Below are 108,361 nucleotides of genomic sequence, written 5' to 3' on the forward strand. Positions count from 1 at the left end.
CTTGCGAGATGAATTTCAGGATCCCACCCACCCCCCATCTCTTTCACACTCCTCTCTCTCTCTCTCTCTCTCTCTCACACCCCCCCCCCCCCCCCAGACACCCATTCGAATTCTGCGCTCGTTTTGGCTCCCGCCCCCCCCGGTTCTCTCTCCCTCCGTCCCAGCCGCCCCCCGCCTCCCCGAGGCCGCCCCCCAGCCCCCGGCCCGCGCGCCCCCCGGCTCCTCCGCAGCACACGCAGTCCAAGCTCCGGTGAGAGCCCCGCGGGAGGTTTGACCAGTTTTTACTTTGGTGATCTGGGCGGGGCCGGCTGGTCCTTGCCGTTGCGGCGCGGAGCTCCCTGAGGTAAAGGCCGGTGGCCGAACTGGCGCCTCTGTTCCCTGATTTTGAAGGGGGGCCCCCGGGGGGGCGCGGCCCCCCGGAAGCCGACGTACTCCTTGGCGGCCCTCCCTTCCGCCTTCTCGGCCGCCTTGTCGGCCGCCCCGTCCTCCTCGCTTTTGGCGGGGGAGGCCGTGGCGCTGGGCCGGGGCTCGCGGGGCGGCGGCGCCGGGGGCTCTTTCGGGGGTTTCTGGCACACTTCGGCGTAGCTCAGCTTGCGGGGTTCCTGCGGGGAGAGGGGGTGCCGGTGCCCGGGACGGGGGGCGGGGGGAAGCTCCATCACGGCAGTGCCCGGGGCAGGGACGGAGGACGGGGCAGCTGGGAAGGGGGCGGTGAGGGGGTGCCCACCCCCGGCTCCCGTTACCTGGAGAGTCACGGCCGGGGCCACGTGGGAGTTGTTGGCGGGGGGAGTGGCGCTCGTCCGGGGCGGCTTGGGGGCACCGGGGGATCCCGCCCGCGGCGGGGGCGTCTGGCTGGGAGCTTCTTTCTGAGCGGACGCCTCCGCCGGGGGATTTTCCTGCTGCGTTGTGCTAACCCACGGACCGGAGAGGCCGGCGTGAGTGGATACCGAGACCTCACGGCCCCCCATTCCCCTCGGCCCCCCACTGCCAGGCGGCGGGGGGGGGAGGTCACCCGGGGCCCCCCACGTCCGACGGGCTCGGCCTCCCCGCGTCCTCCCCCAAAACAGAGGGGCCGGGGACACCCCGCCGCCTCCCCGGGCCGTACCTTGCCACGGGCGCCTCGGTGGCCGGCGGAGGACTCGTGCTGGCGGCCGGCGGCTGGCCGCCGCCGCTGGCCGGCTCTTCCTGCACGGGGGCCGAGCAGCTGGCCGGCGCGTCTCTGTTCTCCTGTGAAGACGACGACAGGCACCGTTGCGCGCGTGCGTGCGCGGCCGGAGGGCCGGCCCCCAAATTCTTAGCCACTCTGCCCCCGGGAACTGGCCGGCGGGCGGGGTTGGCCGGAGGAGGAAGAGGAAGGGCAGACGGCTCCCGGAATAGAGCCGCCCAATCGAGAAGAGATGCCACTGGCATCACCAGCCTGATGCGGAGGTGGTTTGCGCGACACACATTTCACCCAGAAATCAGATCGACATTTCAACCAGAAATCAGATCGATCGGCCGACTGATGGACCAAGGTAGGGGGTTTGTGCAGAAGGCTGTAACACGTGAACCCTCTAGCAAGTTCCCTCTAGACCGTAAGCTCGCTGTGGGCAGGGAATGTGACTTTATTGATATACTGTCCTCTCCAAAGAGCTTAGTACAGTGCTCTGCACACAGTAAGCACTCGATAAATACAACTGGCTCCCTCGACGGCAGGTCTGCTTGGGGTTCCTCGGGGGCGGGGATCCTCCCCAGACTCTGGGCCCTCGGGTACGTAAAACACCTAGCCGGGCTCCAGCTCCAGACAAGCAGCCAATCGTGTTTTCAAAATGCCAGCTGGAGGGGCTCTTCAATCGTGTTTATTGAGCGCTTACTGTGTGCAGAGCACTGTAGTAAGCGCTTGGGAAGTACAAGTTGGCAACACATAGGGACGGTCCCTACCCAACAGTGGGCTCACAGTCTAGAAGGAGGAGACAGAGAACAAAACAAAACCGTGTTAACAAAATAAAATAAATAAACAAATAAAATAAATAGAGTAATAAATACGTACAAACATATATACATGTGCCTCTTGGCACATGAGGATGATGGCATTTATTGAGAAGCTAAGTGACTTAGTCACTTAGCGGAGCCGGGATTTGAACCCGTGACCTCCGACTCCAAAGCCCGGGCTCTTCCCACTGAGCCACTCTGCTTCTGCGCCACGCGTGCGACAGAGACACCGAGGCCTCACCAGCTGGAGGGGCTCTTCGATCGTATTTATTGAGCGCTTCCTGTGTGCAGAGCACTGTACTAAGCGCTTGGGAAGTACAAGTTGGCAACACATAGGGACGGTCCCTACCCAACAGTGGGCTCACAGTCTAGAAGGAGGAGATGGAGAACAAAACAAACCGTGTTAACAAAGTAAAATAAATATGCAAATAAAAGAGTAATAGATACGTAGAAATATATATACATGTGCCTCTTGGCACATGAGGATGATGGCATTTATTGAGAAGCTAAGTGACTTAGCTTAGTCACTTAGCGGAGCCGGGATTTGAACCCGTGACCTCCTACTCCAAAGCCCGGGCTCTTAATAATAATAATAATAATTGGCATTTGTTAAGCGCTTACTATGTGCAAAGCACTGTTCTAAGCGCTGGGGAGGATACAGGGTGATCAGGTTGTCCCACATGGGGCTCACAGTCGTAATCCCCATTTTACAGATGAGGTAACTGAGGCCCAGAGAAGTTAAGTGACTTGCCCAAGATCACACAGCAGACGTGGCGGAGTCGGGATTCCAACCCATGACCTCTGACCCCAAAGCCCGTACTCTTTCCACTGAGCCACGCTGCTTCTGTGCCACGCGTGCGACAGAGACACCGAGGCCTCACCAGCCGGAGGGGCTCTTCGATCGTATTTATTGAGCGCTTCCTGTGTGCAGAGCACTGTACTAAGCGCTTGGGAAGTACAAGTTGGCAACACATAGGGACGGTCCCTACCCAACAGTGGGCTCACAGTCTAGAAGGGGGAGACGGAGAACAAAACAAACCGTGTTAACAAAGTAAAATAAATATGCAAATAAAAGAGTAATAGATACGTAGAAATATATATACATGTGCCTCTTGGCACATGAGGATGATGGCATTTATTGAGAACCTAAGTGACTTAGCTTAGTCACTTAGCGGAGCCGGGATTTGAACCCGTGACCTCCTACTCCAAAGCCCGGGCTCTTAATAATAATAATAATAACTGGCATTTGTTAAGCGCTTACTATGTGCAAAGCACTGTTCTAAGCGCTGGGGAGGATACAGGGTGATCAGGTTGTCCCACATGGGGCTCACAGTCGTAATCCCCATTTTACAGATGAGGGAACTGAGGCCCAGAGAAGTTAAGTAACTCGCCCAAGATCACACAGCAGACGTGGCGGAGTCGGGATTCGAACCCATGACCTCTGACCCCAAAGCCCGTACTCTTTCCACTGAGCCACGCTGCTTCTGCGCCACGCGTGCGACAGAGACACCGAGGCCTCACCAGCCGGAGGGGCTCTTCGATCGTATTTATTGAGCGCTTCCTGTGTGCAGAGCACTGTACTAAGCGCTTGGGAAGTACAAGTTGGCAACACATAGGGACGGTCCCTACCCAACAGTGGGCTCACAGTCTAGAAGGGGGAGACGGAGAACAAAACAAACCGTGTTAACAAAGTAAAATAAATATGCAAATAAAATAGAGTAATAGCCCCCGTTACCTTCTCTTTGCAGACGCCCCGGACGACGTCAGACATCCGGCTCTCCAGGACGGGCTCCCCTTGGGTTCTCGCTGAACTGCCGGGCAACGGGGGGAAGTTGGACGCCAGCAGGTCGAACTTTGGTGTGGGGGTCTTGGTTTCGGCGGAGGGGAGGGGTCGCTAAGAGAGACAGACAACGGGATCAACGACACGCCGGCCGCGGGGGGCCCCGGGCACGGCCGACTTCTCCTCTGGAGGGACCGGCCTTCTCGGGGCCTTCGACGAGTGAATCAATCAATCAATCAATCGTATTTATTCAATCGTATTCAAGGCCCTGCTGAGAGCTCACCTCCTCCAGGAGGCCTTCCCAGACTGAGCCCCTTCTTTCCTCTCCCCCTCGTCCCCCTCTCCATCCCCCCGTCTTACCTCCTTCCCTTCCCCACAGCACCTGTATATATGTATATATGGTTGTACACATTTATTACTCTATTTATTTATTTATTTATTTATTTATTTTGCTTGTACATTTCTATCCTACTTATTTTATTTTGTTGGTATGTTTGGTTCTGTTCTCTGTCTCCCCCTTTTAGACTGTGAGCCCACTGTTGGGTAGGGACTGTCTCTATGTGATGCCAATTTGTACTTCCCAAGCGCTTAGTACAGTGCTCTGCACATAGTAAGCGCTCAATAAATACGATTGATTGATTGATTGATTGATTGAGCGCTTACTGTGTGCAGAGCACTGGACTAGGCGCTTGGGAAGTACAAACTGGCAACATATAGAGACGGTCCCTACCCACCGGTGGGCTCACAGTCTAGAAGGGGGAGACAGAAAACAAAACCAGATTAGCAAAATAAAATAAATAGAATAGATATGTACAAGCAAAATAAATAGAGTAATAAATATGTACAAACGTCATTCATTCAGGCTGTCCTCCTGGAGAAGCAGCGTGGCTCAGTGGAAAGAGCCCGGGCTTCGGGGTCGGAGGTCATGGGTTCGAAACTCGGCTCCGCCAGCTGTCAGCTGTGTGACTTTGGGCAAGTCCCTTCTCTGGGCCTCAGTTTCCTCACTGTGTGCAGAGCACTGGACTAAGCAGAGTGGCTCAGTGGAAGTAGCCCGGGCTTTGGAATCGGAGGTCATGGGTTCAAATCCCGGCTCCGCCAGTTGTCAGCTGTGTGACTTTGGGCAAGTCACTTCACTTCTCTGGGCCTCAGTTCCCTCCCTTGAAAACGGCTTTATCTCTTACTCGCCGTGGGCAGGGAACGTTTCTGCTAATTCTGTTGCAGTGTAATAATAATAATTACGGTATTTCTTAATAATAATAATAATGATGATGGCATTTGTTAAGCGCTTACTATGTGCAGAGCACTGTTCTAAGCGCTGGGGGGGGATACAAGGTGATCAAGTTGACCCACGTGGGGCTCACAGTCTTAATCCCCATTTGACAGATGAGATAACTGAGGCTCAGAGAAGTTAAGTGACTTGCTCAAGGTCACACAGCAGACATGTGGCGGAGCCGGGATTCGAAGCCATGACCTCTGACTCCAAAGCCCGGGCTCTTTCCATTGAGCCACGCTGCTTCTCTAAGCGCCTACTGTGTCGGGCACTGTACTAAGCGCCGGGATGGATGCAAGCTCATCGGGTTGGACACAGTCCCCGTTCCACCTGGGAATCTCAGTCTTCACCCCCATTTTACAGAAGAGGTAACTGGGGCCCAAAGAAGTGAAACAACTTGCCCGACGTTGGCAAGACAGTGAGCCCCACGTGGGACAACCTGATCCCGTTGTATCCCCCCCAGCGCTTAGAACAGTGCTTTGCACATAGTAAGCGCTCAATACGAATGAATGAATGAAAAGGGGCAGAGCCAGGATTAGCGCCCACGACTTTCTCACTCCCAGGCCCGTGCTCTATCCATTCATTCATTCAATCGCATTTATTGAGCGCTTACTGTGTGCAGAGCACTGTACTAAGCCCTTGGGAAGTAGAAGTTGGCAACATATAGAGACAGCCCCTACCCAACATTCATTCATTCAATCGTATTTATTGAGCGCTTACTGTGTGCAAAGCACTGTACTAAGTGCTTGGGAAGTACAAATTGGCAACATATAGAGACAGTCCCTACCCAACATTCATTCATTCATGCATTCAATTGTATTTACTGAGCGCTTACTGTGTGGAAAGCACTGTACTAAGCCCTTGGGAAGTACAAGTCGGCAACATATAGAGACGGTCCCTACCCAACATTCATTCATTCATGCATTCAATCATATTTACTGAGCACTTACCGTGTGCAGAGCACTGGACTAAGCGCTTGGGAAGTACAAGTCGGCAACATATAGAGACAGTCCCTACCCAACAGCGGGCTCACAGTCTTCATGCTGCTTCCCAAGCGCTTAGTACAGTGCTCTGCACGAAATAAGTGCTCAGTAAATGTCACCGATCGATCACTGTGGATATCGCATGTGGAAGGCAGTCCGGGAACGTTCCCGGCACCTCTCCGCTCTGATTTCCACCCTGCTCATTCATTCATTCACTCACTCCACTGTATTTACTTAGCGCTGACTGTGGGCAGAGCACTGTACTAAGCGCTTGGGAAGTCCCGCCCGGCCAAGCCATTGAAGAGGTCTCTGGTTATATGTTGCCAACTTGTACTTCCCAGGCGCTTAGTCCAGTGCTCCGCACACAGTAAGCGCTCAATAAATACTCTTCTAGACTGTGAGCCCACTCTTCTAGACTGTGAGCCCACTGCTGGGTAGGGACCGGCTCTAGATGTTGCCAACTTGGACTTCCCAAGCGCTTAGTCCAGTGCTCTGCACACAGTAAGCGCTCAATAAATACTCTTCTAGACTGTGAGCCCACTGTTGGGTAGGGACCGGCTCTATATGTTGCCAACTTGCACTTCCCAAGCGCTTAGTACAGTGCTCTGCACACAGTAAGCGCTCCATAAATACTCTTCTAGACTGTGAGCCCACTCTTCTAGACTCTGAGCCCACTGTTGGGTAGGGACCGGCTCTAGATGTTGCCAACTTGGACTTCCCAAGCGCTTAGTCCAGTGCTCCGCACACAGTAAGCGCTCAATAAATACTCTTCTAGACTGTGAGCCCACTCTTCTAGACTGTGAGCCCACTGTTGGGTAGGGACCGGCTCTAGATGTTGCCAACTTGGACTTCCCAAGCGCTTAGTCCAGTGCTCCGCACACAGTAAGCGCTCAATAAATACTCTTCTAGACTGTGAGCCCACTCTTCTAGACTGTGAGCCCACTGTTGGGTAGGGACCGGCTCTATATGTTGCCAACTTGGACTTCCCAGGCGCTTAGTACAGTGCTCTGCACACAGTAAGTGCTCAATAAATAGTCTTCTAGACTGTGAGTCCACTCTTCTAGACTGTGAGCCCACTGTTGGGTAGGGACCGGCTCTAGATGTTGCCAACTTGGACTTCCCAAGCGCTTAGTCCAGTGCTCCACACACAGTAAGCGCTCAATAAATACTCTTCTAGACTGTGAGCCCACTCTTCTAGACTGTGAGCCCACTGTTGGGTAGGGACCGGCTCTATATGTTGCCAACTTGGGCTTCCCAAGCGCTTAGTCCAGTGCTCTGCACACAGTAAGCGCTCAATAAATACGATTGAATGAATGAATGAATGAACAAGCTGTGCGTGGCGCCCCCTGGGGGGCAGCCCTGTATTTGCACCATCTCGCAGGGCCCAAAGATGGACCGCGAGGGACGAAAAACATTTCCCGGCACTTTGGCCCTTCTTCGTCCCTCTGGGTGCCAAGGAAAGGAAACTTACTGCCATCCTGTCATCTTCTCTTCGTCTCCGGCCTCTGAAGACATTTCTCCTGGTGGATGAAAATGGGGGAGAGGGGTGGAAGAGAAGGAAGACCCAGCGATCATTAATTGTGCTTAACTATGTGCCGACCGCGGTACTAAACGCTGGGGAGGAGACAGGTAATCGGGTCCCACATGGGGCTCCCAGTTTAATGGGGAGGGAGAACGGGTGCTGAATCCCCATTTTACAGATGAGGGAACCGAGGCCCAGAGAAGTGAAGTGACTTGCCCCGGGTCACACAACCTGACGGTTTAATGGGAGAGGGGCTTCCGGGCATAAGCTAGGGATCGAAGGGAGGAGGGGTGCTTGGTATTATTTTCTAGACTGTGAGCCTGTAGTTGGGTAGGGACCGTCTCTATACGTTGCCGACTTGTACTTCCCAGGCGCTTAGGACAGTGCTCTGCACATAGTAAGCGCTTAATAAATATGATTGAATGAATATTTGTTAAGCGCTCACTAGATACCCAGCAGTGTACCACACACTAGGGCAGATTCAAGAAAATCAGGTGGGACACTCACTCTTCCCCAGTCTAATTTAGGAGGGAGAAGAGATACTGACTCCCCATTTCACAGGTGAAGGAACTGAGGCACAGGGAAGCAAAGGTCACACAGCGGAGGGGCAGCGGGGGCCAGGATCACAACCCGGATTCTTTGACTTCCGGGCCAGGCGTCATTCCACGAGGCCACGCTGCTGCCCTAACTCCTGGTTTTCTGGCTGGGAAGGTGGGAAGGGCCAGAGAGGATTTGGGGCCGTTTCCTCGCCGCCGGGTTCTCGCGGTGGGGGGCCTAGGCAGTGGGGAAATGGGGAGAAACAGGTACCTTCCCTGGCAGGGGGAAGGACCAGTCCACCCCAGCGCTTAGAACAGTGTCTGGCACGACGTAATAATAATAATAATAATAATAACAATAATAATAGTGGCATTTATTAAGCGCTTACTCTGCTCTAAGGGCTGGGGAGGTTCCAAGGTGATCAGGTTGTCCCACGGGGGGCTCACAGTCTTCATCCCCATTTTCCAGATGAGGGAACTGAGGCCCAGAGAAGTGAAGTGACTTGCCCAAAGTCACACAGCTGACAAGTGGCGGAGCCGGGATTTGAACCCACGACCTCCGACTCCAAAGCCCGGGCTCTTTCCACTGAGCCACGCTGCTGCTCAAGTAAGCGCCTAACCAATGCCATAAAACCTCCCCGCAAAAAACCTAGGTCTCTGGGGGCCAAGGGGTGAGTCCAAAACTGAGGATGATCCATCACTTATCAAAAGGTGCTCCAGGGCCAGATCTGCAGGTCCATACCAGGACATGCCAACTTGCACTTCCCAAGCGCTTAGTACAGTGCTCTGCACATGGTAAGTGCTCAATAAATACGACTGAATGAATGAATGGTGATCGAATGAATGAATGGCGTGCCTGGCAAATAGGAAGCGCTAACAAACACCATTGATATCACTAGGACAGCCCCTTCGCAAAGGGAAGCGGGGGGGAAAGCGAGGCAGAGGCCAACAAAAACAGCTTTTAACCACAGGCCGAGCGGCCTGCCGGGGAAGAGGGGCCCTAACTGGGTAGGGGCCCCCTCAGGAGGCGTTGGCCGGACGCTCGACCGCCAAGGATCGTGTCTTCGAGCAGGGATGCCCGGTGTCTAGGACGCCCACCCATCTGCCGCCGGTGGATGCGGTGTGATAGCATCCTGACTCTCCCCAGACTGTGAGCCCACTGTTGGGTAGGGACCGTCTCTATATGTTGCCAATTTGTACTTCCCAAGCGCTTAGGACAGTGCTCTGCACACAGTAAGCGCTCAATAAATACGATTGATGATGATGATGACAGCAGAGAGGACGGCCGGGAGGGGGAAGAGAACCCACGTGGCCCAGAGGATAGAGCCCGGGCCGGGCCTCTGATCCCGGCTCTGTCACTTGTCTGCTGTGTGACCCTGGGCGAGTCACTGCACCTCTCTGGGCCTCAGTTTCGTCCCCTGGAAAATGGAGGCGAAGACTGTGAGCCCCCACGTGGGACAGGGGCTGTGCCCGGGCTTCGGAGTCAGAGGTCGTGGGTTCAAATCCCAGCTCCGCCAACTGTCAGCTGTGTGACTTTGGGCAAGTCACTTCACTGCTCTGGGCCTCAGTTACCTCATCTGGAAAATGGGGATGAAGACTGTGAGCCCCCCGTGGGCCAACCTGGTCACCTTGTACCCTCCCCAGCAGCTTAGAACAGTGCTTTGCACATAGTAAGCGCTTAATAAATGCCATTATTACTATTATTATTATAACTTGCTTGTATCCACTCCAGCACTTACTACAGGGCTGGATACGTAGTAAGCACTTAGAATACCACAGTTATTATATAATAATTATTATTATTCTCAATCATTCCCCCTGAGTCCTAGCCACAAGAGCACAATGGGGCAGGGGAAAGAAGCAGAATGGAGTAGTGGATAGAGTCTGAGCCTGGGAATCGTGGGTTTTAATCTCAGCTCCGCCACTTGTCTTTGGCATGGCCTTGCGCAGGTCGCTTCTCTGTGCCTCAGTTTCCTCATCCGTAATGGGGACTAAGACTGTGAGCCCTAGGCGGGGCAGGGACTGTGTCCGACCCGACCTGCTTTTACCCACCCCGGAATTTAGTACGGTGCCTGACGCGTAGTAAGCGCTTCACAGATACCATCATCTTCGTGATTATTATCCAATCGCCAGACCTTGAACAGAGGGTAGGCCTGGAATGGCCACCCCACACCGAGCCCAGCGCTTAGCAGAGTAACCAGTGAATCGTGGCTCGGCGGAAAGAGCCCGGGCTCTGGAGTCAGAGGTCATGGGTTCAGATCCCGGCTCCGCCAACTGTCAGCTGGGTGACTTTGGGCAAGTCACTTCACTTGTCTGGGGCTCAGTTCCCTCATCTGGAAAATGGGGATGAAGACTGTGAGCCCCCCGTGGGACAACCTGATCACCTTGGAACCTCCCCAGCCCTTAGAACAGTGCTTTGCATGTAGAAAGCGCTTAATAAATGCCATCATTATTATAATTATTATTATTATTATTGATACGGGGGGATGAATGAATGAACAGGCTTCCCCACAACCTTCAATAATAATAATAATAATAATAATAATAATAATAATAATAATAATGGCATTTATTAAGCGCTAACTATGTGCAAAGCACAAATCCTCACTATCCAAAGTAACGGGAAGGAGAGGAGTAAGACAAGAGTCCAGGGATGCTGAGAGAGGGGCCTTACAGTCTGGGGGAGGGTGGCTTACAGTGTAGACGGGGTACCCCATGGGCACTTGACCCCCAGAGGTAAAGACCCCAAAATGATACTGGGGGGGCCCAGCCCGTCGGCGAGCCCCGGAAACTTCCCCCCCACCGCCCCCCGCCGTGCATCCTCACCTTCCCCGGCCAATCCCGTAGTCCCCGTTCTGCTCCGGCGGGGAGGCGGGGGTCTCCTTCAGGGGGTAGGTCGACTCCTGGGGCCCAGGGAGCGGATGGGCGTGCCGCTCCGGCGGGAAGTTCCTCGACCCGGTTCTGTTCAACTGTGCGTCCCCCAGCGACACGGAGCCGACCGCGCCGGGGCCGTCCGCCGGCTGTTCCGAGCTACTGGCTGGCCGGAAGTGAGGCTTCACGCTACGACACGGACGGTCACGGGCTCCGTGAGCTCGGAGCGGGGTGGTTGGCGGGGGACCGGGACCCTCCTCCAGCCCCCGCTGCCATCCCGCCCGGTGCTGTGTCAAAGGCCCCCCCTTTCCCGTGTCCCAACTTGGAACCATGTTAACCCCAGGCCCCAGGGCTGGCGATGTGCCACAGACGGTGATGGGAGAGGGGCCGTCTCTTCACCCCAGCCGTGAAGATCCGTATCTCCGGACACGCTTTCCCAGTGAGCCCGCTCCGAGCTCCCGGCTCCCGTCACGGGACCTGCGGGGCTCCCTCCTTCCCTGCCCGCTTCTTATTCAGGATTCCCAAAGCCCCGGTGGGTCCCTAAAAGGCTGGAAGCAGACTTCCCTGCTCCGACGGTTCGTACTGGTGGGGGAAATGGGTGCCACCTACAATCTAAGCTGTCCTAATCCCCAGGGATTGCTTGGGGGGCTTCCAGAATTATGAGAATTCTCAATCAATCAATCGTATTTATTGAGCGCTTACTGTGTGCAGAGCACTGTACTAAGCGCTTGGGAAGTACAAGCTGGCAACGTATAGAGACAGTCCCCTCCGCTTCGTTCAGCAGAAAAGCATGAGGGGTAGTGGGAGTCCGGACACTCATCACCGGTGCTTCCCAAAGTCAGGATCCCACCGGGATCTGGGGATCCACTGCCAATAGCGTCCTGGAAAGGGCCTGCGAAAGGCAGTCCTGCACAGAGCCAAAGGCCCGGGCATGTCCGAAAGCCTCCGTGGGCTTGCTGGGATGTGGGCAAGCAGCCCCGTATCTGGGCTTTGGGCCCAAGCCGGGACCGGGTCCCTTCACCATCACGTGGCTCAGTGGCAAGAGCACAGGCTTTTGGAGTCAGAGGTCATGGGTTCAAATCCTGGCTCTGCCAATTGTCAGTTGTGTGACTTTGGGCAAGTCACTTCGCTTCTCTGGACCTCATCTGTCAAATGGGGATTGAAACTGTGAGCCCACCGTGGGACAGCCTGATCACCTTGTAACCTCCCCAGTGCTTAGAACAGTGCTTTGCACATAGTAAGCGCTTAATAAATGCCGTTATTATTATTATCTGCCCCAGTGGGGGGACTAGGATGCCCCAGGGGTGAGTTTTAGCCAACAGCCCTCAGATCTCATAATCTTTCCGTCACTGAGAAGGACGCACACATTCTCAGTCCAGGCAGGAGCAGAGGAATAGGAAAAAACAAAAAAACAAAACATGCACACACTGTTTCTCGCTCTCAAACACACACACACGGAAAGAGAGTGCTAGAAAGACTGAAAGAAAGAGAAAGGAGGACAAAGGGAGGCGGAGAGTGACAGAAGAGGAAAGACGCCCGGACTTTCGAATGCTGGCCCTGTTCTCTCAAAGCGCGATATTCAATCATCATCGGGCCAAAGCGGCAGCGCCATTCCTGAGGGGAAAGCCTTATCCCGGTGACAGGCCATTTCCGGGAGGCTGCTTCTTGGAAAATGCTACGCCGAGCAACTCAACACCCCAACTTCAAAACGTGGAAAGACAGCTCCCGCTGCCCGAGAAGCAGCGTGGCCTAGTGGATAGAGCCCAGGCAAGGGAGCCAGAAGGGCCTGGGTTCTAATCCCGGCTCCCACCACGCCTGCTGGGTGACCTTGGGCCAGTCCCTTCACTTCTCCGTGCCTCAGTCCACTCATCTGCAAAATGGGGATTAACAGTGTGAGCCCCATGTGAGAGGGACTGCGCCCAACCTGATTAACTTGTGTCTGCCCCAGTGCTTAGATCAGTGCTTGACACGTAGGAAGGGCTTAACAACCACAATTATTACGGTTACAGTTACTGGAAAGGGCACGGCAGGGGAAGAAGACCCTCGGACTCTGCAGGGCGGCAAATGCCTCAAGCTACGTTCCTGAACGGCCACTCCCCAGGCCTGCGGGTCAAGCGACCACGGTGACCAGGAATTCCGTCTTGGGATTCTAGGCTTATGACAGCCCATGGAAAAGCTGACCCTCTGGCCAAGGCCGGCGGCCCCCCATGCGGTGCTCGGGGAGCCCGGTCGCGGCCGTTGCCCGCTGTGGCTTCTCCTCCGGACCGAGGGGCCTCGGGGCCTGGCAGAGATGGAGTGGGGCGAGCACTTTTAGACTGCGAGCCCACTGTTGGGTAGGGACTGTCTCTATGGGTTGCCAATCTGTACTTCCCAAGCGCTTAGTACAGTGCTCTGCACATAGTAAGCGCTCAATAAATACGATTGATGATGATGACTGGGAGCTCTTGTGACTTTCATGGGAGTCCCCGGCCCAGCTGGGTTTCCCGGTCCCGCCCGGAGGTGCCCAGTTGGGCCAAACCTGCCGAGGGGCGAGCGTCACCGATCCAAACCCACATGGGCAACTCTCCAAAACCACACAGCACCAACACCCAGGGGCTGGTTGGACTGTCGGCCCCCGATTCACTCTTTCCCCGCCCGCCAGTTCTGGTCTCCTCACGCAACTCCTCCTCTTCCGAAACCAACGGGCCGGAGTGCCCGCAGCACTGAGATGCCGGCTCCCGGTTCTCCCGCCACCTGCTTCTTCGTTCCCACCTGAACTCCCTTCCCTCCGCACCGGCCAGGAGTGCACTTCGACGCCCCGGGCCCGGGACTTACCGGTTTCTATGGAATGGTCGACCTATACTCAAAGCAGCAGCATTGGTTTTGTAAGATCCTGGTGAATTAAAGCCATTCATAAATCCACCATTGGGGAAGGGGGCCTAGGAGAAAAGGCGGATCGGGGAAAGTTGTGAAAACCGACAGGTCGGGCTGTATTTGTTATGGTACCCGCAGGGGACTCACCAGATAGGGGAGCCAGGGGCAGAGCAGCTACAGTTGTCTTATTGCTGGTGGCAGAGGTGCCAAGGGGGTGCTGCTTCTCCGCTGGCTCCCGATCCCACCCGGTCCCCTCCTGCCCCGGCCGGATCTGGGTGATCCCGCTTTTTACTCAGTGAAGGTAGTGGATCGAAAATGGAAGACTCGAAACCCACTCGCCCTTCTAATCCTGGCTGTGCCGCGGCCTCTTTCTCCCACCGACCCACCCAAGGTCGCCAAGAGAGGACGAAAGACCCTTCCATGAGCCCCCGCCAACCTCAAGGTCCGACCTCGGTCCTGTGAGGCTCTGGGATGGCCAGATGACCCACTGGGACCGTGACAAGAGCCAACACCCCCGCCACCCGCGGCTGGGCCGGACCGCGCCCCTTACCAGTGGTGTTTCGAAGTACGGTGCGGGGTTCGGGGACCAGGCCTGAGGCACGAGGCTGTAGATGGAGAACTGCTGATGGGGGCTGTAGACGGGCTGCATAAAGAGCGGGGAGGCAAACGGGGCTGGCGTCTGGACCGGCTGAGGATACACGCTGGAGTCCATGACTCGGTACCCATTCTTCGCGAAGAACGTGTTGATGGCTTTTATCCTGGCCTGGTGTGGCGGGGGGAGAGAAAGAGAGAAAAAAGAGAAAGAGAGCGAGAGAGAGAAAGAGAATGTTCGCACTCCCGCTGGGAGGGAGGTGGAGATGGCAATGTGAAGCGGCATTCAACAGGGGGTAACCAGACAAAATTGCGGGTAGTGAGGGAAGCTGGCTGGACCCCATGGGGCCCAGGCGGTGGTGACACAGAGATAGGACAGCCTTAGCAGCCTCTTCCACAGTGTCACACATCATCCTTCATCGGCTTCAAGGCTGTCCATCCCCTCGCCCCCTCCTCCCTCTCCTCCCTTCTGTCCTTCTCCAGCCCAGCCGGCAACCTCCACTCCTCTGCCGCTAATCTCCTCCCCGTGCCTCGCTCTCGCCTGTCCCACCGTCGACCCCCGGCCCACGTCATCCCCCTGGCCTGGAATGGTCTCCCTCCGCACATCCGCCAAGTTAGTTCTCTTCCTCCCTTCAAGGCCCTACTGAGAGCTCACCTCCTCCAGGAGGCCTTCCCAGACTGAGCCCCCTCCTCCCTCTCCCCCATCCCCCCGCCTTACCTCCTTCCCTTCCCTACAGCACCTGTATATATGTATATATGTTTGTACGCATTTATTATTCTATTTATTTTACTTGTACATATCTATTCTATTTTATTTTGTTAATATGTTTTGTTTTGTTCTCTGTCTCCCCCTTATAGACTGTGAGTCCACTGTTGGGTAGGGACCGTCTCTATATGGTGCCAACTTGTACTTCCCAAGCGCTTAGTGCAGTGCTCTGCACACAGTAAGTGCTCAATAAATATGATTGATTGATTGATTGATTGATCCTCCGAACCCAACACTGACCGAGACAGGTGCCCCGATGCCACCTCTTCACCGGAAGGCGCTCCCCGTCCCACTCCTTCCTTCCTCCCGGGAGCCCGCTTCCGGCCTCTGGGGCTTCTCTGACTCTGCACCGATAGGCCCCCCGCCACCCACCCACCCTGGTCCGACTAGCCGAGGAGCAGTGGGGAGACCTGGGTTCTAATCTTGGCTTTCTTGTGGGAACAAGTCCCTTCATTGCTCTGGGCTACCTCATCTGTAAAATAGGGATTCAATACCTGCTTCTCTCTTCCCTGCCCACCACAGATTCTAAGCCCCATGAGGGACAGGCACTGAATCTGACAGCGCTCAACAATTAGCAAGCAGTGTGGCCTAGGGGATAGAGCACAGGCCTGGGACCTGGGTTTTCCGCCTTGTATCTACTGTGCAACCTTGGACAGATCACTTCTCTGGGCCTCAGTTACCTCCCCCGGAAAATGGGGATTAAGATTGTGAATCCCAGGTGGGACGGGGAAGCGTCCAACCTGACGACCTTGTATCTACCCCGGCGCTTAGAATGACGCTTGACACAGAGTAAACACCTAAATACCACTGCTAGAGTAAGCGCTTAACGAATAACATGATGATCGTTATTACGGCTGAGATCGTCTAGATAAAATCGGAATGGAAGACCGCTCCCAAGTTTCCCGCCTGGGACCCGTCAGGGAGGGACAGGTGGGTGACATGGCAGGATAACCACGAACGTGGGGAGGGTGCGGGGGTCTTGAGCAGCAGGTCCGACACTAATAATAACAATAATGATGGCATTTATTAAGCGCTTACTATGTGCAAAGCACTGTTCTAAGCGCTGGGGGGATACAAGGTGATCAGGTTGTCCCGCGTGGGGCTCCCCATTTTACAGATGAGGTAACAGGCTTCGAGAAGTGAAGTGACTTGCCCAAGGTCACACAGCAGACATGTGGCGGAGCCGGGATTCGAACCCATGACCTCCGACTCCAAAGCCCGTGCTCTTTCCACTGAGCAACGCTGCTTCACTAGCCCCTCACTGGCATGGGGCCAGCGGAGGCCGTGTCCAAAATGGCTGCGTCGCTTCACACCGGCCCCGTCCTCTACTTACCATGATCGGCCTGCCCTGAAAAGTCTTCACTTCTTCCCTCAAGTATCTGAAAGCCTGGAAAGGGAGGGCGGGGAGAAGGAATGATGCTTCCATTAGCACGATGGAGGTTGGAAGAGGATAGGAACGGGGTGGGATGACTCCGGGGCTAGCCTGGGGGGAGGCGGGGCTGAAATGCAGCTTGTGTAGATGGAGAAGCTTGGATAGACAGAGAAGTGCGCTCTCAGCCCTTTTAGACTGTAAGCCCACTGTTGGGTAGGGACTGTCTCTATATGTTGCCAACTTGTACTTCCCAAGCGCTTAGTACAGTGCTCTGCACACAGTAAGCGCTCAATAAATACGATTGATGATGATGATGATGATGAGTATGGGAGCCGGGTGAGGAGCGCCCAAGTCACTGGGGGCCCAGCGGAGAGGAGACCTCCCATACATCCGCCCGCCAGCCGCCCCCGGCTCCCGTGGGATGCGGCTGGCCACCGCTACAGCCCCGATGCTGCCCTACACGGTGACACCCCAGAGCGATCGTCGGGGAGACGGGATGGGACGGGAAAATGGGGCCGGGGATCCCGGACACCAGGCCGGAGGGCCTCCTCACCTGCTGGGCGTCTGTGTCCGACTGGAATGTGATGTACCAGCTGTTATTGTGGGCGAACTCGCAGCTTATCACCTTGGGACAGTTTTCACTTTGGAACAGCGCCTTGACCTCCTGGGACACGCAAGAAGGGTGGTTGGTGGCGGTGGGGGACCGTCTCCAGGCCCCGGCGGATGTCTGGCCTTCTGGACCCAAGCTTCATACTGAGTGATGCCGCCTCCCATTTCCAGGGTAGGCAGACACGGTCTAGATTCCCTCCCGCCCCTTCCAACTGGGCTTCCCTAAAACCAGACTGGGGAACAGCCGGTGAAGGACACACTGAGGAAGAACTCCCCAAGGAGACTGGGATGGGTGCCACTATGCTGACTGACCAGATCTCCCGGGGAGACAGCTAAACTTTGCATCGATCTACCTCCCTACTTAGTACAGTGTCCAGCACCTAGTAAGCACTTAACAAATACCCTATTTATTAGGTCGGGGGCCGGGACCAATTTTCCATTGGTCCCTTCCCACACCCAAGAGATGCCTTCCCGTCCTCGCCCGGGCTCTCCCTCCCGACCTGTGCCGGGGAACCCAAGATGGGGGACCTCCCCGATGCCTCGGGGCCCTGAGCTTCGCCCGACCCAGAGGCGCAGCAGCGGGGCCAAAGTCCGCGGGCCGCACAGGGTGAGAGGGCGCAGCGAGTGACGAGGTAGCCTTTGAACCGGCCTGTGGAGACCAAGCCAGAGGCCCTGGCGCCCGGCCCGCCCGCGGAGGCTCACTCCCCAGAAACCGGTGGCCGTACGGCCCGGGATCCCACCTGCCGTGGAGCCCGGGCCCGGATGGTGTCGCCGGGCGAGGGCTCCTCTGCAAGGATGCTGATGGTGCCCTGGCCGGGAGGCAGAGTACTCAACGCCAGTTCCCTCTTCTCCTAGGACAGGGGCCGCTGTGCCACTGGGTGTTGCATGGTGCTTGTTGCCTGGCCCTGCGGTCACCCCTCAATTCATTTCTAGCTGGCAAATCAGGGCACTACCTTAAACTGTGGAGCCGACTGGGGTGGGTGGGAGGGGGGCCTAGTGCGTGTGAGGTAACAAAGGGAAACAACACTGCACCCGAGTCGCTTGGAAATTCAGCCCAGCTCACGCTACCGGAGTGTCCAGGCGGGTCAAACCCTTCCGGGCCGGTGACCCACACGGAATCTCCTCAGCTCCCAACCTCCCCTCCCTCCGCCCAACCCCGACCGAGGTCGCCCGGGAACCCCGCGCTTCCCTGTCGGTCCTTGAGCGGATGACGTCACCGACCTCACCCCCCCGGCCTGGGTCGGCGGCTCACCTCAATGGGTGTGATCTCGGGGATCTCCCGGAGGATGATGATACAGCGCTTGTGGTTCGGCCTCACTTTCTCACCCTTCTCGTCCACCTGGACCATGGGGGAGGCTGAAACGTGGAGACGGAATGGGGATTTAGAAGGCAGCGAGGGGAGGGACGGAACCAACGGTGCGTTATTCATAACGACTGAGGTATTTGCTAAGCGCTTACCATGTCACCAGCCCAGTACTAGGTCCTGGGGGTGAATACATCATCATCATCATAATAATAATAATAATAATGGCATTTATTAAGTGCTTACTATGTGCAAAGCACTGTTCTAAGCGCTGGGGAGGTTACAAGGTGATCGGGTTGTCCCTCGGGGGGCTCACAATCTTAATCCCCATTTTACAGATGAGGTCACTGAGGCACAGAGAAGTTAAGTGACTTGCCTAAAGTCACACAGCTGACAATTGGCAGAGCCGGCATTCGAACCCATGAACTCAGACTCCGGGCTCTTTCCACTGAGCTACGCTGCTTCCCCACAACATCATCAGGTCCCACACGGTGCTCAGTGTCCAAAGCAGGAGGGAGAGCGGGGACTGAATTCCCCTTTTGTAAATGAGACAGCTGAGGCTTATAGAAGTGAAGCGACTTACCCAAGGTCACATTAGGGGGGTGTAAATAATAACAATAATGGTATTTTTCTTAGCGCTTACTATGTGTCAAGCACTGTTCTAAGCGCCGGGATGGAGGTAAGCTAATCAGGCTGGACACAGTCCCTACCCCATATGGGGCTCAGAGTCTTCATCCCCATTAAGGGGACTAAGATAACAGGCAGAGAAATGAAGTGACTTGGCCAAGGTCACACAGAAGACACGCAGGGGGGCTGCGATTCGAACCCAGGTCCTCTGACTCCCAGGCTTGAGCTCTTTCTGCTAGGCCAGGCTGCTTCTCAAGAGTCGAAGGGGCCCGAGACCTAAGCAATGGCTCCCTGGGGGAAACCTCGTCTCCGTCCGGAAAGACAGCTCAAGGGCAAATCCTCCACGCTCCTGTACATATGTCCTCATATACTGATCTTTTCATTCCATCATTTGTCCAGCTGATTCCTGTTTGTACCGCTTCCTGCTTTACACGGGTGCTCTTCTTTTTTATGGTATTTGTTCGGCACTCACTATGTGCCAGGCACAGTACTAAGTGCCGGGGGAGATAGATATAAACTAATCTGGGGCTTCACTGCTTTAACCCCCATTTTACAGACGAAGAAACTGAGGCCCAGAGAAGTGAAGTGACACGCCTAACGTCACAGGGCAGACAAGTGAAATGGTTTTTTCCTGCCTCTGGTTTCCTTGCTGGCTTGCGGCTCTGGGCTCCAGCCGTCACGGAGGAGCTCTGAATTCCAGAGGAATGAGCAGCTTTCCCCTCCTCTACACGGGCTGCAGAAAACCAAGTGGATTTCCAGGCAGAGCTGGGGGGTGGGAGGATGGGGGTGTGTGTGTGCAAGGCCCTACTGAGAGCTCACCTCCTCCAGGAGGCCTTCCCAGACTGAGCCCCTTCCTTCCTCTCCCCCTCGTCCCCCTCTCCATCCCCCCATCTTACCTCCTTCCCTTCCTCACAGCACCTGTATATATGTTTGTACATACTTATTACTCTATTTATTTATTTATTTTACTTGCACATATCTATTCTACTTATTTTATTTTGTTAGTATATTTGGTTTTGTTCTCTCTCTCCCCCTTTTAGACTGTGAGCCCACTGCTGGGTAGGGACTGTCTCTATGTGTTGCCAACTTGTACTTCCCAAGCGCTTAGTACAGTGCTCTGCACACAGTAAGCGCTCAATATATACGATTGATGATGATGATGATGTGCACACGTGTATGTTTGTGTTGCGTGCATGTGCAGGATCTTTCAAGGCCTAAACAGAGAACCTGGTCATTAGTACTACGACTGAGAGCCCACCTCCTCCAGGAGGCCTTCCCAGACTGAGCCCCCTTTTTCCTCTCCTCCTCCCCATCCCCCCCCGCCCTACCTCCTTCCCCTCCCCACAGCACCTGTATAGACGTTTGCACAGATTTATTACTCTATTTTACTAGTACATATTTACTATTCTATTTATTTTGTTAATGATGTGCATCTAGCTTTATTTCTATTTATTCTGATGACTTGACACCTGCCCGCATGTTTTGTTTTATTGTTTGTCTCCCCCTTCTAGACTGTGAACCCGTTGTTGGGTAGGGACCATCTCTGTATGTTGTCAACTTGTACTTCCCAAGGGCTTAGCACAGTGCTCTGCACACAGTAAGCGCTCAATAAATACGACTGAATGAATGAATGAATGAATGAAGTCGCACAGCCGGGATTAGCCCTTCTGATTCCCGGACCCAGGTTCTATCCACTAGGCCACAAGTTTTCTTCCGGATTTCGCTATCAACATGCCTATCTACCGGCCAGGCCTCTAATTTATTTTAATGTCTGTCTCCCGCTGTAAACTTTTTGTAGGCAGGGATCATGTAAACCACGTCTACTGTATGTACATTCCCCAAGCGCTTAGTGCAGTGGGTAAGCGCTCAATATGTACCACTGGTTGCTGGCAAACTCTCTGAGGAGGGGGAATTTGCAGCACCCTACTGCTAGACGCTCCCAGGCTCTTAGTACAGAGCCACGTCCTCAGGAGGCACGGAATGGATTTTTTTCCCAGCGATTAGTACAGTGCCCTGTGCAAAGTAAGCTCTTAATCTCTATTACGCCTTGAAACTTCACCAGGCCGGCCAGGGCTCCACGGGGCTCGCCTCCATTTCAGGGTTGATGGCACTGGGCGCCCATGTTTCTGAGGGTGCCATAAAGTCCAACGCAACAGCCCTTCCATCCTCCTCAATCAGTCGCATTTATTGAGCACTTTGCTGTGTGCAAGGCACAATTAATTGTATTTATTATGTTTTATGGTTCAATCGTTCAGTCGTATTTATTGAGCGCTTACAGCGTGCACGGCACTGTTCAGCACTTAAAACGGTGCTTGGCACATAGTAAGCTCTTAACAAACACCAATTACTATAATAATAATGGCATTTATTAAGCGCCTACTATGTGCAAAACACTGTTCTAAGCGCTGGGGAGGTTACAAGCTGATCAGGTTGTCCCACGGGGGGCTCACAGTCTTAATCCCTATTTTACAGACGAGGTAACTGAGGCACAGAGAAGTGAAGTGAGTTGCCCAAAGTCACACAGCTGGCAGTTGGCGGAGCCGGGATTTGAACCCCTGACCTCTGACTAGAAAGCCCGTGCTCTTTCCACTGAGCCACGCTGCCTCCCTAATTACTAAGCGCTTGGGGGAGTATAATACAACATCTAACAGACACATTCCCTATCCACAGCGAGCTTACAGTCCCATGTCAACCCCAGAGGCGGTGGCACACAATAAGGGCTTCACCGATACCTCAATTGTTATCATTATCCTTCTTATTTCCAGTCTCTCCTCTCCACCTCACCACCACCCCGGTTCTCACGATCATCAGGCTTCTAGAACTTCCTAGACCGAATGGCCGGAGCATCGGCCTGGGAGACGGAAGGACCCAGGTTCACTTGCCTGCTGTGTGACCTCGGCCAAGTCACTTCACTTCTCTGGGTCTCGGGTACCACATCCGTAAAACGGGGATTAAAGACTGTGAGCCCCATGTGGGCAGGGAATGTCACTTGCTTGTAACCACCCCAGGACTTAGAACATACCTGACCCATACTAAGTGCTTAACAAATAATAATAATAATAAATTGTATTATTGGACGATCGTCAAATCCAGAGCAGACCTTTGGCCTAAATCCTCTCATCCATTCATTCAATCGTATTTATTGAGCGCTTATATATGTTTGTACATATTTATTACTCTATTTATTTATTTATTTTACTTGTACATATCTATTCTATTTATTTTATTTTGTGAGTACGTTTGGTTTTGTTCTCTGTCTTCCCCTTTTAGACTGTGAGCCCACTGTTGGGTAGGGACTGGCTCTATATGTTGCCAACTTGGACTTCCCAAGCGCTTAGTCCAGTGCTCTGCACACAGTAAGCACTCAATAAATACGATTGACGATGATGATGACGATGGGTTGTTTCTGAAATGTCCAGTCTGAGCGTGGAAAAGCAGAGCCCCTTGGGGCGATGAAAACATATTTATGGATGCGAGAGAGGGAGTGGCTGAAGTAAACTGCTTCTTAAATGGGGTTGGGGGGCTGTCAAAGCTCCCCAAGGCAGGTACCGTCGTGGGAAATTGCTCCTCTCCCGCCCCGACGGATGGGCTGGATTAAAGCAGAAGGGCAAAGGTCTCTGTCAGGGGGCACAATCCCGGCCCACCCCTCCGCTCCCCCGCAGAAAGAGCCCCCCGAGCATCCGACTGAACCCGAACCCGGTCCCTCCCGTTTCATGATGGCAAAAAATCAAGGCCCCCGGCACCTTGTGGCATCAGGCACGCTCAGATTCCTGGAACCCTGCTATCGGTGCCATGGAAGGGCTGGCTCCTGAATACATATCTATTCTATTTATTTTATTACACATCTATTCTATTTATTTTATTTTGTTATTTATTTATTTATTTTACTTGTACATGTCTATTCTATTTATTTTATTTTGTTAGTATGTTTGGTTTTGTTCTCTGTCTCCCCCTTTTAGACTGTGAGCCCACTGTTGGGTAGGGACTGTCTCTATAGATTGCCAATTTGTACTTCCCAAGCGCTTAGTACAGTGCTCTGCACATAGTAAGCGCTCAATAAATACGATTGATGATGATGATGATGAGGTTAGTATGTTTGGTTTTGTTCTCTGTCTCCCCCCTTTAAGACTGTGAGCCCACTGTTGGGTTGGGACTGTCTCTATAGGTTGCCAATTTGTACTTCCCAAGTGCTTAGTACAGTGCTCTGCACATAGTAAGCGCTCAATAAATACAATTGATGATGATGATGATGAGGTTAGTATGTTTGGTTTTGTTCTCTGTCTCCCCCCTTTTAGACTGTGAGCCCACTGTTGGGCAGGGACTGTCTCTATAGGTTGCCAATTTGTACTTCCCAAGTGCTTAGTACAGTGCTCTGCACATAGTAAGCGCTCGATAAATACGACTGATGATGATGATGATGATGTTAGTATGTTTGGTTTTGTTCTCTGTCTCCCCCCTTTTAGACTGTGAGCCCGCTGTTGGGTAGGGACCGTCTCTATATGTTGCCAATGTGTACTTCCCAAGTGCTTAGTACAGTGCTCTGCACATAGTAAGCGCTCGATAAATACGATTGATGATGATCATGATGATGTTAGTATGTTTGGTTTTGTTCTCTGTCTCCCCCCTTTTAGACTGTGAGCCCGCTGTTGGGTAGGGACCGTCTCTATATGTTGCCAACTTGTACTTCCCACGCGCTTAGTCCAGTGCTCTGCACACAGTAAGCACTCAATAAATACGACTGATTGATTGATTGATTGATTGAAACCCGAAACGCCACTCACGTACATTTCAGCACTTCGAGAATGAGGTCCAGGTCGGTGGTCAGCTTCTTGATCTCCTCCATGTTGGCCACGGTCCAGATGGGGACAAACTGATCGCTGTCCATCTGAGAGATCAGGTACAGGTCTTTCGAGAGATTTTCTCTGAACGGGATGGAGAGAAGGCAGGATGAGCGAGGCGCCAGCCTCCAATGGGGGAGCCCCATTCCCCACTCCAGAATCACAACCTGGGCCGCGCTCCCTGTGGGGAATTTTCAGCTCTTGGAAAGCGCTGGGAAAGAACTGGACCCCTGGGAATTTCCCAACCACAGCTGCTGAGGCGGCCAGGGAGCAGTAAAAATTTGGGGGGGTGGCCCACGGACCGGTAAAGCCCCCCAAACACAGTGCTTCAAATCCTCACCTCACCCACTACAAAAAGGACCCGCTCCAACCATCACAAATACAAATGCAGAGAAGCAGCATGGCCTGGTGGCTAGAGCCGGGGCATCAAAAGACCTGGGTTCTAATCCCGACTCCTCCACTTAATAACAATGGCATTTAAGCGCTTACTATGTGCAAAGCACTGTTCTAGGCGCTGTCTGCTGTGTGACTCTGGGCAAGCCGTTTCACTTCTCCAGGCCTCAGTTCCCTCATTTCTAAAATAAGACCATGAGCCTTCTGTGGGGAAGGGACTGTGTAAAATCTGATCATCATCATCATCAATCGTATTTATTGAGCGCTTACTGTGTGCAGAGCACTGTACTAAGCGCTTGGGAAGTACAAACTGGCAACATATCGAGACAGTCTCTACCCAACAGTGGGCTCACAGTCTAAGTAGATACTAAGTATCTACCCCACTGCTTAGTATGGTGCCTGGCACATAGTAAGCGCTTAAATACCACACACCAAAAAGTAAAAAACCACATAACAAAGGGCAGAAGATGTCGTGGCTCAGTGGAAAGAGCACGAGCTTTGGAGTCAGAGGTCAAGGGTTCAAATCCCGGCTCCGCCACTTGTCAGCTGTGTGACTTTGGGCAAGTCACTTCACTTCTTCTCAGTTACCCCATCTGTAAAATGGGGATTAAGACTGTGAGCCCCTTGGGACAACCTGATCACCTTGTAACCTCCTCAGCGCTTAGAACAGTGCTTTGCACATAGTAAGCGCTTAATAAATGCCATTATTATTTTATTTTTTTTATAATAAAAAATACCCACCCAATCGCCATAACCCAGCTGGGCCGCCAGCGTGAGCCAAGTTCGAATCCGCAGGACGGCATGACTCTCATACTTTGGGCCACCCTGACCACCATTCTTGAGGTGTTCCTCCCGTTTCAGAAGACCCCCTAGGAGAGGACCCCTCAGGGGTCCCCTCCGGCCCCCACCCCGTCTACACAGTCCAGAATGGACTGAGTGCGCGAGTCAGACTTGGGGGTCCTCCCTCCTTGGCCACTGAATGAAATCCAGGTGCTGTTTCTGGTTTAAGTGTGTCGGGGGGCCGGGGGGATTCATTCACTCGTTCAACCGTACTTATTGAGCGCTTACTGTGTGCAGAGCACTGTACTAAGCGCTTGGGAAGTACAAGTTGGCAACGCATAGAGACGGTCCCTACCCAACAGCGGGTTCACAGTCTAGAAGGGGGAGATAGACGACAAAAAACATATTAACAAAATAAAATAAATGGAGTAAATATGTACAAGTAAAATAGAGTAGCAAATATGTACAAACATATATACATAGGTGCTGTGGGGAGAGGAAGGAGGTAAGGCGGGGCAGATGGGGGGGAGGGGGAGGGGAAGGAGGAGGCTCAAACTGGGAATGTATATATATTTGTACATATTTATTACTCTAGTTATTTATTTTATTTGTACATATTTATTCTATTCATTTTGTTAATATGTTTTGTTTTGTTCTCTGTCTCCCCCTTCCAGACTGTGAGCTCACAGTTGGGTAGGGACCGTCTCTATATGTTGCCAACTTGTACTTCGCAAGTGCTTAGTACAGTGCTCTGCACACAGTAAGCGCTCAATAAATATGATTGAATGAACGAATGAATGAATGGGAAGCCCTCCTGGAGAAGGTGAGCTCTCAGTAGGGCTTTGAAGGGAGCTTGGCGGATGTGCGGAGGGAGGGCGTTCTGGGCCAGGGAGAGGACGTGGGCCGACGGCGGGACGGGCGAGAACGAGGCACAGTGAGGAGGTTAGCGGCCGAGGAGCGGAGGGTGCGGGCTGGGCTGTAAAAGGGACTGGGTCAGTACCGTGAAAAACAGAATTCGAGCTGCTTCTTCAGGCATTCTTTCAGGTCTTCTGTAGAAACCACAGGATTGCCTTCACCTGGAGAGCCAAGGTCAAGAAAGAGTCGGTGAAGTGACCAGTTGTCGACACCATTTGTGGAAACCTAATGCTAGCAAGTGCAGAAAGCCCCTGGCTTCCTGCCAAGCGGTCCCGTGACTTTCCACCCGCCGAGAGAGAGGCGCTTCTTCCACTGGAAAATGCCGGCCATTCGCCCCTTCCCCGCAGCTGCGGCCCGTCCCGATGCTTTGCGGGGCTTTCAGTTCTTTCGAGGCTCCCAGCGGTCATGCCAGTTGGTTGCCCACCACACCCTCTAAAAGGACACTCGGGTGAAGAGTTAAAACACCCCTCAAGGAAAGAGTTGGCCGTCTGGGCAAAAGGGTGCTGGTCCACCCAACGCCAACCCGGACTAAGGCGGGGCTGGGGTGTCACCCACTCTGAAGCGACAGCGTGTGGCCGTGGTTGCCCCTGCTCCGTCTGAGGCCGCGGGGGACCCCGGCCCCAACCCGGGGGTCCCCCTGCGATCCCCTCACAGGGACCCACATTGCACCTTGCCAGCATCTGGACCGTTTGTGGGGCTGGGGCAGGTGAGGCTGTTTGGGACGCGGAGTGGGGAGCCTGTAGGCTCCCTTCAAGGCCCTACTGAGGACTCACCTCCTCCAGGAGGCCTTCCCAGACTGAGCCCTTTCCTTCCTCTCCTCCTCTCCATCCCCCCCATCTTACCTCCTTCCCTTCCCCACAGCACCTGTATATATGTATGTACATATTTATTACTCTATTTACTTGTACATATCTATTCTATTTATTTTATTTTGTTAGTATGCTTGGTTTTGTTCTCCGTCTCCCCCTTTTAGACTGTGAGCCCACTGTTGGGTAGGGACTGGCTCTATATGTTGCCAACTTGTACTTCCCAAGCGCTTACTACAGTGCTCTGCACACAGTAGGCGCTCAATAAATACGATTGATTGATTGATTGATTGCAGGCCACTCCGAGAGCCAGAGTGGATCGACGCTCTGTTGCTCTTTCTGTCTCTTGCTTTTGTGTGCTTGAATGGCTCACTCTCCGTTCCGTGTTCCTTGTGTGCCCCACTTCCCCATGAAAGGCCAGGAAGCCCGCCAGAAGGAGCGCCCCAATACTGCGCCCAGCAGGCACCCCATAAATCCCCCCGAGAGCACGACCAAACAATCTGGCGTCCGTGTTTCAGAAACGGCCCCGGCTCCTCCATTCCAAATTGGCCAATGGGGGCCCCTTTCACCTCAGCCTCTATCTAGAGAAGCAGCGTGGCTCAGTGGAAAGAGCCCGGGCTTTGGAGTCAGAGGTCAGGGGTTCAAATCCCAGCTCCACCAACTGTCAGCTGTGTGACTTTGGGTAAGTCACTTCACTTCTCTGGGCCTAAGTTACCGCATCTGGAAAATGGGGATTAAAACTGAGCCCCCCCGTGGGACAAGCTGATCACCTTGTAACCTCCCCAGCGCTTACAACAGTGCTTTGCACATAGTAAGCGCTTAATAAATGCCATCATTATTATTATTATTCTGTCAGATAGGCCCTGGGGCCCGTCAACTCTGGTGATGGACGTTCCGAGGACTGGCCATCTTATTGCTTTGGGATTTGAGGCTGAAGAAGCTCATCCCGGTCTCCTCCCTAGAGCTGCCGGTCTCATCCCTAGAGCCAAATGAAGAGCTTTGTGGGAAGGTGCCGAGCACCAAGGCCTAGTGGATAGACCCTGGGCCTGGGAGCCAGAAGGACCTGGGTTCTGATCCTGGCTCCGCCACTTGTCTACTGTGTGACCTTGTTCAAGTCACTTCACGTCCTGAGCCTCGGTCCCCTCATCTGTAAAATGGGGTTGAGACCGCCAGCCCCGTGTGGGACAGGGACTGTGTCCAACCCAACTTCCTTATATCCACTCCAGCACTTAGTACAATGCTCGGCACAAAGTAAGCACTTAAATACCACTACTAATAATAACGATGATGATAAGGGATATATTGCCATTAATTATTATTATGAAATAAGGAGCGATGGGACAGCTCGCTGGTCAGCTAAGCTAGCACACGAGGGAAGCAGCCCTGGAGTGACCTCTGGCAAGATTAGCTGACGAAAGAGTTGGGGCGAGGTGGAGATGGGAGGGCGGTATAGCCGGGGACCTGACCAATTTCTAAAGGGAGGTGGGGGATCGTGCAATCCGCTAGATTGTCCGCTCCTTGAGGGCCAGGATCCCGCCTTCCTCCTCTACTGTACTCTCCCCAGTGCACAGCTCAGTGCTAAGCACACACTGAGCTCTCACTAAACGACTGGAGGGTTGAGGACAGAGCTGGTTGGTGAGCAGCCTTGTTCGTTATTGCTTGAACCCCACCCTCCATCCCTCTGGCAGGGTCCCTTCCCTCACTCCCGGGGCTTCCTGTCCACCACCCAATGCTCCTCACTTCTCGCATCCCTGCAACAGACCCCGGGGCCCACTGCTCTCAGCCCCGCTCTCCCCTGCCCTTCGTTACTAATGGTATTCTGGTATTTCGGCGCTTGCTGTGGGTCGTGCGCCGTTCTAAATGCTGGGGCAGATACGGATCAGTCGGGCGGGACAGGGTTCCCATCCTACGCGGGGTTCAATCTGAGTCGGGGCTGTCCCTGGGGCCCCGTCCAGGTGGGGAGGCGGAACCTCGTCGAGGGGTCCCAGAAGCTTTGTGAGACGCTTTGGGCTTTCGAAGGGATCTCCCCGAAGGCCTCTACCCTCCAGCTGTGCGCCCCGTATGACGCCTGGAGCCCCGCCAATGCCCCGCCCAGAAAACCCTGCCAAACCAGGCGGCCTCCGGACAGAAACCAGCATGGACCTTGGCACCTCCGAAGACGTGGGAGGCCAAGAGCAGGAGAGTCCGTCGGCAGAAGCCCCGCTCGCCAGGGCTTCGTCGGGACGGGCTCCCGTTCAAACTCGGCTTTGCTTCGCTTCTCGGCCGTCAGGTTGCCTATGCTAGTCCTGTCCCAATTAGCCGGGATTCCAGGCGTGTGATGGCTAATGCCTTCCAAAGGGCCGGTGATCTCATCGGCACCGGCACTGTCCGGGGCGAGGCCAGGTGGTAGCCACCCTTCGGTCCGGGGAAAGAAACGGGAGACGGCAGCTAAGTGCCCTTGCCCCACGGTCCCCTGACGCTGGCCTGCCTCCTCCTGACTCTCCAAACCAAAGGGCTCTCCCGGAATCGACGGGAGTTAGGGGAAGCAGGGAGATTTGGATCTCATGGAACACAAATGGAAAACGTGTCACCGCCCAATGGACTGGGGAGACCTGCACCTCATCCAGCAGGAGGGGTGACTTGCGGATGCAAGACCTCAGTTTCCCCACCATCATTCATGGGTATAGTTGCTAACAGTATAGGGAGAAGTAGGGGCACCCCGGGGCGGCCTGTGACTGGAGAGTGACAGCTCTTGGGGGGGGGGGGAGGGGGGTCCGGGGAGTGGGGCCCTCTCAAATCGCGCCGCCGCCATTTACCGGAAACATCATAAATTTGGTAACCGATCTCCTCGGCGGCTAGGACCATCCCGTTGGCGGCCGCGTCTTCCGCTCCGGGGCCGTTCCTTGGGGCGTCACAGGACGGGGAATACATCACTTCATACTCCTTGCAGCTGTCCTCTGCGATCTCCGGGCTCCCTGTTTAGAAGATAGGGCCATCAGGGGGACCCCAGGACGACGGCCCAAGGAACGCCCCCTTGCTCCCCAGCTCCTCCCGCTGCTACCGACCCTCGCTCGGGAGAGGCCTCGCGGCTGGCTGTGGGCAACGGGGGGCTGCTCTGACCACTACCCTCATGGGGAAGGCCGGCTCTCACTGATCATTCACAGCTGTAACCATCAGGAAGTGTTAGGGGAGAAAAATGGCTGGAATGGTGGAGAAACACCACAAGGGTGGACTCCAGAGGTGGGCTGAGCCGACTCCGGCTCCAGCGGCCCTTAGTCTCCCTCGTCCACCATCGTCCCCCTGGCCGGACCCAGCAAGAACGGCGGGTTGGGTTGAGCCGGAGGCGGGTCGGGCACCCCATCACTCATCTGGGGACTCTCTGCATCTAAAATGGTCCCGTGTCTCTTGTGGTGAGCAAGCGCGAATGGGGACACTTGAATTCTTGGACACAAACCCTCTATCTCAGGGCTTCCCTGTACCCCAGGAGGAGCTCTGGCCAAAGATGGGCAGCCTTGGGGGGTTATGGAAATCCCCCGCAGGAGCTGCCCCAGGAGGGCAGATCACCCTTCCCTCGCCACGCAGCCGGGAACCTTCTGCCTCACTCCCTAGTTATGGGTCTTGGCATCGAAAAGAAAACCTTGGAGAGTTGGGTGCGCCCACCAGACAACTAGCCCCTCACAGCTCCCGTGAGCCCCCAGGCAGGGCACCTCTCCCAGAAATCGCCAGATCTAGATGAGATGGGCCGTGTGGAGCTCCGTTACTTGGTGTTTTGGGGAAAGGGTAACTGGGCCAGGCATGGAGGGTCGGCCCTCCTGCCGGCACCGTGTCAAACTTCGTGGACAACTAACCGTAGGAGAGAGCGGAGGCTGAGGCCAGGCTGGCATCAACCGCTACTCAGCGCTTGGCCTCCAAATGGAAGTGGAGACGTGGAGCGGTCTGACGGACTGTCCGGCAGCGTGTGGGCCACGCCGGCCCCCCTCAGATCCCGTGCACCCCGAGACCCTCGCGGCCGACACGTCTGGGAAGGCATTCGCGACCTCAAGGGCGCAGAACCCCATGGTCACGCCACGGGACCCCCAACTTGTACCCGGCCCCCTCCTTTGGCTCCGAGGACACGTATGTTTGGGCCTTCTTTTTTACGCTCTGACAGCAGTTTGGTACCGTGACAGAGTAAATATTTACCGTGTGGGTGTTGGGAGCCTTCTGCCTTGTCAGGGTTTGTCAACCTAAAGCCTCATCCCTTCAGAGAAAAGCCAGAAAACTCACCCATCGGGTCCGGTCTGGACGGTGGCGGCTTTAACCTAAGTGACTACTGTTTCGGACACAGGCCTGGACAGGCAGAGCCAAGCCATCCTCTCTTAAGTGGGTAGAGGAAGTGGAAGGATGTGGTCTCCACTCTAGGCCTTGTGGGAACAAGGTATTGGGCTCCCTTAAGAGTTTAGCGGGAATCTGGATGGGCAAAAGCTGTTATTTGCCCAAAAGGACCCATCTGGATACAGAAGGTCAACTTTTCATCTGCTTCCTTCAGGAGCCCGCTCAAAGTGACTTAAGCCCTTTTCATTTCTCCACCAAACACGTCAGCGTGCCGGCTCTGCCCTCTCTTTCTGTCCGGCAAAGGAGGAGAGAGGCTCTGCAGCAGGATAGAGAGAGGAGAGCCCCAAAGGCCCAGGATAACAAAAATAATACTAATACGAATAATAATGGTATTTGTTCAACGCTTACCTCACGCACTGTTCTACGCGCTGGGGTAGATACAAGTTAATCAGGTTGGACACAGTTCCTACCCCACACGGAATCAGCTGAAGTAGGAGGAAGGACACTGAACCTCCATTTTCCAGAGGAACTGAGGCACAGAATAATAATAATGGTATTTGTTAAGCGCTTACTATGTGCAAAGCGCTGTTCTAAGCGCTGGACACTGTTCTAGGTGCTGGGCACTGTTCTAGGCGCTGGACACTGTTCTAGGCGCTGGACACCGTTCTAGGCGCTGGGCACTGTTCTAAGCGCTGGGCACTGTTCTAAGCGCTGGAAGTTAAATGGCTTGCCCAAGGTCACGCTGCAGGTGGAGCTGGAATTAGAACCCAGGTCCTCTGATTCCCAGGCCTGGGCTCTTTCCACTAGGCCTCGCTGGAGAACAAGGAAGTGCGGGAGCAGGCTTCCTTGGGGGCGGTTGCCCCAAGGTAGCCCCAGAACTGGGAATCTGGTGGGAATACTTGCAACCCCAGCGGGAGAACCGAAGAGCTGTGTGGGGGCAGGGTGCGTCGAAAACCCGACCTCTCTCCTCTTTCCAGCAGCACCCCTGCAATCCAGAGCCCTCACCCCAACACGGGCCGGCGTCGGGCGCCTCCGCCCTGCTCCCTCCCACTGGACCACCTACACACAATGCTGTCGGCGGCCAAGATTTGTGGATGCGTGACCAGGAGGTTTGACACCTACTGGAGTAGTGAACACTGATGTGTATGGGTGTTTTGGAATTACTAGTAGTATTACTATATTTGTTAAGCGCTTACTATGTTCTAAGCCCTGGGGTAGATACGAGTTAATCAGGTTGGACACAGTTCCTGTCCCACACAGAGCTCACACTCTTAATCCCCTTTTTACAGATGAGGGAACGGAGGCCCAGAGAAGTGACTTGCCCAAGATGACCCAGCGGACATGTGGGGAGGCCGGGATAGAACCCAGGTCTTTTCGACTCCCAGGCCTGTGCTTTATATCCACTAAGCCACACTGCTTCTCTCTGTGCCCACAAAGGCTAAACTCAAGATGGCAGGGCCCGGAGCGCACACGTCCCCACACGAGACACGAGACTGGCCGGGGACGTGAACCCGTGAGCTCGGGGACACGATCGGGCCGCACCTCCAGGAGGCTCCTCACATCGGCCCTGTCCACTTTTCCAAGATGCTCCCTCTTTCCTTCCGAGGAATTAGCTCACTTGTCCTCAGAGCACTGCCTGAGGTAGCGAGGGATGATGTCACACCGCGGGGAGGGGGCAGAGCTGGCTCCCGCGTTGCCACTTTTCAGCCCAGAGGGGAGTTGTCGGCTGGGAAATGGGTCGGTGGGGGCGTCCGGGGGTGTGGGGTCTCTACCCGTGGGCTCAGAGAGACGGGGACGGCCGAAGGGAAGCCTCCCCGCCTTCCCGCTCGCCTGGCACCCGGACTGAGGACGGCCAAGGAGCACACGGCGCCCCAGGGGAGGGCCCTCAGATCTCATAATCTTGCCATTCACTGGGACAAGTTTCCACTCAAGTGCAGCCATGGGGAGGAGGGAAAGCAGCAGAGATCACAGGAGGAAAGGAGGAACAGCGGTCAAGAGGGAGAGTGGAAGAAGTCAGCCCCATTTCTGCACCGCGAATGGGCTTGCTTCCCTCTTAGCGCGATACTTTGGTCATCATCGGGCCCTCCGTCCTCTCCCCTGGGGGACCGCCACGGCCCGGCACCCGGGAGCTGGCGTCCAACGGACCACCGAGCGGGCGAGAGGGGCCGGTGCCTTTCCACCCCTCGAACCGCGGCTCTGAGGCCGAGTGCGATCTCCCCGACGTGCCTCCTGACGGATTGGCGGCGGCGTCCCCCCGACACCCCGCTCCCCGACGGCCGCCCGGACCCCCGCTGCGGGGCCGCCTTACCCTCGGGACGGGGCCCGGCCGTGGCTGCTGGCTCCTGCCAAGAGCTTTCTGCTCCATGAGTCGCTGGGGCCGCGTCAGAACTCCCCTGAGGAACCTCCTGCCATACTTTGGCGTTGGGGTTTAGGCCGGCTCCTTTGGATGGGACCTGCTGAGAGGATCGAGACAAAGGCAGCCGGGTCAGAAAGGCACGGGAGACAGAGCCCGGCTCGGGGCGGGGACTGGGGCGAGGAGGGGGACGCGCCCCGGCTGGCCGACCTCCAGGACGGAGGATGTGCCACCTCTGCCCAGGCGCTCCCACTTAAACAAAGGGGTGGGGGGGCGGGTGCCGAGGGGAGAGATGCATTTTCCGCCCGCTCCGTTCTTTCAAACCACTCCGTTCGTGTGGCTGGAAGGGGCCGGTCCCCAAAGGTGAGCCATCGGGGAAGAGCGGCACCGAGAAGACCCGGGCCTGTCCAAGACGCCCTTCGGCTCCTGGCCGGCAACCTGGGCGGCCCCAACGCCGCACCGCTCACAGGAACGGGAACGGCCTGGGGGACTCCCAACTCCCGAACCTGTGACTTTGCTGCTCCCGCCTCAATCGATGCTATTTACCGAGCACCTAATGAGGGAGGAGCACTGTGCTAAGCAAGGCTTCACCCCACTGACGACATCATCTAACTGAACGGTCATTCCACATACGCCCCTCTCCCCTGACCCCCCCAGGGTCACACCTCTCTGCATCACGCGGGGACTCCTGGCCGTTGGATTTAAAGCCCTCCATCAGCTCTTATGTAGCCACGCTCTCCTCTCTCCACACGTGAGCTCGCCCGCCCCATCCCTCCCACCTCGCCTTCTCCATGGTTCCGGAAATACACGACTTCTTTATTCTGTCTTTCCCAACAACCCGCTACGGTACACTACGAGCCCCGTGTGGGACACGGACTGTGACTGTGTCCAACCTAATTAACTTGTATCTACCCCAACGCTTAGAACAGTGCTTGACACAGAGTAAGAGCTTAACAAATATAATTTAAAAAAAAAAGCGGGAAGCAGCCTGGACTAGTGGAAAGCGCTCATGCCTGGGAGTCAGGGGACCTGAGTTCTCCTCCCGGCTCTGCCCCTTGGCTGCTGCGTGACCTTAGGCAAGTCCCTTCACTTCTCTGGGCCTCAGTCCTTCACCTGGAAAATTATTATTATTATGGTATTTGCTAAGTGCCTACTATGTGCTGAGCACTGTTTTAAGTGCTGGGGTAGTTACAAGATAATCAGGTTGTCCCACGTGGGGCTCACAGTTTTAATCGCCATTTTACAGATGAGGTAACAAGCACAGAGAAGTTAAGCGGCTTGCCCGAGGTCACACAGCAGACAAGTGGAAGGGCCAGGATTAGAAGCCATTTCCTCTGGCTCCCAAGCCCGGGCTCTTGCGAACTAAGCCACTCTGCTTCCCCAAAAATGGAAAGTCAATATCTTTATAGAGAAGCAGCGTGGCTCAGTGGAAAGAGCGCAGGCTTGGGAGTCAAAGGTCATGGGTTCAAATCCCAGCTATGCCACTTGTCAGCTGTGTGCCTTTGGGCAAGTCACTTCACTTCTCCGGGCCTCAGTTCCCTCATCTGTAAAATGGGGATGAAGACTGTGAGCCCCATGTGGGACAACCTGATCACCTTGTAACTACCCCAGCAAGTCACTTCACTTCTCTGGGCCTCTGTTCCCTCATCTGTAAAATGGGGATTAAGACTGTGAGCCCCACGTGGGACAACCTGATCACCTTGTATCCCTTCCCAGCACTTAGAACAGTGCTTTGCACATAGTAAGCGCTTAATACCATTATCATTATTATTATTAATATCTCTTCTCCCTCCTAACTAGACTGTGGAAGAGAGACTGTACCCCACCAGGTAATCTTGTATCTACCCCTGTGTTTAGTACACTAATACCATTATCATTATTATTATTAATGTCTCTTCTCCCTCCTAACTAGACTGTGGAAGAGAGACTGTACCCCACCAGGTAATCTTGTATCTACCCCTGTGTTTAGTACACTAATACCATTATCATTATTATTATTAATGTCTCTTCTCCCTCCTAACTGGACTGTGGGAGAGAGACTGTGTCCCACCAGGTAATCCTGTATCTACCCCTGTGTTTAGTACACTAATTGGTACATAGTAAGCGCGTAACAAAAGACCATCATTATTGGGGGGGGCCCTCAATCAATGCTTCCACTCCTCCCTCTTCCCCTCCCCGATCAACCCTTCAAGACCACAGCCTGCCCCACCTGTAGATCCTTTGGGAAATCCCACCTCCTCCAGGAAGCCTTAGCCGGATTCACCGTCCTCTTCCCCGCCTCCCATCCTCTCGGCTGCCACCTCGGCACTTGGGCACTCACAACCACGGTCCGACCCAAGAACGGATCGAGTTACACGCCCTATTACTTAATCGCTTATCCAGATCGGCATCTCTCCATCCCTCTGCCTCCTATCTGGAGATTATTCTGTGTCTTTCTCGCCCTCTCCCCCGCATTCGGCTGCCGGCTCCTTGAGTTTTTTGAGGACTGGGGTGGCACGCCCCGACGCTTTTGTAGAAAAACGATCCAAGCAGCAGAATAATAATAATGATGATGGCATTTATTAAGTGCTTACTATGTGCAAAGCACTGTTCTAAGCGCTGGGGAGGTTACAAGGTGATCAGGTTGTCCCATGGGGGGCTCAAAGTCTTTATCCCCATTTTACAGATGGGGTAACAGGCACAGAGAAGTGAAGCGACTTGCCCAAAGTCACACAGCACACAATTGGCGGAGCTGGTATTTGAACCCATGACCTCTGACTCCAAAGCCCGGGCTCTTTCCACTGAGCCACGCTGCTTCTCTGGACTGGACTGGTCTGGACTCTAGTCTGGACTGGAGTGGGAAGAGATGGGAGGCTCCCACCATACCCTACCCACTCCCTCCCACCACACTCACCTCTGGGGTGGGTCAGCAATATGGGGGGCGTTAAGAGAGCTTGGCACCCCAGATCCACCCTTAGTATTGGGGTGGGGGGAGGCCCTTGGGAAGCGTTTTCTCACTGGGGACACCGCTGGTTTCTGAGTTAACTTCACCTCGCCACCCTCCTCCTTCCTTTATCGGGGCTTATGGAGCACTTACCAGGCACTGTACTCAAAACGAGACAATCAGGTCTGACGCAGTCCCTGTCCCACATGGGGCCCTCGGTCTAAATGAGAACAGGTACTGAATCCCCAATTTGCAGATGAGGGAACTGAGGCTCACAGAAATGAAGTGACTTGCCCCAGGTCACACAGCAGACATGGGGAAGACGCGGGATTAGAATCCAGGTCCTCTGACTCCCACGCTGGGGCCCTTTCCACTGGGTCACGCTTACATTTCGCGCATCTGGTCTTTCGCGACTTCCCCGGATTCTTTTATCTGATTACTTTCCCACTCAACACCACCTCCCGCCCCGCCCCAAACCACAAAGGTCCGGACGCGCTTTCCACCATTTCAAGCAGTGAGAACAGAGCGGAACGCTTCAAGGAAGCGTCCGGGCAGACCCACGGATGAATCAGCCAAGGACGGAAAGAGCTGCCCGGTGGCCAAAGAAATGAATTCTGCTCCCTCGGGCTGAGTGGAGCCTCTCTCCCGGATCGATCGCTTCGCCTCGGGTGCGTTGCGATCCGCTCCCTACGACACGGGGACCACCTCTCCGAGGCGCCCCGTTTTCAGGTACGCCCGCACGTCTTCACCGTGCGGAACCTCTTTTTCCAATATCACTCCTGTGTTTTATCCAGACCGCGGCGTGATGCCGGGAGGATGGCCCCGATTGCCTGATCGCGTCGTTTTACCCAGAGCGCCCAGCGGAAACACACATTCTGGAATGACCTGGAGGAGTTGAGTATCCGAAACGTGAAACGTTTTAAAGTCTCACTATTCACAACCCTTTTTTTTTTCTTTTAAATGGTATTTGTTAAGCATGTACTTTAAGCAGGCCTTTACGGCACAGGCGCTGGGGCAGATACAAGTTAATCAGGTTGGACACAGCCCGTGTCCCACATAGGGCTCACAATCTAAATCCCCGTTTTCACAGATGAAGGAACTGAGGCAAAAGGGCACAGTTGGTACAGGGTTCCGGGAAATCAATCAATCAATCAATCAATCGTATTTATTGAGCGCTTACTAACTTCCAAGAGGGGGAGTCTCAACCATTTTCCCCCATGGACACACCGGGGCAGCGCTGAGGATCTCATTCCTGGGAACATCAAACCAGATAGCATCAAGTAAGTGGCACGCTCTGTACATTCTGGCGAGATCTTTCTCTGTCTTCTCCCCCAGAGTCCGAGGGGATTTCACCACTACTTAGCCCGATGAGCCGGAAAAAGAAATAAAACATCGGGCTTTCAAATGAGGAACCGTAGTAGATTGGGGTGGGGGGGTTCCTCTCTCCATCCGCCTCTAGCTCTTTGGGCAGGGAACGCGTCGAACAACTTTGTCGTACTCTCCTAAGCATTTAGTAAGGTGCTCTACTCACAGTAAGCAGTCAATCCACACCAAACCAAATGAGGTGCCGCTTCCTTTGGAGAAACCCGGCCCCCACAAATGTTAAGTCAAGTAATGGCAGGGTCAGGTTGGGTCACTGAGCTCCACGGTTTTGCCAGGAGCGTTTTAAAATTGCAGGAGACAAGGAACTCTCCGCCCCCTCGCTCAGTCAGACAGAAGTCAGAGGCAGTGATTTGGCATGATGAAAGTTTGCGCTCTTGCTGGGATGGGTGCCAAGAGAGCGGAGTCCTTGGGAATCAAGCTTCACCTTGACTCTGGCTAGGCCAGCAACTTGCCTCGGGACCCCCCCCACCAAAAGCTCAGGAGCCAGTGACCGCCCACTCCTGGACCTGGCCTTCCTGGCCGTCAATGAATCTCAAACTCACTTTTCCACGACGGCCCCGGGGAAGGGAAGGGGAAGGAGGTTCCTCTGGGGATCCCAGGGGCGGGCGGCTCTCCTGGCCCCGGGAGCTAATCTAAACCTAAGAATCTGCTGAAGTGGCCAAGAACGCAAGTACGGGTCAAAGAGCCTCATAGGCTGTCCTCTCCGGGTCCCTCTGAAGAACCACCGCTTTACAGAGCGATGGCTCGGCGGGTGATGGGACTAAATGCAGAGCACCCCTTCCCCGCCCCTTGGAAGGGGTACCCGGCCTTTTAAGAACGAAGAAACCCCACCACCGCCAAAGGCCCAACTGCTGGGCGGGTTAATTAGCGCTCCAAGAGTGTCCTGCCCAAATGGCTCCGGGCCTGGAACGACCAAAGCCAGGGCCCGGGCAGGACACAAACACTGCTCTGATGAACTCCTGGTTTATTCTCAGTGAACTCCATGGTGATTTCACTGTCTCTGAGCTCCCAGAAGGCCCCCGTGGTGCCAGGCCTCAGAGCCAAGGACACCCCAAGAGCTACTGGGACTCTCCCTTCTCCCCTCCCAGCTGGGATCACCCGTCCCCCAAAGAAATGAGCCCCCCGGATTTTCTAAGAAGCAGACGGAGAGCCGGGAGGGGAGCGGGCTCTTGCTCCTCGCCGGAAAGAGCCCATGTCCCAGGCCGGGACAGACCTTCAGGGTGGCAAATTGTGGACGCGAACCACGGTGATGAGGCAGAACTTGCCCTGCTTCCTTCCTCTGGCATCGTAGAGCGAGCAAGGGACTTGGGAGGGGAGATCCTTGCCAACGCCTGCTGCCGAGGAGCAAACACTCTCTTGCCCGGAAACCGGGGAGCACCGGGGTTCAGCAAAGGTACGGCACCCCCTCCCGAACTTCTACCCTCTCTTGCCTGGGCCCCACCCTGCCTCACTTCCACGTGAACCAATGGCTCTGACTGGGTGTCAGAAAAGGCAGTAAAACACCCCCATGAGGAGCCAAACTATTTTACCCTGAGATCGGGATGCCCAAAAACCTCCTCTGAACTCCCCCTCCGAACTTTCCGGAAGAGCGCTAGAGCGCAGTACGGCCAGGTAAATGGTTCCACGGAATACTTCCACCTCTTCCACGCACCTGGGACCTCCCCAGCCCCTTTGGACTTATCGCCATCCCTTTCTAATCCATTGCCTCCTCCTGCCTATAATCTACTTTACTGTCCATCTCCTCGGCCGGATTGTGAGCTCCTCGAAAGGAGGGGGCGCATCTATCAATTCTCCCATGCTCTCCCAAGAACAGTCCAGTGCTCCGCATACCGTAGATGGCCCAGTAAATACCAGCGACCGATCTCCGGCCCACCCTCTGGGGGAGATGCCCGCAGGCGCAAGTGGCCCGGTTCGGGGGCCGGCCGGAAAAGCGAGGCCGTGGTCATCCCCCAGCTGCCGAATCGGACCATCCAGGTCTAACGGGTCCCAGAGGCCCGGGAGACAGAACCAAGAGACGAACGTTCACCTTGCCCTAAGGAGCTACACCAAGGGATCACCGGGCAGAGGAGGCGGCACCTCTTGGGTCACCAGTGATTTCTTCTCCACAATACAATCAGACATGGCTGGCACCTGGGCACTTAGTGGGGCTTGGCCACGTACTCCAGGTGGTGGTGGTGGTAGTGGTGATAATAATAATTATGGTGTTTGTTAAGCACTTATTGACTGAGCCCCCTCCTTCCGCCTTACCTCCTTCCCCTCCCCACAGCACCTGTATACATGTATATATGTTTGTACGAATTTATTACTCTATTTATTATTTATTTTACTTGTACATATTTATTCTGTTTATTTTATTTTGTTAATATGTTTTGTTTTGTTGCCTGTCTCCCCCTTCTAGACTGTGAGCCCGCTGTTGGGTAGGGACCGTCTCTAGATGTTGCCAACTTGTACTTCCCAAGCGCTTAGTACAGTGCTCTGCATACAGTAAGCGCTCAATAAATACGACTGAATGAATGAACTTACTATGTGCCAGGCACTGTAATAAGCTCTGGGGTAGATGCAAGCAGTCTATGTCCCACATGGGGCTAAAAGTCTTAATCTCCATTTGACAGATGAGGTAACTGAGGCAGAAGAGTGACTTGCCCAAGGTCACCGAACAGAAAAGTGTTGCCAGGATTAGAACCCCGGTCCTTGTGATGCCCAGGCCCATATTCTTCTCCACTAGACCACACTGCAATGCCTACCAGTCAGTCTAACAGCTCTGAATAATAATAATAATAATGCTGGCATTTATTAAGCGCTTACTATGTGCAAAGCACTGTTCTAAGTGCTGGGGAGGTTCCAAGGTGATCAGGTTGTCCCACGGGGGGCTCACAGTCTTCGTCCCCATTTTCCAGATGAGGTAACTGAGGCACAGAGAAGTGAAGTGACTTGCCCAAAGTCACACAGCTGACAAGTGGTGGAGCCGGGATTTGAATCCATGACCTCTGACTCCAAAGCCCGGGCTCTTTCCACTGAGCCACGCTGCTTCTCTTCGCTGTTTTGAAGAACTGCAGTCTCCAAACACCAGGAGCCGCGGGGCCGGCTCCTCCTGTCTCATTGACCACTTCCATTCTGTGGGGAGGGCCGGTCCCCGGCACCCACAATGCACACCCGGAGATCCAGGACCCATCCTATAATAATAATAATGGTATTTGTTAAGTGCTTACTATGTACAGAGCACTGTTCTAAGCATGAGGGGGGGGGGCGGGGGTTACAATGTGATCAAGTGTCCCACGTGGGGCTCACAGTCTTAATCCCCATTTTACAGATGAGGTAACTGAGGCTCAGAGAAGTTAAGCGACTTGCCCAAGGTCACACAGCAGACATGTAGGGGAGTCAGGATTCGAACCCATGACCTCTGACTCCAAAGCCCGGGCTCTTTCCACTGAGACACGCTGCTCCTCTAGAATTAGAGGGAAGGGAACGGAAACGTGCCCACAATAAAGGCCCCTCGGCGTGCCACTTGGCACACGGCTTTGCTCGGCCAACGAAAGCAGGTCTCTGTGTGATGGGCACAGCGGGTGTGGGCCACGGGCATACATTTTGGGCAAGTTCCGCCGCCAGGCTGGCAATGGGGCACGCTTACAGTCGTGTGACCCGGGAAGACTGCACAACCCGGGTCAGGAGCTGCTGAAAAGTGCATTTGACAGCCTTGAGTTAGCTTTAAAAAAAAAAAAAAGGCCTTCAGTTTCACCAGCCCATTTACCCACCAGGGACAGGCAGATAATAGACGAATGACATCGTCATTCTTATGGGTTGGTTGCGGGCGGGGGTGGTTAAACCGACTATCCCAGGGAAAAAGTGCTTCTGAGAAGCAGCGTGGCCTAATGGGTAGAGCCCGGGCTTGGAAATCAGAGGATGTGGGTTCTAATCCCGGCTCCACCACTTGTCTGCGGTGTGACCTTGGGTAAGTCACTTCACTTCCTCTGTGCCTCAGTTCCTTCACCTGTAAAATGGGGATTAAGACTGTGAGCCCCAAGTGGGACAACTTGACTACCTTGTATCAACCCCAGTGCTTAGAACAGTGCTTGGCACATAGTAAGCACTTAACAAATACCATTACTATCATTATTCAAAGCCTTACTGAAGGCACATCTCCTCCAAGAAGCCTTCCCTGACTAAGCCCTCCGTTCCTCTTTGCCCACTCCCTCCCTGCGTCGCCCTGACTTGCTCCTTCTATTCATCCCCACTCCCAGCCCGACAGCACTTATGTCCATATCCGTGATTTATTTAATAATATAATAATGATAGCATTTATTAAGCGCTTACTATGTGCAAAGCACTGTTCTAAGCGCTGGGGAGGTTACACGGTGATCAGGTTGTCCCATGGGGGGCTCACAGTCTTAATCCCCATTTTACAGATGAGGTAACAACAGGCACAGAAGAGCTAAGTGACTTGCCCAAAGTCACCCAGCTGACAAGTGGCGGAGCCGGGATTTGAACCCATGACCTCTGACTCCAAAGCCCGGGCTCTTTCCACTGAGCCACGCTGCTTCTAATCAATGCCTGTCTCCCCCCATCTAGACTCGTTGAGGGCAGGGAATGTGCCTGTTTATTATTATAATGTACTCACCTGAGCACTTGGTATAGTACTCTACACTCAGTAAGCACTCAATAAACACAAGTGATTGAATGAACAATCCCAGCTCTGCCACATGTCATCATCATCATCATCAATCGTATTTATTGAGCGCTTACTATGTGCAGAGCACTGTACTAAGCGCTTGGGAAGTACATGTCGGTTGAGACACCTTGGGCAAGTCACTTCTCTGTGCCTCAGTGACCTCATATCAAATGGGGATTAAGACTGTGAGTCCCATGTGGGACACAGACTGTGTTCAACCTGATTAACTTGTATCTACCCCAGGGTTCAGTACAGTGCCTGGCATATAGTAAGCACTTAAATACCACTTTAAAAAAAGGGGGGTGATTCTGTACGGTAAAATGAGGTTCTAGGGGCTCTCTGTGTCTTTCGATACCGGCTCAGCTACTTGTCTGCTGTGTGACCTTGGGCATGTCACTTCACTTCTCTGGGCCTCAGTGTACCTCACCTGGAAAATGGGGATTGGGACTGTGAGCTCTATGTGGGACAGGGACCGTGTCCAACCTGATTTGGTTGTATCCACCCCAGTGCTTAGTGCAGTGTTTGGCATGTAGTAAACGCTTAACAAATATCATAATTATTATTTTAATTATCCCCCTTGACCCCAGCTGTCTACTCTCCCCAAAATGTAAGCCAACAGGAACAAAGTGGGCAGGAAATGCATTTGGTGCCAAAAACTCCCAGGATCCAACAGGTGGCTCTCCTGGTAGGAATCAATCAATCAATCGCATTTATTGAGCGCTTACTGTGTGCAGAGCACTGTACTAAGCGCTTGGGAAGTACAAGTTGGCAGCATATAGAGACGGTCCCTACCCAAAAGTGGGCTCACAGTCTAAAAAGGGGAGACAGAGAACAAAACTAGAAAGCCAAGATGAGGCTTCAAATCTAATCACTTTTCCCACAGCGCTCCGGGCACCCTCGGCCCTTGCGGTAAGCACTGGGGCCGTTTTGAGGCCACAGACCCAAATATTAGGACACAGTCCATTCCTCTTGTCTCGGTGGTCAAAGCCTCTGCTGATTTAAATGTCCTCTACGCCGTGGTGGTCCGAGGCCAAAGGACTCAGCCAGGAGAGGCCTTACCCGATCGCCACGGAGGGGAGGATTCACCTGCCCCGGGCTGCCCAGAAAAAGGGGCACTGCTAACCGAGAGGTGTGTGCACGTCCCCCTCAACACCAACTCATTCCAGGAGTTGCTCCACAGTGGTTTTTTTTTCCCCAAAGCTCTACTGGGGGACGGAGAAGCAGCGTGGCACACACCTGGGAGTCAGAAGGTCGTGGGTTCTAATCTCGGCTCTGACGCTTGTCTGGCTGTGTGACCCTGGGCAAATCGCTTCACCTCTCCGGGCCTCAGTTACCTCACCTGTAAAATGGGGACTGAGACCGTGAGCCCCATGTGGGATGGAGACTGTCCAACCCGATTTCCAATATCCCAATGTGCAACCAGGAGGAGGAGCGTGGCTTAGTGGAAAAAGCACGGGCTTGGGAGTCAGAGGCATGGGTTCTAATCCCGGCTCCGCCACTCTGCCGTGTGACCTTGGGCAAGTCACTTCACTTCTCTGGGCCTCAGTTACCTCACCTGTAAAATGGGGGTGAAGAATGTGAGTCCCATGTGGGACAACCTGATTATCGTGTATCATCCACCCCAGCGCTTAGAACAGTGCTGGGCACATAGTAAGCGCTTAACAAATACCATCATTATTATTATTATTTGCTTGTATCCACCCCAGTGCTGAGAACGGCACCCGGCACATAGGAAATGCTTGACAAATACCGTAATGATAATAATTATATTGTTATTATTATTATTATTATCCCAGAGCATGTCAGCTCCGAGAGCCCACTCCCCAGGCTCCCACCTCTCCGGTCGGGAACAAGCCTGGGTCAAAATGTAGCCGGGAGGGCTCCTGTGGTGCCAGGGCAGACCGGGAAAGGGGAAAGGCAGAAGGGGGCACACAGCATGTTGCGGCAACACGGGCCGGAGCACCCCTGCGGGCAGGAAATGTGTCTGTTTACTGTTGCACTGTCTTCTACCAAGCACTTAGTACCGTGCTCTGCACACGGTAAGCGCTCAATAAATATGAGTGAGTGATTGAGGAAGAGAGGAAAACCGTTTGTTCCTGACTCACAGAAGCTTCGTCTGCTACGGTCTGTCGGCGGGCAGTGATTGGCCCATGGGGTCGGGAGTCATGCCCAGCCTATTCGGAGCTGAAGGAGGAGGCAGGCCCCCCCTTCCTCAGACTGAAAGCAGGGTGGATTCTTGTGGGGGACAGGGTGGGATGGAAATAATGCCCCCACACCCAATATGCTCCTGCATCAGCTCCTTGCTGACCTCCCTGTTTTCCGTCTCTCCGTCCTCTCCTCTGCTGACCCAGATCGTTTCTCTAAAGAAGAGTGCGGTCCGCGTCTCCTCACTCCTCGAAAACCTCCAGCGGGTTGCCCACCCACCTCCGCTCCAACAGAAACTCCTCCGCATCGGCTGTAAGGCACACTATCGGCACACTCTCCCTCCCACGTCGCCGATCTCTTACTCCAATCCAGCCCGCAGACTTCGCTCCTCCAACGCCAACCTACTCGCTGTCTCGCGGCCGACCTCTCGCCCACGTCCCCCCCTCGGCCCTGGAATTCCCCTCCCCGTTCACGTGGGGCCGACTGCCACTCTCTCCGCCGTCAAAGCCCTCCTAAGATCACATTTCTTCCAAGAGGCCTTGCCCAAACTAAGCCCTTTCTCCTATCCACCCTCCTGCTGCATTGCTTGGTTACTCAGATCTGTACCCTTTAATAACAATAATAATAATAATAATGGCATTTGTTAAGCGCTTACTATGTTCCAAGCACTGTTATGTATATATGTTTGTACATATTTATTACTCTATTTATTTATTTATTTTATTTGTACATGTCTATTCTATTTATTTTATTTTGTTAGTATGTTTGGTTTTGTTCTCTGTCTCCCCCTTTTATACTGTAAGCCCACTGTTGGGTAGGGACTGTCTCTATATGTTGCCAATTTGTGCTTCCCAAGCGCTTAGTACAGTGCTCTGCACATAGTAAGCGCTCAATAAATACGATTGATTGATTCACTGATTGTTCTAAGCGCTGGGGTAGATACAGGGTAATCAGGTTGCCCCACGTGGGGCTCACAGTCTTAATCCCCATTTTAGAGATGAGGTAGCTGAGGCCCAGAGAAGTGAAGTGACTTGCCCAAAGTCACACAGCTAATAAGTGGGGGAGGCGGGATTAGAACCCATGACCTCTGACTCCCAAGCCCGGGCTCTTTCCATTGAGCCACGCTGCTTCTTTAAACACTAGTCACACACCCCCTCGGCACTTAAGGTCATACCTTTACTCTGCCATTTCCCCTATCTGTACGTGATTAGATTGTAAACTCCTTTAAAAAAAAAAAAGGTATTTGTTAAGCACTATATGCCAGGCACTGTGCTAAGCACTGGGATAGAAAGAAGATCATCAGATTGGGCACGTGGGGCTCAGTCTTAATCTCCACTTTACAGATGAGGCAACTGAGGCACAGAGAAGTTAAGAGACTTGTTCAAGGTCACACGGCAGCCAGGAGGCAGATCTGGGATTAGAACCCGGGTCCTCTAACTCCCATGCCAGTGCTCAGACTCGCTGGTCCTTTGTGGACGGCAATCGTGTCTATAATCAATACACCCACCTGTGGTATTTACTGAGCACTCTGTGAGCCGAATACTGTACTAAGCGCTTGGAGGAGTGTATTCAATAATAATAATAATAATGGCATTTATTAAGTGCTTACTATGTGCAAAGCACTGTAGAGGTGGGCAACATGATCCCCGCCCATAAGGAGCTTAATCCCAGCTCCGCCACTTAGCTGTGTGACTCTGGGCAAGTCACTTCACTCCTCTGTGCCTCAGTGACCTCATCTGTGAAATGGGGATTAAGACTGTGAGCCCCCGGTGGGACAACCTGATCAGCTGGTAACCTCCCCAGCACTTAGAACAGTGCTTGGCACATAGTAAGCGCTTAACAAACACCAACATTACTATTATTATTACCATTACCTTGTATCCACCCCGGCCCTCAGAACAGAGCTCAGCGCACAGTAAGTGCTTAACAAATACCATCATTAATTAACTGACTCAGGGCGACAAGATAGCAAAATAAATTACAGATAGGGGAAATGGCAGAGGATAAGGACATAAATGCCATGAGGCTAGTGTGAGTATCAACGGACTTTCGGAGTCAACAGCCACGTGCGTTAGGTGGTGCAGAGGAGAGGGCGAATAGGGGGTGGGGAAATTCATTCATTCATTCAGTCATATTTATTGAGTGCTTACTGTGTGCAGAGCACTGTACTAAGCGCTTGGGAAGTACAAGTTGGCAACATACAGAGATGGTCCCTACCCAACAACGGGGGCTTACAGTCTAGAAGGGGGAGATGAGGGGTTAGCCAGCTCTTGGAAGAGCTACGATTAATGGTCGGGCTTTGAAGGTGGGGAGAGTGGTGGGCTCTGCCGGATATGATGGGGGAGGGAGAGCATGGGCGAGGATGCAGCCGACGAGCTGGAGATACAGCAAGTAAGCTCAAGGAGCCGCGTGTGTGGCATGGCTTGCGGCACCAAGATGCCAAAGACATTTCAGGCTCTTTCGAGACGGCCCAAAACACCTCCCCGGCCGGGTACGCCGTGCTTTAATCACTGCTGTTCCGTTAGGGTGCCTGGTGAGCATGGCAACGGCAGCAAAAGCGTCTGTCCAATTCCACTTTGAGCACCAACAGCAAGGTAACCCCAGAGCTCAAGAACTCCGCCCTGCACCCCGTCACACACACAGACCGTTCTCCCCGGGGAGGCTTGGGGTTAAAACGTGACAAGGAGGCAAGGGCAGAGAAAACGGAAGGCACGACAGGGCCTCGGGCCCGTCGGTTTTCCCCGGGAGATTTACCCGCGTGGATTTCCGTCGTCCGCCGAGGCCAAGATCTGGATCGAAAGGCGGCCCGCTCGCCCTCGCCCCCGGCCCCCCTCCAATCCAGCGCACGCCTGTCCTAAAACCCAGCGGCTCACGGCCCTCCCTAGGAGTCCAGCACACGCCGCACGGTCCAAACCACGCTCTGTCCCCATCATCCGTGAAAAAGCATGGCTCAGTGGACAGAGCACGGGCTTGGGAGCCAGAGGTCATGGGTTCTAGTCCCGGCTCCGCCACCTGTCAGCTGTGTGACTTTGGGCAAGTCACTTAACTTCTCTGGGCCTCAGTTACCTCATCTGGAAAACGGATTAAAACTGTGAGCCCCATGTGGACAACCTGATCACCTTGTATTCCCCCCCCACCCCCGTGCTTAGAACAGTGCTTTGCACATAGTAAGCGCTTAACAAATGCCATCATTATTATTATTATTATTATCCCTGGGATCGGTCTGCTCCTCTCAGTCGGGTCCCGGCCCTGCCCTTGGCAAGGACGAGCTTGGGGAGGCCGGAGGAAGCTCTCTCCCGTGGGGGTGGGCAAGTGTCATGATATGCCGATATGCCTTAATCGATCGAAGGTACTTACCGAGCCCTTCCAGGACACGGAACACTGTACTGAGCGCCAGGGAGCGTCAAAGGAAGCGATCTCTGACTCTTCCAAGCTTCCGGCAGGCTCGACTCGACCCCCGGTTCAGCTGCCCAGGGAGCCCGGCGTCCTGACCTGGGCGAATCCCACCCCACCCCTGCCTCGCCCCGACTTCCTCCTTCAGTCCTGTCCTCCTCTTGCGGGTGGACACCTCTAAATCGCTCCCTGCCGGGGGGCCCTCCTTGGCCTCCTCGGACTGCAGAGGCAGGAGCCTGTGGGGCCCAGCAGGAAGCCTGACCGACCGGCTCGGAGCCGAGTTGGCTTCAGCAAGGGGCGGCCTTTAAGGGAGGCCATTTTTCCCCATGTCACGGTCTCTTGGGTCCCCGGTCACTCCCATTCGGCCGGTCGGACCTGGGCCTGTGGCGGAGCCAAAGGCTGCTGCTGTTAGCGCTTGGTGATTCATCACAATTCAAGGAGAAATCTTGGTGTGGTCCTTGGTGGCCAGTGACTCCGGGCAGTTAACCAACCGTCTCCCGGCCGGCCCACATGCCTTCCGGGAACCTGAACGCTTAAACGCAACTACCAGCAACGGTCTCTGACGGACACTCGCGTCTCTGATGGACACTCGCGTCTCTGACGGACACTCGCGTCTCTGAGAAGAGGCTGGGGGAGGAAGGAAGGGGAGAGGAAAAGAGCCGAGGCCAGGAATAACCCGGAAGCCCGAGTCGGAGGCGTGTTTAAAATACGCGAAAAGCGTCCCGCAAGCCTGCCTGTCAACACCTGGAAGGACGAGGTGCGGTCTCTTTTAAACACTCGAATCTCATTACCGTATTAAGATGGCTTCGGGGCTACAATCGCCGTGACTTTCAGTGCTCAGAGAGGTTAAATCCTTTCCTGGGAGGTCACACAGCAGCAGTGGAAGAGCCAAGATTAGAACTCCCGGCCCCGGGAGGACGTCAGCCACCCATCTACTCGGGTTACCTCCTGGGGTTAAACTTCCCAAGAAAGCACGAGAATAAAATACCCAAGTCAAGAGGGCCGAACCCTGGTCGTTTTGCCAAGTTTCCTGCGGAGGACCCGAGAAGCGGTGTGGCTTAGTGCAAAGAGCCCTGGCTTGGGTGTCGGAGGACCTGGGTTCCAATTCCGCCTCTACCTCCTTGTGACTTTGGGCAGGGAAGCAGCGGGGCTCAATGGAAAGGGCCCGGGCTTGGAAGTCAGAGGGTGTGGGTTCTAATCCCGGTTCCCCACTCGCCTCCTAGTTCACCTGTCCAGGGAGCCCGGCGTCCTGACCTGGGCGACACCCGCTCCACCCCTGGGAGCTGGGGGACTGGGAAGTCACTTCACTTCTCTGGGCCTCAATGACCTCATCTGCAAAATGGGGATTAAGACTTTGAGCCCCATGTGGGACAACCTGATCATCATCAATCGTATTTATTGAGCGCTTACTATGTGCAGAGCACTGTACTAAGCTCTTGGGAAGTACAATTTGGCAACATATAGAGACAGTCCCTACCCAACAGTGGGGTCACAGTCTCTGGGCCTCAATTCCCTCACCGGAAAATGGGGATTGAGACTGTGACCCCGTGATCACAGACCCAACCTGATCACCTTGTATCCCCCCCAGTGCCTAGAACAGTGCTCTGCACATAGTAAGCGCTTAACAAATGCTATTATTATTAAGTCACTTCGCTTCTCTAAGCCTCAGTGCCCTCGTCTGCAAAGTGGGGAATCAAAACCTGCTCTCCCTCCTACTAAGACAGTGCACCCCATGAGGGACCGGACTATCCTGTATCTACCCCATCGCTCAGTACCATGCTGGGCACATAATGAGCACTTGAATACCACAGTGATTATGGGGACCTAAGCAGTACTAGTACTGAGCACCCACTTTCATTCATTCATTCAATCGTATTTATTGAGTGCTGTGTGCAGAGCACTGTTCTAAGCACTTGGGAAGTACCCACTTGGTACCGTGCACTGTACTGAGTGCATCCAGAGTCGAGAAGTGGCACGTTCCCTGGCCACAAGGGAAGCACATGTTTAAAAAAAAAATCAATGTACAACTGGGTTATCCTGCCCTTCGCGATTCCTTGTCATTTTCTCCTGCTTTCTGGCCAGCTTCCCTCCTCTTTAGCACCTCCTCGGGAGGGTGAATAGGGAAGGCAACTAACTGAAAAAGGTCATTTTTGCTCCTCTTTAGCAGCTCTGATAACCGGGGGGGGGGGGGGGATTTGGGGGTTGGAGCGACAATGAGGTCCGTGGCTCTGTCTGTGGCTTTTCAATCCCACAAAGTCTCCTCAGGCTCCCTGGTTCTCCTCGCCTTGGATATTGCCTGCAGGATCTGCAGGCCCTCTACAATAACAGCCATTTTCGAAATTACCACGCACCCTGGGATTTGTTCTGGACGATTCCTGAAATGCGGTGCCCTGGAATTCTACATGGAGTAAGTGGATAGGGCCTGGGCCCGGGAGTGAGAAGGTCATGGGCTTACCCTGGTGTAACCTGGGCTCTGCTGCTTGTCTGCTCTGTGACCTTGGGCAAATCAATTCACTCCTCTGGGCCTCAATTCCCTCACCTGGAAAATGGGGATTGAGACTGTGACCCCGCGTGGGACAGGGACTGCATCCAACCCGATATGCTTGTATTCACTTAGCACTTAGTAATAATATAATAATAATAATGACGGCATTTATTAAACACTTACTATGTGCAAAGCACTGTTCTAAGCGCTGGGGAGGTTACAAGGTGATCAGGTTATCCCTCGTGGGGTTCAGTCTTAATCCCCATTTTACAGATGAGGTAACAGGCACAGAGAAGTGAAGTGACTTGCCCAAACTCACACAGCTGACAATTGGCAGAACCGGGATTTGAACCCATGACCTCTGACTCCAAAGCCCGGGCTCTTTCCTACTGAGCCACGCTGCATAGTGGAGTGCCTGGCACATAGTAAGCGCTTAACAAATACCAAAATTAGTATATTATAAATGTGAGTTACTCGCCTGATGAATTTACAACTAATTTAAAGCAACAACTGCTCATTAAACGTTCAGCAGAGCCATTTTCAGGGTTCCACCTGGCAAGCCTACATCACTGGGCAAAATGGTGAACTTTGTCAAAGTTTCTCCAGTGAACCAAACGGTGCCCCCCTTCAGGGGGCAACCTTGGGGCCTGGAAGCCTGAAAAAAAATGTGAATTTTTGTCCAATGACCAAAGTTCACATTCTTGCTTTTATTCGGCAGGAAAAAAAAAATAGGTCAGGCATAAATATCGAAATTTCAAAATAACTAGTAGTTCTTTGGGTAAATGACAGGCGACGACACCGAACGACATTAAAGAAGACCAAACAGAACGGCTGGGAAAGGAATAAATAAAATAAAGAAACGCGGGGCCACCCGGTTTAGTGTTTTTTTTTAACTTTGCAGGCCAATTAGAAGTGAATGCCCAAAGTGTCCCGATTCAACTTAGAATCTTTTCATAGAAATCGATCAAGTGGGGCAAACTGGTTAATTGGGCAAAGCAGGCCCTAGAGACGACGGCTAGACCCCCGCTCCCATTCAAGTTTTACCAAAAATCCTAAATCTTGCCTGACGCCAACTATGGAGAAAACTTGTGAAATCCACTTCTGCTGGGCAGGGATCAACCAACTCCGCTCTATTGAGAAGCAGCGTGGCTTAGTGGAAAGAGCCCTGGCTCTGGAGTCAGAGGTCGTGGGTTCAAATTCCGGCTCCGCCAATTGTCAGCTGTGTGACTTCGGGCAAGTCACTTCACTTCTCTGGGCCTCAGTTCCCTCATCTGTAAAATGGGGATGAAGACTGTGAGCCCCCCTTGGGACAACCTGATCACCTTGTAATCAGGAAGCAGCGTGGCTCAGTGGAAAGAGCCCGGGCTTTGGAGTCAGAGGTCATCGGTTCAAATCCCGGCTCCGCCACTTTTCGGCTGTGTGACTTTGGGCAAGTCACTTCACTTCTCTGGGCCTCAGTTACCTCATCTGTAAAATGGGGATGAAGACTGTGAGCCCCATGTGGGACAACCTGATCACCTTGTAAACTCCCCAGCGCTTAGAACAGTACTTTGCACGTAGTAAGCGCTTAATAAATGCCATCATTATTATTATTATTATTGTAATCTCCCCAGCGATCAGAACAGTGCTTTGCACATAGTAAGTGCTTAATAGATGCCATCATCATTATTATTATTATTACTGTCCTCTCCCTAGTGCTTAGCTCAGTGCTCGGCACGCCATAAAGCGCTCAATAAATACCCCTGGTGGACTGATTTTGCCCGGGGCTTTAAAGTTCAGAGTTCCCCACCCCGTCCAACTTTTTTCTCATTCGGGTTTAGATAAAAACGTTGCTAGGAGAGTCAACGGAAGACCTCTGTGGGTCGGGAAAACGTTGAAATACGCTAAACAGTTGGGAGAGATGGGGGTGGGGGGAGGGCGAAGGACATCCACGTACTATATACTGGGTGGTCGTGGGGATTCAGCCCTGAAAACTAGGGAGGACCCTCACCCCCCCACTCCCCACATGATAACAATGATGGCATTGTTAAGCGCTTACTATGTGCCAAGCACTGTTCCAAGCACTGGGGGGGGGCATACAGTGCTCTGCACACAGTAAGCGCTCAATAAATATGATTGAATGAATCCCCCTCCTCATCCTTCCCCTCCCCACAGCACCTGTATATATGTTTGTACAGATTTATTACTCTATTTTACTTGTACATATTTACTATTCTATTTATTTTATTTTGTTACTATGTCTTGTTTTGTTGTCTGTCTCCCCCTTCTAGACTGTGAGCCCGCTGTTGGGTAGGGACCGTCTCTAGATGTTGCCAACTTGGACTTCCCAAGCGCTTAGTACAGTGCTCTGCACACAGTGAGCGCTCAATAAATATGACTGAATGAATACAAGGTGATCAGGTTGTCCCACGTGGGGCTCACCGTCTTCATCCCCTTCTTCCAGATGAGGTAACTGAGGCCCAGAGAAGTGAAGCGACTGGCCCGAAGTCACCCAGCTGACAAGTGGCGGGGTCGGGATTAGAACCCACGACCTCTGGCTCCCAAGCCCGGGCTATTGACACTGAGCCACGCGGCTCCACATTCACACACCCCAAAGTCTCAATTCTCTAGGTGCAATGTGGAGTGCTCTGCACACAGTAAGCGCTCAATAAATACACCTGAATGAATCCGTCTGGGCCTGCCCGGATTTGTACTTTCCCAAGCGCTTAGTCCAGTGCTCTGCACACAGTGAGCGCTCAATAAATACGATTGAATGAATGAATATATGAAGTCGCGACTCTGCCGATTGGACGGCTCGGGGGACCCCAGGGTGGTCCCGCAGGGGGAAGGGGCGCCATTCGAGACCAGGAGCCCGTTGTTGGGGAGGGACCATCTCTCTCTGTTGCCCATTTGTCCTCTCCCGAGCATTTAGTCCAGTGCTCTGCACACAGTAAGCGCTCAATAATAATAATAATCATGGCATTTATTAAGCGCTTACTCTGTGCAAAGCACTGTTCTAAGCGCTGGGAGGAGATACAAGGTGATCAGGTTGTCCCACGGGGGGCTCACAGTCTTCATCCTCATTTTCCAGATGAGGTCACGGAGGCCTGGAGAAGTGAAGTGACTTGCCCAAAGTCACACCGCTGACAAGCGGCAGAGCTGGGATTTGAACCCATGACCAATCAATACGACTGAATGAATTCTAGATCGGAAACCCGTTGTTGGGCAGGGGCCGTCTCTCCATGTTGTTGATTTGTCCTCTCCCGAGCGCTTGGTTCAGTGCTCTGCACACAGTGAGCGCTCCATAAATACGACTGAATGAATGAATGAATTAATTAGTTAATTAATTCTAGACCGGGAGCCCATTGTTGGGCAGAGACCGTCTTTCCAAGATGTCTATTTGTCCTCTCCCGAGCACTTAGTCCAGTGCTCTGCACACAGTAAGTGCTCAAATCAATACGACTGAATGAATGAATGAATATTAGACAGGGAGCTGGTTGTTGGGCAGGGACCGTCTCTCCAAGTTGCCGATTTGTCCTCTCCCGAGCGCTTAGTACAGCGCTCTGCACACAATAAACGCTCAATCAGTACGACTGAATGGATGAATGAATGAATTCTAGATCGGGAGCCCGTTGCTCTGCACACAAGTGAGCACTCCATAAATACGGCTGAATGAATGAATGTCCTCTCCCGAACTCTTGGTCCAGTGCTCTGCGCACAGTGAGCGCTCCACAAATACGACTAAATGAATGAATGAATTCTCGATGGGGGCCTGCTGTTGGGCAGGGACCGTCTCTCCAAGTTGTAGATCCGGCCTCTCCCGAGCGCTTAGCCCAGTGCTCTGCCCACAATGTGTGCTCCATAAATACGATTGAATAAATGTCCTCTCCAGAGCACAGTGCGTGCTCCATAAATACGATCGAATGAATGAATGTTCTCTCCCGAGTGCTTAGCCCAGTGCTCTGTGCAGTGAGCGCTCCATAAATACGACTGAATATACGAATAAATTCTCGATGGGAGCTCACTGTTGGGCAGGGACCGTCTCTCCAAGTTTTCGATCCGTCCTCTCCCGAGCGCTAAGCCCAGTGATCCGCGCACGGTGCGCGCTCCACAAATACGGCTGAATGAATGAATGTCCTCTCCCGAGTGCTTAGCCCAGTGCTCAGCGCAGTGAGCACTCCATAAATACGATCAAACGAATGAATGCCCTCTCCAGAACGCTTAGCCCAGTGCTCCACGCACAGTGCGCACTTCACACCTACGACTGAATGAATGAATGCACTTGGGCAAGCAGGGGCATCCCTTACAGTCCCAGGCTCCTGACGGGGGGGGGGGGGGGGGGGGGGGGGGGGGGGGGGGGGGAGTCGGGGTCAGTGCAGCGCAAATGAATGTCCTCTCCCAAGCGCTTATCCCAGTGCTCCGTGCACAGTGCGCGCTCCATAAATATGATTGAATGAATGAATGTCCTCTCCCAAGTGCTTATCCCAGTGCTCCGTGCAGTGCGCGCTCCACAAATACGGTTGAATAAATGAATGAATGTCCTCTCCTGAGCGCTTAGACCAGTGCTCCGCGCCCAGTGAGCGCTCCACACCTACGACTGAATGAATGAATGCATCTGGGCAAGCAGGGGCGTCCCTTACAGTCCCAGGCTCCTGTGGGGGAGTCGGGGTCAGTGCAGTGCGAATGAATGTCCACTCCTGAGCGCTTAGCCCAGTGCTCCGCGCACAGTGCGTGCTCCACAAATACGGTTGGATGAATGAATGTCCTCTCCCAAGCACTTAGCCCAGTGCTCCGCGCACAGTGCGTGCTCCACAAATATCGTTGGATGAATGAATGTCCTCTCCCAAGCGCTTAGCCCAGTGCTCCATGCACAGTGCGCACTCCACAAATACGGCTGAATGAATGAATGAATGTCCTCTCCCGAGCGCTTAGCCCAGTGCTCCGCGCTCCATAAATACGATCGAATGAATGAATGTCCTCTCCCGAGTGCTTAGTCCAGTGCTCCGCGCACAGTGCGCACTCCACAAATATGATTGAATGAATGAATGCTCTCTCCTGGGCGCTCAGTCTAGTGCTCCGCGCACAGTGAGGGCTCATAAATACGATCGAATGAATGAATGCCTCTCCCAAGCGCTTAGCCCAGTGCTCCGCGCACAGTGCATGCTCCACAACTACGACTGAATGAATGAATGAAAGTCCTCTCCCGAGCGCTTAGCCCAGCGCTCCGCGCTCCACAAATACGGTTGAATAAATGTCCTCTTCCGAGCGCTTAGCCCAGTGCTCCGCGCACAGTGCGCGCTCCACACCTACGACTGAATGCGCCTGGGCGACCAGGGGCGTCCCTTACAGTCCCAAGCTCCTGGTGGGGGAGTCGGGGTCAGTGCGGCGTGAATGAATGCCCTCTCCCGAGCCCTTAGTCCAGTGCTCCGCGCACAGTGCGCGCTCCACAACTACGACTGAATGAATGAATAAATGTCCTCTCCCGAGCGCTTAGCCCAGTGCTCCGTGCACAGTGAGGGCACCATAAATACGATCGAATGAATGTCCTCTCCCGAACGCTTCGCCCAGTGCTCTGCGCAGTGCGTGCTCCACAACTACGACTGAATGAATAGATGTCCTCTTCCGAGCGCTTAGCCCAGTGCTCCGCGCACAATGCGCGCTCCACAAATACGGTTGAATGAACGAATGCCCTCTCCCGAGTGCTTAGCCCAGTGCTCCGCGCACGGCGCGCGCGCTCCACAACTACGACTGAATGAATGAATGTCCTCTCCCGAGCGCTTCGCGCTCCGCAAATGGTTGAATAAATGTCCTCTCTCGAGCGCTTAGCACAGTGCTCCGCGCACAGTGCGCGCTCCACAACTACGACTGAATGCGCCTGGGCGACCAGGGGCGTCCCTTACAGTCCCCAGCTCCTGGTGGGGGGTGGGGGGGAGGGGGGGGTCAGTGCGGGGCGAACGAATGCCCTCTCCCGAGCGCTTAGCCCAGTGCTCCGTGCACAGTGCGCGCTCCACAACTACGACAATGAATGTCTTCTCCCGAGCGCTTAGCACAGTGCGCGCTCCACAACTAAGACTGAATGAACGAATGCCCTCTCCCGAGCGCTTATCCCAGTGCTCCGCGCTCCACAAATACGGCTGAATAAATGTCTTCTGCCGAGCGCTTAGCACAGTGCGCGCTCCACAACTACGACTGAATGAATGAATGAATGCACTTGGGAGAGCAAGGGCGTCCCTTACAGTCCCCAGCTCCTGATGGGGTGTGGGGGTCAGTGCGGCGCGAACGAATGCCCTCTCCCGAGCGCTTAGCCCAGTGCTCCGCGCACGGTGCGCGCTCCACAAATACGACTGAATGAATGAATGAACGAATGTCCTCTCCCGAGCGCTTAGCCCAGTGCTCCGCGCACGATGCGCGCTCCACAACTACGACCGAATGAATGCCCTCTCTCGAGCGCTTAGCCCAGCGCTCCGCGCTCCACAAATACAGTTGAATAAACGCCCTCCCCCGAGCGCTAAGCCCAGTGCTCCGCGCACAGTGCGCGCTCCACAACTACGACTGAGTGAATGAATGAATGCATCTGGGCAACCAGGGGCGTCCCTTACAGTCCCAAGCTTCTGGTGGGGGGTGGGGGAGGGGGAATCGGGGTCAGTGCGGCGCGAACGAATGTCCTCTCCCGAGCGCTTAGCCCAGTGCTCCGCGCACGGTGCGCGCTCCACAAATACGACTGAATGAATGAATTAATGAATGAATGCCCTCTCCCGAGCGCTTAGCACAGTGCTCCGCGCATGGCGCGCGCTCCACAACTACGACTAAATGAATGAATGAATGTCCTCTCCCGAGCGCTTCGCCCAGCGCTCCGCGCTCCACAAACGCGGTTGAATAAATGCCCTCTCCCGAGCGCTTAACACAGTGCGCGCTCCACAACTACGACTGAATGAACGAATGCACTTGGGCGACCAGGGGCGTCCCTTACAGTCCCAAGCTCCGGGGGGGGGGAGGAGAGTCGGGGTCAGTGCAGGGCGAACGAATGTCCTCTCCCGAGCGCTTCGCCCAGCGCTCCGCGCTCCACAAACACGGCTGAAGAAATGTCCTCTCCCGAGCGCTTAGCACAGTGCGCGCTCCACAACTACGACTGAATGAACGAATGCACTTGGGCGACCAGGGGCGTCCCTTACAGTCCCCAGCTCCTGATGGGGGGTGGGGGGTCAGTGCGGGGCGAACGAATGCCCTCTCCCGAGCGCTTGGCCCAGTGCTCCGCGCTCCACAAATACGGCTGAATAAATGTCTTCTCCCGAGCGCTTAGCCCAGTGCTCCACGCTCCACAAATACGACTGAATGAATGAATGAATGTCCTCTCCCGAGCGCCTAGCCCAGTGCTCCGCGCTCCACAAATACGGCTGAGTAAATGTCTTCTCCCGAGCGCTTAGCGCAGTGCGCGCTCCACAACTACGACTGAATGAATGAATGAATGCCCTCTCCCGAGCGCTTAGCCCCAGTGCTCCGCGCTCCACAAATACGGCTGAATAAATGCCCTCTCCCGAGCGCTTAGCACAGTGCGCGCTCCACAACTACGACTGAATGAACGAATGCGCTTGGGCGAGCAAGGGCGTCCCTTACAGTCCCCAGTTCGGGGGGGGGGGGGGGGTCAGTGCGGGGCGAACGAATGCCCTCTCCCGAGCGCTTAGCCCAGTGCTCCGCGCACAGTGCGCGCTCCACAACTACGACTGAATGAATGAATGAATGTCCTCTCCCGAGCGCTTAGCCCAGTGCTCCGCGCACAGTGCGCGCTCCACAACTACGACTGAATGAATGAATGAATGTCCTCTCCCGAGCGCTTAGCCCAGTGCTCCGCGCACAGTGCGCGCTCCACAACTACGACTGAATGAATGAATGAATGTCCTCTCCCGAGCGCTTCGCCCAGCGCTCCGCAAATACGGTTGAATAAATGTCCTCTCCCGAGCGCTTAGCCCAGTGCTCCGCGCTCCACAAATACGGCTGAATAAATGTCTTCTCCCGAGCGCTTAGCACAGTGCGCGCTCCACAACTACGACTGAATGAATGAATGCGCTTGGGCGACCAGGGGCGTTCCTTACAGTCCCCAGCTCCTGGTTGGGGGGGGGTGGGGGTCAGTGCGGGGCGAACGAATGCCCTCTCCCGAGCGCTTAGCCCAGTGCTCCGCGCACGGTGCGCGCTCCACAACTACGACCGAATGAATGAATGTCCTCTCCCGAGCGCTTAGCCCAGTGCTCCGCGCACAGTGCGCGCTCCACAACTACGACCGAATGAATGAATGTCCTCTCCCGAGCGCTTAGCCCAGTGCTCCGCGCACAGTGCGCGCTCCACAACTACGACTGAATGAATGAATGCACTTGGGCGACCAGGGGCGTCCCTTACAGTCCCCAGCTCCTGATGGGGGGTAGGGGGTCAGTGCGGGGCGAACGAATGCCCTCTCCCGAGCGCTTAGCCCAGTGCTCCGCGCACGGTGCGCGCTCCACAACTACGACTGAATGAATGAATGAATGAACGAATGTCCTCTCCCGAGCGCTTAGCCCAGCGCTCCGCGCTCCACAAATACAGTAGAATAAACGCCCTCCCCCGAGCGCTTAGCGCAGTGCTCCGCGCACAGTGCGCGCTCCACAAATACGACTGAATGAATGAATTAATGAATGAATGTCCTCTCCCGAGCGCTTAGCACAGTGCTCCACACCTCCGACTGACTGAATGAGTGCGCCTGGGCGCGCGCAGGGGCGTCCCTCACAGCGCCGGCTCCTGAGGGGGGGAGGGGGAGGGGGTCAAGGAGGGGCCCGGTCGCCGTGGAAGTTTCCAGAGCCCCCCAAAGGGGCACAAAAGGGGGGGGTGGCCAATGGGGGGGGGCCCCCCCTCCGGGCGGGGCGCGCACACTGCGCCTCACGCTGCGCGCCGAGGCAGGGCCCCGCGGCTGCTGTGTCAGGCCCCGCGCCCCGTGAGGCCTGGAAAGTCACATGGCGGCGGCTGAGGCGGCTGAGGCGGCGGCTGAGGAGGGCGGGAGGCCCGGCCGGCCGGCCGGCCGTCGTCGTCCTTCACGCTTACCTCCACGAACAGAAGCATCTCCTCCTCCTCCTCCCCCTCCTCGTCGTCGTCCTCGTCGTCGTGGTCGTCGTGGTGGCCCCGCCGCGCGAAGGACACCTCGCCGCTGGTTCCCGGCCCGCGGCCCCGCCTCCTCCCGCCGAGGCCGCTCGCAGGCCCGGCCCCCTTCCCCACCTCCCGCGCTGAGGGGACCAGCGCTTCCGGGTCGCGCCGACAGGCGCTTCCGGGTCACGGGGAGGGGGCCGGCTGCGCCTGCGCGGAGGGGGAGCGCGCGCACGCGCGCCGAGCGTGGGGCGGGGGGGGGGCGACGCTGCGCGCTCGCCCGGCGGAACGGCCCATTCGACGTCCGAGGGGAGGGGCCGCGCGCGCGGCGGAACAGACCATTCGACGCCCTGGGGGGGGGAGGGCTACACGATCATTAGAATGGGGCCGCGGAACTGACCGTTGGACGTCTTAGAGTAGGGCGCGAGGGCTACCCAATCATCATCATCATCATCATAATGATGGCATTTATTATTATTTATTATTTCTCTTCCTCCCTTCAAGGCCCTGCTGAGAGCTCACCTCCTCCAGGAGGCCTTCCCAGACTGAGCCCCTTCCTTCCTCTCCCCCTCGTCCCCCTCTCCATCCCCCCATCTTACCTCCTTCCCTTCCCCACAGCACCTGTAGATATGTATATATGGTTGTACATATTTATTACTCTATTTATTTCTTTATTTTACTTGTGCATATCTATTCTATTTATTTTATTTTGTTAGTATGTTTGGTTCTGTTCTCTGTCTCCCCCTTTTAGACTGTGAGCCCGCCGTTGGGTAGGGACCGTCTCTATATGTTGCCAATTTGTACTTCCCAAGCGCTTAGTACAGTGCTCTGCACACAATAAGCACTCAATAAATACGATTGATTGATTCCTCTCCCCCTCGTCCCCCTCTCCATCCCCCCATCTTACCTCCTTCCCTTTGCCACAGCACCTGTTTATATGTTTGTACATATTTATTACTCTATTTATTTATTTATTTATTTTACTTGTACATATCTATTCTATTTATTTTATTTTGTTAGTATGTTTGGTTTTGTTCTCTGTCTCCCCCTTTTAGACTGTGAGCCCGCTGTTGGGTAGGGACTGTCTCTATGTGTTGCCAATTTGTACTTCCCAAGCGCTTAGTACAGTGCTCTGCACATAGTAAGCGCTCAATAAATACGATTGATGATGATGATGATGATAGAGATTTATTACTCTATTTATTTGTGTATTTATTTTACTTGTGCATATCTATTCTATTTATTTTATTTTGCTAGTGTGTTTGGTTTTGTTCTCTGTCTCCCCCTTTTAGACTGTGAGCCCACTGGTGGGTAGGGACTGTCTCTAGATGTTGCCAATTTGTACTTCCCAAGCGCTTAGTACAGTGCTCTGCACATAGTAAGCGCTCAATATATACGATTGATGATGATGATAGAGATTTATTACTCTATTTATTTATTTATTTTACTTGTGCATATCTATTCTATTTATTTTATTTTGTTAGTATGTTTGGTTTTGTTCTCTGTCTCCCCGTTTTAGACTGTGAGCCCGCTGTTGGGTAGGGACCGTCTCTATGTGTTACCAACTTGTACTTCCCAAGCGCTTAGTACAGTGCTCTGCACATAGTAAGCGCTCAATAAATACGATTGATGATCATGATTTATTAAGCGCTTACTATGTGCAAAGCACTGTTCTAAGCGCTGGGGAGGTTACAAGGTGATCGGGTTGTCCCACGGGGGGGCTAACAGTCTTCATCCCCATTTTCCAGATGAGGTCACTGAGGCACAGATAATAATAATAATGGCATTTATTAAGAGCTTACTATGTGCAAAGCACTGTTCTAATAGCATTTACTAAGCGCTTTCTATGTGCCAAGCACTGTTCTAAGCGCTGGGGAGGTTACAAGGTGATCAGGTTGTCCCACGGGGGGCCTCACAGTCTTCATCCCCATTTGACGGATGAGGTCACTGAGGCACAGATAATAATAATAATAGCATTTATTAAGTGCTTACTATCTGTAAAGCACTGTTCTAATGGCATTTACTAAGCGCTTTCTGTGTGCCAAGCACTGTTCTAAGCGCTGGGGAGATTACAAGGTGATCAGGTTGTCCCACGGGGGGGGCTCACAGTCTTCATCCCCATTTTACAGATGAGGTCACTGAGGAACAGATAATAATAATAATGGCATTTATTAAGCGCTTACTATGTGCAAAGCACTGTTCTAATGGCATTTACTAAGCGCTTTCTATGTGCCAAGCACTGTTCTAAGCTCTGGGGAAGTTACAAGGTGATCAGGGTGTCCCACGGGGGGGCTCACAGTCTTCATCCCCATTTGACAGATGAGGTCACTGAGGCACAGATAATAATAATGATGATGGCATTTATTAAGCACTTACTATGTGCAAAGCACTGTTCCAAGCGCTGGGGAGGTTACAAGGTGATGAGGTTGTCGCACGGGGGGCTCACAGTCTTCATCCCCATTTTCCAGATGAGGTCACTGAGGCGCAGATAATAATAATAATGGCATTTTGTTAAGCGCTTACTATGCGCGAAGCACTGTTCTAAGCACTGGGGAGGTTACAAGGTGATCAGGTTGTCCCACGGGGGGCTTACAGTTTTTAATCCTCATTTTTCAGATGAGGTAACTGAGGCCCAGAGATGTGGAGTGACTTGCCCAAGGTCACACAGCAGACATGTAGTGGAGTCGGGATTCAAACCCATGACCTCTGACTCTCAAGCCCGGGCTCTTTCCACTGAGCCACACTGCTTCTCAATAATAATAATGTTGGTATTTGTTAATCGCTTACTATGAGCAAAGCACTGTTCTAAGGGCTGGGGGGATACAAGGTGATCAGGTTGTCCCACGGGGGGGCTCACAGTCTTCATCCCCATTTTACAGATGAGAGAACTGAGGCTCAGAGAAGTTAAGTGACTTGCCCAAGGTCACACAGCAGACATGTGGTGGAGCCGGGATTCGAACCCATGACCTCTGACTCCAAAGCCCGGGCTCTTTCCACTGAGCCACGCTGCTTCTAATAATAATAATGTTGGTACTGGTTAAGCGCTTGCTATGTGCCAAGCCCTGTTCTAAGCACTGGGGAGGTTACAAGGTGATCAGGTTGTACCAAATGGGGCTCACAGTCTTCACCCCCATTTTCCAGATAAGGTCACTGAGGCACAGATAATAATAATAATGGCATTTATTAAGTGCTTACTATGTGCAAAGCACCGTAGTAAGCGCTGGGGAGGTTACAAGGTGATCAGGTTGTCCCACGGGGGGCTCACAGTCTTCATCCCCATTTTACAGATGAGGTCACTGAGGCACATATAATAATAATAATGGCATTTATTAAGTGCTTACTATGTGCAAAGCACTGTTCTAAGCTCCGCCAATTGTCAGCTGGGTGACTCTGGGCAAGTCACTTAACTTCTCTGGGCCTCAGTTCCCTCATCTGTAAAATGGGGGTTAAGACTGTGAGCCCCCCGTGGGACACCCTGATCACCTTGTAACCTCCCCAGCGCTTACAACAGTGCTTTGCACATAGTAAGCGCTTAACAAATACCATCATCATCATCCTCATCTGGGGAGGTTACAAGGTGATGAGGTTGTCCCACGGGGGGCTCACAGTCTTATTCCCCATTTTACAGATGAGGGAACTGAGGCCCAGAGAAGTGAAGTGACTTGCCCAAAGTCACACAGCTGACAATTGGCGGAGCTGGGATTTGAACCCACGACCTCTGACTCCAAAGCCCGGGCTCTTTCCACTGAGCCACGCTGCTTCTCTATTTATTGAGCACTTACTATGTGCAGAGCACTGTACCAAGCGCTTGGGAGAGAAGCAACGTGGCTCAGTGGAAAGAGCCCGGGCTTTGGAGTCAGAGGTCATGGGTTCTAATTCCACCTCCACCAATTGTCAGCTGTGTGACTTTGGGCAAGTCACTTCACTTCTCTGTGCCTCAGTTCCCTCATCTGTAAAATGGGGATTAAGACTGTGAGCCCCCCAGGGGACAACCTGATCACCCTGTAACCTCCCCAGCGCTTAGAACAGTGCTTTGCACATAGTAAGCGCTTAATAAATTCCATTATTATTATTAGTGGCTACAGCCCGGGCCTGGGAGTCAGAAGGTCATGGGTTCTAATCCCGTCTCTGCCACTTCTCTGATGTATGACCTTGGGCAAGTCACTTCTCTGTGCCTCAGTTATGTCATCTATAAAATGGGGGTTGAGACCGCGAGCCCCATGTGGGACTCTGTCCAACCTGATTACCTTAGAGAAGCAGCGTGACTCAGTGAAAAGAGCCCGGGCTTTGGAGGCAGAGGTCATGGGTTCAAATCCCAGCTCCATCAGTGGTCAGCTGCGTGACTTTGGGCAAGTCACTTCACTTCTCTGGGCCTCAGTTCCCTCACCTGTAAAATGGGGATTAAGATTGTGAGCCCCCCAGGGGACAACTAATACTAATAATGGCATTTATTAAGCGCTTACTATGTGCAAAGCCCTGTTCTAAGCACTGGGGAGGATACAAGGTGATGAGGTTGTCCCACGGGGGGCTCACAGTCTTAATCCCCATTTTACAGATGAGGTAACTGGGGCCCAGAGAAGTGAAGTGACTTGCCCAAAGTCACACAGCTGACAATTGGCGGAGCCGGGATTTGAACCCATGACCTCTGACTCCAAATCCCGGGCTCTTTCCACTGAGCCACGCTGCTTCTCTCCCCAGCGCTTAGAACAGCGCTTTGCACATAGTAAGCGCTTAATAAATTCCATTATTATTATTAGTGGCTACAGCCCGGGCCTGGGAGTCGGAAGGTCACGGGTTCGAATCCTGTCTCCGCCACTTCTCTCCCCCTTTTAGACTGTGAGCCCACTGTTGGGTGGGGACTGTCTCTATATGTTGCCAACTTGTACTTCCCAAGCGCTTAGTCCGGCGCCCTGCACCCAGTAAGCGCTCAATAAATACGATTGATGATGATGATGTACGACCTTGGGCAAGTCACTTCTCTGTGCCTCAGCTACGTCGTCTATAAAATGGGGGCGAGCCCCATGTGGGGCTGTGGTCCAACCTGATTACCTTGTATCTACGCCGGCGCTAGTGCCCGGCATGTTGTGAGTTTTGAACAAATACCGTTTAGAAAGAAAAGAGAGATGCTGACGGGAGAGAGCTTCAGGAAGATGATGAGGTCACAGTGAGGAAGAAGGTTCGTGAGGAGAACCGGAATTCTGCCACAGAAGGAGCGGGAGAGACGGGCTCTTGGGCCTAGGCCGGTCCACCGCCCCTCGCCACCCCAACTTGTCGGCATGGCCACCAGAAAGCCGTTCGCCAGCGGGTCGGAGAGCGACGAGCTGAGGACCTGCCCCGAGGCCACCATGCAGAGGCCCAAATTCGATCTCCAGGGCGGCACCGGGCAGAAGCTGGAGCTGTCGTCCGCGGTCAAGGCCGTGCTCGGTCGAATCGAGACCGCCCAGCTGACCCGGGTCAAAGAGGTGAGCCCGGGGGGACGGGACGGGCCGGCCACACCGGGGGTACCGGGTTCCAAAGCGGCCAATCGGAAGAACCAGTCGAAGGCATTCAGAAGAAGAAGAAAAACTGCAATATTGGTTAAGAGCTTACTACGTGCCAGGCAGGGTGCTCAGCAAATCGGGTAGGACACGGTTCCTGTCATTCATTCATTCATTCAATTGTATTTATTGAGCGCTTACTGTGTGCAGAGCACTGGACTGAGCGCTTGGGAAGTACGTCGGCAACATCTAGAGACGGTCCCTACCCAACAGTGGGCTCACAGTCTAAAAGGGGGAGACAGAGAACAAAACCAAACGTACTAACAAAATAAAATAAATAGAATAGATATGTACAAGTAAAATAAATAAATAGAGTAATCAATCCAACCTAATCAATCAATCAATCGTATTTATTGAGCGCTTACTGTGTGCAGAGCACTGGACTAAGGGCTTGGGAAGTACAAGCTGGCAACATCTAGAGACGGTCCCTACCCAACAGTGGGCTCACAGTCTAAAAGGGGGAGACAGAGAACAAAACCAAACATACTAACAAAATAAAATAAATAGAATAGATATGTACAAGTAAAATAAATAGAGTAATCAATCCAACCTAATCAATCAATCAATCGTATTTATTGAGCACTTACTGTGTGCAGAGCACTGGACTAAGCGCTTGGGAAGTACAAATTGGCATCACATAGAGACAGTCCCTACCCAACAGTGGGCTCACAGTCTAAAAGGGGGAGACAGAGAACAAAACCAAACATGCTAACAAAATAAAATAAATAGAATAGATATGTACAAGTAAAATAAATAAATAGAGTAATCAATCCAACCTAATCAATCAATCAATTGTATTTATTGAGCGCTTACTGTGTGCAGAGCACTGGACTAAGGGCTTGGGAAGTACAAGCTGGCAACATCTAGAGACGGTCCCTACCCAACAGTGGGCTCACAGTCTAAAAGGGGGAGACAGAGAACAAAACCAAACATACTAACAAAATAAAATAAATAGAATAGATATGTACAAGTAAAATAAATAAATAAATAAATAAATAGAGTAATCAATCCAACCTAATCAATCAATCAATCATATTTATTGAGCGCTTACTGTGTGCCGAGCACTGGACTGAGCACTTGGGAAGTACAAGTCGGCAACATCTAGAGACGGTCCCTACCCAACAGTGGGCTCACAGTCTAGAAGGGGGAGACAGACAACAAAACAAAACATATTAACAAAATAAAATAAAGAGTAATATAAAATAAATAAATAAATAGAGTACTACACATGGTAAGAGCCCTCTGCGGGACAAGGTGTGCGTCCAACCCGGATCTCCTTGGGAGCCACCCCGGCGTTCATTCATTCATTCATTCATTCAATCATATTTATTGTGGGCAGAGCACTGTACTAAGCGCTTGGGAAGTACAAGTCGGCAACATCTAGAGACGGTCGCTACCCAACAGCGGGCTCACAGTCTGGAAGGGGGAGGCAGAGAACAAAACCAAACATATTAACAAAATAAAATAAATGTACAAATAAATAAAGAGTAATATAAACTAAATAAATAGAGTAATACACATGGTAAGAGCCCACTGTGGGGCTCACAGGCTTCATCCCCGTTTTGCAGAGGAGGAAACTGAGGCCCAGAGAAGTGAAGTGACTTGCCCAAGGCCACACGGCAGACAGGTGGCGGAGCCGGAATTAGAACCCAGGTCCTTCTGACACCCAGGCCTGTGCTGTATCCACTATGCCATGTGAGCCTGTTGTTGGGCAGGGACCGTCTCTATATGTTGCCAACTTGGACGTCCCAAGCGCTTAGTATGGTGCTCTGCACACAGTAAGCGCTCAATAAATACGATTGAATGAATGAATGAATGTTACTTCCCCTAATAATAATAATAATAATAATAATAATGGCATTTGTTAAGCGCTTACTATGTGCAAAGCACTGTTCCCTAATTATTGAGCGCCTACTGTGTGCAAAACAGTGGACTAAAATCACCTCCACTGCATTATGCCGGAGCCTCGACTTGGTGATCAGAGGACTTTTTTTTAATAATAATAATAATGACTACATTTCTTAAGCGCTAACTCTGTGCAAAGCACTGTTCTAAGCTCTGGGGGGAAACAAGGTCATCAGGTTGTCCCACGTGGGGCTCACAGTCTTCATCCCCATTTGACAGATGAGGGAACTGAGGCCCAGAGAAGTGAAGCGTCTTGCCCCAAGTCACCCAGCTGACAAGAGGCGGAGCCGGGATTAGAACCCATGACCTCTGACTCCCAAGCCCGGGCTCTTTCCACTGAGCCACGCTGCCTCTCAATAGATTTGTTAAAAGCTTATTATGTTCCAGGCATGGTACTAAGCGCCGGGATAGACCCGAGGAAATCAGGTTGGTCACAGTCCCTGTCCCGCTTGGAGCTCACAGTCTTACTCTCCATTTTACAGATGAAGTAACTGAAGCATGGAGAATTGAAATGACTTGCCCAAGGTCACACAGCAGACAAGGGGTGGAATTGGGATTAGAATACAGGTCCTTCTGATTTCTAGGCCCACAAGGCGAAGCTGCTTCTCACCTGGATTCTTGGATTCCAATTCCAGTTCTGTTACTTGCCTGCTGAGTGACTTTGGGCCCGTCACTTCACTTCTCTGGGCCTCAGTTCCCTCATCTGTCAAATGGGGATGAAGACTGTGAGCCCCACGTGGGACAACCTGATCACCTTGTCGGTCGCTGGGAGTCGCAACGTCCCGTGCCCTAATAATAATAATAATTATAATGGCATTTATTAAGTGCTTACTATGTGCAAAGCACTGTTCTAAGCGCTGGGAAGGTTACAAGGAGATCAGGTTGTCCCACGTGGGGCTGACAGTCTTAATCCCCATTTTACAGATGAGGGAACTGAGGCTCAGAGAAGTGAAGCGACTTGCCCAAGGTCACACAGCAGACAGGTGGCGGAGCTGGGATTAGAACCCATGACCTCTGACTCCAAAGCCCGGGCTCTTCTCCACTGAGCCACGCTGCTCCTATCTATCTATCATCTATCTATCTATCTATCATCTATCTATCTATTTATTTATTTTACTTGTACCTATCTATTCTATTTATTTTATTTTATTAGTGTGTTTGGTTTTGTTCTCTGTCTCCCCCTTTTAGACTGTGAGCCCGCTGTTGGGTAGGGACTGTCTCTACATGTTGCCAACTTGTACTTCCCAAGCGCTTAGTCCAGTGCTCTGCACACAGTAAGCGCTCAATAAATACGATTGATTGATTCTCTGGGCCTCAGTTTCCTCAAAAGTGAAATGCGATTCAATACCTCTTCTCCCTCTTCCTTAGAGCGTAAATCCTGTGTGGGACAAAGATTGTGCCACCTCGGTTAGCTTGTGCTTAGAACGGTGCTCATCATCATCATCATCAATCGTATTTATTGAGCGCTTACTATGTGCAGAGCACTGTACTAAGCGCTTGGGAAGTACAAATTGGCAACATATAGAGACAGTCCCCACCCAACAGTGGGCTCCCAGTCTAAAAGGGGGAGACAGAGAACAAAACCAAACATACTAACAAAATAAAATAAATAGGATAGATATGTACAAGTAAAATAAATAAACAAATAAATAGAGTAATAAATATGCTCGTCACGTAGTAAACACTTACCAGATACAATAATTATAATTCCACCCTCAAGCCGGCCAGAATGTCTGCCCCAGCAAATAACAATAATTGTGGTATTTTTTAAGCGCTTACTATGTGCCAAGCACTGTCCCAAATGTAGATACAAGGCAATCATTTCAGACACAATCCCCGTCCCACATGGGGCTCACAATCTTAATCTCTTACTTGTACATATCTATTCTATTTATTTTATTTTGTTAATATGTTTGGTTTTGTTCTCTGTCTCCCCCTTCTAGACTGTGAGCCCGCTGTTGGGTAGGGACCGTCTCTATGTGTTGCCGACTTGTACTTCCCAAGCGCTTAGTACAGTGCTCTGCACACAGTAAGCGCTCAATAAATACGATTGATTGATTGATTGACTAATCCCCATTTTACAGATAGGGTAACTGAGACCCTGAAAAGTAAAATGACCAGCCCAAGGTCATCCAGCGGACAAGCGGTCACACACCGGACCCCACTGCCACCGAGTCCCCGGCGCTGGGAAGTGGCTCCGGACCCCACACTGATCCGAGAGGGGACGGGAGAGACTTGGGAGCAAGGAAGAAGCAGTGCAGCCTGGTGGGAAGAGCCCAGGCCTAGGGGTCGGAAGGACCCGGGTTCCAATTCCGCCTCTGCCACTTCATTCAATCATTCGTTCAATTGTATTTATTGAGCGCTTACTGTATGCAGAGCACTGTGCTAAGCGCTTGGGAAGTCCAAGTTTGCAACATCTAGAGACGGTCCCTACCCAACAGTGGGCTCACGGTCTAGAAGCGGGAGACAGACAACAAAACGAAACAAATAAACCAAATAAAATAAATAGAATAAATATGTACAAGTAAAATAAATAAATAAATAGCGTAATAAATATGTACAAACACTTATCTAGAGAAGCAGCGTGGCTCAGTGGAAAGAGCCCGGGCTTTGGAGTCAGGGGTCAGGGGTTCGAATCCCGGCTCTGCCAATTATCAGCTGTGTGACTTTGGGCAAGTCACTTCACTTCTCTGGGCCTCAGTTCCCTCATCTGTAAAATGGGGATTAAGACTGTGAGCCCCCCGGTGGGACAACCTGTTCTCCTTGTAATCTCCCCAGCGCTTAGTACAGTGCTTTGCACATAGTAAGCGCTTAATAAATGCCGTTGTTATTATTATTATTATTATTATTATTATCTGCTGTGTGACCGTGGGCAAGCCACTTCACTTCTCTGGGCCTCAGTCCCCTCATCTGCAAAATGGGGATGAAGACTGGGAGCCCCATGTGGGACAGGGACTGTGTCCAATCTGATTATCTTGTATCTACCCCAGGGATGAGAACAGTGCTTCGCCCATAGTAAGCGCTTAACAAATGCCATTTAAAAAAAAATTGGAGGGAATCAATCAATCAATCAATCAATCGTATTTATTGAGCGCTTACTATGTGCAGAGCACTGTACTAAGCGCTTGGGAAGTACAAATTGGCATCACATAGAGACAGTCCCTACCCAACAGTGGGCTCACAGTCTAAAAGGGGGAGACAGAGAACAGAACCAAACATACCAACAAAACAAAACAAGTAGGATAGAAATGTACAAGTAAAATAAATAAATAAATAAATAAATAAATAGAGTCATAAATATGTACAACCATATATACATATATACAGGTGCTGTGGGGAAGGGAAGGAGGCAAGATGGGGGGATGGAGAGGGGGACGAGGGGGAGAGGAAAGAAGGGGCTCAGTCTGGGAAGGCCTCCTGGAGGAGGTGAGCTCTCAGCAGGGCCTTGAAGGGAGGAAGAGAGCTGGCTTGGCGGATGGGCAGAGGGATTGGGGGCATTCCAGGCCCGGGGGAGGACGTGGGCCAGGGGTCGATGGCGGGACAGGCGAGAGCGAGGTACAGTGAGGAGATTAGTGGTGGAGGAGCGGAGGGTGCGGGCTGGGCTGGAGAAGGACAGAAGGGAGGTGAGGTGAGGTAGGAGGGGGCGAGGGGATGGACAGCCTTGAAGCCCAGGGTGAGGAGTTTCTGCCTGATGCGCAGATTGATCGGTAGCCATTGGAGGTTTTTGAGGAGGGGAGTGATATGTCCAGAGCGTTTCTGGACAAAGATAATCCGGGCAGCAGCATGAAGTATGGATTGAAGTGGAGAGAGACACGAGGATGGGAGATCAGAGAGAAGGCTAGTGCAGTAGTCCAGACGGGATAGGATGAGAGCCTGAACGAGCAGGGTAGCAGTTTGGATGGAGAGGAAAGGGCGGATCTTGGCAATGTTGCGGAGCTGAGACCGGCAGGTTTTGGTGACGGCTTGGATGAAAGGGATCATTTGCTCACGTGGGAGAATCCAAACTGAGAGGGCGGTCACATGAGTCAATCAATCAATCGACGCTGTTGAGCGCTTTACTGTGTGCAGAGCACTGTTATAAGCGCTTGGAAGAGTATAATACAAGAGAATTATAGGGAACTAAATATAGAGAAGCAGCGTGGCTCAGTGGAAAGAGCCCAGGCTTTGGAGTCAGAGGTCATGGGTTCAAATCTATGTGACTTTGGGCAAGTCACTTCACTTCTCTGGGCCTCAGTTACCTCATCTGTAAAATGGGGATTAAGACTGTGAGCCCTCCGTGGGACAACCTGATCACCTTGTAACCTCCCCAGCGCTTAGAACAGTGCTTTGCACTCAGTAAGCTTAATAAATGCCATCATCGTCAAATCCCAGCTCCATCAATTGTCAGCTGGGTGATTTTGGGCAAGTCACTTGACTTCTCTGTGCCTCAGTGACCTCATCTGTAAAATGGGGATTAAGACTGTGAGCCCCCCATGGGACAACTTGATCACCTTGTAACCTCCCCAGCGCTTAGAACAGTGCTTTGCACATAGTAAGCGCTTAAGAAATGCCATTATTATTATTATTATTATTAATTAGCGGACACGTTCATTCATTCATTCAATCATAGTTACTGAGCGCTCACTGTGTGCAGAGCACTGTATTAAGCGCTTGGGAGTCCAAGTCGGCAACATATAGAGATGGTCCCTACCCAACAACGGGCTCACAGTCTAGAAGGGGGAGACGGACAACAAAACAGAACATGTAGACAGGTGTCAAAATCATCAGAACAAACAGAATTAAAACTATATGCACATCATTAACAAAATAAATAGAATAGTAACCCCCGTAACAGTTGTCTTTAAACTGTCAGCTCACTGAGGGCAGGGGATGTGTCTTCATTCATTCATTCAATCATATTTACCGAGCACTTACTTTGTGCAGAGCATTGTACTAAGTGCTTGGGAGAGTACAGTACAACAATAAACAAACATATTCCCTGCCCACAGTGATCTTACAGTCTTGATGGGGAGGGAGACAGACATCAGTACAAATAAATAAATGTGTACTTAAGTGCTTTGGGGCTGGGAAGGGAGGAAAACAAAGGGAGCAAGTCAGAGTGACACAGAAGGGAGTGGGAGAAGAGGAAAGCGGGGGCTTAGTCTGGGAAGGCCTCTTGAAGAAGTGAATATATTGTTGTGTTGTCCTCTCCCAAGTGCTTAGTACAGGGCTCTGCACACAATAAGCACTCAATTAATACAATTGATTGATTGATGCCCCAACTCTGGTCCCAAAGCTTGGGGAGAACAATCTTTCCCACCTCTCACATCTGGTTCTCCACCCGCTTCCAGAATATCGCCAGAGAAATGTCTGACATCCTAAGCAACGTCAACCGTGTGATCGAGCGTTACAGAGACTACTCAGGCCTAGATTTTCTGACCAGAAAGGAGTTGTCCAGCTTCGTCACGGACAGGAAGAAACAGAAGACCTTTTTAATACAGAAGATTGGCTTCGTTGCCCAGGACATGGCGACCAAAAACGAGGTCTTGCAGGATATTTACGAATGGCTGGTGGAGTGGAGTGAGTGTCCGGCTGACCTAGGAGTCCCCTTCCTGCACTGAGAGGAGATAAAAGAAAATGCAAAAGCGCTTTGGTCAAATAAAAGTGCTAACCGAAAGATATTACCGGGGCGATTTGGGAATCATCCACGTAGGGATAGTGGTTGAAGTTGTGGGAGCAAATAAGTTTTCCGAGGGAGCAGGTGAAAATGGAGAATAGAAGGGCACTTAGCCTTGGGGGGCTTCTGCAATTAGGGGGTGGGAGGTGGAGAGGAAGCCCCCAAAAGAGGCCAAGAAGGAGGGGCCAGAGAGATAGGAGGAGAACCAGGAGAGGACAGTGACGGTGAAGCCGAAGTTGGATAATGTTTCCAGGAGAAGGGGGTGGTCCACAGTGTCGAAGGCAGCTGAGAGGAAGATTAGGATGGAGTAGAGGCCGTTGGATATGACAAGAAGGAGATCACTGGTGACCTTAGAGTGGTCAGTTTTGGTGGAGTGAAGGGGGTGGGAGCCAGATTTGGGGGGGGTCAAAGAGAGAATTGGAGGAGAGGAAGTGGAGGCTGTGAGCTTAGTTAACATACTCAAGGAGTTTGGAGAGAAATGGTAGGAGAGAGACGGGGGTCATAACTGGAGGGAGCCATAAGGTCGTGGGAGGGTTTTTTTGTTTTTTTTTTTAGGCTAGGGGAAATTTTGAAACAGTGGGGAAGAACCCATTGGAAAGAGAATGGTCGAAGATAGTGATCAGGGAGGGAAGAAGGGAGCAGGGCAGGTGTTTCCATAAGGTGTGAAGGGATGTTATTAACGCTTTTCCCTCCATGGGGGTTGAAAATGTGTCGGGGCGGGGACGGGGAGGGGAACGCCAGTTCCATCCCGTCACTCACTGTCTTATTCTGACTCTCTTCAAAGATATCATTTTGTCAGAGGAAACCAAAGAGGCCCTGGGAGAGGACGAGCAAGATTGGGTGGAAGCCATGGAGAAGACGCTGCCTCTCTCCCTCACAGCCACGCAGGGCAGTGTCAGCTCCCTCAGCTCCTTCTGCTCCTACTTATTAGCGGAACATAAAAGGACGAAAAAGAAACTCAGTAGGTGCTTGTCGGCTGCAGGGGGTCTGCGCTGGAGACAAAATCCATTTGGGAGGTCCCCAAGGGGCGAGGAAAGATGTGTCCCCTCCTCCCTCCCCCCGCCACACACACTTCTGCCCCTTCCCACCCAACCTTAGACAAACCCAGGATCACGGTCCCCCGCCCTCGCTCAAGATGGGATGTTCGCAGCCCCCAGACCTCGACCTCCCAACCCCGCGGCCCGATCGAGGACCGGATGGAATTGATATTCCCATAATCCTCCACAAGAGCGGGAGGGGGCCGGGGAGAGGGATGACCGGATTCGAGTCAACCTGGGGTGAGGCTGCTATAGGAGGCGATCGATTGGTCAATCATCATCATCAATCGTATTTATTGAGCGCTTACTGTGTGCAGAGCACTGTACCAAGCGCTTGGGAAGTCCAAGTTGGCAACATGTAGAGACAGTCCCTACCCAACAGTGGGCTCACAGTCTAAAAGAGGGAGACAGAGAACCAAACCAAACATACTAACACAATAAAATAAATAGAATAGATATGTACAAGTAAAATAAATAAATAAATAAATAGAGTAATAAATATGTACGTACATATATACAGGTGCTGTGGGGAAGGGAAGGAGGTAGGATGGGGGGTGGAGAGGGGGACGAGGGGGAGAGGAAGGAAGGGGCTCAGTCTGGGAAGGCCTCCTGGAGTAGGTGAACTCTCAGTAGGGCCTTGAAGGGAGGAAGAGAGCTAGATTGATTGATCAATCAATCAATCACTCAGTTACTGAGCATCTAAACATATCAGGGAGAGTTCAGAAGAGTGAGACATCCGCGGTCCCCACATTCAAGGGGGCTTAGCAACTAACAAAATGGATTTTGGGCTCCCCCGGTAGTGGAGGTGACGGGCTTGGCCTTATCCGAACCAACGTCCTGGGGCTGGGACACAAAATCTCCCCGGTCTTGTTTTTGTTTTCTGTTGGGTTTTTTGGTGGTATTTGTTATTATTTATTACTGTTATTTATAGTAATATTTTATTGTTTATTACTCTATTTATTTTACTATTATTTATAGTAATATATACTAGTATTTATTACTCTATTTTACTTGTACATATCTATTCTATTTATTTTATTTTGTTAATATGGTTTGTTCTCTGTCTCCCCCTTCTAGAGTGTGAGCCCACTGGTGGGTAGGGACCGTCTCTATGTGTTGCCAACTTGTACTTCCCAAGCGCTTAGTACAGTGCTCTGCACACAGTAAGCGCTCAATAAATACGACTGATTGATTGATTGATTGATTGATTTGTTAAACACTTACTGTACTAAGTGCTGGCATGATACAAACTAATCGGTTGGACACAATCCATGTCCCACATGAGACTCACAGCCCCAATCCCCAATTTACAGAGGAGATCACCGAGGCATACAGAAGTGAAGTGACTTCCCCAAGGTCACACAGCAGGCAAGGGGCAGATCCAGGAATAAAACCCAAGGTCCTTCTGACTCCAAAGCCCATTAGGCCGTGTTGTTTCTCTCCTGATTATTATTTTGGCACTTTCATTTGTCTATATGTTTGTACATATTTATTACTCTATTTATTTTACTTGTACATATCTATTCTATTTATTTTATTTTGTGAATATGTTTGGTTTTGTTCTCTGTCTCCCCCTTTTAGACTGTGAGCCCACTGTTGGGTAGGGACTGTCTCTATATGTTGCCAACTTGGACTTCCCAAGTGCTTAGTACAGTGCTCTGCACACAGTAAGTGCTCAATAAGTACAATTGATTGATTGATTCCATCCCCACAACATGTATGTACATTTCCCTAGACTTAGATATTTCCCCTACCTGTAGTTTAATAATGCTAATAATAGTAAGTCTGTTTTTTGTAAAGTTCTTCAATCAATCAATGGTATTTACTGAGCGCTTACTGTGTGCAGAGCACTGTACTGAGCGCTTGGAAAGCGCTTAGTCTGATCTTACTACGTGCCCCACAATGGGGTGAGTAGAATATATGCATATCATTCATTCAGTGGTACTTATTGAGTGCTTATTGTGTGTAGGGCACTGTACTAAGCGCTTGGAAAGTACAATACAGCAAAAAAGAGAAACAATCCCTGCCCACAACGGGGGGAAGACAGACATCAAAACAAGTAAATGGACATCAATATAAATAAGTAGAATTGTAGATATATACATAGAGAAGCAGCGTGGCTCAGTGGAAAGAGCCCGGCTTTGGAGTCAGAGGTCATGGGTTCAAATCCCGACTCTGCCAATTGTCAGCTGTGTGACTTTGGGCAAGTCCCTTCACTTCTCTAGGCCTCAGTGACCTCATCTGTAAAATGGGGATTAAGACAGTGAGCCCCTGTGGGACAACCTGATCACCTTGTAACCTTCCCAGCGCTTAGAACGGTGCCTGGCACATAGTAAGCGCTTACTAAATGCCATCATTATTATTATATACGTAAGTGCGGTGGGGTGGGGAGAGGGCCACAGCCCCTGACCCACAAGGGGCTCTCAGTCTAAGGGGAAGAAGAACAGGTATTTTATCCTCATTTTTCAGATGAGGAAACCGAGGCCCAGAGAAGTGAAGTGACTTGCCCAAGGTCACACCGCCGGCACGTGACAGAGCTGGGCTAAGAACCCAGGTTTCCTAACTCCCAGGCTTGGGCTGTATCCACTAGATCAGGCCGCTTGGTGATTTATTTTAATGCCTGTCTCCCCCGTTAGATTGTAATCCATCAGTGTAATCCATCATGTAATCCATCTTTAGAGAAGCAGCATGGCTCAGTGAAAAGAGCCCGGGCTTTGGAATCAGTGGTAATGGGTTCAAATCCCAGTTCCGCTGCTTAGAGAAGCAGCGTGGCTCAGTGGAAAGAGCCCAGGCTTTGGAGTCAGAGTTCATGGGTTCAAAACCCGGCTCTGCCAATTGTTAGCTGGGTGACTTTGGGCAAGTCACTTTGCTTCTCTGGGCCTCGGCTACCTCATCTGTAAAATGGGGATTAAAACTCCGAGCCCCCTGTGGGACAACCTGATCACCTTGTAACCTCCCCAGCGCTTAGAACAGTGCTTTGCACGTAGTAAGCGCTTAATAAATGCCATCGTTATTATTATTATTATTGTCAGCAGAGAAGTTAAGTGACTTGCCCAAGGTCACACAGCAGATATGTGTGGAGCAGCATGGCTCAGTGGAAAGAGCCCGGGCTTGGGAGTCAGAGGTCGTGGGTTCTAATCCCGGCTCCGCCACTTGACAGCTGTGTGACTTTGGGCAAGTCACTTCACTTCTCTGGGCCCCAGTTCCCTCATCTGTAAAATGGGGATTAAGACTGTGAGCCCCCCGTGGGACAACCTGATCACCTTATAACCTCTCCAGCGCTTAGAACAGTGCTTCGCACATTGTAAGCGCTTAATAAATGCTATCGTTATTATTATTATGTGGCGGAGCTGGGATTAGAACCCATGACCCAAGGGTCTTTCCACTGAGCCACACTGCTTCTCTATGGGACTGTGTCCAACCTGATTACCTTGTAACTACCTCAGCGCTTAGAACAGTGTCTGGGGCATAGTAAAGCGCTTCCCAAATACCATAAAAAAAATTCCGCAATCCTTACAATTATTTTTCTCCAACTTCCTCAGTAACCAAGGGAAAGCTGTGGAAAACCTGGAAGGAGAAGGCTCTCCGACGTAAATCCGCCTCGGCAATTCAACCCCTGAACCCGGGCCAGATGGTCAAAGACGAGAAGATGTTGAACAAGAGGGTCGTGGAAGTCCAGGGGATGCTGCAGGAGCTGGTGGGGTCCTCCATGTTCAATAAAACCGAGGTCCACGCCATCCTGTACATGTCCGCCACCGTGGGCAACCTGACCAAGGCCCTGGAGCTTCAGAAGCGGGAGATGGCCAGCCTGCAGACCCAGCACGCCACCTTGGAAGCGGAAATGGCCGAGAACCACAGGATCCAGATCCTGTCTTTCCAGCAGGCGACCAAAGCCCTCCTCCAGAATAAAGGAGCCCTCGAGAAGCAGGTCCAGAACATGGAGGAAAAATACAGGCAGGCCCTCCGGGCCAAAGATGCCGTCCGGCACCAATTGCCGGCTGCGGCCATCGAAGCCGCCTTGTCGGAAGATGGGGAGAAGTGGTCCAAGACCAAGGGCTCTCTGAAACTCCATCCCGGGACTCCCAGAGGCGTCGAGGAGGAGGTGGAGAAGAAGGGAAGACCCAGGAAGGCGACACCGAGAGCCCCAAAGAGATCTGACCGAGGCGCGGAAGGGGGACGGGAGGCAGAACGTCCGGCCGAGGAGGAGTTGAGGCCAGCTTTCCCAGAACCTCCCAGTGACCAAAGGATGGGAGGGATCGCTCTTCCTCCGGCGAGCCCGCCGAGTGACCTGAAGGAAGCGGGGGCCCATCCCGAGGAGCCGGGGGTCTCTGAGGGACAAGGCAGGGGTCCGAGGGAGACACGGGCCGGGGACGAGGGGGACGAAAAGCAACCTTCCCTGGACACGCTCTCTGATAAGGCTCGGGTCTCAGAGGAGACAGAAGTCACGTCATCTCAGGCGGCCCTCTCCGGGGAGGCCGAGACAGAGCCGGGTTCCAACGTCCCCAGCGTGAGGGACGAGGATGAGAGCGAGAGGCCCGGGGCCTCTTGGGATTCAGACCTCGGAAGCCGAGACTGGGAAGACTTCGAGGCCAACCTGGCTGACTTCGGCTACGAGGTCCTGGCGGGGCCATGGAGAGGCCCCGGACCCCCGGGGGACACGGCCCCTTCCTCCGAGGGCACCAGGGAAGACTCGAGCGTGGCCAGCTTCGAGAGCCTTGAGAGACCCCCCAAGCCCCGGGACCCAAGGGGAAAGGGCAAGAAGCAGAAGGGGGCCCCGCCCAAGGCCAAAGCGAAGCCAGGGAAGGACCAGGGAAGCCCAGCCGGCCTCGCCGAGCTGGGCGTCCTGACGGATTTCCAGCAGGCCTTGATGGCTTTCATCCAGAGGAAAATCGAAGAGCTGGGAAAGGCCGAGGAGCTGGAAAAGCCTGGGGAGCAGGAGGGCTGGACGGAGAGCGGCGTCCTGCCCAGGAACCCTGAGGCCCGGAAGCTCTTTGAGGTCACCAAGAGCAAGATGGAGGAATATTTCCAGAAAGTCATGGAACTGTTGGTGGCCGCCATGAAGCAGCCGCAGTCGGGCCGGCAGGCCGGCCGGGCCAGAGAGAAGCGTGGGGGCACTGAGAGGATCCCACCCGCCCAGCGGGGAACGGGGAGGCTGAGGAAAGGACCCCCCGGCCCCTCCCCGGGACCCCCTGGGGCAGACGAGATGGATCCATGGGTGGCCACAGTGTTCCGGGTGCTCCAGAGGGCGGCTGGAAGGCCGGCGGACTTTCCGCTCCCCTGGGAGGCGGAGGAGGGCGGGAAGCCAGATGAGAGCCAGCCGAGGCCGCCGTGGCGGGAGCCAAGGGGGCCGGGAGGGAAGCCGGAGATCCCCGGGGCCAAGCGTGGGGAGAAAAGGCCCGCGGGCAAGGCCCTGGGGCGGTGGCAGCAGCAGAAGGGCCAGCTGGCGCAGCAGGCGGAGCTAGGGCAGAGAGAGTGGGGCGGCCTGGAACCCATGAAGGAGAGGGCCAAGGAGGAGGATGACGACTGGAAGACGGAGGAGGAGGAGGAGGAGGAGGAACTGAAGGACGAGATGATCCTGGAGGAGAAAGAGGAGGAGGAGGAGGACTATCTCTCCATGAGGTTCCTTCCCCAGCTGGCCCACAGCCGCCTGCCGTCGATGCTTCTGTCAACCTCGTTGACCACCCAGAAGCAAGGCGTCGGTAGGGGCCTCAGCCGGGCCGGCCGGCTCCGGAGATCCTCCCGTCCCCAGCTGTCCCAGGGCTCCGCGGCGAAGCCCCTCAGGAAACTCATGCTTCTGAACCAAAAAGCCCACGCGCTGCTCCCGTCCCCCACCACGAAGAAGGGCCAGGGGCAATCGTACCTCAGCCTGGCCACATCCTTAGGGCTGCAGGCCCTCTCCTCGGCCACCAAATCCCAGGCCCAGGCGGTCCCCCTCCCCTCCGACAGACTCGGCAAGGAGCCTGACTCGGCCGTCTCCGAGAAGCCCCGGGTCGCGGACATCGTGGCCTTGGCCAAGGGACCCCAGAAACCGGAGCTCCCTCTCTTGTCTGAGCAGATACAAAAGATGTGGAGACCGTACGTCGCCAAGCCACCCCGGGAGGGGGCCCCGGCTCTGACCGCAGACCAACGTTGGGCCGCCGACTTCCCTGCCCTTGATGGACAGGTCCGGGGAGCGATCCCTCCCGCCACCACCAGTGACCTGCCCCTGGCCTTAGTTGGTCGGGTCCCCAAGGTGCAGCCCCAGACGTCGCTCCCTCCGGTCCCCACGGAGCCCCGGATATCGCTCCCTCCGGTTCCCGTGGAACCCCAGACGTCGCTCCCTCTGGCACCCACACAGGCCCAGATATCGTTCCCTACAGTCCCCGTGGACAGCCGGACGTCTGTCCCTCTGGTCCCCACAAAGCCCCAGACATCGCTCCCGCCAGTTTCCATGGAAGCCCGGACATCGCTCCCTCCGGCCCCCACGGGGCCCCGGACTTCACTTCCTCCAGCCCCCACGGAGCCCCGGACTTCACTTCCTCTGACCCCCACGGGACCCCGGACATCACTCCCTCCGGCCCCCACGGGACTCCGGACATCACTCCCTCCGGCCCCCACGGGACTCCAGGCATCACTTCCTCCAGCCTCCATGGAGCCCCGGACTTCACTTCCTCCGGCCCCCATGGGACCCCGGACTTCATTTCCTCCGGCCCACCCGGGACCCCAGACATCGCTCCCTCCGGCCCCTCCGGGACCCCAGGCATCGCTTCCTCCAGCCTCCATAGAGCCCCAGATATCACTTCCTCCGGCCCCCACGGGACCCCGGACATCGCTCCCTCCGGCCCCCACGGGACCCCAGGCATCGCTTCCTCTGGCCTCCATGAAACCCCGGACTTCACTTCCTCCGGCCTCCATGGGACCCTGGACTTCACTTCCTCCAGCTTCCATAGAGCCCCGGACTTCACTTCCTCCGGCCTCCACGGAGCCCCGGACTTCACTTCCTCCGGCCTCCACGGGACTCCGGACATCGCTCCCTCCGGCCCCCACAGGACCCCGAGCATCACTTCCTCTGGCCCCTAAAGAGCCCCGGACTTCACTCCCTGCAACGGTTCTCACGGAGCCCCAGACACCACTTCCTCCGGCCTCCATGAAACCCCGGACTTCACTCCCTGCGGCCCTTGTGGAGGCCCAGACTTGGCTCCGTCCGGCTCCCACGGAGCCCCGGGCATCAGTTCCTCCGGCTCCTCTGGATCCCCAGACATCGCTCCCTCCAGCCCCCATGGAACAGCCCCAGACCTGGCTTCCCACAGGCCCCCCACAGCCCCGGACCCCTCTCCTTCCGGCCCCCCAGGCATCGCTCCCTACAGCCCCCTCGGTGCCAGCTGCCCCAACACTGTGGCCCTGGCAGGTGCCCAGCCTTGCCCCCGCTGACTCTCGCTTGGTCAGTCCTGCCCCTTCCCGGCCGCCCCGGGCGGTGGCCGCTCCCAAGAAGCCATGGCTGCTGTCCCTGCCGGGCTTTCCCACACCACTCCGGACAGCGGACACCCCGGTCATCACAAAGCACCCCCAGAAATTGGTGGCTTCGATCCCCGCTGGCCGGCCCGGGCCCTCCCCCGGCCCTGCCCACCCGGGGTGGCCGAGGCCATCGGATCATCCCGCTCCAGCGGGGTCGTCCCAGGAGTGGGTTCGGGCCGGCCCGGTCCGGCCGCCCTGGGGAGCGGTCTCTCCTGCTGCCGCCAAGCAGCCCCAGAAACTGGTCACTCTCACCCCCACACTGCGGCGCCTACAACTGGCCCCTCCGGTCACCATCAAGAGGCCCCAGACATTAGTTCCTCCTGCTCCCAGTGACGGGTCCTGGACGTTGGCCGATCGCGTGCCTCCTGGGCAGTCCCAGGCACCGGCCATTCCAGTCCCCACTGGGCCGCCGCAGGTGTCGGCCCCCCTTGTACCCAGTGACAAGTCATGGACACTGGCCACTCCAGCCCCCAGTGACCAGTCCTCTACCACAGCTCCTCAGGCCCCTGCAGACACCCCCGGGCCGGGCCATTTGCGGGCATCCTCTAGCGCGGCTGAGAAGCCCAAGGCCCTGCCGGCCTCGCCCCCGGACGGGACCCAATACTGGGTGGACGTGGAGGCCCAGCGCTCGAACCTGGTGCTTCTGAGTCAGCCCAGGGTCAACGCGGAGCTGCCGCGGCCTGCCTGGGTCCTGGCCAACGACCTCATCGTGGAGACCCTGCGCACCGACGAAGCCCGGCTCGTCCACCTCTGCAGGAAGTACATCGCCTACCGGACAATCCAGGGCGTCAGGTAGACCCCACTGCCCCGCCCCGGCGGGGACGGAGGGTGGCCACGCTGGACACGGAAAGCACTCCCCGGGGGCAACACTCTGTAATCAATCAATCAATCAATCGTATTTCCTGAGCGCTTACTGTGTGCAGAGCACTGTACTAAGCGCTTGGGAAGTCCAAGTTGGCAACATGTAGAGACAGTCCCTACCCAACAGTGGGCTCACAGTCTAAAATCATCATCAATCGTATTTACTGAGCACTTACTGTGTGCAGAGCACTGTACTAAGTGCTTGGGAAGTCCAAGTTGGCAACATGTAGAGACAGTCCCTACCCAACAGTGGGCTCACAGTCTAAAATCATCATCAATCGTATTTATTGAGCGCTTACTGTGTGCAGAGCACTGTACTAAGCGCTTGGGAAGTCCAAGTTGGCAACGTATAGAGACAGTCCCTACCCAACAGTGGGCTCACAGTCTAAAAGGGGGAGACAGAGAACAAAACCAAACATACTAACAAAATAAAATAAATAGAATAGATATGTACAAGTAAAATAAATAAATAAATAAATAGAGTAATAAATATGTACAAACATATATACATGTATCCAGGTGCTGTGGGGAAAGGAAGGAGGTAAGATGAGGGGGATGGAGAGGGGGACGAGGGGGAGAGGAAGGAAGGGGTTCAGTCTGGGAAGGCCTCCTGGAGACAGAGAACAAAAGCAAACATACTAACAAAATAAAATAAATAGAATAGATAGGTACTTCCCTCTGTACTGAGAGAAGCAGCATGGCTCAGTGGAAAGAGCCCCGGCTTTGGAGTCAGAGGTCGTGGGTTCGAATCGCGGCTCTGCCACTTGTCAGCTGTTTGACTTTAGACAAGTCACTTCTCTGAGCCTCAGTTCCCTCATCTGTAAAATGGGGATGAAGACTGTGAGCCCCACGTGGGGCAACCTGATCACCTGGTATCCCCCCCAGCGCTTAGAACGGTGCTCTGCACATAGTAAGCGCTTAACAAATGCCGTCATTATTATTATTATTACTGAGAGCTTGGGGAAGTCCAGCCATTTCATTATTCATTCATTCAGTCGTATTTATTGAGCACTCATTGTGTGCAGAGCACTGTACTAAGTGATTGGAAAGTACAATTCAGCAATAGAGACAATCCCTGTCCACACCAGGCTTACAGTCTAGAAGCGGGGAGACAGACATTCATTCAATCAGTCATATTTATTGAGCGCTTACTGTGTCCAAAGCACTGTACTTAGAAGTAAACGGGCATCAATATATATAAATAGAAGTATAGATATATACAAATCAAAACAATTAACCAGGCATTAATATAAATAAATAGAATTAAAGAGCCCGATCTGAATAGCATACATCTACCCCAGTGCTTAGAACAGTGCTCAATACATAGAATGATGATGATGATGATGATGGCATTTATTAAGCGCTTACGATGTGCAAAGCACTGTTCTAAGCACTGGGGGAGGTACAAGGTGATCAGATTGTCCCACGGGGGGCTCACAGTCTTCATCCCCATTTTACAGATGAGGGAACTGAGGCCCAGAGAAGTGAAGTGACTTGCCCAAAGTCACACAGCTGACAAGTGGCGGAGCCGGGATTTGAACCCATGACCTCTGACTCCAAAGCCCGGGCTCTTTCCATTGAGCCATGCTGCTTCTAGATAGAAAGCACTTAACGGATACCATAATAATAAGTATCATCATTAGTATGTGCCAAGGACTGTACTAAGCACTGGCGTAGACACAAGATCATAATGATGGCATTTATTAAGTGCTTACTATGTACAAAGCACTGTTCTAAGCACTGGGGAGGTTAGAGAAGCAGCGTGGCTCAGTGGAAAGAGCCCAGGCTTTGGAGTCAGAGGTCATGGGTTCAAATCCCACCTCCACCAGTTGTCAGCTGTGTGACTTTGGGCAAGTCGCTTCACTTTTCTGTGCCTCAGTTCCCTCATCTGAAAAATGGGGATTAAGACTGTGAGCCCCATGTGGGACAACCTGATCACCTTGTGACTTCCCCAGCGCTTAGAACAGTGCTTTGCACATAGTAAGCACTTAACAAATGCCATTATTATTATTATTATTATTACGAGGTGATCAGGTTGTCCCACGGGGGGCTCACAGTCAATCCCCATTTTACAGACGAGGTAACTGAGGCACAGAGAAGCGAAGTGACTTGCCCAAAGTCACACAGCTGATAACTGGGGGAGCCGGGATTTGAACCCATGACCTCTGACTCCAAAGCCCGGGCTCTTTTCCGCTGAGCCACGCGGCTTCTATTTATTTTATTTTGTTAGTATGTTTGGTCTTGTTCTCAGTCTCCCCCTTTTAGACTGTGAGCCCACTGTTGGGTAGGGACTGTCTCTATATGTTGCCAACTTGGACTTCCCAAGCGCTTAGTACAGTGCTCTGCACACAGTAAGCGCTCAATAAATACGATTGATTGATTCTCTAAGATAATCAGATCTGATATAGGAATGACAACCCTGTCTTCTCCCTGTCTAAGCCCTCATTTCCCCTACTCCCTCTCCCTTCTCTGTTGCCTATGCACTTGAATCTGTACCCAGCCGGGTGACTTGGGGCAAGTCACTTCACTTCTCTGCGCCTCAGTTCCCTCATCTGCAAAATGGGGATTAAGACCGTGAGCCCCACGTGGGACGACCTGATTACCTTGTAACTCCCCCAGCGCTTAGAACGGTGCTCAGCACATAGTAAGCGCTTAACAAATATCATTATTATTATTATTATTACCCCTTAAGCACTTGCTAATCACCCAACCCTCTGTGCACAGCGATTTCATCCATATCCTTATTGCTCTCCCATTTCCCCTCTCTGGAACTTATTTTCATAGCTCTCTCCCCCTCTGTAAGACTGTAAGCTCCTTGCGGTTAGGGAATGTTTCTGCCACCTCTGCTGTGATACTCTCCCAAGTGCTCAGTAGGGTTCTCCTCTGCACACAGTAAATGCTCAATAAATGCCATTAAATGAATGAATGAGTGAATGAACGAGTGAGCAAATGAATGAATGAGTGAATGAATGAATGAGCAAACAAGCGAGCGAATAAATGAACAAACTCTATAAGGATGTGGTGAGACCAAAAGGATTCTGGGATGATAAAATAATAATAATAATAATAATGGTATGTTAAGCGCTTACTATGTGCCAAGCACTGTTCTAGGTGCTGAGGGTAGATACAAGGTAATCAGGTTGTCCCTCATGGGGCTCATAGTCTCATTCATTCATTCATTCAATCATATTTATTGAGCACTTACTGTGTGCAGAGCACTGTACTAAGAGCTTGGTAAGTACAAGTTGGCAACATATAGAGACATAATAATAATAATAATGGCGTTTATTACGCGCTTACTATGTGCAGAGCACTGTTCTAAGCGCTGGAGAGGTTACAGGATGATCAGGTTGTCCCACGGGGGGTGCTCACAGTCTTCATCCCCATTTTACAGATGAGGGACCTGAGGCCCAGAGAAGTTAAGTGACTTGCCCAAAGTCACACAGCTAACTGGCGGAGCCAGGATTTGAACCCATGACCTCTGACTCCAAAGCCTGTGCTCTTTCCCACTGAGCCACGCTGCTTCTCAGAGTAGAGACGGGTAGAGACGGTCCCTACCCAACAGTGGGCTCACAGTCTCAATCCCCATTTTCCAGATGAGGTAACTGAGGCCCAGAGAAGTGAAGTGACTTGTCCAAAGTCACACAGCTGACAAGTGGCGGGGCCGGGATTAGAACCCACGACCTCGGACTCCCAAGCCCGGGCTCTTGCCACTGAGCCATGCTGCTGATTCTGGATCACCCTGATTCAATGTAATTGATCAGAACTTATATATCTCCTAAGCATTTAGCACAGTGCTCCGTACACAGCAAGCGCCCACTAAGTATGATTGAATGAATGAATGAATAATAATAATAATAATGGCTTTTATTAAGCGCTTACTATGATGTGCAAAGCACTGTTCTAAGCACTGGGGAGGTTACAAGGAGATCAGCTTGTCCCACGGGGGGCTCACAGTCTTCATCCCCATTTTCCAGATGAGGTAACTGAGGCCCAGAGAATAATAATAATAATAATGTTGGTATTTGTTAAGCGCTTACTATGTGCAAAGCACTGTTCTAAGCGCTGGGGAAGTTACAAGGTGATCAGGTTGTTCCACGAGGGGCTCACAATTTTAATCCCCATTTTACAGATGAGGGAACTGAGGCCCGGAGAAGTGAAGTGACTTGCCCGAGGTCACACCGCTGACAACCGGCGGAGCAGGGATTTGAACCCACGGCCTCTGACTCCAAAGCCCGGGCCCATTCCACTGAGCCATGCTGCTTCTCAATCAATCAATCAACCGTATTTTCTCTAATTAGCTTCTCTAATTCTCTAATTAATGAACTCGTCCGCTTCTCAATCAATCAACCAACCGTATTTTCTCTAATTAGCGTCTCTAATTCTCTAATTAATGAACTTGTCAGCTCTTTCCACTGAGCCACGCTGCTTCGGGACGGGGACAGGGACCGTGTCTAAACCCGATGGTCTTGGATTTCCCCCCGGCGCTTAGAGCAGTGCCTGGCACCTAGTCAGGGCTTAACGAAGACCGCCATAAATCGCTTTTTTTTCCTCTCCGCAGGCAAAACCTCGGCTGCCGGATACAGATCCTGAAGGATTCCGGGAGAGGACCGGAGGCTCGGACCCTCTACGTGTTCTTGGAGAGACTGGATTCCTACCAGAAAAAGGTGTTGCAGGCTTGGACCAGTAAGCAGAAGACTTTGGAGCAAGCGAGAAGCCAATATCTACGCAAGATGGTATCTTTGTTCCACCAGGTGAGGACACCTGCTCCTCCTCCACCCCCCCACTTTCTTTCTTTCATGCATTCAGTCGTATTTATTGAGCGCTTACTGGGTGCAGAGCACTGGACTAAGCGCTTGGCAACATATGGAGACGGTCCCTACCCAACAGCGGTCTAAAAGGGGGAGACGGACGACAAAACAAAACTTTTGTCTCCCCTGTGAGCTACATTTGGCTGGGCAGGGAGTGGGGCGTGAAAATGGAGAAGCTGGAGCCCCGGAAGGGGGTCCCTCACTCATTCATTCATTCAATCGTATTTATTGAGCACTTCCTGTGCGCAGTGCACTGTACTGAGCGCTTGGAAGAGCACCATACAACAATAAACAGTACCACAGTGAGCTTACAGTCTAGAGGGTCAGTCAATCAAGCAGTCAATCGGATTTATCATCATCATCATCATCAATCGTATTTATTGAGCGCTTACTGTGTGCAGAGCCCTGGACTAAGCGCTTGGGAAGAACAAGTTGGCAACATGTGTTGAGCGCTTACTGTGTGCAGAGCACTGGACTAAGCGCTTGGGAAGTACGAGTTGGCAACATATAAAGACGGGCCCTACCCAACAGTGGGATCACAGTCTAAAAGTGGATAGAGCGCCGTCTTGGGAATCAGAAGGACCTGGATTCTAATCCCGGCCCTGCCCTGTGTCTTCTATGTGACCTTGGACAAGTCACTTCACTTCTCTGGGCCTCAGCTCATCTGTAAAATGGGGATTAATAATAATAATAATGGCATTTGTTAAGCACTTACTATGTGCAAAGCACTGTTCTAAGAGCTGGGGGGGAATACAAGGTGATCAGGTTGCCCCATGTGGGGCTCACAGTCTTCATCCCCATTTTGCAGATGAGGTCACTGAGGCACAGAGACGTTAAGTGACTTGCCCAAAGTCACCCAGCTGACAAGTGGCAGAGCCGGGATTAGGACCCTCACAGTCTTCATCCCTATTTTACAGATGAGGGAACTGAGGCCCAGAGAAGTGAAGTGACTTGCCCAAGGTCACACAGCTGACAAGGGGCGGAGCCGGGATTTGAACCCATGACCTCTGACTCCAAAGCCCAGGCTCTTTCCACTGAGCCATGCTGCTTTGAGCCCCATGTGAGTCAGGGACTGTGTCCAACCTGATTACCTTGTATCTACCCCAGTGTTTAGTACAGTGCTTGGCACATAGTAACGCATCAATAATAATAATAATAATAATAATAATAATGGCATTTATTAAGTGCTTACTATGTGCAAAGCACTGTTCTAAGCACTGGGGAGGTTACAAGGTGATCAGGTTGTCCCATGGGGGGCTCACAGTCTTAATCCCCATTTTACAGATGAGGTAACTGAGGCCCAGAGAAGTGAAGTGACCTGCCCAAAGACACACAGCTGACAATTGGCGGAGCCGGGATTTGAACCCATGACCTCTGGCTCCAAAGCCCAGGCTTTGCACATAGTAAGCACTTAACAAATACCATCATTATTATTATTATTCTTTAGGCCTCAGTTCCCTCATCTGTAAAATGAGGATGAAGACTGTAAGCCCCCCATGGGACAACCTGATCACCTTGTAACCTCCCCAGCGCTTAGAACAGTGCTTTGCACAGAGTAAGTGCTTAACAGATACCATCATTATTCTTTAGGCCTGTTACCTCATCTGTAAAATGAGGATGAAGACTGTAAGCCCCCCGTGGGACAACCTGATCACCTTGTAACCTCCCCAGCGCTGAGAACAGTGCTTGGCACAGAGTAAGCGCTTCATAAATGCCGTCATTATTAACCAGACCCTCTCTCTACTTGTGCTTTTAGCTCCGCCGAGAATACGACCTGAACCTCCACAGCCCGATGCCCTTGGTGGGTCGTCCAGAAAAGAAACAGCCCAGGGCCCGGCCTTCCCCGAGCCACAGGGTCACAGCTCCCGCTTCCCGGCCGTCTCCGGCGGGACCGAAAGCGGGAAGGAAGGAGTCCGACCACCTGCCCAGATTCAGGTAGTTGGGCTAAAGGGGCTTCGGGATGGGGGTCGTCACCCCAGGCCGCTCACGTGCCGGGAGGCGGGGGTGATTCCGGCCGGGAATCACCGCGCCCCGAGCCGGTCGGGATTTGGGTCCAAAGGAAACTGGACCTCTCCCGCAATTCCCAGAAAGGACCGCAACGGCCAGGCAGCTGCCACCCCTGTTTTCCCCCCACTCTGTGGGAGCCGACTTGAAAATCTGCCATCCGCCGTCTCCCCCTTTTAGACTGTGAGCCCACTGTTGGGTAGGGACTGTCTCTATATGTTGCCAATTTGTCCTTCCCAAGCGCCTAGTACAGTGCTCTGCACACAGTAAGCGCTCAATAAATACGATTGATGATGATGATGATGATGATTTATTAAGCGCTCTCCATCCCCCCCATCTTACCTCCTTCCCTTCCCCACAGCACCTGTATATATGTATATATGTTTGTACATATTTTATTACTCTATTTATTTATTTTATTTGTACCTATCTATTCTATTTATTTTATTTTGTTAGTATGTTTGGTTTTGTTCTCTGTCTCCCCCTTTTAGACTGTGAGCCCACTGTTGGGTAGGGACTGTCTCTATATGTTGCCAATTTGTACTTCCCAAGCGCTTAGTATAGTGCTCTGCACATAGTAAGCGCTCAATAAATGCAATTGATGATGATGTGCAAATCACTGTTCTCAGCGCTGGGGAGATTACAAGGTGAACAGGTTGTCCCCCGTGGGGCTCACAGTCTTCATCCCCATTTTACAGATGAGGGAACTGAGGCACAGAGAAGTGAAGTGACTTCATCATCCTCATCAATCGTATTTATTGAGCGCTTACTGTGTGCAGAGCACCGTACTAAGCGCTTGGGAAGGACAAGTTGCCCAAAGTCACCCAGCTGACAAGTGGCGGAGCTGGGATTTGAACCCATGACCTCGGACTCCGAAGCCCGGGCTCTTTCCACTGAGCCACGCTGCTTCTCAGGCTGCTTCTTGTACTTCCCAAGCGCTTAGTCCAGTGCTCTGCACACAGTAAGCGCTCAATAAATGCGATTGATTGATTGATTGATTGATCCTCCTAAGGAGGTCAAGTCCTGAGTGGAGGGGAGAGGGGCGTCCGGGTGGGACAGAGTCCTTCCCCCTTTTGGACTGTGAGCCCACTGTTGGGTAGGGACCGTCCCTATATGTTGCCAACTTGGACTTCCCAAGCGCTTAGTACAGTGCTCTGCACATAGTAAGCGCTCAATAAATATGATTGATGATGATGATGTTGGGTAGGGGACCATCTCTATATGTTGCCACCCTGGACTTCCCAAGCGCTTAGTCCAGTGCTCTGCACACAGTAAGCGCTCAATAAATACGATTGAGTGAATGAATGAATGAATGAATGAATGAATAAGCCTGTTGTGGCCAGGGAACCTCTCTGCTTACTCTATTGTACCCCCAGTACAGTGCTCTTCACATAGTAAGAACTCAAGAAATACCACTGATTGATTAATTGATCATGACTCTCAGCAAGTGCTTGGCTCATAATGGAATGCTTAATAAATCCCATAATCAATCAATCAATCAATCGTATTTATTGAGCATTTACTGTGTGCAGAGCACTGTACTAAGCGCTTGGGAAGTCCAAGTTGGCAACATATAGAGACAGTCCCTACCCAACAGTGGGCTCACAGTCTAGAAGGGGGAATGATCATAAATAGAGAAGCAGCCTGGCTCAGTGGAAAAAGCCCGGGCTTTGGAGTCAGAGGTCATGGGTTCAAATCCCTGTTCTGCCACTTGTCAGTTGTGTGACTTTGGGCAAGCAGCGTGGCTCAGTGGAAAGAGCCCGGGCTTTGGAGTCAGAGGTCGTGGGTTCGAATACCGACTCTGCCACATGTCTGCTGTGTGACTTTGGGCAAGTCACTTCACTTCTCTGAGCCTCAGTGACCTCATCTGTAAAATGGGAATGAAGACTGTGAGCCCCCCGTGGGACAACCTGATCACCTTGTATTTCCCCAGCGCTTAGAACAGTGCTTTGCACATAGTAAGCGCTTAACAAATACCGTCATTATTATCATTATTATTTCTCAGTTCCCTCATCTGTAAAATGGGGATGAAGACTGTGAGCCCCCCGTGGGACAACCTGATCACCTTGTATCTCTCCAGCGCTTAGAACAGTGCTTGGCACATAGTAAGCGCTTAACAAATACCATCCTTATTATCATTATTATTTCTCAGTTCCCTCATCTGTAAAATGGGGATGAAGACTGTGAGGCCCCCGGGGGACAACCTGATCACCTTGCATCTCCCCAGTGCTTAAGAACAGTGCTTGGCACATAGTAAGCGCTTAACAAATACCATCATTATTATCATTATTATTTCTCAGTTCCCTCATCTGTAAAATGGGGATGAAGACTGTGAGCCCCACATGGAACAACCTGATCACCTTGTATCTCCCCAGCGCTTAGAGCAGTGATTTGCACATAGTAAGCGCTTAACAAATACCATCATTATTATCATTATTATTTCTCAGTTCCCTCATCTGTAAAATGGGGATTAAGACTGTGAGCCCCCCGTGGGACAACCTGATCACCTTGTATCTCCCCAGTGCTTAGAACAGTGCTTGGCACATAGTAAGCGCTTAACAAATCCCATCATTATTATCATTATTATTTCTCAGTTCCCTCATCTGTAAAATGGGGATGAAGACTGTGAGCCCCTCGTGGGACAACCTGATCACCTTGTATTTCCCCAGCGCTTAGAACAGTGCTTTGCACATAGTAAGCGCTTAACAAATACCACCATTATTATCATTATTATTTCTCAGTTCCCTCATCTGTAAAATGGGGATTAAGACTGTGAGTCCCCTGTGGGACAACCTGATCACCTTGCATCTCCCCAGTGCTTAAGAACAGTGCTTGGCACATAGTAGGCGCTTAACAAATACCATCATTATTATCATTATTATTTCTCAGTTCCCTCATCTGTAAAATGGGGATGAAGACTGCGAGCCGGACAACCTGATCACTTTGTATCTCCCCAGCGCTTAGAACAGTGCTTGGCACATAGTAAGCGCTTAACAAATCCCATCATTATTATCATTATTATTTCTCAGTTCCCTCATCTGTCAAATGGGGATGAAGACTGTGAGCCCCCCGGGGGACAACCTGATCACCTTGTATCTCCCCAGCGCTTAGAACAGTGCTTGGCACATAGTAAGCGCTTAACAAATACCATCATTATTATTATTATTGAGAGGAGAGGACGGGAGACGATGGGGGGATCCATCTGGAGCGGAAAGGACGGGGGCAGGCTTGGTCCCCCTGGGAGTGGACTGAGCTCAGGTCCCACCGGTCGGGAGGACGGTTGGCTTCCCGGCTTTCCATCTGCTTCCCTCTTTTGTCCCAGTGTTCCCAGGGAGACCGGGATGGAGTCGCTCTTGCAGCAGGGGCTGACCACGAGCAGGCACCTGAGAGCGGAGGAGATCCTGGAGGCCTCAGACTGGTCCCAGCTGGGCGGCTACCCCGCCATCCCGAAGCTGCTGGAGCTGGACGTGCACGCCACGCTCCGGAAATCCATGGCGTCCATCCGGGAGCGGTAAGAGGAAGCCGCGCTTCCGAGCGGGCACAGCCTGGGCCTCGGAGCCACGAGGACCAGGGCTCCAATCCCGGCACCGCCGCTTGTCCGCTGTGTGTGACCTCGGCCGAGTCACTTCAATCCATCAATCAATCAATCGTATTTATTGAGCGCTTACTGTGTGCAGAGCACTGGACTAAGCGCTTGGGAAGTACAAGCTGGCAACATCTAGAGACGGTCCCTACCCAACAGCGGGCTCACAGTCGAGAAGGGGGAGACAGAGAACAAAACCAAACAGACTAACTTCACTTCTCTGGGCCTCAGCTCTCTCATCTGTAAAATGAGAAGCAGCGTGGCTCAGGGGAAAGAGCCCGGGCTTTGGAGTCGGAGGTCAGGGGTTCAAATCCCGGCTCCGCCACCTGTCAGCTGGGTGACTTTGGGCAAGTCACTTCACTTCTCTGGGCCTCAGTTCCCTCATCTGGAAAATGGGATGAAGACTGTGAGCCCCACGTGGGACAACCTGATTACCTTGTATCTACCCCAGCGCTTAGAACAGTGCTTGGCACATAGTAAGCGCTTTAATATGTCCTTCAAAGCCCTACTGAGAGCTCACCTCCTCCAGGAGCCCTTCCCAGACTGAGTGCCCTCCTTCCTCTCTCCCTTCTCCCCCTGCCCTACCTCCTTCCCCTCCCCACAGCACCTGTATATATGTTTGTACAGATTTATTACTCTATTTATTTTACTTGTACATATCTATTCTATTCATTTTGTTTTGTTAAAATGTTTTCTTTTGTCGTCTGTCTCCCCCTTCTAGACTGTGAGCCCGCTGTTGGGTAGGGACCGTCTCTACATGTTGCCAACTTGTATTTCCCAAGCGCTTAGTACAGTGCTCTGCACACAGTAAGTGCTCAATAAATACGATTGAATGAATGAATGAAAAGTCACTTCACTTCTCTGGGCCTCAGTTCCCTCATCGGTAAAATGGGGATGAAGACTGTGAGCCCCATGTGGGACAACCTGATTACCTTGTTTCTACCCCAGCACTTAGAACAATGCTTGGCACATAGTAAGCGCTTTAATATGTCCTTCAAAGCCCTACTGAGAGCTCACCTCCTCCAGGAGGCCTTCCCAGACTGAGCCCCCTCCCCCTCCCCCCCCCATCTCCCCCTGCCCTACCTCCCTCCCCTCCCCACAGCCCCTGTATATATGTTCGTACAGATTTATTACTCTATTTATTTACTTGTACATATTTACTATTCTATTTCTTTTATTTTGTTAATATGTTTTGTTTGGTCGTCTGTCTCCCCCTTCTAGACTGTGAGCCCGCTGTTGGGTAGGGACCGTCTCTAGATGTTGCCAACTTGGACTTCCCAAGCGCTTAGTACAGTGCTCTGCACATAGTAAGCGCTCAGTAAATACGATTGAATGAATGAATGAATGAATGAATGAATGAAGACTGTGAGCCCCAGGCGGGAGAGGGATTGTATCTAACCCGATTTGCTTGTATCCACTCAATAAATACGATTGGATGAATGAATGAATGAAGACTGTGAGCCCCAGGTGGGAGAGGGACTGTATCTAACCCGATTTGCTTGTACCCACCCCAGCGCTTAGTACAGTGCCTGGCACACAGTAGGCACTTAACAAACACCACAATTATTATTAGCAGCAGTAGAGTGCTCTGCACACAGTGAGTACGCAATAAATACGAGAAGCAGCATGGCCTCGTGGCAAGAGAATGGGCTCGCGAGTCAGAGGGTCCACCACCTGCCTGCTGTGTGACCTTGGGCGAGTCACTTCACTTCTCTGTGCCTCAGTTACCTTATCTGTAAAATGGGGATGAAGACCGTGAGCCCCACGTGGGACGACCTGATTACCTTGTATCCACCCCAGCGCTTAGAAGAGTGCTTGGCACGTAGTAAGCGCTTAACAAATACCGTAATTATCAGCGGGGCTCAATGGAAAGAGCCCGGGCTTTGGAGTCAGAAGTCATGGGTTCAAATTCCGACTCCTCCAATCGTCAGCTGGGTGACTTTGGGCAAGTCACTTCACTTCTCTGGGCCTCAGTTCCCTCATCTGCAAAATGGGGATTAAGACTGTGAGCCCCCCATGGGACAACCTGATCACCTTGTAACCTCCCCAGCGCTTAGAACAGTGCTTTGCACGTAGTAAGCGCTTAGCAAATGCCCTCATTATTATTATTCTCTGGGCCTCAGTTACCTCATCTGTAAAATGGGGATTAAGACTGTGAGCCCCCCATGGTACAACCTGATCACCTTGTAACCTCCCCAGCGCTTAGAACAGTGCTTTGCACATAGTAAGCGCTTAATAAATGCCATTATTATTATTATTATTATTATTATTATTATCATTAATAAATACGATTGAATGAATGAGTACAAGCCTCCTTTTGGAGGCTGCGTCACCTCTATCCATCCAGCAGAGGGCGCCCGCTGTCACCTTTCCTTTTCCTTTTTTTAAAAAATATTATTTGTTAAGCACTAATTCATTCATTCATTCAATCGTATTTATTGAGCGCTTACTGTGTGCAGAGCAGTGTACTAAGCGCTTGGGAAGTCCAAGTTGGCAACATATAGAGCCGGTCCCTACCCAACAGCGGGCTCACAGTCTAGAAGGGGGAGACAGACGACAAAACAAAACATATTAACAAAATAAAATAAATAATGATGGCATTTGTTAAGCGCTTACTCTGTGCGAAGCACTGTTCTAAGCCCTGGGGGGGATACAAGGTGATCAGGTTGTCCCACGAGGGGCTCACGGTCTTATTCCCCATTTTCCAGATGAGGGAACTGAGGCACAGAGAAGTTAAGTGACTTGCCCAAAGTCACACAGCTGACAAGTGGCAGAACCAGGTGCCCAGGCACTGTACTGAGCGCTGGGGTAGATGCAAGGTAATCGGGTTGGACACCATCCCTATCCCTGATGGGGCTCACAGTCTTAATCCCCATTTTTCAGATGAGGGAACTGAGGCCCAGAGAAGTGAAGTGACTTCCCCAAGGTCACACTGCAGACATGTGGCAGAGCCGGGATTAGAACCCCGGTCCTTTCGGCTCCCAGGCCCGGGCTCTAGCGACTAGGCCACACTGCTTCTCCGGCTTGGTTTAAGTCTTGTCAATTTTAGTGGAAGGAGCCCGGGCTTGGGAGTCAGAGGTTGTGGGTTCTAATTCCGCCTCTCCCACTTGTCAGCTGTGTGCCTTTGGGCAAGTCACTTAACTTGTCTGTGCCTCAGTGTCCTCATCTGTAAAAGGGGGACCAAGACTGTGAGCCCCACGTGGGACACCTGATTAGAGAAGCAGCGTGGCTCAGTGGAAAGAGCCCGGGCTTTGAAGTCAGAGGTCATGGGTTCAAATCCCCGCTCTGCCAGTTGTCAGCTGGGTGACTTTGGGCAAGTCACTTCACTTCTCTGGGCCTCAGTTACCCCACCTGGAAAATGGGGATTAAGACTGTGAGCCGCCCGTGGGGCAACCTGATCACCTTGTAACCTCCCCAGCGCTTAGAACAGGGCTTTGCACATAGTAAGCGCTTAATAAATGCTATAATTATTATTATTATCATTACCTTGTATCTACCCCAGCGCTTAGAACAGTGCTTTGCACATAGTAAGCGCTTAATAAATGCTATCATTATTATTATTATTATTACCTTGTATCTACCCCAGTCACTTAGAACAGTGCTTTGCACATAGTAAGCGCTTAATAAATGCTATCATTATTATTATTATTATTACCTTGTATCTACCCCAGTGCTTAGAACAGTGCTTTGCACACAGTAAGCGCTTAATACATGCTATCATTATTATTATTATTATTACCTTGTATCTACCCCAGTCACTTAGAACAGTGCTTTGCACATAGTAAGCGCTTAATAAATGCTATCATTATTATTATTATTATTACCTTGTATCTACCCCAATCACTTAGAACAGTGCTTTGCACATAGTAAGCGCTTAATAAATGCTATCATTATTATTATTATTATTACCTTGTATCTACCCCAGCGCTTAGAACAGTGTTTGGCACACAGTAAACACTTAAAAAATACCATCGTAATTATTGTCATTTTTCTGTCTGGAGGTCTGTTTCTGTCGGTAATCACCAGGAGACAGGTCCCCAGATGATCATCATCAATTGTATTTATTGAGCGCTTACTGTGTGCAGAGCACACAGATGATGAATCCAGACTCTGGATTAGGAAAATCCCTGATTGGATCCCGGGTTCCGATCCCTGGCAAATGGCCCTGCCATTCCTGCTTCTCGGAAGGGGGAGGGAGACACAGGAGCTTCTCCCCTCTCCGCTCCATTAGCAGACACGTCCAGACCTCTTCTCCTGAACTCTCTGCTCTTCTAGACTGTGAGCCCACTGTTGGGTAGGGACCGTCTCTATATGTTGCCAACTTGTACTTCCCAAGCGCTTAGTACAGTGCTTTTCACACAGTAAGCGCTCAATAAATACGACTGATTGATTTTGCTTTGCATCCTGCCTTGGGAACCATAACCCTAAATAATAATAATAATTATGGTAATAGTAATAATGATAATGACATTATGTTGCCAACTTGTACTTCCCAAGCGCTTAGTACAGTGCTCTGCATACAGTAAGCGCTCAGTAAATATGATTGATTGATTGATTGACAGCGTTTATTAAGCGCTTACTACGTGCAAAGCACTGTTCTAAGCGCTGGGGAGGTTAACAAGGTGATCAGGTTGTCCCACGGGGGGCTCACAGTCTTCATCCCCATTTTACAGATGAGGTCACTGAGGCCCAGAGAAGTGAAGTGACTTGCCCAAAGTCACACAGCTGATAAGTGGTGGAGCTGGGATAAGAACCCATGACCTCTGACTCCAAAGCCCGGACTCTTTCCACTGAGCTATGCTGCCTCTCCATTTGTTAAACAACAATAACAACAATAACAATGTTGGCATTTGTTAAGCGCTTACTATGTGCAAAGCACTGTTCTAAGCGCTGGGGGGGATACCAAGTGATCAGGTTGTCCCATGTGGGGTTCACAGTCTTAATCCCCATTTTACAGATGAGGTAACTGAGGCTCAGAGCAGTTAAGTGACTTGCCCAAGGTCACACAGCAGACATGTGGCGGAGTCGGGATTCGAACCCATGACCTCTGACTCCAAAGCCCGGGCTCTTTCCATTGAGCCATGCTTTGTTGATATTTGTTAAACGCTTACTATGTGCCAAGCACTGTTCTAAGCACCGGGGTAGATTCAGGGTAATCAGGGCTGTCCCACATGGGGCTCACATTCTCAATCCCCATTTTACAGATGAGGTAACTGAGGTGCAGAGAAGTTCAGTGGCTTGCCCAAGGTTACACAGCAGACAAGTGTTCTAGACTGTGAGCCCACTGTTGGGTAGGGACTGTCTCTATGTGTTGCCAGCTTGTACTTCCCAAGCGCTTAGTACAGTGCTCTGCACACAGTAAGCGCTCAATAAATACGATTGATTGATGGATTGATTGGCGGAGCCAGGATTAGAACCCATGTCTTTTGACTCCCAAGCCCGTGCTCCTTCTACTCAGCCACGAGGCCACCAGTCTAGTTAATAATAATGATCATCACAATAATTGTGGTATTTGTTAAGCACTTATTATGAGCCAGGCTCTGTTCTAAGCGCTGGGGTAGACACAAGGTAATCAAATCCAGGCTTTCTACTAGGCCATGCTGCTTTTCACAAGATGATCAGGTCCCACAAGGCGCTCACGGTCTTAATTAATAATAATAATAATATAATGATGGCATTTGTTAAGTGCTTACTATGTGCAAAGCACTGTTCTAAGCGCCAGGGGGGATACAAGGTGATCAGGTTGTCCCATGTGGGGCTCACCGTCTTAATCCCCATTTTACAGACGAGGTAACTGAGGCTCAGAGAAGTGAAGTGACTTGCCCAAGGTCACACAGCAGACATGTGGCGGAGCCGGGATTCGAACCCATGCCCTCCGACTCCCAAGCCCGGGCTCTTTCCACTGAGCCACGCCGCTTCCCAGTAGCTGCGAGCGCGGGAATTGAATCCCCATTTTGTAGATGAGGAAACCGAGGACCAGGGAAGTGAAGCGACTTGCCTAGGGTCACACAGCGGGTAAGTGGCGGAGTCATCGTCATCATCATCAATCGTATTTATTGAGCGCTGACTATGTGCAGAGCACTGTACTAAGCGCTTGGGAAGTCCAAATTGGCAACATATAGAGACAGTCCCTACCCAACAGCGGGCTCACAGTCTAAAAGGGGGAGACAGAGAACAAAACCAAACATACTAACAAAATAAAATAAATAGGATAGATATGTACAGGTAAAATAAATAAATAGAGTAATAAATATGTACAAACATATATACAGGTGCTGTGGGGAAGGGAAGGAGGTAAGATGGGGGGGATGGAGAGGGGGACGAGGGGGAGAGGAAGGAAGGGGCTCAGTCTGGGAAGGCCTCCTGGAGGAGGTGAGCTCTCAGCAGGGCCTTAGAACCCAGGTCTTCCGACTCCCAGCCCCGTACCCTTCCCGACGCCGTCTGTTTCCTTCCCGTCTCATCCAGGTTTAAGAATCTCCCGCAGCCGAGAGCGAAGAAGAAATAAACTCGGCCCCTGGGTGGGCGTCTCAGACCCAGGCCTGTTCTCAATCAAATGAACGACGATGATGATGATGGTGGTATTTGTTGAGCGCTTACTACGCGCCAAGCACTGTGAATAATTCCGGCCTCACATCTCCGGTCATTCCGATGGTATTTGACGCCTGAGCCCACCGTTGGGTAGGGACTGTCTCTATATGTTGCCAATTTGTCCTTCCCAAGCGCTTAGTCCAGTGCTCTGCACGTAGTAAGCGCTCAATAAATACGATTGATTGATTGACTGATTGATTAGGACAGTGCTCTGCACACAGTAAGCGCTCAATAAATACGATTGATGATGATGATGGTGATTCATTCATTCAAGCGTATTTTTGGAGCGCTTACCGTGTGCAGAGCACTGTACTAAGCGCTGGGGAAGGACAAGTTGGCAACATATAGAGACGGTCCCTACCACGAGTCTCTCCGCTGGCCTCTGTGGGGTCTGATGGAGAGGGCTGGGGGTGTCTACGAGGGCGAGGAAGGGCCCAACAGGATGCGTCTGCCCCACTCATCATCATCAATCGTATTTATTGAGTGCTTACTATGTGCAGAGCACTGTACTAAGCGCTTGGGAAGTACAAATTGGCAACATATAGAGACAGTCCCTACCCAACAGTGGGCTCCTCCTCCTCCTTCTGTTCTGGGTTAAACAGAGCCCAGACCTGCTCTCTAAACAACAGATTTATTCACTTTTTTCCATGGTATTCATTCATTCAGTGGTATTTATTGAGCGCTTACTGTGTGCAGAGCACTATACTAAGTACTTGGGAGAGTGCAATACATTCATTCATTTATTCAATCGTATTTATTGAGCGCTTACTGTGTGCAGAGCACTGGACTAAGTACTTGGGAGAGTGCAATGCATTCATTCATTCATTCAATCGTATTTATTGAGCGCTTACTGTGTGCAGAGCACTGGACTAAGTACTTGGGAGAGTGCAATACATTCATTCATTCATTCAATCGTATTTATTGAGCGCTTACTGTGCGCAGAGCACTGGACTAAGTACTTGGGAGAATGCAATTCATTCATTCATTCAATCGTATTTATTGAGCGCTTACTGTGTGCAGAGCACTGGACTAAGTACTTGGGAGAGTGCAATACATTCATTCATTCATTCAATCGTATTTATTGAGCGCCTACTGTGTGCAGAGCACTGGACTAAGTACTTGGGAGAGTGCAATACATCCATTCATTCATTCAATGGTATTTATTGAGCGCTTACTGTGTGCAGAGCACTGGACTAAGTACTTGGGAGAGTGCAATACATTCATTCATTCACTCAATCGTATTTATTGAGCGCTTACTGTGAGCAGAGCACTGGACTAAGTACTTGGGAGAGTGCAATACATTCATTCATTCATTCAATCGTATTTATTGAGCGCTTACTGTGTGCAGAGCACTATACTAAGTACTTGGGAGAGTGCAATACATTCATTCATTCATTCAATCGTATTTATTGAGCGCTTACTGCGTGCAGAGCACTGGACTAAGTACTTGGGAGAGTGCAATACATTCATTCATCCAATCGTATTTATTGAGCGCTTACTGTGCGCAGAGCACTGGACTAAGTACTTGGGAGGGTGCAATACATTCATTCATTCAGTCAGTCATATTTATTGAGCGCTTACTGTGTGCAGAGCACTGGACTAAGTACTTGGGAGAGTGCAATACATTCATTCATTCATTCAATCGTATTTATTGAGCGCTTACTGTGCGCAGAGCACTGGACTAAGTACTTGGGAGAATGCAATTCATTCATTCATTCAATCGTATTTATTGAGCGCTTACTGTGTGCAGAGCACTGGACTAAGTACTTGGGAGAGTGCAATACATTCATTCATTCATTCAATCGTATTTATTGAGCGCCTACTGTGTGCAGAGCACTGGACTAAGTACTTGGGAGAGTGCAATACATCCATTCATTCATTCAATGGTATTTATTGAGCGCTTACTGTGTGCAGAGCACTGGACTAAGTACTTGGGAGAGTGCAATACATTCATTCATTCACTCAATCGTATTTATTGAGCGCTTACTGTGAGCAGAGCACTGGACTAAGTACTTGGGAGAGTGCAATACATTCATTCATTCATTCAATCGTATTTATTGAGCGCTTACTGTGTGCAGAGCACTATACTAAGTACTTGGGAGAGTGCAATACATTCATTCATTCATTCAATCGTATTTATTGAGCGCTTACTGCGTGCAGAGCACTGGACTAAGTACTTGGGAGAGTGCAATACATTCATTCATCCAATCGTATTTATTGAGCGCTTACTGTGCGCAGAGCACTGGACTAAGTACTTGGGAGGGTGCAATACATTCATTCATTCAGTCAGTCATATTTATTGAGCGCTTACTGTGTGCAGAGCACTGGACTAAGTACTTGGGAGAGTGCAATACATTCATTCATTCATTCAATCGTATTTATTGAGCGCTTACTGTGCGCAGAGCACTGGACTAAGTACTTGGGAGAGTGCAATACATTCATTCATTCATTCAATTGAATTTATTGAGCTCTTACTGTGTGCAGAGCACTGGACTAAGTACTTGGGAGAGTGCAATACATTCATTCATTCATTCAATCGTATTTATTGAGCGCTTACTGTGTGCAGAGCACTGGACTAAGTACTTGGGAGAGTGCAATACATCCATTCATTCATTCAATGGTATTTATTGAGCGCTTACTGTGTGCAGAGCACTGGACTAAGTACTTGGGAGAGTGCAATACATTCATTCATTCATTCAATCGTATTTATTGAGCGCTTACTGTGTGCAGAGCACTGGACTAAGTACTTGGGAGAGTGCAATACATTCATTCATTCATTCAATCGTATTTATTGAGCGCTTACTGTGTGCAGAGCACTGGACTAAGCGCTTGGGAAGTCCAAGTTGGCAACATACAGAGACAGTCCCTACCCAACAGTGGGCTCACAGTCTAGAAGGGGGAGACGGACAACAAAACAAAACATATTAACAAAATAAAATAAGTAGAATAAATATGTACAAGTAAAATAAATAACTAAATAGGGTAATAAATACATACAAACATATATACATATATACAGGTGCTGTGGGGAAGGGAAGGAAGTAAGGTGGGAAGGGATGGAGAGGGGGAGGAGGGGGAGAGGAAGGAGGGGGCTCATTCATTAATTCATTCAATCGCATTTATTGAGCGCTTACTGTGTGCAGAGCACTGTACTAAGCGCTTGGGAAGGACAAATCGGCAACAGATAGAGACGGTCCCTCCCCAACAACGGGCTCACAGTCTAGAAGGGGGCGACGGACAATAAAATAAATTATTGAGCTCTTATTACTATGGATAATAATCAATCAATCAATCGCTCAGTCTGGGACATGGTGGTCTCCCCCTTCTAGACTGTGAGCCCGTTGTTGGGTAGGGATTGTTTCTATCTGTTGCCGAATTGTACTTTCCAAGCACTTAGTACAGTGCTCTGCACACAGTAAGCGCTCAGTAAATACGACTGAATGAACAGACACATTCCCTGCCCCCAGCGACCTCATATTAAGCGCTTACTAGGTGCCAGGCCCTGTACTAAGCGCTGGGGTAGATACAAGCTAATCAGGTTGGACACAGCCCACGACTCACGGGGGGCTCATGATCTTAATCCTCATTTGACAATGTTGCCAATTTGAACTTCCCAAGCGCTTAGTACAGTGCTCTGCACATAGTAAGCGCTCAATAAATACGATTGGTGATGATGATTTGACAGATAAGGGAACTGAGGCCCAGAGAAGTGAAGTGACCTGCCCGTGGTCACACAGCAGACAAGTGCTGTGAGCCCGTTGTTAGGTAGGGATTGTCTCTCTCTGTTGCCAAATTGTACTTTCCAAGCGCTTAGTACAGGGCTCTGCACGCAGTAAGTGCTCAAGAAATGTGATTGAATGAATGAATGGCGGAGCCGGGATTAGAACTCATGACCTCATGACTCCTAGGCCATACTGCTTCTCCAAAGCAGGCCTAAAGAGGGGAAGGGGGCAGATCCCTGCCATGCAGGGGCTTTGTTTGCCCTCAACAACCAGCCAATCAATCAATCAATCAATCGTATTTATTGAGCGCTCACTGTGTGCAGAGCACTGTACTAAGCGCTTGGGAAGTACAAGTTGGCAAAAAAACACTGTTCTAAGCGCTGGGGAAGGTTACAAAGTGGTAGGGTTGTGCCACAGGGGGCTCACAGTCTTACTCCCCATTTTACAGATGATGGAACTGAGGCCCAGGGAAGTGAAGTGACTTGCCCAAAGTCACCCAGCTGACAAGTGGCGGAGCCGGGATTTGAACCCATGACCTCTGACTCCAAAGCCCGTGCTCTTTCCACTGAGCCATGCTGCTTCTCTCAATATTATGTATTACTCTATTGTGTACAAAGCACCGTGCTAAATCCTTGGGGGAGTGCATAGACTCATCCCTGCCCTCAAGGGGCTTCCCCTCCACCCTTAACCCTTCCTTGGCCGCCCCACCCCCTCTTTTCAAGTGGGACATTAGTGTGGGCGGAGGCTGTGAGCAGGCTGGAAGCCCACCCGGGCCCAGAATCTTTGCTCTGAGAGGAAATGACATATGTTGCCAACTTGTACTTCCCAAGCGCTTAGTACAGTGCTCTGCACACAGTAAGCGCTCAATAAATACGATTGAATGAATGAATGAGTGAATGAATCTGGGGTCCCCATTCTTCCAACGCTGACAGGAACATCAGGGTTGCCCCTTTCTCCCCCTGCCAGCCCCCCATGCTGACAGAAACCTCCAGGCCCACCCCCCAGGCACCGACAGGGACTACCCCCTCTCCTGACCCGCCCTGGGACTCTCCATTCATTCATTCGCTCCTTCATTCAGTCGTATTTATTGAGCGCTTACTGTTTGCAAAGCACTGTAGTAAGCACTTGGGAGAGTACACTATAGCAATAAACAGACAAGTTCCGTGCCCACAATGAGTTGACAGTCTAGATGAATAGAGGATCTCCCTCTTTTCCTCCCTACTCCCCTCCTTCCCTCTCTCTCTCTCCTCTTCCCCCTTCCTCCCTTTCTCTCTTCCCCGCTCTTTCCCCTTCCTCCCTTTCTCTCTTCTCCTCCCTCTCTTTCCCTCTCCCCATCCCTCCCCTCTTTCCTCCTCCCTCTCCCTTCCCTCTTCCTCTTCCCCTACCTCTCCCTCTCTTTCCCTCTGTCCCCATCCCTCTCCCCCTTCCTCTCTCCCCCCTTCCCTCTCCTTCTCTCTTCCTCTTCTCCCTCCTCCTCCCCCTCCCTCTGTCCCCCTTCCTTCCCCTCTCTCCGCTCCCTCTCTCCCCCACCTCAGCCTCTCAGGCCCTCCCTCTCCCTCCCTTCTGCTCCTCCCTTCCCCTCCCTCTCTCACCCCCCTCCCCGTCTCCCCCTTCCTCTCCTTCTCTCTCCCCCGTCCCCATCCCTCTTCTAATCCCTCCCCCATCCCTCTTCTGCTCCCACTTCCTCTCCTCCCCTCTCTCCTCCCTCTCCCTTCCCTCTTCCTCTTCTCCTACCTCTCCCTCTCTTTCCCTCTGTCCCCATCCCTCTCCCCCTTCCTCTCTCCCCCTTCCCTCTCTTCCTCTTCTCCCTCCTCCCCTCTCTTCCTCTTCTCCCTCCTCCTCCCCCTCCCTCTCTCCCCCTTCCTTCCCCTCTCTCCCCTCCCTCTCTCCCCACCTCAGCCTCTCAGGCCCTCCCTCTCCCTCCCTTTTTCTCCTAGCTCCCCCTCCCCCCTCTCACCCCCCTCCCTGTCTCCCCCTTCCTCTCCTTCTCTCTCCCCCCCTCCCCATCCCTCTTCTAATCCCTCCCCCATCCCTCTTCTGCTCCCTCTTCCTCTTCCTCCCCTCTTCTCCCTCTCCCTTCCCTCTTCCTCTTCTCCTACCTCTCCCTCTCTTTTCCTCTGTCCCCATCCCTCTCCCCCTTCCTCTCTCCCCCTTTCCCTATCCCTCTTCTCCCTCCTCCTCCCTCTCTCCCCCTTCCTTCCCCTCTCTCCCCCACCTCAGCCTCTCAGGCCCTCCCTCTCCCTCCCTTCTTCTCCTCCCTCCTCCTCCTCCCTCTCTCCCCTCCCCATCCCTCTTCTGCTCCCCCTCCCTCTCTCCCCCTTCCTCTCCTTCTCTCTCCCCCTCCCTCTCACCCCCTCCCTGTCTCCCCCTTCCTCTCCTTCTCTCTCCCCCTCCCCATCCCTCTTCTGCTCCCTCTTCCTCTCCCTCCCTTTTCCTCCCTCCCCCTCCCTCTCTCCCCTCCCCATCCCTCTTCTGCTCCCCCTCCCTCTCTCACCCCATCCCTCTGTCCCCCTTCCTCTCCTTCTCTCTCCCCCCCTCCCTCTCACCCCCCTCCCTCTCTCCCCCTTCCTCTCCTTCTCTCTCCCCCATCCCTCTTCTGCTCCCTCTTCCTCTCCCTCCCTTTTCCTCCCTCCCCCCCTCCCCTCCCCATCCCTCTTCTGCTCCCCCTCCCTCTCTCACTCCATCCCTCTTCTGCTCCCTCCCCCTCCCTCTCTCCCCCTTCCTCTCCTTCTCTCTCCCCCCTCCCCATCCCTCTTCTGCTCCCTCTTCTCCCTCTCCTCCCACCTCTTCCCTCCCCCCTTCCCCTTCCCCCCTCCCCTCTGCCCCCCTTTGCCCACCCCCCAGGCCTGTGGCTCCCCCAGCCCCGGAGCCCTGGTTTGTGGGCCCGGGCCTGCAAGTGGCACCCGGTGCCCCAGAGCAGTGGGGTCCGGGGGTGGGGGCTCCTCGGCCCTGTGGGACCTCCTCCTGTCTGTCTCCCCCCTTCTAGACTGTGAGCCCCTTGTTGGGTAGGGATTGTCTGTATTTGTTGCCAAATTGTAGTTCCAAACGCTGATTACAGTGCTCTGCACACAGTAAGCGCTCAATAAATACGATTGAACGAATAATAATAATAATGATGATGGTACTTGTTAAGCGCTCACTATGTGCAAAGCACTGTTCTAAGTGCTGATGAATGAAAGGTTGGGCGAGTTGTCCAGGGAAGCAGTGTGGCCCAGGGGAAAGAGCGTCAAAGCCCCTGGGTTCAAATCCTGGCTCTGCCACATGCCTGCTGTGTGCCTTGGGCAAGTGACTTCACTTCTCTGTGCCTCAGTTCCCTCCTCTGCAAAATGAGGACTCAACTATTTGTTCTCCTTCCTACTTCGACTCGGAGCCCCATGTGGGGCCTGATTATTATCGATTTTCTGCCCAACTGGTCTCCAGGAGAGTCCCACACTGAGACTTGCGACGTGGCTGCAGAGATGGGAACTTGAGCGGCCTGGTATTAATCTCCCCCTCAGTCCATCTGATAAGGGGAAATCTTCATTTTTTTTCCTCCGGTCCCTGGGGGGAAAGAAGAGCATATGACCCACAACTGAAACAAGGTTGTTGTGTGTCCATGTGTCGGGGGTGTTGGTTGTAGAGATTGGGAGGTCAGGGCTCATCTTTGAGGGGGTTCATCTTTCATCTTAAAGAAGCAGCAGGGCCTAGTGGAGAGAGCACGTGCCTTGGAGTCAGAAGGACCTGGGTTCTAATCACAGATCCGCCACATAAAATAATAATAATAATAATAGCATTTATTAAGCGCTTACTTTGTGCAAATCAATCAATCAATTGTATTTATTGAGCGCTTACTGTGTGCAGAGCACTGTACTAAGCGCTTGGGAAGTACAAGCTGCCAACATATAGAGACGGTCCCTACCCAACAGTGGGCTCACAGTCTAGAAGGGGGAGACAGAGAACAAAACCAAACATACTAACAAAATAAAATAAATAGAATAGATAGGTACAAGTAAAATAAATAAATAAATAGGGTAATAAATATGTACAAACATATATACAGGTGATGTGGGGAAGGGAATGAGGTAAGATGTGGGGGATGGAGGGGGGGACGAGGGGAGTCCTGCAAAGTACTGTTCTAAGTGCTGGGGAGGTTACAAGGTGATCAGATTGTCTCACGGGGGGCTCACAGTCTTCATCCCCATTTTACAGATGAGGGAACTGAGGCACAGAGAAGTGAAGTGATGTGCTCAAAGTCACACAGCCGACAACTGGCGGAGCTGGGATTCGAACCCATGATCTCCGACTCCAAAGCCCGGGCTCTTTCCACTGAGCCACGCTGCTTCTCTGCTGGGTGACCTTGGGTGAGTCACTTTGCTCCTCTGTGCCTCAGTCACCTCATCTGGGAAATGGGGATTCATCATCATCATCAATCGTATTTATTGAGCGCTTACTGTGTGCAGAGCACTGTACTAAGCGCTTGGGAAGTACAAGCTGCCAACATATAGAGACGGTCCCTACCCAACAGTGGGCTCACAGTCTAGAAGGGGGAGACAGAGAACAAAACCAAACATACTAACAAAATAAAATAAATAGAATAGATAGGTACAAGTAAAATAAATAAATAAATAGGGTAATAAATATGTACAAACATATATACAGGTGATGTGGGGAAGGGAATGAGGTAAGATGTGGGGGATGGAGGGGGGGACGAGGGGGAGTCCTGCAAAGTACTGTTCTAAGTGCTGGGGAGGTTACAAGGTGATCAGATTGTCTCACGGGGGGCTCACAGTCTTCATCCCCATTTTACAGATGAGGGAACTGAGGCACAGAGAAGTGAAGTGATGTGCTCAAAGTCACACAGCCGACAACTGGCGGAGCTGGGATTCGAACCCATGATCTCCGACTCCAAAGCCCGGGCTCTTTCCACTGAGCCACGCTGCTTCTCTGCTGGGTGACCTTGGGTGAGTCACTTTGCTCCTCTGTGCCTCAGTCACCTCATCTGGGAAATGGGGATTCATCATCATCATCAATCGTATTTATTGAGCGCTTACTGTGTGCAGAGCACTGTACTAAGCGCTTGGGAAGTACAAGATGGCAACATCTAGAGACAGTCCCTACCCAACAGTGGGCTCACAGTCTAAAAGGGGGAGACAGAGAACAAAACAAGACAGAGAAGTGAAGTGACTTGCCCAAAGTCACCCAGCTGACAAGTGGTGGAGTCAGGATTCGAACCCATGACCTCTGACTCCAAAGCCTGGGCTCTTTCCAGTGAACCACGCTGCTTCTCTAATGGTTCAGCCAGGTATCTGGCTCCTCTCCCACCGCCCCGCCCAACAGGAGACAAAAATCTGGAGTCACCCTTCCCCTCCCCAGGAATCCCGGGACTTTCCTCCATCTTTCTGAGCTTCTTCCAGAAGGGAAATGACAAAAACCTCCACTGTATCCTGGAAATCTGACTCATCCTTCACAGGGAAGCAGCACGGCTTCGTGATAAGAGCCCGGGCTCGGGAGTCAGAGGTGGTGGGTTCTAATCCTGGCTCTGCCGCTTGTCGGCTGTGTGACGTTGGGCAAGTCACTTAACGTCTCTGCGCCTCTGTTACTTCATCTGTAAAATGGGGATGGAGTCTGTGAGCCCCACATGGGACAACCTGATTACCTTGTATTTACCCCAGCGCT

At 52.3% G+C, this 108,361-nt stretch overlaps 2 protein-coding genes across 2 annotated transcripts; one reads left to right on the forward strand and one right to left on the reverse strand.

The window, feature by feature from the left end:
* Positions 1 to 203: 203 nt before the first annotated feature.
* Positions 204 to 59,603, reverse strand: LARP4 (La ribonucleoprotein 4). Its single transcript, XM_038752952.1, has 16 exons — positions 59,470 to 59,603; positions 33,385 to 33,532; positions 29,579 to 29,737; positions 26,063 to 26,138; positions 23,837 to 23,973; positions 18,374 to 18,477; positions 17,066 to 17,176; positions 16,474 to 16,527; positions 14,334 to 14,546; positions 13,745 to 13,848; positions 10,886 to 11,119; positions 7,473 to 7,521; positions 3,704 to 3,862; positions 1,103 to 1,224; positions 741 to 906; positions 204 to 602 (listed from the first exon to the last, which is right to left on the reverse strand). Exons 1-16 carry the CDS (start codon positions 59,485 to 59,487, stop codon positions 282 to 284), a joined length of 2,175 nt encoding a protein of 724 aa, XP_038608880.1. The 5' UTR covers positions 59,488 to 59,603; the 3' UTR covers positions 204 to 281.
* Positions 59,604 to 64,779: 5,176 nt separating this feature from the next.
* Positions 64,780 to 99,013, forward strand: FAM186A (family with sequence similarity 186 member A). Its single transcript, XM_038752935.1, has 8 exons — positions 64,780 to 64,970; positions 72,281 to 72,509; positions 73,391 to 73,567; positions 77,186 to 81,929; positions 86,560 to 86,752; positions 88,566 to 88,744; positions 92,136 to 92,324; positions 98,862 to 99,013. The coding sequence occupies exons 1-8, from the start codon at positions 64,785 to 64,787 to the stop codon at positions 98,899 to 98,901; spliced, it is 5,937 nt and encodes a 1,978-aa protein (XP_038608863.1). The 5' UTR covers positions 64,780 to 64,784; the 3' UTR covers positions 98,902 to 99,013.
* Positions 99,014 to 108,361: the final 9,348 nt, after the last annotated feature.

Source organism: Tachyglossus aculeatus, chromosome 10 (genome assembly GCF_015852505.1).
Source record: "Tachyglossus aculeatus isolate mTacAcu1 chromosome 10, mTacAcu1.pri, whole genome shotgun sequence".
Lineage (NCBI taxonomy): Eukaryota > Metazoa > Chordata > Mammalia > Monotremata > Tachyglossidae > Tachyglossus > Tachyglossus aculeatus.

Coding starts and splice junctions, on each gene's coding strand:
- LARP4 (XM_038752952.1), bottom strand. Junction 16,528..17,065: donor CGGACACAGACGCCCAGCAG/GTGAGGAGGCCC, acceptor CTCCCTTTCCAG/GCTTTCAGATACTTGAGGGA. Junction 907..1,102: donor ACCGAGGCGCCCGTGGCAAG/GTACGGCCCGGG, acceptor TCCGTGGGTTAG/CACAACGCAGCAGGAAAATC.
- FAM186A (XM_038752935.1), top strand. CDS start 64,785: ATGGCCACCAGAAAGCCGTTCGCCAGCGGGTCGGAGAGCGACGAGCTG. Junction 72,510..73,390: donor CGAATGGCTGGTGGAGTGGA/GTGAGTGTCCGG, acceptor CTCTCTTCAAAG/ATATCATTTTGTCAGAGGAA. Junction 73,568..77,185: donor AAGGACGAAAAAGAAACTCA/GTAGGTGCTTGT, acceptor CAACTTCCTCAG/TAACCAAGGGAAAGCTGTGG.